The 138,992-nt window shown below is 50.1% G+C and overlaps 6 protein-coding genes across 20 annotated transcripts in view; 3 read left to right on the top strand and 3 right to left on the bottom strand.

Annotated features, from left to right (window-relative positions):
* MGAT5B (alpha-1,6-mannosylglycoprotein 6-beta-N-acetylglucosaminyltransferase B) overlaps positions 1–40,365 on the bottom strand; it is a 62,468-nt gene extending 22,103 nt beyond the window's left edge. For 2 of the 3 annotated variants that reach the window (XM_085077866.1, XM_085077867.1), the window contains exons 1-8: positions 40,079–40,365; positions 33,693–33,805; positions 17,360–17,504; positions 7,910–8,022; positions 6,727–6,800; positions 5,151–5,321; positions 4,238–4,402; positions 3,477–3,646 (exon numbers count right to left, since the gene is read on the bottom strand). In XM_085077866.1, the coding sequence (XP_084933992.1) occupies positions 3,477–3,646; positions 4,238–4,402; positions 5,151–5,321; positions 6,727–6,800; positions 7,910–8,022; positions 17,360–17,504; positions 33,693–33,805; positions 40,079–40,146 (1,019 nt within the window). In that variant the 5' untranslated portion in view covers positions 40,147–40,365. Of the gene's footprint in view, positions 1–3,476; positions 3,647–4,237; positions 4,403–5,150; positions 5,322–6,726; positions 6,801–7,909; positions 8,023–17,359; positions 17,505–23,305; positions 23,431–33,692; positions 33,806–40,078 lie in introns of those variants that run through there. The other variant, XM_085077868.1, reaches the window with a different exon arrangement.
* A 20,764-nt stretch (positions 40,366–61,129) lies between these two features.
* Positions 61,130–80,917, bottom strand: MFSD11 (major facilitator superfamily domain containing 11). The gene is made up of 15 exons (XM_085077865.1): positions 80,682–80,917; positions 79,630–79,833; positions 79,286–79,456; positions 77,757–77,812; positions 76,680–76,787; positions 76,172–76,251; positions 75,985–76,081; positions 74,252–74,310; positions 72,115–72,256; positions 71,245–71,285; positions 70,415–70,480; positions 68,502–68,627; positions 67,423–67,597; positions 66,292–66,427; positions 61,130–65,773 (listed from the first exon to the last, which is right to left on the bottom strand). Exons 3-15 carry the CDS (start codon positions 79,379–79,381, stop codon positions 65,606–65,608), a joined length of 1,350 nt encoding a protein of 449 aa, XP_084933991.1. The 5' UTR covers positions 79,382–79,456; positions 79,630–79,833; positions 80,682–80,917; the 3' UTR covers positions 61,130–65,605.
* Positions 80,918–82,070: 1,153 nt separating this feature from the next.
* Positions 82,071–86,444, top strand: SRSF2 (serine and arginine rich splicing factor 2). 6 transcript variants are annotated; one of them, XR_014855614.1, is made up of 5 exons: positions 82,071–82,360; positions 82,496–82,904; positions 83,461–83,771; positions 84,124–84,227; positions 84,883–86,444. XR_014855614.1 is itself a non-coding variant. In XM_085077863.1 (4 exons), the coding sequence occupies exons 2-3, from the start codon at positions 82,543–82,545 to the stop codon at positions 83,762–83,764; spliced, it is 666 nt and encodes a 221-aa protein (XP_084933989.1). In that variant the 5' UTR covers positions 82,071–82,360; positions 82,496–82,542; the 3' UTR covers positions 83,765–83,771; positions 84,124–86,444. The 6 variants fall into 6 exon arrangements, 2 of the variants coding, with proteins under 2 accessions (XP_084933989.1, XP_084933990.1); XR_014855615.1 differs by having other exon boundaries at positions 82,073–82,360; positions 83,461–84,227; positions 84,883–84,992; positions 85,503–86,444; XR_014855616.1 differs by lacking the exon at positions 84,124–84,227 and having other exon boundaries at positions 82,074–82,360; positions 84,883–84,992; positions 85,503–86,444.
* Positions 86,445–86,748: 304 nt separating this feature from the next.
* On the bottom strand, positions 86,749–88,527 carry METTL23 (methyltransferase 23, arginine). Its single transcript, XM_085077862.1, has 5 exons — positions 88,311–88,527; positions 88,127–88,231; positions 87,801–88,038; positions 87,382–87,466; positions 86,749–87,078 (listed from the first exon to the last, which is right to left on the bottom strand). Exons 1-5 carry the CDS (start codon positions 88,389–88,391, stop codon positions 86,877–86,879), a joined length of 711 nt encoding a protein of 236 aa, XP_084933988.1. The 5' UTR covers positions 88,392–88,527; the 3' UTR covers positions 86,749–86,876.
* A 349-nt stretch (positions 88,528–88,876) lies between these two features.
* Positions 88,877–103,242, top strand: JMJD6 (jumonji domain containing 6, arginine demethylase and lysine hydroxylase). The gene is made up of 7 exons (XM_085077854.1): positions 88,877–89,164; positions 89,921–90,309; positions 93,178–93,464; positions 94,716–94,851; positions 94,969–95,107; positions 95,746–95,873; positions 97,495–103,242. Exons 1-7 carry the CDS (start codon positions 89,036–89,038, stop codon positions 97,529–97,531), a joined length of 1,245 nt encoding a protein of 414 aa, XP_084933980.1. The 5' UTR covers positions 88,877–89,035; the 3' UTR covers positions 97,532–103,242.
* A 6,233-nt stretch (positions 103,243–109,475) lies between these two features.
* On the top strand, positions 109,476–138,095 carry MXRA7 (matrix remodeling associated 7). 8 transcript variants are annotated; one of them, XR_014855612.1, is made up of 7 exons: positions 109,476–110,085; positions 116,916–117,011; positions 119,014–119,074; positions 122,978–123,071; positions 124,996–125,033; positions 125,176–125,255; positions 131,358–133,071. XR_014855612.1 is itself a non-coding variant. In XM_085077857.1 (7 exons), the coding sequence occupies exons 1-6, from the start codon at positions 109,627–109,629 to the stop codon at positions 125,207–125,209; spliced, it is 801 nt and encodes a 266-aa protein (XP_084933983.1). In that variant the 5' UTR covers positions 109,484–109,626; the 3' UTR covers positions 125,210–125,255; positions 131,358–133,071. The 8 variants fall into 8 exon arrangements, 6 of the variants coding, with proteins under 6 accessions (XP_084933982.1, XP_084933985.1, XP_084933983.1 ...); XM_085077857.1 differs by having other exon boundaries at positions 109,484–110,085; positions 122,972–123,071; positions 124,983–125,033; XR_014855611.1 differs by having other exon boundaries at positions 109,486–110,085; positions 122,972–123,071.
* Positions 138,096–138,992: the final 897 nt, after the last annotated feature.

The raw sequence follows: 138,992 nt of genomic DNA, 5'->3' as shown, positions 1-138,992 counted from the left end.
TGGGGAGATGCACATAGAAACATGGGAATGGTTTGGGTTGGAAGGGAACAGATAGCCCCGTGTTTCACCCTTTGCCTCTCAAGAGGCATCAGAAGCAGCTCACAAATTCACTGGGAATTCAAAGGAGAACAAACACCTGCACTTAGTTCAACTGCAGGAGAGAAAATAGCCCCTGGTGGGACTCGACAGTGGAATTCACAGATCTTCAAAGTCTATAGTGGGTAAAAGATAAACCAGACAAGCTGACCCTGGAAAACCAGAGCTGAGCTGCATGGCTGTGATCTCAGACCCCTCAGGGACATTTGGACAGCGCTGAGCTGAGCCCAGGGTGAAGCCTGAAGATTCCTAGAGCTCTTTATCTTTGTTCCAGCTTAGCATTGGTCCCTAAGCCAGAAGAACCATTTGACACCTGGGCAGGGGAGGTGCCCAACACACAGTCACACTCCCAACCTGGTTTTACCCCAAAGCCTCCATCACCACTTTCTTTGACCAGAGCCCTACTTCTCCTCCTCCTTCATTCTCCTGATCCTCAGCATTCCAGACCCAATCCAGACCAACTCCAGGCACTGCTGCATTGCAATCAATACAGATGCTAATCATGAACACCTCTCAGATAACCACTGGCAGAAGTGTATTCAGGCGAATCTTCCAGTGATCCCTTGCCAATGATCAATACGCGCAGAAAAATCAGCTCAGAAATTTGAAGAGACAAAAAAAAAACCAAACAAGGAGAGAGGTTAATCAGTGCTGAATAATTTATGGGCTCCAGAGAAGGTTTTGCTGAGCAGGAGCAGCTACAGCTCCCAGACATGAAAGGAACAGGGGTTGCCAGAAAAACACACAAGAATGGATTTAACACTTCGCATTGCTGGAGCAAAATATCCCCAAACCCACCCTGCTGCAAGGTCAGCAAGGAACACCCAGGGTGGGAGAGGACAAATTCAGACCTGGTCTACAGAGGGGCAAAGCTTTGCTGCTTCAGGAGGGTGCAGGGGATAGGAAGGGTGAGGAATCAGAGTGTCAGGACTGACTCTTCCCCAGTGACATGGATTTGGCTTTGCTGCATCCCTGCAGCCCCCTGTGCATCCCTGGCTCTCTGCAACCTTTGCCCCAAGCTGTGGCTCCAGGTAAAATCCTTCCTCCTCTAAGGAAGAGCCCAAGAGTAACTATCAGCACAGCTCAGGACTAACCACACACGTTCTGCTAAGCCTCCCACTCGCTCCTGGTCAGGCAAAAGCTTTTCCCAGCACTCCAAGTCCACCAGCAGAGATGTCACTGAGAGACCTGCAGGCATGGGTCAGGATTGCTGACACTACTCGATCCTCCCCTGGGGCAGAACCTCTGCCCCTCTCGTGACACCCACATTAACCCATCTCCTGATGGGCTGCAGGGGGTCCCACTGGTGACCCTGCCAGCGCTGGGCTTGGTCTCCAAAGGGACAGAGGGGACATGGCTCCAGCCCCAGCTCCTGCCTCCACTCACCCCAGCCCATCAATATGGAAGTGAGCAGTTGGTGTGGGTGTCCAGCATTTGAAATGTCACCAAAGCCAGGCACAGGACGCTCACTCGGGGAGGTGGGGACAGTTTGTGTCGCTGGCACATAGACAAGGGCAAGATGTGCAGCCCCAGCCCTGCTCACTCAATTCCCATCGCAGCTACCAAGGGGAAGAGACAGAGCTGCTGTTCCCAGGCATCCCAAGGGACACATCCAAACCCACAGCGGGAGAGAAACCCTCATCCCTGCCGAGTGACTGGGAGCTCCCGGCCTTCTGAGAGAGGGGAAAGACTCCAGGCAGCAGAGCAGCTCTCACCAGTCACTCGCAGAGGGAAATGGGTGCTGCAAAACCCCCGTGAGACTCTGCCAGCTCCTTCCCCTCCCTAAACAACCACCACGAGGTTCGTCGTGGAAAAACACAAACAAGAACCACACAACAACAACAACAACACAACCCTCCCAGCCATTAACTCCTTTCATCCTTGAGTACACGGGTATTATTTAGCACACCATTCCCGCCTCTTTCAGGAGCTGCTGCCTCTTGCATTATGACCAGGATTATTTTTTTGAGTTAATTAGTTAGGAACTAATTCTGTTCATTAATTCTGAATGCTGCAGGGGCTGGGTTGGGGGAGTTTTTTGTTGTTTTTCTCCAGGATTGTTGGTTTTTTTCACTCCCTTTTCCGCATAGCTCATTATGTGGCCGATGCTGGTTTAGCATCTCCCAAAGCCTGCCCGGTCCCCGAGGCAGCTCCAGGCTCTTCTTGATTTATAACCCATCTAATTTGCAATTTCCCTGGTACTTGCCCTCCGCTCGGGATGTCTCACAGGAGGCAAGGAAGCCTTATGAGGTGACAGAAGGCAGCAGTGTCAGCCCAGTAATAACAGAACTGCATCAGCAGAGAGGAGCAGGGCACACCAGTAGCTTCTCCCTCTTTCCATCGCCCCATATCCCGCGGCAGAAAGAGCCCATCCCTCTGGGGGAAATGCCTCCAGCAGCAGCAAATCCCCCCACAGGTCCCCAGGTCACCTCGAGCATTTCCTGGGGAGGGACAATTCAGGGGCCACCACCCTGCAAGGGATGCAGGTTCCACTTGGTATCCTTGTGGTGGCGAAGGAAGAGAGGACGGGAGGGAGGGAGGGAGGGAAGGAAGGGAGGAAGGGAGGAAGGGAGGAAGGGAGGAAGGGAGGAAGGGAGGAAGGGAGGAAGGTAGGAAGGGAGGAAGGGAGGAAGGGAGGAAGGAAGGAAGGAAGGAAGGAAGGAAGGAAGGAAGGAAGGAAGGAAGGAAGGAAGGAAGGAAGGAAGGAAGGAAGGAAGGAAGGAAGGAAGGAAGGAAGGAAGGAAGGAAGGAAGGAAGGAAGGAAGGAAGGAAGGAAGGAAGGAAGGAAGGAAGGAAGGAAGGAAGGAAGGAAGGAAGGAAGGAAGGAAGGAAGGAAGGAAGGAAGGAAGGAAGGAAGGAAGGAAGGAAGGAAGGAAGGAAGGAAGGAAGGAAGGAAGGAAGGAAGGAAGGAAGGAAGGGACTCTGCTCAAACAACACCAGCAAAGCCCCGGGGGTTGAATGCAGCCATGCAGGGTGTGAAGAGCCAGCAACCTGCAGGCCACCTGCATCGTGCAGCCACATGGCCACCAGCCCAGCAGAGAGCATCCCTAGGGAATGGGGTGGGGAAGGGAGTTTTCCCAGGGCTGGATCCAGGCAGGTGACAGGGGACAGGTGATGCTGTGTGCTGGCAGCAGGGGCCACTCTGCTCAGATCCAGTGCCAGGGTCACAGGGCAGAGCCCTGCCCCAGACATGTCCCCATCAGCCCCACGCAGAGCATTGCTTTACACCATTCCTCCCCACTGTCCTGGGATGTAGAAGGAATGGCATCTCTCCTGGCCATGGTGCTGGTGGTACAGCACAGCCCCAGCACTGTCTGAGGTGCAGGTGGGCAAAGAGCCACCCCCAGCCTTTTCAGTCCTCAGTGTAACCCAGCACTGACCTCTGCAGCTCCTTCAGAGAGACCGTGACCCTCAGGCTGTGTCCCAGGATGAAGAGGGCAGCCAGGATGTCAGCCCACTGCACCATCTCGCCCAGAGGGCCTCCCTTCAGCACCCGTGGGCTGAACACATCCCCTGACTCCTCCGTCAGGAAGCCAATATGGATCAAGATCTGCAGAGACAAGGAGAAATTACAGCACTGGGGAAAGACAGTTTGGCTTTTCCAGCCCAGAATGACTTATGCTCCCTGAGTCCCTCCAGCTCCTCTGCAGGCTGTAATTACTCAGGGAGCTCAGTCAGGTGTGCAGACAAATGATCTCTGTCCAGTTAGCACAGACCCGATGGTCAGTTTGGCAGCTCCAGGGCACTCTGTGTCCTGGGACCAGGCTGGTGCTCTCCACGTACATCACAGGCTGCAGCATGGGCTGGAGCTGCATTTCCCAGCACACAGGGGCCAAAGGAAGGGCACCATAAAAGCACCAACAAGAGGACCAGGAACCTCAGAGTGGACCTGCCAGGCTCCTGCCTGCTGCTGTCTCCTCCTGCTGTCAGCAGGATCCATCTCCAAAATCCACCCCACTGCTCAGCACCACCACTCCTGCCTGAATGCCTCTGGAGTCACATCCACGAACCACAGACTGACCCTGCACACCCAGGCTGCTTCCAGAAATGAATTTTCCTCCCAGCTGGCTCCCATCCCCGCTGTCCCCACTCCCCGTGTCCCCAAGGGCTCAGCTCAGTCTGCTCCCCATCACCCCCATACGTGTTTCTGGTCCCTCTGCCGTCCTGCCAGCTTCTCCTCGAGGCGCCGCGCCGCCCGCAGCCACTGCTGGGCCAGGTGTCTGATCCTCTTCTTCATGAAGCTCAGGGACTCCTTGCCTGTGCCAATGAGCTCCAGCAGGCGAGCCAGGTCCCTCCGGAAAGCTGCCTAGGGAAGGAGCACGCTCTGCATGGGGAGGGTAGGGAAAGGGCTGCCCAGCAGCCTGGGAGAGGTTTGTCCATCTCAGCAGAGCTGGTCTGAGTCCTTCCTGCTGCCCTGGAGCTGTCACAGCTCCTCCACTTCCTGCCCCAAATCCCACTGCACCCAGAAAATCTCATGAGAACTGAGATTTCTCAGGGGAGGAAACAAAGGGATGTGTTGGAGTAATCCAGAGGATGCCACAAAAATGAGCAGAGGGATGAAGCATCTCTGCCATGGACACAGGCTGAGAGAGCTGGGGGTGTTCAGCTTGGCCAAGAGAAGGATCCAGAGGGATTTTCTTGCAGCTTTTAAAGGGGGCTTGTAAGAAAGACAGGGATACAGTTTTTATCATTCTGTTGCTTTAGGACAAGGGGTGATGGCTTTAAAAGAGAGTTGATTCAGTCTAGATATGAGGAAGAAAATTTTCATGGCAAGGGTGATAAAACACTGGTGTGGGTTGCAAAGAGAGCTCTCCATCCCTGGAAACATTCAAAACCAGGTTGAGCAGGGCTTGGAACAACCTGTCCACTGCAAGGTGTCCCTGCCCATACCCTTTAAAGTTCCCTTCCAACCCCACCCATCCTGTGATTCTGGGAAAACCCACACAAGGCATCATGGCCCTGCTGACACCAAATATTTATTTCCAGCAGCCTCAGAGCCGATGCCTCCCCCCAAAATCCCTGGAGCAGCAGAAGCCAGGCTGGGCCCACCTTACCTGCCCCCGGGGCTGTGGTGGCAGTGAAGGCTCAGCCACTGTCCGGTTCCTCCAGGGCAGGGGAGGGCAGAACCACTCGACCTCGCTGAGGTAGATGAGGAAGGAGCACTCGGTGCCATCCACGCCGAAAAACGCGTAGCAGGGGTCAGAGGTCCAGCGGGCCCTCATCCACTGCAGGGGGAAAAAAACACCTGGGGCTCATGGAGGGGATGGGACAGCCCTGCCAGCTGCCCCTGAGGGGGAAAACATCTGTTCTGCATCCCCTTTCTGTGTCTGGGAGATAAAAATGGGAGGCAGAGGGTGGAGAAAGGGCTGCAAACCCAGTGCCAGTGCCACGGGCTGAGGTTCACCTCTCTGTTCCTCCAGGGGATGTGGGGCAGAGGAGGAGCCAGGAGGGTTTGCTGGGGGCTCCCTGGGTTTCTAGCACTGGTTCCAGCCCTCCCTGGGGGCACAGCCATTAATCCCCAGGAAATGATGCACCACAGGGGTTTTTCCTCTGGCTGGCTTTGCTGGGGAGCTGCTGATCTCATTGCCCTGGAGCAGCGGGGCAGGGAGAGAGATCTGCCAGCAGTCCCCAGGGATGATTTCACATGGAGGGGAATAACCAGGGACCAGAGCAGTGATCTGTCATCCCCCGCAAGGGCTCTTGCCAGCCTCTTCCTAATTCAGCTACAAAAACAAATCTACTCAGGGACAGGTTGCTGTGCCCAGTCTGTAAAGTGCAGCAATCACCAGGAGGGGAGATGGGATTACAGCCTTCCAGAGCTGCATTACATCCTGAATTTACTCAAATTGCGGAAGGAAAGGATGGCTAACACCCATGGAAGAGAAAAATCCAGCCCCCCATATAATTTTCTTACAGCTTTCAATATCTTTTCAGGGAGACTCAGCCCTGCAGAAGCCTGAGCTTGAAGCAGGCTGGAAAGAGGAGGGAAAAGGGCAATGCTTTTAATTAGCTGATGTAAATCTGCTCTCTGACAAAGCCATCATGCTCTGGGCCAAGTGCCAGGCAGCATTCTGGTGTAAAGAGCAGGTTGGGTCAGGCAGGACATCTGATTTGAGGTGGAGGTCCTGGTCACCTGGAGGAGCTGCTGCTCTGGGCAGGGCTGAGCTTGTTCCCCAGGCACCAGGGAATCCTCCAGATATTTAGGGATGGTGTGACAGAGCTTCCTCCTCGCTGTGCTTCTGGCATTAAACACACAAACTGCAGCAGGCAGGGCTGCAGGCAGAGGTGGTCTCACTGACTCTGCTGCTGCCTGAAGGCAATAACAAGCCTTTTTATTGGGGAAAACTGTCCCATTTGTGGAGCAAAGGCTGCCAGGCAAGGTTGGACACCTCCCTTGTGTTTTCTCCTCAAAGCCCAGCCCTGCTTTGCTTTCCACACCTTTGGCTCTCTCCTCCTCCTTCAACGAGCTGTACATTTCCAGTATTATTCTGGAGTTTTATTCTGGAAAACATCCCCTTCCTCACTGCCCTGCCCAGTTTAACCCCCAGGGTCACTGCTTTGGGTTTTTCCCTTCCCAGCAGCTTCCACCTGAGGCTGAGCACCTCTCCCAGACAGGGAACCCCAACTCACCTCCACCTTCCCGGCGCAGTCAGGGTACTTGGGGTCCCTGGGCACCTCACACTGATCCCTCCTGCCTTCCATCACTGCAGAGAGAAAATTTGGGCATGGGGAGAGCTGGGGCATGACAGAGGAGCTGCTGGAAATGCTGGGGTGGGATGGGATGGGGTGGGATGGGATGGGATGGGATGGGATGGGATGGGATGGGATGGGATGGGGTGGGATGGGGTGGGATGGGGTGGGATGGGGTGGGATGGGGTGGGATGGGGTTGGATGGGGTGGGATGGGGCTGGTAGCCCCCAAGCAGGTTCATGGGCTCCACAGCTGGGCTGGCAGACAGCCCCATCCCTCTGGATGGAGCAGGACATCAAGAACTGAGGCATCTCCAGCATCCTTCTGAAATCAAGGAGGAAACAGAGGAAACCCACCCTGCTTCAATGCTGGGAATTTTCCCCTTTCCTAAATCTCAGCAGGTTCATTTCCAGCACTTTTCTGCTGCCCTCTGCCTGCTCCAGGCCCCAAGTCCCACCAATCCACACTCCTGTCAGCAGGCTGCAGGATCTAGGGAAGTACTTGACAGCCTTTATGCTGTAAGCTTGCAATAAAAACTGTCTTGCTGAGCTGCTGGAAGAAGACTCAGCCCCCAGGGTCAGCTCCAGAATAAGCCATTAAGGGGCTAAAAAGGTAACAGGATCTTTTTTCCCCTCTGTGGCTGGGTTTATAAAAACCACCACCCCTCCTCTAAGCCCTCCTTGGCCCATAAATGAAAAATCATGAGGTGCAAGAGACAATGGAAGGATATTCTGCCTAAACCCCAAGAACCAGACAGCCACGTGGAGAAACATCTGGAGAGCCCAGCTGCCCTCCCAGCAGTGCCAGAGTGGGATGGGAATGTCTCTCGTGGTGCTGAATCCCAGCTCCTGTGAATTTGGATCCAAACCACTGAATTTTTCTGTCCAGGTGCTTGTGCTGGCACTGCTCCTCACCTTTAATTCTGCATTTAATTCCCTGGCGTTTATTCCTGACAGCCATTCAGATTTGTCACCACTCATCCCCCTGAGTTTCCCGAGGAAGCCAACCTCAGATCAGCATCCATTCCCAACATTTTTACGAAATTTTTCATGGTTGGATCTTCCCATGGCAACAGCAAAGCACACAGGGGGTTTGGAGCTTGGGGACCCCCAGGGACACTCACCTTTCCCATTCAGGAGGCTGTTCCTCAGGATCTGATCCACCTTTATTGCAATGTCTGAGACGTTCTGAGCTATGGCCTGGATCCTCTCCATCAACCCAGCTGCTGGCTGGAACCTGGGAAGGAAACCAAATTAACCCTGACCACTTGATGTCTCCCAGTGGTGACACTCAGAGGTGCTCAGAGCAAAACCCATGCCCTTGGAAAGTGCCATCAGGTTGAGCTTGGCCCCAGGATGAAACACAAGAATGGCTGGTGCAGCATTTAACAGGCAAAGAAGTCACTGCCTTCTAGGAGGTTTGACTGAAAAGCTTTTTAAATCAGTATTTATACATGTTCTGCCATTTTTTGCAGTGTGCTGATAAACATGGATCCACCTGTGCATTTTATGTGGGGAAATATTAAATAGGCTGGAAAAAAAGTGTTTTCTTATTTCAGATGTGCTGTGTTTGAAAATCCTCTGCTGTGATTATTGGCTTTGCGATGCACGTAGGAAGCCGTGCTGGGAAGGAAAAAAAATGGGAAAAAGAATAAAAATACAGAGAAAACAAGGTAAAACTGAGGAAGGATGGGGAAGTTTGTGGGCTTGGAGCAGAGTGACAAAAGAATACACAGGAAATGTGGATGTCCTGAGCCAGCCCAAGGTGGGGATCAATTTCTTCTCACAGGTAACAAACAGTAGGACAAGACAAAACAGCCTCACGTTGCAGCAGAGGAGGTTTAGATTGGATATCAGGAAATTATCACTGAAAGTGAGGCCAGGCATTGGAACAGGCTGCCCAGGGGAATGGTGGAATCACCATCCCTGGAAAAACACACAGCCATGGTGCTTAGGGACTTGGTTTAGTGGTGGCAGTGCTGGGTTAATGGTTGGTCTCAATGATATTAGAGAAGTTTTCCAACCTCAGTGGCTCTGAAATTCAAGCGAGTGGAATTCCAGGACCCCAGCAAGGAGCAGAGTGAGGGACAGGGAGCTGGGGCAGCATGGTGACAGCTGAGGATGGCAACCCCAGCAAAGCCCACAGGCACCTTCCCAGCGAGGCTGGAGGTCAAATCCCACCAGTTTATACACCTGCATGTGCTTCCATGGAATCAAACCTAGAATCAACACCGTCCTGGGTAAACAGCCCTGTTAAACTCATCTAAGGGACACAGTGTGTAAACAGAAAAACAGCCCAGTGAGGAGGCTGGGTGTCAATTAAAACCTGCTGTAATCTAGAAAAGGGCACAGAGAACTCCATCCATCAGCTGTGCTGCCTGCCAGACCTGACAAGGAGTGATCTCTCCCCCTCCAACACCTCTCCTGCCACTTCCACCACAAACAGCCACCTCGTCTCGACGAGTTATGCCAGTAAATAATTTCCCCTTCTGCAGTGTTTGGGTTGTAAGTTTTCCCTCCCGCTGCCGCCGAGGTCGTTCTAACACAAGGGAATGTCACATGCAGTGAGCAAAACCAAAAGGGCTACCTTGAATACTCGTGGCACAAAAAATATGTGCTGATGTCAGGTCCTTCGTGGTGAAGTTTTATGTTTGTTCTCCAGCAGATCAGTGAACCCGAAGGCTGGGATTTAAAGTACCTCTGTCCTCAAGGCTAAAAAAATCCTGGTTTTATGAACCGACACTGCTTCGGTTGTTGATTTAAAGTCCATTTGCCAGCAGCGAGCAGCCCACATTTTTCCTTCTGGCATGGTTTACGACCATCAATATTCAGGCTGCATATCTCCACAGGGAGCCACTGATCTTGGGCTTTTAAGAAATAATAATTAAATGCAGAGGACACCATTGCCCCCGAGTCACTTCCAACCTTTGCAGAGCATAAAGCCCAGGTATCCCGCTGGAGCTGCTGCAGCAGGGAGGCTGCTCGTGAGGCCCTGGAAAAATATGGGCACAAAAATAACCTGAGATAAGCTCTGCTTGTCAGCATGGTTCCAAGGAGATCAAATTGTCCTGCTCTGAAAGCTCACCAAGCCCCATTTCTGCAACCCTTTTTCCACCAGCAAGCTGCTGTCAGACCCTACAGGTGATGCAGAGGCACTCAGTAAATGTCTGGGTGGGCAGTTTAGGAGAAAACATCATTATGGGTCATTAGGGTCAGTGAGCCCAAATTCCTGTTTCCAACAGGAAAAGGATGTGAGCTTGGTGAAGATGCTCCCCAGGTTTCTCCATCACTCATGGCAAGGAGAGAGGATGACCACAGCCACAGCAGCACTGCTCCCACCCTTCAGAGCACTTGGATTGTCCCACAGTTCAGCTTCTGCCTTTTCCCAGAAGCTATCCCAGTCCTCACTTGGATCCAAACCTCCTCCCAAACACCCAAGGAACCAGGTGAGCCTCAAAAATCAACAGCAACCTCAGTCCTCACCTCCTCACTGATGACCTCCAGACCTCAGCTCAGCCAGGGCTGAGCCCCCATGGAAATACCCAAACTAAAATCAGGATCATTATCCCAAATAAATGCCTTTCTTCCAGCTCAGCCTCGCAGCCAGTCTGAGTCCTGCCAGGGTGATGGAGCTGGCCCAGGGTCTGTGCCAGCTTGCCCAGCTCTTGAGAAGCTCCAGCTGCTCTCCAAACACAGATTTCACCTCAGAGCCCTTAGATGCAAAATGTGTTTCTGAGCAGGAGCTGCATGAGCATCACAATGCTTTCCCCAAAACACAGAGGATTATGGAAAAGTGGCACTAAAAACATCCACCATGGCTTTTGGCATGTATTAAAGATTATAGAAAAAGGTAGAAAAGTCCCTTCAAAACACAGAGCCAGGCTCAAATCTCCCATGCTCCTCACCCTTGCATGCCAAAGGAGCTGCTTCCAAACCCCTGAGCGAGGGATTTCACTTGGGGGAAGAGCCACACTCCAGTTGGGATCTCTGATGGCTCCCAGTGTTTGTATCTGCTGGGTAACAAGGCCATCACTGGAGCAGCAAGTTTCATGGAAGGCATTAAGGAGGTGACAAGCAGGTTAGGCGTAAGTTACATCAACTATCAGCACAGCGATTTGTCACCCGGGCAGGGGACAAGAAAATAAGGCGTTTAAAGGAAAATCTCCGATGTGAGAAGGTTCTCTGCGCCTCGTAGGAGTTTGATGCCTTGTTCTGAGTAACTGGAGTCACCGGGAAGGACAAGGTAAGTGGTTTGTTCTGCTCAGTGACAGCTCAGCAGAGCAGGAATGTCCCACCAGGTGCTTGTATCCAGGCCAGGATGCCAGCACAGCCCCTGCCAGCGGAAAAAAATCTCCTTTCTTCCAGCACCACCACTGCCCAGGGAGAAGCTTTTTGCCTTTTCCCTTCTTGCTTTTTAAATTTTTCCATAGCGACACTCTAAATGCCACCAAAATGTGCTGGCCCTGTGCCAGCTATTGAAACTACACTCAATCACCACAGCTTTTCTAGAACAATTTTTTCCCTGGGACCTTAAAACCGTTTACTACAGCAAATACAGTACTTTTACTCCTAACCATCAATATTGATTTCGTCTTTATTATTTTCAGATTTATATTTCCCCGCGTTGATTAAGATTCAGATCACACTGCGCCTTCTAATGCTCTGTATACAGTATTCATCTCATTTCAAAAACTGCTATTAAGATGTATCTTTCCCCACTGACAGATCATTTGCCATAGAATATAGCCGGAGGTTGGGTTTGCCGTCACTTTTTTATGCATTAATTTGGTTCCCTTCACTTTGCTCTTGTCCCCAACTCGGCAGCACCAGCTCGGATCCAGCCTGTTTATCCCTTTTTACAAGCCACTGTGTTTTTATTGCCTTTTATAAAAGTGGCATTATGAAAAGATGAATCTCTTTCTCTTTGTGTGTTGTCTTCATAATACAAGCCCTAAACATATTTGCTTGCTCATCCGATATTTCTTGCTATTAACTGGTGAAAGCCATGGCTTTGGGAAGACCAATACAGATGGAGAAAAGCAGATGTTCTGAAGATAATACGTCAACAAATTCAGCATTTGCACAGAACAGTTTACCAAAGGATTTCCACTTGTTCACTCAAGTGCCTGTGCTGCCATTTGCCTCTTTAAATATTGTAAAAGTTTTTGCCCAAGGAGCCAAAGCAGAGCCCTGGATGAAAAATTAAAATGAAATAAAACTATTTTGTAAAACATCAGAGGACAGCGTTTGCTCCCAGCGTGATTTCTGGGGTCTCTGTACATCGTGATGTTTTCCACCTCAGGGTGAGACAAACACCTCAACAGAGACCTGAGTTCACTCTGGCTGTGTTTGAGCTCACTGGAAATTCACCCTGAGAAAATATCCCAGAGAACATGATTTGGGATGGGAGAATTCCTTGGAAACTCGTTTGAAGCAAATAGCAGATGATGCATGGGCAGAGCCCTGACTGAACTGCTCCAACACCAAGTTACATAATAAATCACATAATAAACACTGGAGCATTTAACTCGCTAAAGCTCTTCCATTTATTTTCATTTCAGTTGATTGTGGGTGATATTTCTCACACAAACACTTTTCTAGGAGACCCTGAGCTAACCCAAAGCCTGTGGCTGCATACCCCAGGGGAGAACACTGACATTTCAGAGAGCTGGCAATAAACTCCATGAAAAAGATGATGAAAACCAGCTTTTCAACCAAACCCTGTAGCTCACCAGCAAAGTACAACCAACACCATTAATTAAAATATTTTATCAATGTTATAAAGTGCTTTGAGATCCTCCCTGAAAAGCACAAGCCACAAGCCCAAAACTTCATTTTCCTCCCAACCCTCAGAGCAGAACTGGGCTGAGCCACACTGTGGGCAGCAGTGGGTTTATTTGTGGAGAAATCACAGAAAGCAGGGTTATGGAATTGCCACTTTGTCAAGATACAGATATCCAGGAGGCCACAGCCCCTCTGGAAATGTGGGACACATGGATGAACCCTGCTCACCTGCCAGCAGCACACAGCTGCCTCCCTGCTCTGCCTTGGAGAGAAAAGCAGTTTATCTCAGCTGCCCAGGCAGGAATTCCCCCATTTATGTCCTCTCCTGACCTTGATGGGGACTCCAGACCCTCACTGAGTCCCTGAACTGTGCCCATCCCCTCCGAGTAACACTGAAATCCTGCAGGACCAGGCTGGAGACATCCTCAGGAGAAACAACTCATCACCTCTGCCAGGCTGGAAAGGGCTATGGGACCTGTGGGTCACATCCCTTCTGACCACAGACCTCAGCCACACCCTGGGATGCAGGGAATGAAGAAAGTGCTTGGGAAACACTTCCCAGGTGTTTGCAAATGCTGCCAGTGCTCCAGTAGCAAAATCCCATCCACAAGGAATGCCCCCATGGTGGCTCCTTCACCTGGAGATGTTCTGCCCCAGGACCAAACCAGATTTTCAGGAAGGTAAGTGCCTGGGAGGAAAGCTCCTGCCCCCTGATGCCCCCATGATGCTGCTCCTGCAGCCAACAAACACCAGAAAAGCCAGGCTGGACCACAGGATGGTTCTTACCTTCCCTGGGCTGCTCTGAGGAGCTTTAAACCCCACAGCACATCCTCCCCTTGCTGCAGCCCCAACTGAGCCCCTCAGTTTGCCCAGGAGACGGGGAGGCAATGCACAGAGGGGTCTGAGACTGCTCCAGGCTCACCTGGGCAGCAGGAGCCCACAGCATCTGGCAGTGATTTCACTCCAGCCAGCTCACCACCAGCAACAATTCAGGAATTAATAGAGCCAGGCTGGCAGGATGCAGGAACATCATCCATTTAGTGTCATATTGCGAGACTTTTAATTACTGGGGGAATATGGAGTCATGTAATGATTAGAAGAACAAATACTTAAAGTGTGTGGAAATTAACTGAGCCTTGGCAGTAATTAAGCTTGAAGATTAATCAGTGGTTGGGAAATAACATGCTTTGCAGGCTAAACACTCAGTGGGGAAGGGGGATGACCAGGGATGCCAGGGTTGCAGACCCCAGCCTTCCCCTCTGCCCTGTCCCTGTGGGATGAGGTGGACAGGGCCAGCCCAGCTCCTGGAAAATTATTTTTCCAAGCCCCAAAACTGCTGGTTATGGTGCCAGCTTGGGTCAGCCACTTCAGACCCCCTCCTCTCCTCCCTCCCATGCACTTTCCAGCGAGCGATCAACACTTCCCCTGCAAACTAATATTTCCCTTGCCCAGTAAACAGCTCTCCAGGAGGCTTCCATAAGTACTCCTAATTTCCTTCCCCTGTGATGATTTACGAGGGTTGCATTCAATTAACGGCAGTATTGATTCTCCTGCAGCTGACTGGCAGGCTGCTCGCCCTCGTTAGGGAATCCATCCTTCCCTCCCCAGCATGGGAAGGATGCAGGCAGCAGGGAGCCCAGGCAGGGCTGGAGAAGGGATTCAGCAACACCTGGGGTCCTCAGGTGCTGCCTGTGTCCTTATCCCAGCATGACATCCCCCTTTGGACAGCTCTTCTGAGGGGAAGGAAATTAGAGTTGGGCATTTGGGTTTTCCAAGAGTTTGATCGGAAGTGTTGCAAGAGGCTGGTGGGCTGCATGTGGAGGCACCTGTGGAATATTCAATCAGACAGCCCTCCAGAACAAGATAGATTTTGGAGCAACATTCAGCATGGAGGCTTTCCAAGGCAGGTCATTAATTCCATCCTGGATATTCAGACTCCTCCTGGCACTTTCCAAGGGGTAAAGCCACCCCAACCCCCTGCTCGAGTGGCACAGAGCTCACAGGTTATCCCATAGAGCCCAGCAAAGCCTTCACCTCCTTCCTCTCAGCTGTGAGTTCTGCAAAGCCCAGCCCTGCTGATTCCATGCGAGATCCAGCCTTAAGCAGGAGAGCACTTTGTAAAAACAAGAATTAATCCACTTTTGGGCAACTGGAACCACAAAGCCCATGCTGGCGGCTGTGCTGAGCAGGAAGGAGAAGAAGGCACAGGCCGTGCCAAGCAGGGATGCTTTGAAGACTAAAATCCCTTTGAAATTAGCACCCTTTAATTGTATTATCTTTCCCTGACAGCCTCAAGTCGGTCACTGGTGATCAAAGAGACAGAGACAGGGAGGGAAGGAGACAAGCCCTTGGTGGAATCCCGGGATCCTAACGAGGAACAGCAGCCGGGTGTCTCCATGGGGCTGATCTGGGTCCAGGAGACATTCAATCCCACCTCAGGGATCCCTAGGAGCTGCAGCTGGTTACCCCCAAAGGGACCTCAGCACCCACACTGCACAGGGTGCCAGCCCAGGTTTCACAGCAGCTGCTCTTGGATTCCCCCTGAGCTCTGCTCAGCTCCAGGGAGCACCCAGTGCTGTGGGATCAGCACAGAGCAGGGGCAGACAGGGGACAGTGGCTCTGCGCCTTTCCAGCTGCTCCATGCACCCTCAAAGGGCAGCAAGGAGAGGGACAAGGCAGCAAAGGACACTGGATTAGGGAGCACACGTGGCGGCAGAGGTGGAGCCACTCAAACCTGCTGAGACCCAGAGCAGCTGTGACACTTCTAACATGTCCCCTCTGACCACAGACCTCAGCCAGAGCCAGGGATGGATGGAAGGAAGGGAAGGAAGGGAAGGAAGGGAAGGAAGGGAAGGAAGGGAAGGAAGGGAAGGAAGGGAAGGAAGGAAGTGCACGGGAAACATTTCCCAAGTGCTTGCAAATGCCACCAGTGCTTCTTTAGGGATTGTCACAGCAAAATCCCATCCACAATAAACCTCCCCATGGTTACTGCTTCACCTGGAGATGTTCTGCCCCAGGACCAAACCAGATCTTCAGAGGCCAGGTGAGAACAAGGAGAGGAGACAGATGGGTTTGGATGCAGCATCAAGGGAAGAGATTTGGTTTCCCTTTAGGGGTGATTTATAAAGAGCATAAGGTGATAAACTAGTTGCCCCTGATTTTCTGTTCCTGAAAATGAAGACATCTGTTATCTCAACCGCTCAGGCCCATCTGAGCACACACACAAAACCTGAGGCTGTTTTCATGTGGATCCATCAGCTGCCATCCTCTCTGGTCTCTCCAAGAAATGGCCCCAAAGTCATCAGTCACACAGCAGATCTGAAACCCCAAATCCCCATCTGCAGCAATTGCTGCCAGCCCACTGAAACACTTTTAAGTTTATCTCTTGGCTGCTGGTGTAGAGAAACCACCATCACTTGAAACTACTGGTTCTTTTAACACAAGATTGGCCATGAAAATCATTAAATGTGAGCAAGTACCTTCCAGAGGCTGGCTGTAATCGTCCTGTCCACTCCTCTCCAGGATTATTGGAGATTTCATTCGCTTGGGTACCAGCCAGCCTCAGAATGACAAAATCCCCAGAACCTGCCATTGCTGAGGCAAATTATATTTTCTCAGTACTGGAAATGCTGCTGCATAAAAGGCAGGACCACGCATTCCACGGCTGCCTGTGCAGCTCTAACTCAGGTGTGCAGGCACTGTGGCAGAGCTCAGCCTTTAATTACAGGCTCACTTTCTCTGTTTTCCATTACAGGCACAGAAGAGGCTCGTGAGGGAAGCAAGGGAGAGGAAGGGAAATGCTGATGGGAACAGAGAAGCATAGCGATGGCAGGAGGTGGAGGAGGGAATGTTGGATAGGAAACACCAGGATGCACCACAGCTCCTGTGCTGTCAGCACAGAGCAGGGCAGGGTGACCCCTGCATGTCACACCCCTGCCAGCCACCTCTTGTGTCACCCTTGGCTCCACCTGAGCAAAATCCACACCAGCATCTTTTCCACATTGCCAGGTTTGTCCCAAGTGCTGCCCCTTTGGTTTTTCATCCCTGCTCCCCCACCACCACTTGTGCAGGTCTTGGCATGACACTCAAATTAGTATCAATGAATGTTTAAAGGCTTCCAGAGCGCAGGGAAAGGTCTCTTTAGCAAATCAGCTGTCACCACAGGAAGGTCTGATGGCATCTCTCATGCAGCCAGCTGAGACGTGCATCACAGGGAGCCCCAGCACTGTTTTAAGCCTTGCTCAACTCCCAGGCTGAGCACATCAGCCCTGCATTCCAACCAGCCCCAGCTACCTGAGGGCACAAAGCAAGTGTCCTGAGCTCAGGGAGCACATCCCACACACCAGGTGCTGCTCCAGCCCTCGGCAAGTCCCACCTCCAGCTGCCCCACAACACAGCAGTGCAGACACTACCACACTGCCACACTCACAGCTGGGAGAGGTTCTTCAGGAAATCGTGGAATCAGAGAATATCCCGAGTTGGAAGGGATCCATAAGGATCACTTAGTCCAAATCCTGGCCCTGCACAGTACAGCCCCAAAAATCACACAGCATGCCTGAGAGCATAGAGCAAATGCTCCTTGAGCTCTGGCAAGCTTGGGGCTGTGACAGCTAATCCTAAAAATCACAGTCAGTTCAGAAATCCCAAAAGAAAAGGTTCTAGAAATGGCAAACAAGACTGCACAAGATGTGCCCAAGCCCCATATCCTGTTGGGCCCCACACAGCACTTTGGGGTGTCCTGCTCCTGCAAAACCCCTGTGCCCAACACTGCACCACAGGGTCTGACTGACCTGTCCAGAGGGAATCGTGCTTCATCCCCTTTGTGGAGGTCAGTGCTGTTCTCCAGCCTGGCCAGGATGTCCATCCTCTTCATCAGCATCTCCAGCATGTCACTCATCCTCCGCAGCACGCCTCGGGACTCCAGCGCTCCCATCACTGCAGCACACAGAGAGCAGGTGAGACACAGCCACGGCTGGGCATTGACACATCCCACCAGCAAATCCCCCTGCCCACAGCCCCAGCCCCACAGCTGCCCATGGGCCTGGGCTCCACAGCTCCTGCTGTGCCCAGAGTCCCCTCCCTGGCTCTGAGCCACAGCCCCATCCTGCTGCCCAAGCAGGATCAATCCCAAATCCAGCTGGGCTGCTCCAGCTCAGGAGAGCCAGTGTTTATCTCAGCCCCCTCACCTGCCTCTCCAGGCATGAACTCCTGACTTATCCACCTGATCCAGCCTGTCCTGAGGGCTTATGGAAAGCTGAATTTATTCCCAAGCACCAACCAAACAGCCTTCCATTTGGCACTTCCATTTGGCACTTCTATTTGTCACTCTCCAGGACCCACCTTGCCCAGCATCCTGCCTTTGACAGCAGCCTGCAGGGCATCCTTAAGGAAAAACACGGGAAACTGAGCAAAGAGATGGTCATCCCTCAACACATCCTCCCAGCAGCACCGGATTTTCCTGTTACTGAGAAGAATTTATTTTCTGCCCAAGTCTGCAGTGGGGTGGGTGACCCAGCACTGGAAATAGCTCTGTTTAAAGTGCTGCATCCCAGTAAAACCCTCCAGCAGGGAAGGCCCCCTGTTCCCAGCCCCATTTAACACTGTTTCCTGTGGGTTTGCACAGCACTGACCCTCTGCCACATGGAAAGCACAGGGGGATCCAGGAGCTCCTGGCTCCCAGCTTGATTTGCCATCTAGTGACAGGCAGCCTGAGCCTGGAGCCAGGGAACAGAAAATAAAGCTCCTGTTTCATCTCAGCTCGGCTCATTTCACGTTGGTAATAACTTAATCAGTGCATAATCCCCTGAACTTCTCCCGTTTAGCTTATCTCTGCCGTTCCACTCACATGTGCTTTCCAAGAGGCAGCACAGATTTAATTTAGGGAGCAGCAGGAGCCAGGGGGTGATGCTGGGAAGGTGAGCAGCTGCTGGACGCCCTGGGGGGCTATCAGGTGGCTATCTGGTGTCTATCAGGGCTTAGGGACACCTCATGCACCTCCAAACAGATGCACAACCAGGCTTGCAAAGCCAGAGGGAGGTTGGGATGCCCAACCCTGGCACAGCTCCCTGCACCCAGCTCAGCCAGGGCGGTGGGATGGAGCAGGGCACCCCGGTGGCATTGTGTGCCAGGGACAGCCCTGGCATGGGCTGCTCCTCACCACAGCAGCTGCTGAGCATGTGAAGCAGCACAGAGGCCTGGATGGGAGGTCTGGATGGTTTGGGTGTTCAGATGAGAGCAGGGCATGGCCGTGGTGGGATCAGGGGCACTGGGACAGCTCCTGCTGCTGCTCCATCCCAGCTCCATCCCCACTGCCCCAGCAATTCACCCACCATTCACCCACAGCTCCCAGGGGCTGGGAGGGCTGATTCCCAGGAAAGGCTGCACTGGCATGGCAGTCAGACTGGAGGCTCCAGCACTCCACACTCCTCTGCCAGCTTCTCACCCCGGCAGAGCTGGGCTAACATCAGATCCCTGCAGCTCTGTCGGATGCACAGCACAGCACAGCGTTCTGAGCCAACCCTTAACCCCTGCAAGGAGCTGACACCAGGCCAGCCAGAGCTCGCCAAAGGCTGCCCTTCCACGCTTGGCTGAGATTATCAGCAGCACATTATTTTCTCCTGACGCTATCTAACAAAATAGAAGGAACATTGAGAGCAAAAGCAATTCCTCAAAAAAAAAAAAAAAAGGACAAGCCACCATTCATGGAGATTGAAACTGGGCTCTTCCCCAAACATTGCCTCAGTTCCATGGCAAGAAGTCAGTGATTTCTGCTTGAATCAGTGGGTGCCCGAGGTCCTGCAGCCCCAGACCTCCCTGGGTGGGTTTGGGGATGCAGGAGCCACCTCTGCCCATCCCACCAGGAAGGTCACCCTGTCCCCTGGGTGATATAGAGGTCACAGTGTGTCCCACTGAAGAGCAGCAGCACCGAGGAACCCGCAAAGGCTGAAACCACAGCCACCAGATTCCCATGGATGGAGGATTTGGATCCCAGCTTGTTTGGGGGTCAGGTTGTGATGGTTTGCTGGGAAGATGCAAGGATGGTGCCTGGGAGGGCAATGGAGATGGAGATTTCCTGATCCAGGCAAGGATCTGTTCTGAGTCCTCACCCCAGAAGCACAGCTGGCAGGACAGATCTGCTCCCAAACCACTAACGAGGGATGAGGATATTCCCACCAGGACACAAATCCTTTTCCCTCTGGATCCCAGAGAAACCAGCAGCAAGTGGAGCCACAAGCTCCATCTCTGCGCCTCACCACCAGCCTGGCCCCCCAATATTCCCATCATCTTCCCTGAATTTCCCTGAGATTTCCCCTCCTGTCGCTGCCAACATCCAATTTCCCAGCTGGTTTCAAGCCATTCCAGGATGTTTTCCAGCAGCAAAGCTCTGAGCTTTGCTGTCAACAGTGAGCCGAGATTTTCCTTCTCAAATAAAGAAATAAATAAAACCCAAATACTAAGTAAAAATAGTAATAAAAAAAAAAAATCCCAGCTCTCCCTGTGCTCTCTTTTGGGGCACCCTGCCAAAAAGCAGAGCTGTGGCAGGACACATCTCCCCCAGCCCTCCCCTGGCACTCAGAGATGAAGTCGAAGCTCTTCCACATCAACACCTCTCTCTTTCTGTTCCTGGTCTCTGTTGTTGTTGTTGTTGTTGTTCCAGCAGCTTAAGGAAGCTAACAACGACCTGACATTTTTGGCAATGATTATTACATCTCTTGGAAAGTGTGTCTCATTAAAACCGAAAGAAAGGAGGAAAAGTGCTGAAGAGACTCTTTTAAAAAATGCAAGAGCTGGGATTAATTTGTTAACCTGAAATGGAGACTCAGACACACACCCAGGGCTGCTCAGCTGCATGGGGATCCAGGGGATGGGGAGATCCTGGCCAGGACCCCCAGCTGCTCCCTGAAGATCCCCAAGGAGACTTTACAAGCAGCCAGGATAAACCCAAACCCACCTCACCAGCACAAAAAAAACCCAGTAAAACAGTTCTGAAAAATAAAAAAACCCCAGTTCTGAAAACCCCTTTCTTTAAAAAATACAGAGCCACCAAGCCGCTAATTACAAAGGGAAAATATTCTAATTTCCCCTGATGATCAGCGATGATGGGACAGCAAATACAAGTAAACCAAATCTACAGATTAATTGGAGTTTGTTAAAGTATGACAGGGTTTTGACAGCTTTCCTGAGTGGCAGCCACGCTTTCAAGGCAATCACTGAACTGACAGAGGTTTTCATAGCAGCACTAGGAAATAATGATTGCAATCAATCATATCTTACCGGATTTCATGAGACGTGCTGGTAAACACAGCAGAGGGAGGAGAATTATTTATGGGGCTTCTGAGGAGCACACAGCTAAGTAATTGGATGAAATCAGGGGAAAAAAAGGAAAGCATCCCCTAAGGGTGATGTCTTGTGGAAGAAGGAATAGCTTCCCTGTGAAACCAGTGGAATAGTCAACAGCCAATATGCTCAAATTTGGATGGGTTGGAACCCAAGGGAATTCACTAATGATGCACTTGTCTTGAAAATACCTCCTTGGAGTGAAAGCAGCCGTGAGCAGGCATCACCCCCTGCCAGAATCTGCCACTGGAACCCCCAGGAATGGGAGCCAGGATGAGCACTCAGGGTATTGTGCTGCTTGTGCCAACCTGAATTCAAGGGTGAAGTTCAGTGGAACACAGTGATGCTCATGGATTCCTCCCTGTTCAGGATATTGTGTGATTTTGGGATTTTTCTGACCATGCAGGAGTGGAGAGCAGCTGGGAAAGCTCCTCCAGGAGCATCTAGCACCCTGCTGGGACCAGTGGGGACAGTGGGAAGTGGTGCTGGCAAGGCCAAGGTTGTGCCATGGGGAAAGGAGCAGACAGGAAGGAGTTTCCTTGTGTTTTCCATGATTTGGGATCCTCAGCATCCCCCACCATTGCTCTCACTGGAAATCATCCCCACCCAGCACTTCCCACACACAGATGGAGCGTGGAGGATGTCACCCTGTCACACAGGGTGTGACATGTGGAGGATGTCACCCTGTCACACAGGCTCCACCATGCTTGGGCTGAGGTTTCCAAAAGGAGCTCAAACCCCTTGGGAAAATAAAAGCAGCACTTTGGGACATGTCCCCTTGAGCTGGGGCAGAGTTAATTTCCTTCCCAGGCTGGTGTGGGGCTGTGGTTTGGATTAGTGCTGAGCACAGGGCTGATTTTACAGAGATGTTTTTGTTTTTGCTGAGCAGGACTTGCACAGAGCCAAGGCCTTTGCTGCTTTTCACTCTGGCAGGCTGGCAGGGAAGCTGGGGGTGCCTGGGAGGTGACACAGCCAGGACAGGGGACCAAACTGACCAAAGACATATTCCAGACCCTGTGACACCATGCTCAGGATATAAAGTGGGGGTAAGAAGGAGGAAAGTGAGGTTTGGCATCAAAATTATGCACTTTGCATAATTTCTTGGTTTCCTTTTTATAATTATTATTTATCACTATTATTCTATTTTACTTTTTTTTTTCAATTAATAAACTTTTCTTATCTCAACATAGAGGTTTTACTTTGATCCTCCTCCCCATTCCAAAAGGGTAAGGAGAGGTTTGATCAAGCTGCTTCTTGGTGCTTAATTTCCATCTGGGCTTAAACCATGACATCCCTTTAGCCACGTGGAGTGACTCAAACCTCCCTGGTGGCACCTCCCTGTCCCTGGGTCACTCAGTCCTGTTCTGCTCAGGGAGTCTCACGCTGCTCAGAAACAGCTTTGTGCTGAGAAGTTGAGGGAAAAAAAATCCACGTTTCCACCCAAACCCAAGTTACTTCAAGGGCAGCAAAAGCCTCCCTTACCCATCACTGATGGTACTGTGGGACACAGACCAAGGCACAGCCTCAAGCCACATCTCCCCAGAGCTGTGTGAACAGCACCAAAGCATCTCCCTGATATTTAAATTCCAATCCCAGGCTGTATTCCCAATGTCCATAACCTGGCTGGTTGCTGTTGGTTCCCCCCCTTGTCAGACATGTCACATCCCTGCCTGGTCACCTCACAACAGCTCCAGCACCAGCAGGGGATTTGCTCAGAGATAGTGAGATATTCCTTCTGTCCATTGAAAATACCAACTGAATTCATTTCAATCTAAAGCATCACTTGCTTTGGTTTTCTCTGTTAAAGGACAACTCCAAGCTACTTAAACCCCTCAAAAGGGCAATGCAATCTTGGAAGATTTATTGGAGAGGAAACTGGAGGATCTCCAGTGGGGTTCTGGCAGACCCAGAGCTCACTGCCCTGCTCCTTGGGGTGGTACCCAGGGCTGTCCTGGGGATCCCATCCCCCTGGGGGACACCACCCTGGCCTTTTTGCAGGCAGCAAAGCCCCAGCCCTTCGATTGTCTGCCCCCCTGATGTTCCTCTATTTACTTTTACCATCGATTTTGATTCAAGCAGATTAAAAGACCAAAGAGCCAACTAGCCAAGGACTAACTCTGACACATAATCCATTGCAATCACAGCGTGGAGAGCCACTGCTAACTGGAAACAAGAATCAAGGCCAGGCTCAGGATGGCAGCAATGCCCACATCCCATCTCCACCCCTTTGGGGAGCTGCTCTGGGGATGGAAAAGGTCCCACTGGGGTCTGCAGCCCTTAAGGGCACCCATTCCTCATCGTGGGCTCCCAGCCAGTTGTTGCTGCCAGCAAATCCACCCACCTCTGCCATTAAACTGCCACAGATTTATTAATTTAAGTTACACAGGGAAAATACAGACCTGCTTAGCCAGTGCCCCAGTGGAAGAGAGCTCCAGGAGCCCCACGGGGAGCTGCCACCCAGCTGGAGGTGCCCATGAAGTGCACATCTCAGCAGAGCTCCAGCTGCACCATGGACCTGCTGCTGAGCCTCAGAGCAGCTCCCTGGTAATCAGCCAAATTAAGCAGCCTTAAGGCAGTGGCTGGCAAAGTCGATTATGTCCCACCTGCCTGCCAGCACCTCCTCCCGGGTTTATCATCCCCTCGCCCCCAGCTGGGTGAATGTACAGCCTCAGGGGTGTTTCACTCACCATCCCTGCATCGTGGGCAGCAGAGCCTGTCAGGACCCTCTGTGCCCTGCAGGGTTGGTGTTAACACTGTGCCACAGCCCAGCCAGGCAGCACCTGACCCGGGGGACAGCACCTGACCGCGGTGACAGCACCTGACCCGGGGGACAGCACCTGACCCAGGGGACAGCACCTGACCGCGGTGACAGCACCTGACGCGGGGGACAGCAGCAATTACAACTTTCCCTGGGCTTGGGGAACCTCCCTGCAGCTCCCACAGACCAGCAGTGCCTGGGGTCGATGGCAGTGGGGTTACTGGTGTGTAGCAGGAGTTCCCTGCTGAGACCCTCTGCCCAAAGCAGCACCAGCAGGTGGGAAATAACCCCATTCAGCCCCAAAAATCTCTCCTGGAGGCCTCATGCCACCCCTCCAGCCAGGCACTGCTCTGCCCATCCCGTTCCCACACTGCCACAGCAAAGCCACATCCTGGGGTCTGTCACCAACAGCGTCAGGAGGGACGAGCTGCAGTGCTGCTGCCCTCCTGCAGCTTCTCCTGCTGGCACGATGCCCATGGAGGTCTCATGGAGGAGGCTGGTGACAGGAAACCCCCCAGGGCTGTCCCTGTTCTGGCTCTGGGGTCTCATTCCTCTCTCTCTCAGCTGCAGGACTCCAAGCTGAGCCTGCAGAAGAGGCTCCTGATGCTTTTCTACCCAACCAGCTCCCCCTGTCCATCCCATCCCAAAGGAAACCCTATAGGAACAGCCCGCAGCTCCACCCAGACACGTCTGCTCCCTATTTCCATACAAATAGGAACAGGCAGGAAAATGAAAATGAACAATACAGACGCTCACACTCCCAGTCGGGAGTTTTCATTGCTGCAAGGGAGAGCACAGGGCTCTTCCCCCCAATTTTTATTACTTCTTACCCCCCCGGGCACACACCAGAGACCTGATGTCCCCTCTGGGATATGGGGACAGTCCTGCCAGGAGCCATCAGTGCAGGTAAAAGGAGCTGGATCATCTCCTCTCCCCCGCAGCCCCTGGAGATGGGCTGGGGGAGTTGGGAAGCTGGGGAAGAAGAGATGAAAACAGCCAGCCCCAGCACAAGCTGCAGTTCACCTTTTATTTATTTTAATATATCTTTTAACCCATCTTCCTTCCTCCTTCTCATCCCCCTTTCACTTTTTCTTTTAAAGAAGCAGCAGCGGGGAATTTTTAGTTGCTTCTCTATTGCCAGCCAGCACTATTTTAAATTGCATTTTAAGCTGTTCTGCAGCGCTTCAAACACCTCGCACTGCAGGAGAGGCTTCCAAATTACAAGATTAACATCGATTTTAAATTGCTTCCTAAAACACAAGGGCTCCAGCCCAGGGATGGATCAAGGGCAGCTGCTGTAGCAAAGCCCAGAGGACAGCAGAGCTCTCGGGGAGCCCACTGGGGTGGATGCTGTTGGTACTGGGGGCAAAGTGGACCCTGGATTTGCAGCTGGGACCCCAAATTCCAGGTGAGGAGCAGCACTCCCAGGGCAGGGAGAGCCCAGAGTGACTCCACAGACCCACGAGACAGTGACCAACCTTCCTTTGGGTCCTTGGTCTTGATGAGAAGCATCTCTTCAAGGGTATCAGCATTTAACTCAACTGGTTCTTCTCCTAACGGTCCCTGTTGCTCATTGAGGGAAAATGATGCTGTCAGGAGCCAGTGGCCCATGGATTGGAGGAAAGGCAGGGTTTGCAGAGCCCAAAACCAGCCAGGGGAAGGCTCCAGGAGGCTCAGCACCACCATCACTCCTCCAGCTCTGCACACCCAGTGCTGAAGCCCACAGCCACACTCACAGCTGCCCCAGAAGGTTCAGCTTCAGGAGCAGCAGAACTCACCCATTTAACACTTCTGAAATGATTACCCTTTCTCCTTCAGCCAAAAAGATTGGCCAAACAGTGCTGGGCATCCTGCCACTCTGCTTCCAGGGGTGAATAAATCATCCCTTTCCTCCAAACCCATCAATCTCCAGCGAGCCCAGGGGCTGCATCCTCCCAGCAGCAGTGGAGCCCAGAGCAGAGCCCCAGAGCTGGGGGGCACTGGCAGAGCTGCAGGATGAGCCTCAGCTAATCTCTGCTTGAGCTGAACCGAGCCCTGCTCTCTCGTTTAAACCAGAGAAACAAATAAATCAATGAGAAAACCCAGTTTTTACAGAGGCAGCTATGGTTCCCACTGTGCTAGTTTTATTTTCTGAAGTACCTGCTGCCTCCCGGGCTCAGGCTGAATTTTGATTTAGGAGTGAAAAGGGGTAATAAAAGCATAAAGAGCCATTAACATTCCTCCTGGCCATGGTGGGGAGTTGGCTCATCACGAGTTGATGGAAATGCCGTTTGACTTCCTTATGAGCTATAGAAAATCAATTAATTGATTTAATCATTCCCTGGGTGTCCCTGCTTGTGGAGATAACAGAGTGCCAGGGCAGCAGGGAAGGGGCCAGCACACATCCCTGCTCTGAGCTCTCCAGCACTGCTGCCCCAGCTCAAGACGTGTGAATTCACACTTCCATTTCTCAATAAGTTCGGTGGCATAATTTTTGTGCTTCTCTTGGAGCCTGCAGGCATTCCATTCTGAGCAACAATTGCATCAAACAGGCACTTCTTCAGTAAGAGACATTTTCCCAGGGTGGATTAAGCCTTAACCACTACAACAGCAGCCCTGACACTTCCTTCTGCCCCTCTGTGCCCAGCAAAGAACCAATCTGCATTTTGCTCCCACAGAAGTGGGCAGGAGCCCCCAGTGTCATGTGGAACCCCAGGGATGCCTTTGTTTTCCTTATTTTAACAGCTCTCCTTTCCCTGCCGGCAACAGCAATTTAATAAGTGTGGTAAAGGTTTACATTTCCACTTTAAATTCCCTTTCCACGAGTGGGCTGAGGAAGGGAGCACAGAGCATGTAACAAGGGGGGATGCAGAGCTTGGGGCTGAAGTGGGGACATCAGCAGGAGAGGCCACATGCTTTAAATCAACCCTCACTTTCTCCATCCAGGCAAAAAAAGAGAAAAAAAAGCAGATTAAGGACACCCCTGTGCTGGCCATGTTGGGGTGTGGAGCCAGTGGCACTTGTGGGTGTTGTGTCACCCACTTCAAAGAGCCCTTGGGGCAGCCAGGCACCAGCAGGAGCTGGGAAGGGCAGTGCTGGGGGCAGGAAGCTCTCATCCTACATCTGACCTCACCTTGTCTGCTGTCTCCATTAACTCCTTTCTCCCCACCAGTGCTTGGGCAAGGAAGGAGGAAAACAGAGGGTGCTGCCCAAGCTCAGCATTTCCAGGAGAGCCCCAGGGCCAGCCCTGCTGCCCTAGGAAAAATCAAAACCCATCATCTCCCTCAAAGCTCCTCACCGAGGAGATGCTCCCAGAGCCAGCCAGCTCTGCTTGGCACCAACCAGACAACTTCCTACAGCATCAGCTGGCTGCCCAGCCTCTGAGGAGTCACAGAGTGGCTTTGGAAGGGATGGATGCAGAGGCTGGACGTGAGCCCCAAGCACTGAAGAGGCTTCTCCACATGGCTTCCCCCTGGCTGGCACCCACAGGATCCAGGGGAGTCTAATCCAGCTCTGGATGCAGCAGCAGGAAAATTAAGCACTGGGGATGTTCAGGTCCCAGCTAGTGCCGAGGAGGTGACACCACACTGTGACCCACAGCTGGGAAACAGCCTGGATAACAGCCTCAGAGGAGTGCAGGAAGAGGGGCTTGGAGAGGGGAACCTCCTGCCTTTTGAGGGAGTTTTACACAAGCAAACCCTGAGAAGAGTCTCATCCCTCCTCCTGGAGCAGCATCCCAGGCACTGCTGGTCAGACATGCTCCAGCATCCCCTGATCCTGACAAACTGCTCACCAGCACTGCAGTTATCCAGCAGACAACATCAAAACATGACACCAGCAGCCCGGGAGAGAGTTATAACTCACTCAGGAAGAAACTGGGAATAATTAGTGCTGAGTTTGCCCAGCAGAGCCTGCCCAGCTCCCTCCCTCCCTGCCCCTGTCCCCTGTCACTGTCACCTGCTTACAGGGATCTGCACCACTGGTTCTCCTGTCACCTTTGCTATGTGCTAAAGGCAGCAAGGTAAATTTATAGTTCACATGACTTCTTGAAGGCATAGGGAGCATGGACAGCCTTGGATGCACAGGTCTGTGTGCTGTGTCTCAAGGAGGAGCCCTTTCTCCCAGGTGCTCTCTCCAGGCAGAGCACCCAAGAAAAGGGATCCACAAAGCCACAAAGCAACTTTTGGGTGTTTTGCCCAACTCAGGCTCCTGTCAGAAGAGCTGTGTGTTCTGCCCAGAAGCACACTGGGATCTGTCACAAGTTTGCAAATGGGTCCTGAAATTCCCTTTCCCAAGACAGAGGGAAGTTGAGCACATCTGTGATTTACTTTAAAGCTCCCTTGGGCTGAGCAGCATCTCACTGCAGCCAGGACAGAGCTGAACTGAGCTGTCCCCTCCTCTGCTGTCATCCCCCACAAGGAGAGGGTACCCAGCAGGTCAGGATCATGGACACACACCTCCTCCTCCTCCTCCTCCTCCTCCTCCCCTCCCAGCAGTGCAGACAGCAAGGGGGGATGACAGAATTACTCAAGCTCGCTCTGATCGTTAGCAAATCCAAGCTTGACCTTTCTGCATCCTCTGAGAGAACAAATGGTGATGTTACCTGGCCAGGCTAACCCAGCTGGGACGCTGCTGGAGCAGAAGGAAAAGCAGCAGAGACAGGAGCAGCAGCAAAGGATCCCTCTGAGGAGATCATGCAGGTTCTCACATTGCTATTTGGCCTCTCTGCTCTGCTCCTCAGGGAGCAATTCAAGGCATTGAAATAACATGAGATCCTGTTGCTTCACGGTGCTGTGGCTCTGAAATGGTGAAGATGACCTACAAAACCCCCAGCAACCTTCAGCACCAGTGTCTGCAGCACAATTCCCACCCCTCTGCAACATCCCTGCTCTGGAGAGGAACAGAAGCCACAAATACCAAAGCTTACAGCTGTGCTGTGCAGCCCTGAACATCTCCCTCTCTCCTCTTCTGTGTTCACTGATGGAAGAAATCTCTTTGAGCAGGTGAGACTACAGGAACTGGAGCAAGCAAAGCTCCAGGAGAGGCAGAGCACTCCAGGTGCTGGAATACTGAGGGGTGTGAGGAGAACAGGGCAGGAATTCTGCCAGGTGATGTTTTAAACACCATTTCCAGCACAACACGCCTTGGCTGTTGGCTCTGGACTTCTCCTGAGAGTCCTGGAGCCCAAAGGGGCAAACCAGAGCCACTCTGACACCACAGGGAAACCCCAGTGCTCAGCTTCCCCATGGTCTGCATGTGGGACAAGACACTCTGAGCAAGCATGGGGGGCTTCCCCAGCAGCCTTTCTCCATATCTTTTCCACATTTATTTTTATTCACTCGAAAATGAACATAAATGACCAAATCTTCTTGCAGCAGAAACTGTTCTTTGGTTATCTGCAATTGTGCTGTGCCATAGGCCATGGGAAGTCCCTGCAGACACTGCCCACTTCCAGACAGAGACCAGGTTGAGTTAACATTGCCCAGCTGCAATGTCCCAGTGGTGTAGGACTGGGAAAACATCTGTTCTTGCCTCTAAGTTGCTTATTATCCCATCTGGGACTACATCCTGCAGCCCTGACATCATCAAACCCCAAAACACACCTCAGCAACCCAGGACAAGGTGCCATAGCCTTGCAGAGGCTGAGTTTCCCCCCTGCTTGTTTGTACTGTCCAGCTTGTGCTCTAAAATAATTTCTCCCCCACCCTTGTCCTTCCTTCATCCCATTTCCTGTTCCCAAAGCGGTGGAGGAAACACAACACAGGAGCCCAATTGTGGTCACCCACAGGAAACCAGCTGGAGGTGCTGCTGGGGGCTGGTTTTGGGGTGGGGAAAGGCAGGTGCTGAGCTCTCCAGCTGAGCAGCAGGAAACACTCGAAAACAGGTTGGAAAGAGAGTTACAGGAACAGCAAACACACAACTCCAGCTGCTCAGCAAACCCCCACTTCCCGAAGGCAGAGGGATTCAAGGACCTCAGCACCAGAACTGCTGCTGCAGTGACTCCAAGCACTGAGAAACCTGTGAACCACTCCAAACCCTTCTGTCAAAGTCCCCCCAAGGTGAGCTGAAATGGAATCAGACCCCTCCTGCCAGAAGCAGCAGTCCAGCATGAGCTCAGCTCCAGCTCTTTCAGGGTGTCTCGACCTGTCCTACCCATCCCCTGGGTTTGCAGCAAATTCCTCCAGAACCTCATGCCCAACCCTGCAGGAATCAACAGCAAGAGGAATCCAAAGGCTTTTGATTTTCTGAAGCAGCTACAGCAGTTGCAGGCAGCATTCCAGCCACATCTAATCGCGTTTTAACACTTAATAACCTATTTTCCCCCGCTAATCCCCTGCAGCAGCAAGCTCCACCAGCGGGATGTACATCCCACCAAATCCAGCCTGGGGCACAGCCACGGGCAGAGGGACCACTGCCAAATCCCTCCCAGCACCATCAGCAGAGAATTTGGTCATTTTTCAGCATCAGCCTCCTGCCCCATCAGCAGTAAAATGACCAAAGGAAAGATGCTTGGGGGGGAATAAAAGGATCACCAAACATATTAAATTCTGAATGAGAGAGCACAGAAACCTCAATCTCCTGAGTCTAGAGCCCTTCCCAAAGCATCTCCCACATTCAAAATTTATAGACTTCTCTGTTCCCTTTTTTATCTACATCTTTGTTTGCAGAACAAATTCTCTCAGTGGCCATTTCAAAACAAAGGAACCTTTGTCTGTGTTTACTTGACAGCAGCGGATTAGGATAAAATAACTTGCATTTCAGAAGGGGGTTTTTTATTTGTTGTTAAGATGCAAAGCCTCCACTGCATCGAATCACCAAGCAGAGAATCCATCTGAGGGATGATTTCTGGCACACACCGAGAAACTTGGCTTTTGGAGAGAACCTCTGAGAAAGGTATTCACATACAAAAATCAAATTTTAAATGGGATTAACTCCTGGACTGTGACATTATCCATTTCTCCTTTTCATGCTCCTGCCTCACATCTATGTTTATTTTGGTTATGATCGGCTGCTCACACAGTCCAGAAGCCTAGGAAGCTCTGGGCAGGGCTGGGGCATTTTCATGTCTCTCCTTGAATTGCAAAGAGAAATAGAGATAGAAACACCAGGGACCATGAACTTCAGCATTCATCCACAACCCAAAGGATTTTTTGGACGCAGATGATTTTTAAGCAAATGATTTTTTGATATTCCCCCAGCTCTCTGCAGCCACCCCAGAAGGGCATGGGCAGCTTTCCCTGCTCAGCTGAGCCTGGCAGGACATGTGGGGACAAGGAGCAGCACAAACAGCCCCAAAGGCTGGGATCAGCCCCAGAAGGACTGCAGGAGCTGGCAGTCACTCACCACAAGCCACCCCCAATAAATATTCCAGCCCCTCTGGTAGGGCAGCACACCTGGGAGAGGATGCTGGCAGCTCCCCTGCAACACCCACAAATTAATGAATAATCCTCCAAAGGGCTCTTCCAGGAGTGCAGGTGGAACAGGGACCAGAATCCTTCCCCACCAGGAGCCCATTCCCAGGAAATACTCAAACCTGGGCATGGCAAAGCTGAGGCCACACCCAGGAACTCCTCCCAGGCCACTGACCATGGTCCTGTCCAGCTCTGAGCAGATTCTCACCCTTCCCCACACCCAGAGCTCATCAGCCCAGCACAATTAACCTGCTCCTCCCAGCTCGCCTCCAGCCCAGCGCTGAGCTTAACAGCAACTGTAACCGGCAGGAATATTTCCTGGCTTTCCCAGGCATCCAGAACACGTGTTAATTAAATGCCAGTTTGTTATTCAAACAGACCTTTGGAGACTTCACAGTGCTAATAAGCAGAGCATCCATCGCTGCTCCCACCCTCCCCGCTCTGATGTTCATTCCCTGCTCCTCCACGTGAGCTCTGCATCCCCCACGGCCAGGAGGGACTGCTGGAGTTCCTTCCTCAGCCTCCTGCTCCGGACAGAGGGGGTCAGAGCTGCCCACAGACTCACATCTGCCAGATGTGCTCCCAGAGTCTCCAGGGAGGGAGTTCCCCCAGCTCCCCAGAGGCTGTGACTCCCCATTTCCCAGGGTGTGTCATCCTTCCTGCCTTTTTCCACAGGTGTGACAGTTGGCTTTTCCAGCCATCAGAGCTCCCCCTGACAGCCACAGCCTTCCACAGGTGACAGAGGGAGGTCTGCAGTGACACTGGCCAGCACATTCCCTGAGGCTTTGGTCCCACTTTGCTTTGGAGGTTCCTCACTCCTGGAACAGCTACATCACCCCTAGGCACAGCCAGACCCTACAAAGCAGTGTGACAGCAAAGACTGAACCCCATCAGCCTGAACCTGGTGTTAGAGAGAGAGAAAAAAACCTCTCAGGCTGTGCCTGATGAGCCTTGGGGACAAAGAACACAACCTTCCCCCAATTCAGCATCTTCCTCCAGAGACAGGAGAGAGGATGCTTAGTGTTTAAAACCAGAGTGTGAGGCCATGAATGAAGCTCATCTTCCCCAGTGAGAAGCACAGCAACAGCCAAATGTGCAGCAATTCGTCTGGAAACAATACTTGGTTTGGCAAAGCCACACAATATAGGGGAAAAAAATTGGATTTGCATTGAATTTTTGAGCTTTCTAACAAAGCAGGATTTGCCTTACCCAGCTGGAAAGCTAAGAGACCAAAACCTTGAAAAATTAGAGGACCTAGGTCATAATTTACTTCTTTTCTTCTTTAAATGAGACCAGTCAGGCATTACCAGAAGCAGCATTCAACCTGCACCACCTTGGAGCAAAGCAGAATCTCTCCCAGGCAACAAGTTTGGAGCTCACAGCCCTCAGCAAAGCTGAGGAGAGTCAGGCAAGAGGGTGAACCTATTTACACTCCTTGACTTAATCATTTGAACCCGTAAATGGGAAGGATTTGTGGTGTGAGGGCCTGGAAAAGGAATTTTCTTTCGCCCCAGCTCCAGGGCTGTGCTGACACTGCTCCCAGTGAGCAAGAGACAGGCAAGGATGGAGTCAGGGGACTCAAAGGTTAAATTCCTGACAAGGATAAGGATTGGAAAAGCCACTCCAGGGCATCCAGAAAGGGGTAAAGAGCTGAGGAATTGCCTTCTTGCCATCATTTCACCCCAACTTCCGAGCCCTCTGGGGTGACCCCAGGTGCTCCTGCAGGTTGCTAGAAACCTTTGCTGCTCTTTGCAGCACAACCTGGGCCATGTCTCATCTGGTCCCACAGTAAATCAGTCTCTTTGCCTTTCTTTACCAACTTCTCAGGGATGCTGGGGCTCCTCTGGGACAGAGAGCAGCTCTAACAGAGACACTTCTAATTTCCAACTCAGGAAAATCCAATCTGGAATCACAGGAAAAGGCAGGAGAAGCTCAATCCATGGCAGCATTGTCCTTCCAGAGCAAGGGCAGGACATGACTGTCCCACCAGCGAAGTGTCTCCTGAGATGACTTGATGTCTCACCAAAGAGATGCTTTAAAAAACGCAACAGAGCTCACACTTGCTAAAAATCAGATTATTTCTCTCCGACATTTCAGTACCTCCATAAAACCACAAAGGCTTTTTATTTTCACTTCCCTAAGGAACAATTTCCACTCTCTGCAGACCAAACCTCAAACCCACTGAGGCCTCCAAGCACCAAATCCCCCACACCTCAGACCAGGGGCAGACAACACAACCCACACCACCACCAGCTGAAGGTCTGATCCCACTGCTTCCCCATCACTCTGCTGCAAGCCAGGGCCAGCACCACACTCCAGCACTCATCCCACTGTGCCACACCCCCAGATGTGGACACAGCCAGCTGCAAAGTGCCCAACACGAGAGGCCAACAGGAGCCTGAGCCATCCTGGCATTCCCAAACTGGGCCAGGAGGGGCTGTGGGGATGGAGGAGCCAAGCACTATCCTCCTGCATGCCTGGCACTCACCAGCTCAACAGGACCTGATGAGTCTGAGGTGCCCCTGGGGGTCACAGAGCACCCCGTGGGGGTCACAGAGCACCCCGTGGGGGTCACAGAGCACCCCGTGGGGGTCACAGAGCACCGAGGGGACAGGAGGGACACAGAGCCATGCTCACCTTCGGTGCGGATGGTGAACGGCGAGTCCCCCAGGCGCTTGGCTGAGAATTGTCCTCCCAGCGACGTCATCAGGAAGCACAGCGTGAAAAATCCAATGCCCAGCACGAAAATCCTGCAGGGAGGAAAGCAGAGCTGGAGCAAGGTGTGGTGAGGAGGCAGCTCCTCGCTCCTGGGGCAGCCCCACCACACTCTGCCCCAGGGTAATCCCTTTGCACGGCAGCAGGAGATGCTTTGGGTGTGTGGGACAATCCCAGCTTCCCAGCTGCTCCAGCAGCTCACCCAGCCCTGGCAGGGAGCATCTGTGCAGCCCCAGCCCCACCAGCACCTCACCCCAGCCACAGCCACAGCCAGGAGTGCTTCACAAAGAGCCCCAGAGCACTTCTGCCCAACCCTGGGGTTTTGCCCGAGAACCCCTCTGAAATCCCTGCAGCCTGCTGCAACGGGCAGGGCTCAAGGAATTCTCCACTCCACTCAAGAGGCAGTGGGGTATTTTCATCTCCAGTGGGGAAGCTGAGGCAGATCATGACTGCCTGCACGATGCTCCGCCAGGTGCAGCCCAACAGCCCAGACTGCAGGAACCACTACAATAAACAATCCCCGTGTTCCTCTGGGAGAGAGGAGTAAAGAGAGACCTTTACCTTCCCTTCCTCCAAAAGGATCTAAAAAAAGCCCTTTTATTTTTTTAAACAATGTCTTTTGTTCCCCTGTAACTAGGCCACCGGCATTGTCTTGGTGGGACCGTGGCCAGTCCCTAAGAGGAGGGACCTGCAGTGGCAGCACTGACGTGGCCTGGGGCCATCCCATCCCTGCTGTGTTCCCCCAGGCTGGCAGGGCAGTGGCTCCCACAGGGACACACTGGGCAGGATGTCAACCTGCACGTCACTCCCATCCGAGCTCGGGTCACCTCCAGCCCCAGCACTGCTCCTGCTCAGGCCTAATCCACTCCTTCGGGGTGGAAAGGCTGAAGGCAAGAGCTGTGAGCCAGCCCTGTGCACCAGGGAGTGTAGAGCAGAGCACTCAGTGCCAAGGGATGGATGTCTGGCCTCCTTCCACCGCTCAGAGACGCTGCCATCAGCCCTGGGAGTGCTGGAGGGGCAGCATCCTCCAGCAGACAGGCAGGAAAAGCCCTGCCAGAGTCACTGCCAGGTGAGTGTGACAGCTCCCCGAGCAGCAGAGTGATCTCAGCCACAAAACCCAGGGGAAACCTCGAGCAGGAAAAAGAGAAAACCCCCAGACAGCTTTGTGAAACAACAGGTTTGTCTTCCAGCAGATAAATCCTGTGTGGGACAGGGAGCTGAGGAAGCCCTTGGGGTGCCTGCTGGCATTGCTGCCTCTCAGCATCCCTGAGCCAAAGGGAAGTAAACCACAGAGGACAGGAACCTCCAGCTCTCCTTTACAAGCTCACAGCATCCTCCACAGGGCTCAGGAGCTGCACACAGCCACAGCACAGCCACCCAGGCTTTTCCAGCTCCAAAGGAGCCCACAGCTCTCCAGCTAAGTGTTCCTACACAGCTAAAAGGCAGAGGAGTAGGAACCAGCCCTTAGCTCTGGGCTACAACACACCAGCAGCAATTATCTGCCGCTGGAAAGGGCTAACAAATAAGGTGACCTGCTTCAAAGCCCTTGTTAGAGACTGGAGATGTTGTGGAGAGCTCAAGTATGGGGTCAAGCAGCTCGAGAAGGACTGGGCTTCCCTGGGGAAACCTGGTGGAGGAGCTCCCAGGCAACTCCCTGCTGTCCCAGCACAGCATGGCCAGGCTTTCCTTGCCTGGAAAGGCTCCTGGGCAAGACATGGCACTTGCAGGGGATCCCAGGAGCTCCAGCCAGCCAGCTCTGACACTGCTGTCACACAGACAGCACACACCTGAGCCAGGGCAGCCTCACTCTCAGCAGAGCCAGCTCAAGAACAAAGGGTTTCCTCTGTCTGCTCTGAGGAGGATCAGCTTTGCTCCCAGCAGACAGACACCCCCATGGATCAGCCCTGCCCCACCTCCAGCAGATCAGGGACACATGGCTGTGGGCTCTGGACGAGCAGCACAGCACAGCTCCCCAGCAAATCACCTCTTCTCACCTCCCACTGAATCAAGGGGTAAAGCAGCACCCCAAACTGTCAGCACTGAGGAGCTCTGCCAGCAGCACACTCAGCACCAGCTCAAACAGCCCTGCCAGCCAGGCTGGAGAGCTGGCCCACCTGGGAGAACTGGCCCACCTGGGAGAACTGGCCCACCTGGGAGGACTGGCCCACCTGGGAAAGAGGATGTTCAAGTGCTTCACTAACACTGCCTGACATCCCCGTCAGGCACTCCAGGAGCAGAGCAGCTCAGATCCCTTTAATTTCCCAATGAGCCACTTCTGGAGGGGTGGAAAGCAGTTAATAGAAGATATATAAAGCACTGTGCACTCGTCTAATGCAGATTCCCATCCCCAAAGGCCTGGCTGCAGGCACAGCTCTACCAGCATTAAGCAGTGGAACAGAGCCATCCCTCCCCAGCAGAGGCTGAGGAACCACCAAGCTGTGACATCTACACACGGAGATCACACAGACCTCAGTCCCCATCCCAAAGCAGACCTGGGAGCAGGGTTTCCAGGAGCCATGGCCAGCTCCAGCAGGGATGTGCTTGTGGAGGCAGCAGAGCATCCCTGATGCTGCAAAGCAGCGTGGTGTCCCATAAATAGCTGGGAGAGGGGGTGATTTGGGGACATTAGTGCAGTGCCATTATCACAGGCTGTACCCAGCACGGTGCTGGGGCTGGGAAAGGCTCTCAGGAGCACCATGGAGGGAATTGCTGCACCCAGCTTGGCTTTGGAGCCTAAGCTTTGGCTTAGGGAACACTGCCTGCCATGGCACTTCCCTGGCAGGAGAGGACAGCAGCAGAGTGGAGAAGGAAGAAGCTGAAGGAGGTCGAAGCCCAGCCAAGTCCTGCAGCCCAGAGTCCTCCCTGGGAGCAAATCCTGGCACAAAACCCACCCACAGCCCTGTCCTGCTGCCCCCTTTCCCAACAAGGGGCGTTTTGACAAAGCATTACCTGAATAAATACTCAGATCTTATCCTGCTCTCACACCTCCTATTGACAATACCTTCATCATTATGCAAGACCTTGTTGATGCTTTTTAATCTTCATAATTATAGTCTGGCAAGGAGGGATGGTTAAACACTGAGCAGAAAGAAAAAGGGGAAGGGAAGAAAAAGATGCAAAGGTGATCTGTGCTCTACCATCTCCCTAGGAAACTAAACCTTTTTCATTTTGACTGGATTACAGAGAGAGTTGGGGAGATGCAAGATGCTTTTTTTAACCAAAAAAAAAAAGGAAAAAAAGGGAAGAAAAAAAAAAAAAGAAAGAAAAAAAGAGGAATCTGAGCCTAACTGAAATTGCTGTCCTGGGGAGATCAGTGGATCCAGCCAAGGGCAGTGCCCAGGGAGCAGGGAGGGTGCAGAGCTGGGCTCTCAGCCTGAGACTCTCTTTTACTTTTGCTGATGTTCTCCAGGTGAAGGAAAATGCTTGGCCCAACCTCAACTGAGGGGAAACTCCTCACACAGAAAACAAATATCACAAAGTAGGTAAAACATTCCAGATCCCAGAAACAAATGCACATACTCCCCCAAAATCAACTCCAACTCCCTGAAGACTACGGAGCTCCAATGACCCAATAACATCTATCCTGCATGCTGGCTTTGCCTGTCATCCAGTGTCACATTTAATTCATCACTCAGGCACAATTCTGGTGCCAAGTCCCTCTCCACATCCTCCCCAAACTGAAATGTTCACAGTTCTGGGTTCTGGCTCAGTGCCCAAAAGAGATTGAAGCAAAATTCCTCAAGTATCTAGTGAAAATTGGAAGTGATGCCCCAGTCATGGCAGATTTTAACCCATGGAACTGAAAGCTGGATGTGGCCAGGAGGGTCTGAGGGATGGGATGGGATGGGATGGGATGGGATGGGATGGGATGGGATGGGATGGGATGGAAAGGCCAGCAGCACCCAGCAGGACAGGGCTGTGACACTGGGACTGTGAACCCACAGGGAGAATATTACCCAAGTGCATGGGGAAACCAAGGGCTACAGAGTCAGGTAGCATCTTTTAGCAGACAACTTTTCAACCCCCAAATCTCTAGAGCCCAGAAGCTGAGCCACCATTCCTAGCAGCAGGAGAACTCAGTTAATATATCATTCCTCTCCCCCAAACCTTTTTTGCTCAGAGCCCAACACCATCCTGATACTCAGCCGTGGGCATCATCCTCCATGCAGGGCACCAGAGTGATCTCTCTTCCTGATCACTGAAATATCCCATGGAAAGCCCAGCTTTGGTTTCTAGCTGGCAAATGGAACTACAGAGCCAAGAGCTGGGCGAGTTGGACCAGAGCTCCTTGCTGAATTCTTGCCCAGATCCAGCACCATCACAAACGAGACAGACTTTGCTGCTGACATGAAGTCAGAGCCATCCTTGGGCATTCCTGTGGTTTTCTGCACTGATCCTCTCCCTCTCCCCTTCTCTTTGCTGCAGGCACTCTCCCAGCTCAGGGTTCTGCATTGCTTTGCTAAGTGTGTCTGGAGGGTGGTTAATGAAATGTTTTGGTGCACAGGATCAGCTTTCCTGTCTGCTGTTTGCCGATGGCTCCGCTGCTCCGACGGCAGCAATCTACATCAGGCAGGGAGGGGATTGCACCGCGGGATTCCCTGGAGCAGCGGCGAGGATTTGCCCTGCCAGCAGCACGGAACCCATTTACAGGAGCCATCCTGATCGCCAGGATCTTCTCCCACTCCTGGAGGTTATCCTGATCCACATCAGCTGAGGGTGTGGGGTGCTGATTTTGGGGGAGCAGAGCTGATTTTTGGGGAGCAGAGCTGGTTTATACGAGGTTAAGGCTGGAGCTGGGCAGTGCAAACACTCGCCCACGCTGGGCTGGGAGCAAGGTGACACTGTGGCATGGGGTGTCACATTCAGCCCGACAGCAGCATGGAGGAGATGCAGAGGTCCTGGGCACTGTTGCAGAGCTAGGAGAGGGTCTTGGGAATTTCTGGAAAGCCTGACTGTTAACAACAAGGTAACCCCGCTGGTTCCAGTGGCACCAGTACTAGTCTGTACTGGTTTGAGAGCAGCCAGCCCAGGGCACATGGACAGGCAGTGCAGGTGCTCCACCTGGACACCAGAGACCACCCAGCCATCACAAACCCCTCATCCACACACATCCTCATCCCCGACGGGACTGTGTGACCACCCTGAAATGCACTCCCTGTGCTCCCCGAGCCGATCCCAGGTCACTGCTGGGGATGGGGCTCTCCTGTCCCGGGGGTGATGCTCAGGGCACAGGGATGCTCAAGTCACTCACTTCCTCCCTGAGGACTTCAAACCCAGTCAAGAAAGCAAACAGCCAAGCAAAGAGCATTCCCCGCGGTGAGTGTGTCCTTCTCGTGTCTCTCACAGCCATCCCCTGCCCCACTTGGAGCTGTGGGAACCTCACACCTCTGCCACCACTTTGTGACACCCCCTCGGCCGAGTTCCCCGGTCCCAGGGCACTGCCGCGGGATCCAGGGGCAGGAATCCCTCCAGGCAAGCAGTGCAGAGCCAGGCAGCTCCCGGGGAGAGGCAGACAACCTCTCCACACCTGAGTGCGAGCGAGCGGTGCAAACACAGGCTGCGCTCTCTCCCAGCGCCGGGCTTAGCCTGGGCTGAGCAAAAAGGCAGCGAGCAGATCCCTCCGGTGATCCCAGACCTCCAAACGCAGCGGAGAGCACTGGGAACAGCTGGGCTGGGCTCACCCCGCCTTGAGCTCCGTCCCCCGGCACCTTCCCCTCTGTCTCTAAGGGGTGTTGGTCCTTCTCCCCATGGAAAAACCAGAGAACTGCCAACATCTCCCGTGTGTCTCAAACCCGGGAGCAATCCAAGCACATCTCCAGTGAAGCAAAAAAGCCGGGAGCAAGGGCTGGAGAGGGGGAGCAAATGTGTGAAGCAAAAATGGGGAGTTACACCGAGGGGGGAAAGCGATGGGTGGGTACGGGCGTGCTGGAGACAGAAGGTTTCAGGTTTGGACATCTACCCCAGCCCCACCACCAGTTCAGGGTGGGTTTCAAAATCCCCATCTGCAGCAGCAGGTTTAAACCAGAGGAACCGAATCCGCCCGAGTATCAGCATCTCCGAGCACGGTACCGAAAAAGCCAGGGGCGAGCAGCCCCGCGGTAACCCCAAAGGCACGGCGGTGGGGTGAAGCGGGAGCAGCACGCTGACCCGCGGGCAGACCCGCCCGGATCGCTGCCATCCTCAGCGGGGCTCAATCCGCACCCCACACCCCGCACAGACCCCAGGCAGCCGCAGCCCCCCGCACCGAGCGCTGCCCACCCGCAGCAGCCGAGCGAGGCGGCAGCGGCCCGAGGAAACACCAACTTTACCTAAAGGGTCTCAAGGTGACGAGGCATCTTCTGACCATTATCTTGCCATCCGCGTTGACTGTGATCATCGTTCGGAGTTGCGGGCAGGGGGTGTCCCCGCACCCCCCAGAGGCAGCGAGCGGGGCTCAGCGGGCGGGGCGCGGGGCTGCGCGGGGGCGCATGGCGGGGGCGGCTGGGGGGACACTAGCCCCCCGCCCTACCCCTGCCCCTGCCCGCTGCCGGCCGAGCCCACGGCCGGGCCCCTCGGCTGCTCTCGGCTCCGCTCCGCTCCGCGCACCCCGCGCTGCGGCTCCGCTCCGCCCCGCACCGCCCCGCGGAGCCTCCGCCGGGCTCCGCTTGCCATCTAGCGGCAGAGCGGCCCTGCGGAGGGGGTGTCCGGCCGGGGGGCACGGGAGGTGGGGGTGCAGCAGCCCCCCGAGCAGGAGAGATGGTGTTTGGGGAGGAGGATGGGTGAGGCTGGGCGGAGAGGGTGGCAGCATCCCCGCGCAGGTGACAACCCCCGGCGTGGGGACCTGGGGAGGCAGGGTGGCCCTTTGGAGGGGGCAGGCAGAGCACAAATGCCTCCGAGCACCGTGCCCGGGGGCTGTTTGATTTAGGGGGTTTAGGAGCAGGGCAAACCTCCCTTGTGGGGAAAGGCGGGTCTGGAGTCAGTGACAGCACCAGGCTGCAGCTTTGCGGCCACATTGTCCTGCTGTCTCTCTGGGGGACACAGTCACGGCCCACGGTGTGGCTTCCCAAAGTGCCCTTTGGGTGCTGCCGAAAGGAGCAGGGCGGTGTCCTGGGAAAGACAAAGAAGGGCCCCGAGAGCTGAGGCAGGAGGAGCAGTGCTGAGCCCAGCAGAGGTGTTTCCGGCTCTCCGCTGAAAGGTGACAAGCACCAAAAACCTCCCAAAACTTGGGACTTAACGGAGCCGAGTGTGCCCAGAGCCCGGAGACAGCTCGTTTCCAGCCCCAGCTAGGATGGGTGCATCCCGCTGGGGGTGAGGGAGGGGTGCAGCACCCCCGGGGGGAGCACAGAATGGCTGGAAGGACAATGTTGCCCACTGTGTGCACTCCTGGCCAGGCTACAGGACAGCACCAGGCTGTGGTCTGTGCCAACAGGGTCCCCTCGTGCTCCTGTGGCCCCATGGCTGGCTGTCCCTCTTTGCACTCAATACCACCATGGGTGCCTAAAGCACAGGGTGACACTGGGGGACATCTGTCCCTTCACCTTCCCCAAGGGGGGATGCTCTCCTCCCATGGTCTTCCCCAATCCTTCATCCCATTTTGGTTTTCCCCAATCCTTCATCCCATTTTCTCCGGGAAAGAGAAACCTCCCTCCAGCCCCACCCGCCTGGCCTGGCTCAGTGATCTACTCCACAAGTGCTGAGCAACCCCAACACCCTCCCAGCACCAGCCACCCACTCCTCTGCAAACTAACCCTGACTGTGCACAATCCCAGTGTTTTCCCGTGGGGCTGATGAAGGGGAAATGCTGCTGTGATGCTGCATTTCCACAGGGATCCCAGATGCTCACACTGTTTCCTTCTCCCCTGTGGAAACCAGGGGTGGCTTTGGTCAGCAAAGCCCTGGGGAGTATATTCTGTAACAGCACCAGCCACAAGTGAGCTCAGAGACAGACAGCTGGAAATTCACCCCAAAAAAGAATTATTCCCCATGAAACAACACTTTTTTCCCAAGCAGAAGTAAGAAGCAAAACCATATTCTTCAGGGCTTCTTAAATGCAGAAGGATTTTCATGTTCATCCACGTTTTTCATGGGCAGGGGACAGTGAAGGAGTCATTGCCTCAGCAGGTCTGAGCAGGAGAACAGCAGGATGTGGCAGACAGATGCACAGACTGAGGATTTGCAGAAGTGTGGCTCAGGAGCAGCAGTCAGCACTGTCAAACCAAACCCAAACCCTTAGGGCAGCTCTCCCTGAGCTTCAATACACCTTGGCAAGGACATCCTGCTCTGAAGCCCATCCTGTGGGGACCTTCTGGACAGGACCAGGCAGCCCCAGTGGGTGGACAGACCCCAAACTCCAGCTGGGGAGCTCAGTCCCTCCCATTTTGGGGGCAGTTGGGAGCATCTGGAAAAACCACCTGGTATTCTTCACCAGCCATTGGGCAAGGAGGGGAGCAGCAGCCTAGTGAAGGTGCTGTGGGGATCCTGCTGGCCCTGATTTCCTAAATCCTGCCTGCTCCCTCCATTCCCAGCTCCTGCTGCTCTGACAGGAATTGTTAGTCCCCATCTGAGCTGTAAAACCACCTCAAAAGCTGGTGTTTCCCCTCTTGCTGCCCTCCAGAGCTCCAGCCAGCAGCAGGAGGCAGAGCCTTTCATTCCAAGAACTTCTTTCCAAGATCAGCTGAGATCCATGGGGCTGGAAATCTTCCAGGAAAAGTCAATAAAAATAAAATTTAAAAAAAATTAAAAAATAATTAAATAATAAAATAAAATAAAATACAGAAATCTACTCATGTCAATCCTGGTAGCATGCTGGTGTCAGCAGGAAGCAACTGGGATTGGGGAGCCAGAGCTACTTCTGCCATTCCCAATTCCCACCAGGATCATCCCTGCAGGATCCATCACCCCACGGATGGGAATGTGGAGTTCACAGCCCCTCCAGGGCCCTCATCCCTGAGGAGAAGCACTGCAGCAGGCAGTCCTTACCCTTTGCTGCTGCTTGAAACAAAAGCTTAATTAACTACCAGCTCGCTCTCTGTTTAGAGGGATAAATCTAAAATCCAAGGATGGTAATAAAGCAGTGAATTATCTCCTTCGGCAGCTGAGAAGCAATGGCCCCAAAAATCAATATGCTGAAGTTATCCTGCACACACACACACTCACATACACACTTATGTTTGTTATTCTAAATCCAGCAGCAGCAGGGAATGGAGAGAACCAACTCAACAGCCCAGCTGCTCCAGAAGAAACCAGTTTTGCACCAGTTAGAACCCCTGCCCAGCCGGAGGGAAACATGGAACATCTCTGCTTCAGGCTCCAGGCAGCCCCTCCACAGCTCTGTCTGCAGCTGGGGCAGGGCCAAAATTCCAGCTCCAACACCAGAGCATCCTCTGGGAAATGGGACTCACCCTGCCCCACTGGCCAGCAAAAAATCTGGGGAGTTTTCAATTTATCCTTACTAACTTTGCAACTCCGAGTCCCAGAGCTCCCTGAGCAGCCATGGCTGTGCAGAACGTGATGGTTTGTGTCACCACAGCTGGAGGAAAAGGGCTATAAAAGCAGGGGGGCTGTAAGCCACCAGGAATAAAGCTTAAAATATATTCCTGCAAAGGTCACAGATGGACGCTCATCACTGCTCAGCTCAGGGCACCTCCAGACAAGCCACAGTGAGAGGTTGATGTTGGCTTCTGGTGAGCAGTGCCCACGTGCTGGGGATCCAAAGGCACCCCAGGACCCTCCAGAGACCCCCACTCCAGCCCTGGACCCTCCTTCAGTGCTCCCCAAAGCCTGGGGCTTGGATCTGCCCGTGTTTCTCCCTGGAGCCTCCTCTGGAGCCTCCAGCCACTGGATCTTCATGGAAAAATAATGACCCCGGAGGGGGACAATCCCAGCAAACCGTGGAGCTGTAATGTGCTGTGACAAGCCACTTCCTTAAGTCCTCCCCGCACACAGCCTTGCCCTTGAGATGAGAGAGATGATTTGATTGCAGGAGCTGCGATGCCCAAATGCTTTGGGCATTAGGATCACTTAGTCACCGTAACTCCTCTGTCCCCCGCAGGCGACATTGCTGGGGACAGGGAGCTCTTTTATTGGTGTAAAACAGCTTGGCTCCACCGCTGGCTCAGCCTCAATTGCTGCATTCACGCCTCTGCCCATCTCTGTAGCAACAAGAAAGGCTCCGAGCCGAGCCTGGGGCTGACCTCCTGTGCCACCGAGCATCCCCAGGCACCCCAGGGCGCTCTGCCTGCTCCCGGGGGCAGAAAAAAACCCGAAATTTGCTCATCTGATGGTGTTTGGAGAGAACACTGGGCGAAGAGCAGGGAGGGGATGGCAGAGTCCTAAATTCTCCTTGGCATCCCCACGCAAGGGATGCTCAGGAGCTCCCCGAGACTGCTGGAAGGGACCAAGAGAAACCAACAAAGAGCCTGGGATTTCTCCAGCAGCTCAGGTGGCCTTGCTGCTGCCAGAGCGCTGAACATGTGGGAAGTGAAGATTCATCCACCAGTTTAGAGTCCCTGGGACTCCAAGAAGATGCAACTTTTCCCTTCAGCACTTGAAATCCAGGAACACGGCTGGGCTGAAAGGCAGCAGTGAGAGGGCACCTGACACTGCCCTGGGGGGATGTACCCACCCTGAGGGTCCCAGAATCTCTTCTTTGGTCCATGGGGCTGCTCTCTGTTCTCTGGTGCTGTTCTCTGATTCCTAGAGCTGTTCTCTGGTCTCTGGAGCTGTTCTTTTGTCCCCAGGGTTGTTCTCTGGTAGTTGGGGCTGTTCTCTGGAGCTGTTCTCTGGTCTCAGTGCTATTCTCTGGTTCCTGGACTTATTCTCTGATTTCTGGAGCTGTTCTTTTGTCCCCGGGGTTGTCCTCTGGGCCCGGGGCTGTCTTCTGGAGCTGTTCTCTGGTCTCGGTGCTATTCTCTGGTTCCTGGAGCTATTCTCTGGTCCCTGGGGCTGTTCTGTGAAGCTGTTCTCTGCTCTCTGGAGCTATTTTCTGGTCTCTGAGGCTGTTCCCTGATCCTGGAGCTGCCTGCATGGCTGAGGTCTCAGTGGGTGCAAGGCACCCCCGAGGCAGACTCTGTCCTTGTCCCCTCTTGCCCTGGCACAACAGCTGGGAGCCCCAGGGTGACCTCCAGCACTTCTGCACTGCCTAAAGCTCAGATCCAGCCGGGTTACAGACTGCCTGCAGCCCTCAGCAGTCGGGATGGGCTCTCCCAGCTCCCGGGATCATCCTCTGGGGAGCAGGAGGAGCATCCCAGCCCTTGGATCCCCAGGGCTGCTGCAGCCCGGGACACACAGCTCCGGTGCTCAGGTACCTGCTGGAGGTGCACGGCCAGGTCAGGTGTACAACACGGGATTCTCCAGCTCCCGGCAGCGCCGGGCTGTGTCAGTGCTGCCTTGCACGGGGAATTTGGGAAGCTCCTGCTCTTCCAGCCTGTCAGCACTGTGAATCCTTCACTCCCATTAACTGCTAATTCACTAATTCAGCAGAGGGAAATAATCGAGGTAGGGATCACTCCTCAGCTCCCAATAGGATTATGTGTTCTGAGAGCAGCGGGAAGCTGAATTTCCCTTTCTCTTCTCGCTTAAAGAAACTCGTGCATTTTTCTCACTATGTTAATTAAACCCAGCAACGACCCTGGCTTCAGCGAGAAGCAAACACGGAAGGTGAAAGGAAAACCTGAACCAGCTTTATCGGTCAGGAAGGGCTCCTGGCTGCCCGGCTGCAAAGGGAGATGCTCGGAGGAAACAAGAGCAGCAATTAAAAATTAAAGAGAGAGGAAGATGCGTGCGGCGGAGAAGGGAGGTGAATTTGGATCGCTGCAGTGCATTAAGGGGGAGCTGCTGACCCTCGGGGAGCACAACTCACTCATGGGCCGCTCTGCCCAGCTCCAGCCAGCCAGGGAAGAGGGGAAAAGGAAGGGAATGAGCCCCGGGATGAAGGAGAACAGCAGGGCAGGGTGGGAAATACTGCACCACTGCTCCTGAAGGGGAGAGAGTGTCCTCCCTCCCTTTGGGTGAGGTTATTTGAGGCTGAACACCCCAGAAAGCCCCACCGGGAAAGGGACCAGGAAAAACGTCAGGAAAAGAGTCAGCCCTGAGGGTTGGATCTGTCCATTTGCCGCGTAGACTTCTCCGAGCTGCCAGCTCAGGTTTGCCTCCCCAGCGCCTGTGTGTCACACTCAGCTGAGCACATTTCCCAGCCCGGTGCTGTCCCAGGAGGACACTCCTGTGCTCAGCCATTGCATCAGCACCGAAAGGACAAGAAAAATCCTCCCGAGGAGCCTCCCAGGCTTGTTAGCACGTTATCCTGAGCTCCTGCAGCAAGTGCTGCCTCCCCAAACCGAGAGCCTGGCAGCTTCCCAGCCATCCCAGAGGATGGATTTCATCCCATGTGGAACAAACTCGCTGTCCTGGTGGCTCCACCACGCACGAGGTGGAGATGTGTTTGAGCTCAGGGTGAAAAGTGCTGCTCCACGGAGGAAAGGAGAGCTCAAACCACCCCCAACAGGCTCCTGAGCTCACAAGGATTCACCCAGGGCTCCCATCAACACCCCAAAACGAGCCCAGCAGGACACTCACCCCTCCTGAATGGGGCTGGGGAGTGACAGAGCTGGGAGTCACCTCGGAGAGCAGCAGGGTGCTGGAGCAGGAGGAAGGGTTAGCTGAATGAAGAGGGACAAGATATATCAAGCTTCAGCTGTAATTAAAGGAAATCAAGCCAGGGGTTAGAAGAGCAAAAACTCTCCAGCCTTTTAATTACTGTGGGAGAGTTGATGCTGCTGCTCAGAGCTCACAGCCCTTCCTGACGGGGTTTGCAAGGAGTCTGTGCCTCTGCCATCCCTGCCAAAAATCTTCAAAAATCATCCAGGAAATCCTGCATTGTCCTGACTTATTCACATTCCTGATGCAACAAATGGAAACCCTCCAGATATGGGTTGGGATTGTGCAATTAGACTGTTAGAAAACAAACCTCTGAAACCCTCAGACAATCAAACCTGAGAGACTACATGAAGAAAAATGTTCGCTTTTCACATACAATGAGTGGAAATAATTTTAGATTTTTATTATTATTATTATTATTTTAGAAAGGAAATAAGCATATTTCAATCCAGTCAAGAGTGAAATTGAGTTTAACAACAAAGCAATTTCTATTAGTGGAGGCACAGGGGGAAAAAATATGGATGAATGGGAAACTCACAAAGAAATGTGTCAGACAATGGTGGAATTAGGAATTAAAAGAGATTTTGCTTTACTGCTGATAATATAAGCACATAATGATCTACCTCATCCCTAATGTGCTCCCTTCCTGTAAAAACACTGTAACATCCCAGCAGTGGAAAAGATTGGGATTGAATTCTGCCTTCCATCCAGCAGGGAAGGGAAAGGGGTGCTGTGCTTTGCTGACCCCCATTAGGGCTGCTCCCCTTCTGGAGGGCACCTCCTCTGACCATCCCACTCCTCTTCACCTTCTCCACTCTCTGCTGATGATTTTGGGGACAGGCAGCATCCAGCTCTGCCCTGTCCCTCCCAAGGATCCCCACCAGCACCACAGGTTCTCCCCCAGGGTGTCACTTCTCATCTCTAATCATCCCCATTGCCAAGGATCCAGGTCCTTTGGTTCAAAATTTAAAGTTTGAATAGTCTCAAGTATCAAATCTTAAAGCAATTACACTGCCCTAAATCTTTATTGGCTTTAATGATTAACTTCTCATCTCCAACAAGGCAGCTCCACTTGTTCCTCCTCAGCAGGATCACAATTTGAATATGGAGACAAAGGAATATTGATCACGCCCTGTACTGCTAAGTGGAATTTTTTGTACCTCTTCCCTTCATTTTTCTTTCTTTTTCTATAGTTGTGGAGCCAGTGAAGGTGAACTGCTGCAGGAGCTGGGGCTGGAGCTGCCAGGTGCTCTGTCACAGAGGCAGGCAGGAATGCAAAACTCAATTTCCAGCAAGTCCTGTTCCCTTTGAAATCAATTAGGCAACTCCCGAGGCCCTGGGCTGGAAAGAGATGGACAGAGGCAATCAAGGGGAGCAGCACTTGAATAAAAGCACTGAACAAGTCCCTAAAATGCTGCTGATCCATCAGCTGAGAGGGTCTGGGAAGGAAGGCAGGATTTTAACAGCTGGTTTGGTACCAAGCCTCCTTGCCAGGACTGGGATGTGCTGCCAAAGCCACCCCAGTGCTGTGGGACAGATGTGACACAGCACAGGGTGGGCTTTGCCTGGCCTTGGACCCCACAGTGGCACTTGTGTGACCCAGAGGGGCTCTGGCAGGGCTGGAAAGCCAACAGAGGACAGGCTCAGAGAAGGATGGGTTTGAGTTTTTTCTCTCCATTTCCTTGCTCAGGAGTGAAGAGCACACTGCTGGCAGAGCAGCTCCCACATTTACCCACATCACAGCTGTCTCAGAGCTTCTGTCTCCTGAATTTCCAAAAGGAAGGGGAGAAAATCACAATCAGCAAATTGAGGAGCAGTTGGAGCTGCACTTGGCCTTAAAGAGGATTGATAAGTCTCCTCCACACCAGTAAATAACCAGACTTTTCTCCTTGCCTAGAGCTGGGAGCATCTCCCCTCCAAACACCTGCAGTAAGACACTTGCAATTACTGCTTTGTCTCCTGGAAACTAGTAAATAATTCAAACAACCCTGCTTTTTTTATTTTTTTCTCTCTCTCCTTTCCCTTTTGTTTTTCATTTTAATTAATCCACATAGAATTTTGTCCTCCAAACACAATCACAGCAGCCCAGGAACAGCCGGCTGAGGATCTCATTACGCAGCTTCCCAGCCAGATCCTGCAGCCGTTATTAATAGAGACTTCACCGAGCGAGGAATTAATAAACCCCGATGGCAGGGGGGGAGGGAAACTCTCCTTCTGGAGCACATCACCCTCCCCACCTCGGCCCTGGGATGGCTGGTGAGGTGCCATGCTTTAGGGACAGCCAAATCCTGCCTCCTGCAGCACTCAGAGCCTGCAGCCAAGTGCCACCATCCTCTGGCAGTGCCCGTGGGCCAGGAGGTGATGCCAGGTTCAAAACGAGAGAGGAAGTGAGGAAAGCTGGCTCAGCACACCCAGGTCACTGCACACCTCGTGTCCAGCTGCTGGCAGAGTCCAGGGGTGTGTTTGCACAGAGCTGTGCTAATCCTTCCTCTCTCTGCTCACACCAGGAGCAGTGTCATCCCTGAAACGTTGGGATTGCTCTCTCTTTGGGGTGGCTTTGTGGAGTGTGACACACAGAGAGCCTGCACTGGGAGGAGAGAGCAGGATTGTGCTTCCCAGCACCCCCATGTGGGGGTAAAACCCTGTGTGCAGCTGATTTTGGGGGGTTGGATCCCACCCCAGTGCTCAAATCCATGTGGTCCCTGTGCTCATGGGTGTCTTGTGGTGAGCATCCATCCATCTGTCCATCCATCCATCCATCCATCCATCCATCCATTCAGGATCTGCTCTGCTTGACCCCTCAGGAAGAAGAAAACACCTCCTTGGAGCACCCACCGTTCCAGCAGGGCTTTCCTGACACAAGGCAGTGTGGATGGGACAACACTGACTCCAGGCATGGACACATCACTCTTTTCCTGAGGGATTTTGTGCACACAGGATGCTCCTGTAAGGACCAGAGAGGAAAATCCAGCATCCCCTGGAGTCACTTGCACAGGGACCAGGCACAGCTACAGCAGGCTGGCACCACACCCTTGCTCTGCCCCATTTTTTGCTGTCTGGATTCTTCTCTCCTCGCTCCCCCAGCCCCGGGAAGCACCGTGCTGGGTGTGCAGGCTGCAGGAGGCTGTGATTCACTTCGGCTTCCCTGCCTTGATCAGCTGCACTTAGATAAACAGCAGTGCATCAATAAGCAGCTCTAATTAGAGGTGTTAATAGCGCTGGGAGCTGGGGGAAAGCACATCGAGGCAGGAGGGAGAGCAGTTGGCAATCTGAGGAGAGCGAGGGGAGGAGCTGGGAGACCTGGGATGCTCAGGACTTTCCCTGTCTGCCTCGGGGGGGCTCGGCAGGCACCCCGCGGGTGGGACAATCAAGCTCCAGGAGCCCCCATGAAATTGCCAGGGAAATATCCCCCATCCTGATTATCTTGAATAATTGATGCAGATGCTGTCATGCATTCATATTTTATGGGAGCTTTGCAAGGCCATGGATATTCACAACCATTCACTCCCTTCTAGAAATCTCCATTAGTGAGGGGTGCTGAGAGCTGGAGTGGAAATTACACCTCGGGGACCTCAGCTCCCCATGGCACTGGGGACAGAGCTGCAGCAGGCCAGCCACATTCCCAAGGTGGGGTTGTGCCCTTCCATGCCAACATCCATCCCCCAGTGCCTCCTGGGGACAGTCACCCCAGGGCAGAGGGGACGGGGACACTGGCACAGCAGCACCACTCACACCATGACCCCACTCCTGCTCCCAGCACCTCACAGCTCTCCCCAGCCCTGATTCTGCAAAGCAAAGAGGCTCTGTGGTCCCACTGAGGGACTTGGGAAAAGGTCAGTTCCCCCAGCACCATTCCCTGTGTCCAGGAAGCTGTCACACAGTGATGCTGAGCAGGACAAATGGACAGGGGCTGCTCCCAGGGGTCCCTCTGTCCCCTGATGGGTGGGATACAGGCTGGGGCAGAGGGGAATCCTGGGCTGCCACCACCAGCACTTCCAGTGCTTTCCCAGCAGTGTCTCCCTGGAAACTGGAGAGGGGTGGGAAGCAGGAAAGGGCATTGCTTCCCTTTCCCTTTCCCTTTAGGAAAGGTGGGTGGACAAGCTGTGCAGCAATTCCTTCCAGGAAAAGGCATGGATGAAAGGCCATGGCTCCTCTGCTGCCCAGAGATCTTCCTTCCTTCCTGGGGACCCTCCAAGCTGGGGAGGGGCACAAGATATTCCCACACTTCCCCAGTGCTCCACATCTCCAGCTGCTTTGGGGTCAGGAAAAATCAGTGCCTGGACTCAAGGCACTGCAGGAGAAGCAGAGGGCTTTGTGGAGAGCAAGAGAGCAGGAGGAAGAAGGAGCAGGTGGTGGATAGGGAGGAGGAGAACAGATGGGAGTAAGACGAAAATTTGAGGAAACCAAGAAGAGGTGCTCAGAGCATGCTGGAGGAGGATTGGCCTCAGGGGAGCCTGCCAGGACCAGCAGAGCAGAAAGTCAATGATATTAAAGCAAAGACAGTGGATATTTTCATTCCCTGCAGCTCCTGCTCCTCAGAGGAGAGCGAGGATGTCTGAAATTCAAGCAGAAATTAAACATGAGGCACTTCACTCTGCTTGTTCAGCCTGTAAAGCACTGGGGAGCAGAGCAGGGCCATGGCTCAGAGGGCACAGGAAGGACTGGCACATGTTCCCAGCCAGCCCCTGTGTCACACACACCCCCACACCACGTTCTGCTCCTTGCTTTCCCTTCAGGGACACCCCAGGAAACCTTTGCTCAAGCCCAGCTGCCTCTGCCTGCAGCAATTCCCATCTATTGTAATTAGTGAACTTTCCCCAAAAATGGACCAGAGGCATCAGCTCCTGCAAGCACAGAGGGGAACACAGCCAAACAGCTCTGCCATGCTGGGGGCAGCTGCTCTGAGCCTCATCCATCACACTGACCAGGGCATGTCCAGCCTCCCCACGCCGGGCAGGGCACCAGCAGCACCCCAGCAGCAGCAGCTCCATCAGCTCTGCCCTCTGGAAGGAGCAGGCTGTGGATCCAGAGGCAAGCAGGAGCCTGGAGGATGACCTGGAGCTGAATTTCCTCCTGGAGATCACATCAAGCTCGGTTAGAGCAGTGGTGATTTATTAGGAGAGCTACTCCTGGGAGGCTGCAGAACAGGCATTTGCTGCACCAGGGAGCAGCCCAGGGAGATTTTGGGGGCAAAAGTGCTGGTTTAGCTCTGGGTGTTCAGCACGAGATGCAAAGGAGGCTACAAACCCTGCTGGCAGCAAGCAGAGAAACAGGAGGTGGGGAGAGCACAGCTCAGCTCCAAACCTACAAATGAGCTTCTCTTTGTAATCTTTTCCAGGGAAATGGCTTTTTCAGTTTTTGTCTGGAACAGCCAATCGAACCCAAGGAGTTGCATCCAACTGTGAGGGGGGAAAAAAGAAATCCAGGTCTATTAAAAATTATGAAAGACACCTTGACAGTGTCCCTTTAATGTAATTAAAATCCTATTTAAAGGCATGCCAAATGTTTACTAATTAAACAAGCACTTCATTCTATAGCCATAATGAAAAAAGTAATTGGGATACTTTCAGCAAATCCCAGGTTTTTAAAGAAATAATTACTTTATAGAAAATTAGTTACTAAATTAAACCATTCTTTACCTGCTGTTACTTTGGCTCTTTTTCTCATTTTTGTGCCGTGAATCCTGACATTACCTGGGACAGATTTTTATCCTGGATAATGAGTATTTCAAAGGACATAGACAAAAGAGGAAAAGCAGAAAATGCTAGCAGGTCCCCAAATGTTAATGTGGGGCTGGTGGACAAAGCATGACATAGTTGGAACAGACTGCAATGTGTCACTGTGGCTGCACACCTGGTGATCTCCATTCCACCCCACTGCTGCTCCAGCACTGCCACCAAGGAAAAACAGGGTCCCAAACATGGGCCAGCCCTCTGAGCCTGGTGGGTGTGCTGCTCATGGAGTGAATTCCTCCCCCTGAGGAGAGATGGGTGGTGTTTGCCATCCTTGGAGATGTCTGGAATCCAGCTGGAATAGTCCTGGGACACCTGCTGCTGGTGGCTTTGCTTGAGTATGGGGTTGGACCAGACAACACCCAGGGGTGCTTTCCAGCCCCAATCCCTCTGGGATTCTGGGATGATCACCCTGAGGAGCAGCAGGGATGGTGCTGTAGGACCAAACCACAGCCCTGCTGCAGATCTTCACTCCACACTCAGGTGCCATCAACAAGTCAGGTCCTGTCTCTGTGCCCTCCTGGCAAAGAAGGGTCCTCAGCTCAGATCAAGAATTCCCCTGAGGCAGGACTGTCCCCTTGGTGATCACCTACAGACCTGAGACACATCCTAAGGCTTCCCAGCTGCTGCCAGGGCTCCACTGTGAGCAGGTCTGACGTCAGTGCCCAAGGTCAGGCACAGCCTGGTCTGGTGGAAGTGACTCTGCCCATGGCAGGGGCTGGAATGACATGAGGTTTAAGGTCCCTTCCAGCCCAACCATTCTGTGATTCAGAGGGAGAAGGAAGGAAACAAAGCACTCCCACCTGTGTCATCAATAAATATCCATCACAAGAGGCTCCTTCTGTCTCCTCCTCCTGCAGACTCTCCAATGCAATCCTGGCCAAGACAAAGCTCTCATTTCCATACTGGAGCACGCAGCATTAAATTTAACGTGGCTCTCTGAACCACCCAGCTCTTCTTTTCCACTCAGGTGTGCTTGCCTCAGCCTGTCAGCTTTACCTGGCTCTTCCTGAGGGCAGGCACAGGCTCTGAACACTAATCTGAGATGACACCAGGCTGAATCCAGGGAGAGGCAGCGAAGGCACACGGTGACCAAACATCTGTGCAGGAGGCAGCAGGGCATGGATCCCAGTTGTGGGGCTGCAGGGGCCTGGGATAGCAGATGGAGAGTCAGATTGCATTTGCTGATAATGGATTAGGAGGCTTTTCTTGGATCTCCACTTTCTCCTGGTTAGCCAGTTCCTTGAGGGGCTCTGCAGGGAGGTGTTACAAGAGATTTATTAACAAGATGAAGTGCAATGCCAGGAATTGCACTCCTGCAAAATGCACTTTCCCTCTCACACATGCACAGGCAGAAACCCACCCCATGTGAAAGCACTGAGCATCCTTCCTCCTCCAGCAGATCTGCTCCTTCCCTCCCAGCTGGCATTTCACCAGTGCAATAGGAAACTGCTGCAGTCCTTGCCCAGTCACCTAACAGCCTCCAAAATATCCTTCTTTGCCAACAACAGCAAACATAAGCACCTTAAAAGCAAGGCAAAAGAAGCTGTAGGCAGATGCAGCTTGTCCCCAGCCCTGTCAAAACCCTTCCCCAGGGCCAGACTCCTCCTGGCTGCTCTGGCAACAGGGCACAGGCTCCCAGCTCCTCCTGGGGCTGGGGAACAGACAGCACCTCCAAAGGTGTCCATGGAAGGGGAAAGATTGGGTTTAATACCCACAGGGAGGTGTTGGGGAGCTGGGGCTGACTGGCAGGCCAGCTTTTGGCAGCTTCTGGAGAGGAATTGGATGCTCCCCACTTACCTGACAGCCTCCAAATATAACTGAGAGCTGCCAGCAGCATCGCCTGCTCCCAGCTGTCCTTCAGGACACAGACACACAGTCCCCTCCTGGGCACAAGGCAGATTATTTGGGCTGCCTGGAGCCAGGAGTCACATCTGGAAGGCCTACCTGGCCCCCAGTGTGGCCAAAGCAGGGCTGTTCCTGCAGGGACCAGCTCAGGAAAGAGCAAACTGAAGGTGCATAGTGCTGGCCAGCGAGTCTGGGTAATTCATTTTCACCTGCTTTCCCCTGAACCTGATCCACCAGGCACTGCTCCACCTCATGCTGCCCCAATATGTTTTAGCAACAATCCCATCCTGCAGCTGAGGAAGCCAAAACCTGCCCTAAGGAACCTGCCCAAGGCCAGCAGAGGAGCCAGGATTAGAAATGCAAAGCTCAGCTCAGCAGACTTACTCACCTGCACCACACACAGACACAGCCCGAGGTGACACTGCTGAACCTTTGAGACAGAGGTGACCACAGCTCCCTGCCAAGCAGGTGCTGCAGGGGAAGGGAGGGTGAGGGAAAAACGAGATAAAGTGAAGGGGGAGGCAGACAAGAAGCAGGGGAAGTAAAGGAGAGAGAGAGCAAAGCAAGTGAGCTCAGGGGTACAGGAGCAGGAGTCTCCTGTGCATGGGTAATGTTATGTTTCTCTGCAAGTGAAATAAACTGGCTTTTCCTGAAAGGAAGGATCCAGAGCACACCATCACCATGTGTGGGAGCCTGACAGCACCTCAGAACCAATGCTCAGGGAGAGCTGAGACATTCACCAAGTGCCAGCTCAGATCACAGCAGTTGTGCTGCCTTTTAGCAGCTCCCTGAGAATTAACCCCTTATCTTGTAGCCTTATCTCCCTGAGCAGTGCTGTTGGACTCTCTGGTCCCTGAATGCCACCAGAAAAGCCCAGCAAGGGTAATCCCCAGAGACAGAGCCCAGCAAGGCCTGGATCTCCATCAGCTCATGGGATATTTGCAGCAAAAGAGGCCACAGGTGAAGGAGTTCCAATTCCACAGGAGCTATTCCTGTGCCTGCCATCAGACCCAGGGATAAAAAATGAATCCAGCAACGAAGCCACAATTCATCTCAGCTGGCTGAGGGCTGCCTCTGCAGCCGGGATCCAAGCACAGGCACCACTCAGCCTGGCCAATTTCCTGTGCTGATGCTTCACCCAAGACCCTGGCAGGACAGAGCCATTAATTACAGAGGCTGGAATTGTCTCTCCTGTAGATAAGGGGGAACCAAATGCCGGTCAGGAGCTGTAAGTGCCCAAGAGGGGAATGAACTCTGCCAGCTAAAATCAGCTTTTGCAGGGGTGACACGAGTGCTGTGTGCTCAGCCAACCCAGCCACGGGCTGCCCCAGCCTCAGGCCCAGCTTGCTGGGTGGAAGACAATTCCTTGGGGAGCAGAGATGCTACAATGCTCAGGATTTAATTCCCAGGTGTAGCCAGCAAGAATAGGCTTCCCTGCTCTCCCCAGGCTCTTTGGAGCTGCTGATCCCCATCCTCTCAGCTGCAGGTGCTTTGCAAAGGAGGCCAGGAGCTCCCAGGGGCTCCATGCCAGCAGCCACAGGGACAGGAGCGATTTCCCCCAGCAGCTGAGACATCCCCAGGCAGGGCAGGTGGCTGAAAAGCCTTAGGATTTTAGCTTCTATATTTTCGGCCTATCTGTAATCCTGTGATTCCCCAGTGTATAACTATAGGCTCCATATAGGGTGCTAAGCTCCTATTCTCAGCATTTTTGGACAAAATAATTCCCCTCGAACCTCAAGGACACCTTACTGTCTTAGGCCCCAAGATATGTAAACAGCAGTGAATTGGGGAGAGCAAACTTGGAGTAATTGACTTCATTACCTGAAGCTGTAATTGGAGGATTATGCAAATGGACAGAACTTATAAAGTATGAAAAACTCATGACCCATCATCCATTTTAGATGTAGCCCCTTGGGTGGGCTTTGTCTGCCCTAAATGCACCTGAAGGCCCTTCAATAAACAGAACTGCTTTTTATTCTCTTAACTTTGTCTTGCCTCTGTTTTAGGTGAGCCTGTCAAGGCATCACTGGGAGTTCACCTCCTGCAGCCAGGGCAGCACAGCCTCTGGAACTGCCCAGCTCCTGGGCTGGCTGTGCCATCACGTTGTGAGGGTCAAGGGAATACAGAGGTCACACACAATAACCCCAGCCAGCTCCTGATGAGTCACTTAAACACAAAAATAGCGCTAAGTGCCTCCTGTTCCACCCAATATACTCAGAGGGTAATACTTTAGAGACTCACCTTCCTGAACCGGCAGGATGAAGCTGCCACACCACAAAGAGAGGAATTTTCCAGGATGAGCCTCATCCTCAAATGCCCAATCAGACCTGTATCCTGCCCACCAATCCCTTTCCAGCTGGTCATGAACTTCCACCTATGCCACGACATCCCCCCATCCTTTCCTGTGTTCTTCTTACACTTTTCCCCTCCAAACCTCTCTCCTCCACAGCGAGGAGGATTTGCTCCCAAAATCCAGGGGAGAGGAGGTCAGCCCCACACCTCTCCCAGCTCCTCCCTTGGTTTCTCACCTGAGCTGACACCCCAAATCCAGGACTTGGAGCCTCCCCAAAGGGACAGCAGCTCCTGCTGGCTCTTAGCTGGGGCAAGGAGGTATCTTTACACTCCTGGGTACTGATGGAGCTGCCCTTGCTGATTTGCTCATCTCCAGCTCCTCTCCCAGCCCAGCAGCAATTCCTGGTTTGTGTCCTGAGGCAGCAGAACAGGGCTGTGCCTCAAAGCAAACAACATCACTTCGTTCATTTCCTTTTGCTCTGTACAAAACATCCTACAGAGGACTCGATTATGAACATTCAATTATAAACTAAGCTCATCTTCCATCTGTGCTGTGCCACAGCAAACAACTTATTAATGAAGAACAATTATAATTATTGGCACAGGGGTAACTCCAGAAATGCCATCAGAGCAGCTCATTTGGGAGCAGCTGTATCCCACAAAACTGCACAGTCTGGACACTGCAAGAGGATGCAAAACCCCCTTTGCAAACCCACAGGACAACCTGCCCTCAGTCAAGCTCCTTCCTGGTTTCTAGTAACAAGGAATTGGCTCAAAACCCTCAGCACAAGGTCTAAGAGCCCTTCTGCTATTTCTGTGGTCGTTGATTATGACAAATGGGTCTCTATCAGGGTTTTACAAGCTGGAAGGTACAACAGCTAATTAAAGTTATACTCTTGGTCCCCAAAACCTCCCAGCCGAGCCACAGCTCTGCCAAAAGACTCGCTGGAGAGAAGGAAGGGGTAGAAAGGAAAAAAAATATAAAGCAAGACAGAAAATCATTTTGGCTCCCAGCCCAAACCTTTCTCTTTTTAAGATGCATTTCAAGAACCTGCTGGCTGCTAACCTCCCCGAGTTACAAGGGAGGCTGCTTGTCAAGAGCTGACCTGAGGTGGGTTTAATTGGGAGCCAGTTGGAGTGAGGTCCAAAGGGCACCTTGGGGAGGCTCCGTGGAGGGCAGCAGAGGATGGGAATTGCCTCCACACGAGCAGAGAGCACCCTCTGCAGCCACAACCAGAGCCTGGCCCTGCAGTGGGCTCTGGGGTTGGGTTGGAGAGCCAGGGGTGCTCACAGCTCCCAGCAGCTCCCAGAACAGCGGTGCTGACTGGGGATTTACAAACTGGATTAGCTGGGAGCAACCACCTCCTAACCCAGCTCCTCCTCTGAGGCTGCCTGTTGCCTTAGGCACAACCACTGCCTTTCTGCTTCAAAATCCTCCTGTTCTGCAATATTTATCTCCTGCACGAAGTTGGGTTTTTTGGGGAAAGGAATATTTTAATAGAGGAAAAACAAATCAGATATTCTCCAGCAGTACTTCCCGGTAGAAAATATTGACCAGTTTCCACACCTAAGTATTATCAATATCCTAAGCCTTTAATTCCACCAGAAACAAAACAAGTCCATTTGAGAATTTCAGTCAATGACTGGGGAACATTATCATTCTTACTAACTATAGCCCCCCAGGAAAATATTGACCAGCAAACTGCACTTTCAGCTGGTTAAAACCACCCAGGGCATTCCCACTCCTTCACTCCACAGCCTGAGCACCTTGCCACATTATGGCTTCGTCACCAGCTGAAAAGAAGTTTAATTTTTAATGGAGCAACATGACCTTTCTTTCCCCTCCAAATGAAGTGACACATGTTCACACAGAGGAAAGCCAAGCCACACCACGACATGCTGTGAGTTCAAAAGGCACTGAAGACACAGAGAGCTCTCTCTGTGCTCTGCACCAGTCTGCCTCACAGGTTCATCTTCACAGACAAGCAGAACCCGAGCTTTGCTGATCCCTTGGTGTTGCTACCTATCAACACATCATCATTTCAGAACTCCTGGTTGCCTGAATATGAAAAACAATCCTTTTGTTTTCCTCCTACATATTTTAGCACTTCCCTCTGCTTCCCACCTGGCTCGTGACCAACCTGTCCTGACCACATGTTGCTGCAGCTTTTGGCTCCCTCACAAACTGAAATCTTTGGTTTGGATCCTGCAGTGAATCCACACCCACAGTGGGGGTGAGCAGGTGTTGGAAAGCCAAAAAAGATCTGTGCATATATATTTCCTTTCCCCACAGTTCAGACTGGAATGGGTGAAACTGCCAGTTTACACCCTGGGAACACTTTTGCCAGCCCAGTCACCAATGCCAAGCAAAACTTCCCCTGTCTGGTGAAAGAAAAATGCTCATGGGGTAAGAAGAGGGTCTAGTTGTCCATGGCCTTGTGACAACCCCAGGAATGCATCCATCAGCCTGGAGTTCCATCCACAGCACACCCACTGGGTTCCCCAAGCACACCTGGTTGGGAGCAGCACGAGTGACAGCTCTGCCAGGAGAGGCAGTGCCACCCAAGGGCCCATGGTACCCGAACAACAGCATCTCTAACAGCATCACAAACACACCAGGATCTCCCTCAGCACAAAGGAAAGAAGACTGGAACATGAACTTTTCAATCTTGAAGCATTTCAAGCCATCCTCCCCTCACAATCCCCACCACCGCTGGTTTATTTGCTTGCTGTATATCATCAATATTTTTACCAGCTAGCAAGCTTTAAATCCAATTGCTTTCTGCACGAAGTGAAGCCCAGTGTGCATAATGCCCTCTCCTTCCCCTGGAGCCATTTCTCCTCCTGTTTCTATGGAATCAGGAGCATGGCAAGCTCCATCCCACGCTGATCCCACTGAACACCCGTGGGTGCTGAGCTCTGTCCCTGCCTCTCCCTGCCAAAGGGCAGCAATTCGTGTCTCACCAACACGTCTGAGAATCAGCAGAATTAAGCTCTTGCAAAGTGTAATTATTATAATTATTCATAAATGTCATCGAGCCGTGCCTGTGATTGCTGCTCTCTTTCACTCTGCAGTGGTTTAGATGAATGCAAGCGCTGGAACACTCATTTTTCAGCCTCACTCATGCCCCATTTTCTCCAGAATTTTCAATTACTGCACAAGTGCCTGTCAAATCCCAGCCTTGTGGGGAGGAAGAGTAGCCACTTCCGAGAGAAAACACCAAAATGGAAGAACTAGCTTAATGTGTTGGGTTTGCTCTGTGTCAAACACAGGAATACACCACAGTGGTCCTTTATAGATATTTTTTAGGAATAGGTATAACGGGCAAAAAGGCAGTTTAAGAAGTCTGGCCTGCAAATTTTAGATGAGGATTTGGAGGAATTCCAGCAAGGGAAAAGGCTGAGCACTCACTGCTGTCCTCCACCTGCTCTTTTTTCCATCAGTCAGGCGATGGAAATGGGGCAGGGACACTAGAGCAGCTTCTGATTCTCTCCACAGCCTCTGCTTTCAGCCCCCAACACTCCATCCCATGGCTCAGAGGAGCTCAGAGCTCTCAGCACCCAAGAGAGGAAATACTTCCTTAGCAGCATCACAGCACAGCACTGGAGCTGTGAAACAAATGCTCTGCAGAGTCACAATTTTGTGAGCACAAAACAAATAATGATGTATGGTTCTGAAGCTCCTTTCAACAGCTGATTACACGGATAATAACCTGTTTGGGTTTAGGTGTTTTAGGGTTTTTTACACAGATTAATAATCATAAACTCAGCAGGTCAGGCATTAAAACAAGATGAGTGGCTCTGACAAGAAGCACTGCATTTAGAAAGGATGCTTAATTGAAGCTAATTTACTAAGTGGCCTTAAATACCAATTTGCTTTTCATATGACAGAATGACAATTTTTTTTTCATATAAGGCACAAACCTTCTATTTTTTCCACCCTTCATGATTAACTTTGAAGTGCAAACTCCTGAATATCCTTTTATCCAAGACTCAAAGGGCTGTGCACAGCAAAAGTTAACCTGCAAGGTTCTTTTCTATTTGTTCACATAAAGGATTTTACAGTCAGGTATTGAATACAAATTCTTTCCCTCAGTAATCAGAATGCCAAGGCCATCCAAAGATCACACTGGTGAAACCAGGGTGGATTTTGATGAATCAGAAAATTACCGAATCTCGATGAAAAACTGCAGCGGGCAGAATTCATCTGTGCTGTCCTCTTTGTTACCTTCTCAGAGCATCTTCACCTCTGCAATTGTATTATTTCATGTATTATCCAGCTAAATGAGAGGCAGCAGAGCTGTTCCCTGCTGTTCCACCCATGCTCTTCAGTTGCAGGATGGAGCCTCGATTGGATCCTGACTTTTAGCCTGGACAAAGCCCATCCACATTTAATTTTAGATAAACAGAGCCCTAGCACTGCACGATCCTGATTGATTTAGTGAAGTCTTTCAGAGACGAACACTTGAGTTAGAAGGAAAATAACTGAAGTCATGGGGGAAGGTACTGGAAAAGGACCCCCAAAAAAACCCCAAACCAACATTAGGCACATTCTCCTCTCAACTACAGCATCGGTTTTTTTAAGCTGGGCTCTCCAACAGATCAAGGGCTAATGCAGCCACTGATTTCCCAGAGGCACTTCACTGGTGTGTGTCTAGACCAGAACGAAGCATTTCCAAAGGACTACTTAGCACTAAACCAGACACTCTCATTTCCCTAAGCTCTTACAAAGCTCTTCCCTAGGCTCTTACAAAGCACTTCCAGGAGCCATCAGTTCACACTGTGTCTCCCAAAGCCTCTGGCACGACTGTTGAAAACAGTGACAAGAGCAATTCCGACAGCTTAACGAGCCTATTAACAAAAAGTCTGTAATTCGCTTTTATTTGCGTGGTTGTGACCATGAAAGGAAGAGTCAGTACACTCACTTGAAATCTGCGTTTCCATCAGGGATAATCACTTGGTGAGCCTGCTCTCAATTACTACCAATTCAAACCCAAGGACACCTTTCAGGAAGGTAAAAAAGTTTCAATCATTTAGACTCCAGCACGGTGTCAAAAGGTAAACAAGAGAGAAGGGAGAGCTTGGAGGAAGACACTCGACAGCCGAGAAGTAAATAGAAATCTCAATTTTCAAATGCACAAACTCAGTTGAACAAAGCACCCCCTTCATGTGCCCACTGAGAGTAATTCTCACTTCCAGATTTGCTCTTTATTGGAGTAAAGGGATGTTTTAGGGATGTTTTCCCCACTCTTACTGGTGCTTCTCTGTGGTACTAACGCAACCTCTGAGGTTAAACTTATCAAGGCACCATTCTGAATTTATCCATGTAAATCACAATCCATGAAAATCCAGTCTCAATCTTCCTTCTGAACCAGCATGGTCATATCAGAAGGGCAAGGTCCTTGTAAAGCAGCAAACTTCCCAATTCAGCTCCATCTCTAAATTATCCCATCTTTTATTACTTTTGCCTGCATGTTAGACAGGGATCAAGGAAAACATGGTATTAACTGCTGCTCAATTAACATTAGTGGGGCTACAAGGCCAAGAGAGGTGTGGATAAAGCCTTCAAAACCACACTTCACTAGGAAAATTAATGGTTGTGATTGTAAGGCTGTGTCTTTACTAACCCACTGGCACAATTTGAGTCCAAGGTGGGTATTGTGTCTCCTGGCATGGTGCTGAACATTGTTTCCTATTTACACTGACAGCAAAAAATGAATGTTTGCCCTAAAATACCATATTTATTGGTCTGTTCACACACCCCTCCTCAACAGGGGCACCTCTGTAGCATTAATTACTGGCACTTAGGTTGGAGTCCACAAAACCACAGTTTAGCAAGACCTGCAGAAAATTATAGATTAGAATTAGTAAAAAAAAAAAAAGAATAAATGGTTCTCTTTCTTATCTCAAATTGATAACATAGATTGTACCTAATGAAATTAACACAACAGAGTTAAAAATGCATCATTAATTATGAACCAAGTATACAGTTGTAGAAATTCTCAGTCCATGCATTCATGTATCAAAGTGAAAACCAACGGGCAAGACAAAACTATAGATATGTTTATATGATATTCATTAAAGACTAATTTGTAGCAGCTTTTTTGGCACTCAATTGTAGAGAAAATCAGTTTTCATTTCCTCTTCAGCATTTGTCTGAAAAACCTGGGGATGTGATATGTCAAGATATTAAACCTTAGTAACACCCTAAAGGAATGAAGAAGAAAAAAATGAGAGAGGACTTTTTAATAAACCAAAGCAACTTAATGCATAATTTTGCTTATAAAGATAAAATCTCTAATATAAAACAAACCCACGGATAAAGCAAAAGCCTTTTTTTGAAATCCCACTTAAATTAACAGTGAGCTCCCAATTCAGATTAACATGAAATTGTTCAAAGGCCACTGAGGTGAAATGAAGGGAGTGCAGCCTCATGGTTGGTAAATGCTGATAATTAAAATGCTGAGATTAAGAGATGGAATCATAAAGGGACATCAGTGTTGCTATTCTTTATGTTGCTATGCCAAAAATTTCAACCAAACTCACAATTGTGTATATTTGGGAGGATTTTTCACCTCTTGGCAAATCAAAGAAATATGAATAAGTGAAAAGCAATCATATGTCAGCAGCAGCCTGAATAACTGAGGCCTCTCTCTTCAGATCAAATGTCAAAAGCAATACTTATATAGTTAAAAAGAATAGCTATCCATGATGCAGCTTTGAAAATGTCATGATTTCTTCTAAAACTTGTCACAGAGCAATCATACTTCCCTTTAATGACCCTATAAATAGTTCTGAGCAGCCTTCTAAGATTATCTGATGCTGAGTCAGATCAGAATATAGAAAAAGAAAAAAAAATAAAGCATCAGATTCACAGAGGTACTGAAAACCCACAAGTCCTTGTTCATTAGTATCCCTCCAAGTTGGCTTCAAAATGCTTTTGGAAACTACATGAACTTGGCAATTTTCTTTAATTTCTAATAAAATCGTTCATATAATTCTTATATGGCAAATGAATATCACAGAAGTTCATCATTAAAAGGGATCCATTTAAAAGGCAACCTCATGAGAGCTATAACCCACTTACAATTAAATGGCATTGTTTAAAAAGCACTTATAAGTTACCCATCAACACAAGACCCAAGGACCATTTTTTCCCCAAATATGCTGCAAGACAAAAGTGCTCCTGGTGAACTTTCATGTCTTCTGTGGAGGGGAGAACAGGTTCCATAAAGAGTTTGGAAGAAAAAAAATAAATCAGTAATTCCCCATCTGAAAAGCAGCTCTTTATCCCTTTTGGTACTCTGGAGAAAACATAAGTGTGTAGCAACAAGAGAATTTTAATCACTGGCAGCATCCTTTAATCTACACCTTTGTAGTGCTCAGTATATAAAAATAGTGTGCTTCAAACTGCAGGCTAACAGGAGTGAGTGGCTTTGCAGTGCTGCTGGTCCCATTAATCACATATTGATTGAACACTGAATGCTTTTTCAGGCTGCCTGACAAATTGGAATGGCTTCGGTAACCCCTCACTCAAATCCGTGCTCTGCCTCATTCTCTTTTACATCATTCATTGAATCTCCTGGGAATTCACACAGCCTCTCTCTCCTGCTTGTCCTCCCAGATTTCTCTGCTCGCTGGATGTTCTGCTGCCCTCTCATCCCCCCATTAACACCTTGCTGGTCTCCCAGAGAAAAACCTGCAGTGAATTTAAAGATCCCTTTCTGTATCCTTGTAAAACGATCCCCCTCGGCTGTTTTGCTGCCACAACGAGGGCTGTGCTGCACGGGAGTTGTGACGCTGCTCCTGGAGAGCAAAAGTGACAGCAAATGTCACAGGAGATGCCATTCTCCCTGCCCAGGGTTAACCTTGGGAGCACAACACAGCTACAACACGTGGGAGCTACTGACACGTAACCAGTCGAGGTTTATTTAACTTGTCTTTAAGGGGAAGACATTAACATTCTGACTGTGCATAAAAAAAGGTTGGTGAACAGTGCTTTTCTAAAAATATCTCCGTGGAGTGTCTAAAAACACCTTCTCAGTGTTCCCTGCCTGCTCTCTGCCCACCAGACAAACATAACTGCAAGTGCTTCAGAGTCATGGAGGCAGATAGAGTCAAGGTGAGCTGCACTCACTACTTGTTTTATCATCTGTAACAGTTCTGGATTAAAATTTAGGTACTATGCTAGTAACCTTGCTTTCATATTTGGTACAATTTCCCCAAAACAGACTGAATAAAACGTTTTAGGGCAAGTGTTTCAGCTTATGCAGTAGAATGAACTCTGCAATATTATCCTGACAGTTCACATTCTGAGGCTATTACCACTTTTAAAAGTTATCTTAGTGCTCCTATCACAGATTTTCAACATTTTATGATGAAAATGCATTGAACTCAAAAGAACTATTTGGGATTCTGGGAGGGGAGCCATGAATTATGGTCCTCCATGGATTTTGGTTTCTTAATCTAGCACTACCCTGAAGAAGTTCCAGCACCTTTCCCAACACAGTTCAATTCTGAGATGCTGAGCCAGAGGCTGCTTTCCATCATCAATATTTCATAGGCCTTTGGATCTAATCCTTAAGATGGCCAAAGGTGATTTCTTCAAATTCTTGTCAAATCTTTCATGTCATACTATAACCTGATTGACTTACAAAAAAATTAAAAACACCAAAACCAAGAAAGCCAAAAACAGAAGAAAAAACAAACAGAAAACCTCCACGGATCTGACAATGTAGGCACATGAAATAGATTAATAAACAAATAGTTGGGAAACAAGGAGCTGAGTGATACAGAATAAGGCAACATTTCCCACAGAAATACTTCCTCACATCTAATTGTTGAAAAATTCAATGCCAAATCGATTTCTCAGCTGTGCAGACACGATCTGCAATATAATCTACTTTATAAAAATATCACTCATTCAATACAGGAATTCAAATGTCTGCAGAACTAGAATATAGGAAAAATAATTTAAGGGACAAAACCCCAACCTAATTCTGTAGTGCATGGCAGAGTGAAATTAGGCAATTACATTCTGAAAGGGACATCTCAGAAGAGAGTTGTTCAATACATGGATCCCTACATCTCCTTCCATTTCCAATACCAGATTTTTAACAACACATCCACCACGCTCAGTCGATCAAAGCAAGGAAGAAAAGCCTTTCAAATGTGGCATTTTTTCCCTCCTGTTTCACATTCAGTTGGGCTGAAGTAGCAGCTTCCTCCATTTCAACCTCTGCAGCAAACTCGACCTCTTTCACCTTTTCACACTTCCCAAAAATCATGCCTGTGCTGATTTTTGCTGTCAGAGCAGGCCTGGCACGGGGATCAGATGCTGCTGTAGTCTGAGCCACGGGCAGCAAGAGCTGCTGCTGCTCCCCACTCCACTGTGAAGAAGGTGATTGTTCCAAAGAAACCCACGATCACCATGATCAGGAGCTGCCACTGCAGGAGGAAGTAGTTGCTGTAGAAATAGGCAACTGCAGCACAGATGGACTGAGGGGAAAAACAAAGGGAAAAGATTATTAGTGGAGATTTCCAGGCTGGTGCTACTACAGAAGGATTATCCAACTGACAGAGACACAGTTTAATATGAAGCTCTCAGAATGGTTTTGTAGTAGACAAACAATCTTAAGGCTTCATTATACCTCAACATATGTCTTGGCATGTCCCACAACAGATTTAATTTTTACTTGTTATTTAAACAGTGTTCAACTGTAGAAAATGAACACCAAACTCTAAAGTGTTTGTAGCATTGCAAGCTGGTATTCCAAACTGGTAAAAACTCTACCAAAATCTCTGCTATTTCAAACCACTCTGTCTAGAAACAACACAGACAAAGCTTTAAGATCACAGGCCAGGAAACTGTTGCCAGCATCACAAAACTATTTGACATCAAAATTCAGGATGAAATAATTTGCAGAACCATTTTTCTCTGCTCAGTAAAAAGCCCAAACCAGTATTTCAGTAACATCCCAACAGTTCTACTTCCAAAAGGCTGCATTAGGTAATACCTGAACAAACTTGAAGATGGCAAAGGCAGGAGCACTGTCCTCTGAATACAGGAATCCCAAAATACTGAGGAGCTGGGTGTTGAAGCAGCTGTCTCCCAGCCCCAGCAGGAAGCTGCAGAGCATGGCCACCTCTTTGCTGAAGGAGAAAGCAATTGCAATTTAAAGCCATTCATTCAAACAGCTCACAGATCTATAAACCATTTCTGGCAGACTTATTTGGAAGCTGAGAATGGAAGAAAGTTATCACACTTTTAATTTCACTAGAAAAGAATTGGGAATGCCTGGCTTGGCAAAAAGAGTCATTTCATCAGCTTTAATTTCTTCAATGCCAAGCCTTTTGTTACTGTTACCTGCAGTCAATTCTACACTGAATTAGAATCACTAAAAGAACTCATTTTGGTGCTTGGAGCCACAAAGCCCACACAGCAGTGATTAAAAGCTGAGGCACACAGTGACTTCACAAAATCTGCAGGAATATTTGTGAAACACCAATTCATTTTGCAGAAAAATACTCCAGCTAAGATCAGTCACCTGCACAGGCACAAATGCTTAGAATTGCAAGTTGGCAGCTGGGTCTGCAAAACTGACAATACAGGATTTTCACACAAACTGGCAAAAATACACCCCAAAAGAAAGTTGTCACGATGAGATAAGAAAGCTTTCTGTATTCCTCCCCCAAACATTGAGTGCTGGAAGGGACAGGCTGCAGTTAGACCAAGTGGAATTTGACAATAAGCACCAGAAGACTTTGGAAACCAGTGCAACAGGGCAAGGCTGGTGCTCCCTGATGCAAAACTGAGCCCAAGACTGTTTTAAAATAAACGGAATTCTTAACACCTACTACAATAGTTGCTGGTCTTGCTATTGTGCTACATGTCAGAAACATCAGTTGTCAAGTGACACAACTGCTATTATTCATCCCCAGGCTTTTTATTCTTATGCCATTCAAGTTACTAAATTGGGTGCACACTGGTGGAATAGCTACCTTTAATAAAAACAGAATTCCTGAAAGCTTTTTCTAGGGACTTAGTCACTACACAGAAAAAAGACTTCAAGGAGTTTTCTGCAGAGAAACAAGCTGTTTATGCACATCCTGAGTTACAGCAGCCGAAGGAAAAAAATCTCACATACCTTGGAATCATATAAGCAACTTGATCTGTTCCTTCCATAGGAGCAATGGGGGCATCATTTGGCATGTTGAAGAAAATTAAATAAAAGGCTATGAAGTGGACAAGGATGCCCAGCAGCACCACGGGGTTCCTGCCAGAGCGACTCCTCTTGCTCAGCAAGCCAAAGACTCCTCCACCTGCAGGAGCAGGAAAGAGGAGAGAATTGAACCAGAAGTGGAGATTTAAATACTGACAATTTAAATTATAAACGTCCCTATATTGTTTGTTAACAAAGACTGACTGACATGCAAACAGCCCCAAGGAGTTTGCAGGGAAATGGGGAAGGAGATTGATGAGATGGTTGCTGATGAAGACATTTCACCTTTTAGAAAGTATTTAATCAGCAGCCAGTTTCCTTCAGTATTGCAACAGCACTAAGTGAAAATGGACAGCCTTGTGCTCAGCTCTTAATTGCAAAAACATGCAGCTCAATGGATATGAGCTGCTAATGAACAGTGGTTTTTTGTCAAACACCACAGTACTTGAGAAAACAGAAGAAAAAGCAGTATTTGCTTAATGAACATTACCTGTACCCAAATTTATTTAAATATCACATCTCATTTAACACAGACAAACGTTTCAAAGAAAGAAATCCTTAGTGTAACCATTTACTCAAAAAATTTAAAAGTTATATCACTCAAGAAGTAATAAAAATGCAAACATAATACTATTTCAAAACAGCATTTAAAATAGCAAAATGGTGTCGATTCCCTAAGAACACTGCAGCCCAGTGTTTCTCACATTTTAAGTCTTCTGTACTTCTCCACATAAATGCAAAGAGAATGCAGAATATTAGAATTCATAGGCATCATATATTGGTCTACATCCACTTTACAGAGTGTAAGGTAAAATTCACAGTGCAGTAAGGAACCATAGTGCCAGTTATATTGCTACTATTTCATTTTTTATTCACATAATCATTCTTGGAAGCTCAAAACACACTACTGAGTTAAATACAAAAAACCCCCAGAAAACATTTTGAATAACTACATCAACCTAATCCTGGGTTTTTTTGTCAAAAGGTAGCAAATTTAGACTCACCCAAGATTTCTCCAACACCAGTAAAAATACCAGAGAGACCAATCAGGCTTTTCTCTTCACTGCCAAACCTATTCACAGCACCAATGCAGGTTCCATACACTCCAGAAAAGAATGTTAACACCAAACCTTGGAGGGAAACCAAACAGAATCAACAGATGAACTTTCATAAAAATAATTAAAAAATCATTATGTCTAAAGGCTGTTTTCCTCTCAGGTATCTTTCCAATCACATATTTAAATGAGGTATGGGTAATAGAAGCAAAGAGGGAATTTTAAACTATGTAATTTTTATATTCTTCTATACCAGTTTACAAAAGCCACATTAGAGAAAAGTGACACTAATTGTGTCACAGGCACTCAGGTTCAATGCTGCTACTGCTGACATAACCCCTTTATAGAGCTTATATTTCTATTTTTCAGGAACTTTGGGATTTCATCCAATGTGAAATAACATTTGAAATAACTGAAAAAATACAGCACAATTTCAGTGTAAGATTTTCCACACACCCCGCAAGTTATGGCATTCCTAAAAGTCCCTGCATCCCCAAATACCAATAAGCAGCTAAGAATCCTAAAATGAAATTTTCTATACATACATACATAAGGAATTCAAGCTGAGAAAGAACAATTGCTATGTTTAAAATCCTTGTTTCTTCCCATTGCCATTAGTGTGAGGCAAGATGACACCACTGAGTCCAGCTAACATGACCATCACCATAAAAATACCAACTCAATAAAAAAATGTGTTCAAAACAATGCAAAATGTTATGTTTAAACAGAGAAAAACAGCTCAAAATAAAACTTTCTAATTTATATCCTCGGCCTTTTGCTACAGCCAAACTCTGGTACAGCACATCCTGGACTGATTGGATAAACTGCATGGCTTCAAAAACAGGAGAGCACTTGAAGCACCACAACTTGACCAGCAATTTTGGAATAAAAGCCCTTGTTGGCCTTATGGAATTTTCTGCTTTCCTATATAAAGTGGCAACACCGACCCGAATCCAGAAGATGGCAGCAGATATTTTTTCCCCAGTCTGGACTGATTTATTTTTATGCCACCTGAAAAACCAAATTTCAGGATATTCAGGCAAAACCGGACTGACTCCATTCCCTTGTTATCTTGCTCCACATTCCCACTGCATTAAACCTGTCAGGGGAATTCAGGTGAGTTAATCTGGGTTACCACAACACTGGAGATGCTGTGAAGTACCTCAGATTAGTGGCTGAAATAACCCAACTCCAGAGCTGCTGTTGCTATTTCTCTACCAGGAGCTGACTGTAAACTGCTGCGTTCATATTTTGTTCACATCTAAGTTTTTCTTTTCACATAACAATAATTTTTTGTAACAGTGACTCAGATCTTAAGTACTGAAAGGGCATTTATTTAAAATAAAAAACTAATTTGATCCTGAACAAAACTTCATCTGAATCTAAAAAAAGAGCAAGAAATGCCCCTCCAAAGAAACAATTCAAGGATTTTATAGTATTTTTTGTGGAAGAATCACCAATATGGTGATTAACTTTTGAAAATGGCTAAACTTGTTCCCAGTAGAACCAAGACAAAAATGAAGAGCATTGGGAATCTCCCTTAATGAAGGTGTGATGTACAAACATTCCTTTTATGCAAATGCAATACAACTGCATTAAACAATCTACAAACTACTGATAAGTGCAATATCAAATCCCATAAAAGCCAGCTCTGTATATTTTGCCTAACCCACCCTTTGGGACCCAGAAGATTTAGGTGCACCCCTCCTCCTATACAGAAACATTTCCCAGGACAGAGAAATGTCATGAGTAACGCAAAATTAATTAAAATATCCAAGTAATATTTGCTGAGATATGGGTTAAAATTCCAGTTTGGGGTTAAAATCCCAAGCAATGCCCTGGCACAGCTCCATGGTGAATACCTGTGTAGGCTGTTGTAACACTGAGAAGCATCATCTCTTTGGTGAAGCTCAGTGTAATAGATTTCTCTGCAAAGAAATAATAAAGAAAATTAATAAAACTTCTGATAACACCACTGAAATAATCTACACTTGCTTTTGCTCTTTGCTTCAAGCAAACATTGGTTAAAATTATATGAGCTGTATATTAAAGTTTTATTTACTGTTTATTACAGTAGAATGCTAAATAAGCCAACCCCAATCTGCAACCTAGAAGGAATGTGCCATCCAAATATAATTTTTTGTAAGAAAAGCAATGGTGGAAATATTAAAGAGGAGATACACAGTTTTCAATTATCAGACAATTTTCTGCTCACTGTATTTTTGTATTCTCAGTTCATGGCAATTGTTTCCTGAAAGGACAAATGAATTTTCAGTGAAGATCTCCACATTCTCTAAACAAACTCAACAGTCTCAGGCAGAACACATCAAGCTTCAAAGGAAACTGCAGATGCTTCAGCTCTAAATTGTTAACTGGTATCAACTGGTGACAACATCAAACAACATGTGAGTTCTTTTTATCCTGTTATGTTAGCTGATTTTTATTTTTCAATCTCACTCTGCCTTTCCCAAGCTGTAACCTGCTCCTTTTGCACTCCTCTGTACAAGGAAGCTGTTGTAAAGCAGTTTGGATCTGTAAGCACATCAAAGGAGGAACACTCTGAGTCTCTCCTGGACTACACAGGTCTGTGATTGAGTGATTTGTACATGATCACATCACCAGCACAAACACAGAGGGCTGGAGAGGAGATACCAGGCTTTGCAGAAGCAACTCTTATGTGAATTGTACTTACTGAAGGCAGCCACTGCTCTCATCATTTTGTTTCCTGCAGACCTGGGTAAACAAATTACTTTTGTAATTTTGGTCAAAACGGACAAAGAACAGCCACACTCTATTGCTGTGCTGGAAGGCACCTTCATTTTTCAAACCTTCTGTACATTTTCTAGCCCAGAGCTGTATGCTGGAATATGCCAATGTATTTTTAGAAGTTTCTGATATCTAAAGTAACCACAAAATTTATTTCCTGTCTTCTCTAGTGAATGCCTGCTTAACAGAATCTTTCTTTTGAATGTTTTTAGCTTTCAACATTTTTTTCCACAGGCATACTTACTGATGTTTTTCTAACATTTTCATTCTTCTTTAAATAAAGCAAAAATATTTAAGCTGATGCCTCAGGCAAAACTCCATTGACTCTGTGTAACTGTGCATTTCTAATGTATTTATCAGCATGGCATATATATTTAGAGAAGACAGGAAAAACATGCTCCAGTTTGTAAAACAATCTACAAAAAAGGAGTCCTTTCTGCCTATTCCAGCCTTTCAACTGGGCTGATGAGGGCAAGATAAACTATAAAAGTGTTTAATAATAATTAGTGGAGAAGAGGTAAGGGGTATCTCTTGCAAGGCACTTGCTTATCAAAGGAAAAACTTCATGAGCAGTGCTGCACTTCACCCTTGAGAATATTCCATATCAAGAACACTATTTCTCATTTATTCTCATTGTTAAAATACAGACACTTTTCTATTAAATCTGTGCATCCTACAGGTTGTTGATAATATTCACGTTTCCAGCACAGAGGGGAAGTGAATGCACAATGCTCCTCTGTGGAGCAGGAGCGCAAACGAGGAGATGTGACAACATGTTATTGCCATCAACACTTACGAGCTCTCCCCCAGGATTTCATTAGTGGAATCATCATCCCCTGGAGCTTTTGTGTCCTCTTGTTTCCTAATCAGAAAGAACAGAACTGTGCCCACAAGACTGATAACAGTCAGAGCAATGAAGACAGTTCTGCGATCGCTCTCTGTGGAAAAACAAACAAGAGCCATAACCAGATGTGCAGAAACGATTCAAACCCATCCAGCTACCTTCAAACAACTAACACAGACATACTACAGTGTTCAACACACACTAATTTGCTAGCTTACCTTCCACACGGAGCTGCTGGCAAACTCCTGTCTCAGTTTTATGGTGCTAATTAAATATCGGCAAATTAAAGAGGGTCCCTCGCATTTTCTGCCATGCAAAGGCTATGACCAAGGAGCAGCCAATTAAAGGAAGTGCATAAATTATTAGCAGAAGAAAGTACATCTTTGAAGACTTACATAATTCAGAGTGGATATAAACTGCCCCATACCCCTTCAGATTTCTAAAAGAAGCTCTGGACCAGCATCAGAACCATGAGCACCGTGACATCATAAACTGTAGGCTCAGAAACTACAAAGGCATTAAAACCACCAAAACCTCAGAAACTGTCACAGCAGCTGGAGGGGAGAACTGTGCTGGACAAGTTTTGTTACTGCGGCAGAGCAGAGAGATATCTAATACAACAGTCACTCCCAATTACCAATACCAAGCAGGGAAAAAAGCCAGTAGCAGAATATACTTGTGACTGAGCTAATGCATGACCCTGAAGGTATTACCTATATTTACTTCCCCTTCAGCTTAACAGCAACGCAAACTTGTTCTAAAAATAACTTGTGTATGATCACAGATCCAAAAAGAGAAAGTGTGCTTCACACCTAGAATGCCTCTAATATTTTTATATGTATAGAAAAAAAGGATTTTTAAATTTTGTTAAACCTTTAAATCTTTTGATATCATTTTTTTAATAAAGAGGAATCTCAACACATGTAAAGCTGGAGGAAAATGTAACAGCAGAACTGCCTCATAGTGAATTGCTCTATTCTATGGTTAGCAGAGCAGTTAAACTTGGAATGCACAGAATTTCAGACCCTCCAGGTTCAAAGTGTCTCCAGGACTTCCAATAACACTTAAATCTTTGTGTTACAGATGAGGGGATGTAGAGGATGACCTTTAAAAATTAGCCAGTGTTTCACTACCAAACCTGTGTCTGTGGAGAACCTGAAAAGAAGGATCTAACAGAAACAAGAAGTGGACTGTTGTTTCTGTTCTGTTATTTGTGAAGCCTGATAATTATCATTTAGAAGTCAAGATCTTATTCCTGATTGACTAGAGCAGAATTACCCTCATCTGTTAAAGGTTAAAAGAATTGACCATTCTAGTAGATATTCCTCTTTAGGACTAAATAAGGAAAATTATCAGTCATTATAGAACAGGAAAATCAAACTTATTTGTTTACAGAACATTGATTTCCCAGCAATGCTCATTTTTGGTTATTAAAATCTATTTTCACCATTGCATTTTTCTTAGTGAATATCACCCCATACTTTGCCTGGCTTAAACAGCTAACAGAAATCTTTGCTTTAAAAGCAGAGTCTCAACCACTATCCAGCTTAAAAACATTTTAAAAGCCCACTCTTCTCAAATTCCTGCTCTTTGCCAATATCAAATGGAAAAAAAAACCTACAGCAATAATTACAATCCCATCAGGAAGTTTGTCTTCATAAATGAAGGAAGAGCAAGTTCTTTCTCCACTGCCCCATCTCAGCCTCTGCCTCCTACACACTGCTTTGTGCCAGCACAATGATTAGTGCAGCCATGAAGTGAACTGGGATGGGTTTCCTTTATTTTCTTTTATTTCATAGCTTAACCAATCTCCAATATGCTTTAGGACAACACTCTACACCAGGAGCTTACTTGGGAATAATATTACACATCCAGCCAAATAGGTGTGTTTTGGCACGAGTGTGTCTGCACAGGGAAAATCCCAGAGCAGCTATTGGGGAAAATCTCCAGAAAGAGACTATCTACAATAAATTGGGCAAAAAAGAATCTGCTATTGTATAAGCCTCCAGCCACTTCTGAGATCATTATTTCATCTGTTTATTCATGCTACTCCACTTAAAGGTTGGGCATATAAACAAGCAGTACCCACCTGATATGTGAGTTTTTCCTTGCCAAGCCAAGTATATATACAGATTTCCAAAAAACAAGCTGTAAATAAAAAGGACAAAGGTCAATGAGACATTCTATTAAAAAATTAGGATTGCTGCATCACAGTAGTACTGTTCTATTAAAAAAAAATAATCCCAAGGCTGTGCAATTGTGAAAGAAATAAAGACATGAGTCACTCTCCATGCTAGCTTCTTCTATATAAAACTTCAAACAAATTTGAGCATTCTGCCCCATAATGCTGGCTATTCATTTTCATCAATCAAAGTGGTGGCAAAAATGAGGAAATCTGCATGTAAGTTGCTTCTAGTTTTGGAAGGGTGTAGGTTAGAAAGTTAACATATTTATAGAGGTGATTTTGTAATACTTCCTTTGCAGGGGCATGTGCCTTGTCTGAAGTATTGCTTCAGCTCAAGGAAATTCTGTGTCTGTAACTACTGTTTCCCAAAAAACAGTCATTCTGAATGAATGATCTAAAACTGCTTTAGAGCAAATTTTCCTCATATTAAGCCATGCATTTAACTCACTGTAAAACACAGAATTAGTTGTGTTTGTGGAAATTGCTACTCTGATAACATAGTGAGGTGTAAATTCTGGAACTGAAAACTTTAGAACCACAAGCATGTCCCTGGTGCAGGCTGATGTTCTCCCAGTCCAGTTTCCCATCCCCACAGCAGCATTAGCAATGCAGGCTCAGCAGCCTAAGCACTCCTGCAATTCCCTCCTCTGGTTATCTCCCAATATTCAGAATTGCTGCATTAGAGGAGATAAGAGAACTCTCCCTTCAGGAACCATTTGTGGACTTGTCTCCCATGAATTTGTTTGATTCCTTTTCAACCTTGCTGACTCAATCCAACTCTACACTCACCTGTGGCTACAAGCTCCTGAAGTTTAAACACCCACAGTACAAAACACTTTATTTGCTTCAAACCAGTCCTCTTTAGTCTCACCAAGTGACCCAAGTTACAGCACAGGAGCATTTGGTGAGCAGCAGTTCTACACTCAGCTCACCTGCTGCTCTCATGTTCGGGTAACACACAGGTCTAATCCTCTCAGCTGCTGTTCCTCCACAGGAAAGAGTCCCAACCTTTTCATTCTCTCTTCAAGCCATCAGCTCTATCTTCTTGCATAATTGTATTATTTTCCTCTATATCCTAATTGCATTACACTCTCATGAGAGGCATAACTATCCCTGCACAAAACACTTAATGGCCACAACAACACAGCACCACTGCCTTGTTCTCACTGCCCTTCTTGATGCTGAGCCTTTTGTTGACTCTTTTAGTCAAGCAGCACTCAGAGTTTAGTATCAGAGAGTCATCAACAAGAAGATTTCATTTCTGGCTTCTGACTGCCAGGTCTAACTTCAGTATCTTCACCCTGGCAGCAAGAACCAGCTTCTCCCTCTTTAAAAGACATAAACTGGCACAGCCCACCACAATCAACAAGACTGCAGTTACATCCCTGAAATGTTCCCCTAACAGAAATGTATTTTTTTAGCATCTCAAGAGCAGAGATTGCAATATCCAACTTCCTTTAATTCCCTGTTCTGTAATGCACATCACCAATAAAAACATTGCTTCCAACTCTCCCTCCTACTTCACTGACTGCAAGGCACCAGAGGAGTATTTCTGGATGCGGTCTCCCCCTTATAAAAATATGTAAAAAGCAGAGTATGTAGACAACCAAAAAAAAATGTTAAGAAATACAGCTTACCTGAACTGTAGGAGTGCCCAAAATACTCCACTGTTCCTTCCAATGGTGTTTTCATCAGAATTTACAGTCAGGCAATTTCCCTGGGCTGTCCAGAGGACTGAAACAGACACAATATATTGCTCAGGAAATAAAAATATTTTAAAGGTATATTCAAATCTCATAAAAAACAGTCAGCAACAATCCTTACCAGCAGCTGCAATGCCAATAAACACAGAAGCAGTGTAGAAAGCCCATGTAGCAGGTTGGATAAAGACTGCAATGTATAGGCTAGAATAGAACAGATCAGTTTATTCAATACTGACTTAAAGTGGACAATGCTCTTCAACAATCAGATACCTCACTTAGGTGCTTCTAAATGAGCTACTCTCACCTAAGGGATGTTGGAAAACAGGTTAGGTTCTATGTGAAAAATCTATTTACCCTACTAAGCACATAGAATTTTTTTATACAGTCATTAATCTGAGGCCATAACCTGAATTCCACAGTCAGCAAAGTCTGGAAACGCTGTGGAAAAAAAATGTGCTGTTTCCAGTAGAGTGAAATACTCAGCACTTACACATCTGCAGTATCTGTGTGAGATGCTTTTCTAAGCCAGTACAATTTCATGTATGGCACAAGAGCCTTAGTTGTGGAAAAAAAAAAAATGAAATAAATATTTCAAAGAAAGCAAGCAAAAGCTCAGAATTAATACTTACCTATAAAACATGCCACTAACAACCATGGAGAATTGAGGTCCTACTATTGCAACCACTGAAGGCGATATAAGATTTGATGCAGACAACACACCATAAATAATGGACATGCTACAAAAATAAAATAAAGATCATTAAATACTTAAAATATACGCCATCACTGCAACTGATTCAACAGTGATCAGTGGATTTCAAAATATCCAGTCAAGTACATACATAATTTATCAGCAAAATTTTGATGGTCAAACATTTCCTTTTTTCTGTTCCCTTCACCCATTGCATTCCACATGGGAATAGAGGATTGTACAGTGTTCTCTGGATTGCTGAATAGAGACTCAAACTACTGCAGGCAAGCACACCTTGTAATTTACAGCATGCATTTGTCATACTGCCTGAACAGCAGTTATTGTATTTGGTACCCTATACGTCTAGAGGAGAATGTTCTGGAACCTCATTTATCTATCAGTGAGGTTTTCATCTGCCAAACACATCACAGACATTTTACAGACATATTTTGTGCCAGTGGGATTTTTATTTTAACTTAAGACAGTAAACCTTTCAAAGCAGCAATCAGGTTTTCCTACATGACAGATTAATTTGGCATTCAAAAGGTCCCTGGTCATGCCTGACGAGTTTGACTCTACCAGCACAACAAAGAGAATGCCTTTTTGTGGTTTTGCTTCTTTCTGACTGCTCCTTTCACATGTCCTGAGAGCTGATCCACACCACCTGTCCTACACAAACACAGAATGTACAAGAGCAAACAACCACGGCCTGAGTTAGCAGCTTTATTTATTTTTAAATTTCCACCTTCTTCGCCTCCTAAGGTAAAATGCTGAGAAAGCGATGATGGTGATTTTTCTCCCTACAAAAAAAAACCAGGCAAACCAGATATGTAGTTCAACTGGAAAAAATTCAGAGGAGGAGTGTGAGAAGCCTGTTTAAAGTGCTTTAAGTGTGCCAATAAGCTGTGAAGTCAGCAGAACACTGCAATCTCTTGAGAGTGTCTCTCTACTGGATGAAACTGTAACTAAGTTCACCCTGCAAGGAGCAAAGAAAGAAGAAAATCTGTGTAATTACCTTGTGTAGCCACTGCCATGAAAGTCTGTGTTGTTTAAATTCGTGATAACAGTTTGCTGTGGGGAGAAGATCATACATTGTAATATGTTAGAATCTATCTCATAGTTTGAGAACACCTGCATTGGTTTGAAGTCAGTATCAAACGTTAGAATTACTTATTAATAGACTCTACAAAGTACTTCAAAGAATTGCAAATAATTACAACTCACACCACCTCCACAACAAAGATGTAGGAGATACTTGGCAGGGAAACATGTATGTTTGAAGAAGAAATTAGTACTTTATGATTAAATCATGGTTTCATAAGAGACCTCAAAATACTTTACAACACTTTTGTTTCACTAAAGACTTCTCTTAAGTAGATAGCTATGACTATGTTAATTTTAAAAGCAGTGGAAAAAAGAAGTTTCAGAATACTCTTAACAACTTGACCTAACTACGAATCTCTGCTAAGAGTTTCCATTCTTTTCAGCTTCCTGTTATTTCTCTGTTCCTTTTTTTTCCCCTTGAATCAGCTTTAGTGATCATGAGACCATGTAGTTAGGTGGACTGGCAGGCAGATCTGACTGGAAGTCACTTGTAAAGACCTTCATGACAATTAATTACATGACTGCACGCTCACAAAGTCCAATTCAGTGAGGTGCTGAATGCATTGCAGGATCTCTGAGATTGCTGGGCTCTACTAAAGTGCTTACATGTAGTATCACACTGCACTAGGACTTACAAAAACTACCCCAAGCAGTTATTTCTATAATGCAGTGAAGGACATTTATCTGTCTGAACCCAGCAAGGATTCTTCTTGCATGCAAAAAAAGAGCTGCAAGACCTGTGGGCTCAAGAGGGATGTTGAAATCTAACTGCCCTGCAGGCACAGAACTAATAATACTGAAAGCAGCTCAGGAAGTTAAAGGGCTAAGCCTGGCAGTAGCAGGAGTCTAAAAATTTAAATTGTAACAGTAAATTTGGATTATGCTGTGCTCAATTTTTGCTCTGCAAAGAGATACTACAAAGCAGTAAATAACTTCTTCAGCTGGAAGGTGACTTGGCAGTTTAGCCATTGTGGAAATCTATTTGTCAGGTGCTATCCTCATCCTCCCCCTCAATATCTAGTTTGTTAAGATTATGAAAAACTAGTTAATAATAGCATGGTTAATAATAACTTAGGGAATATTTTGAAAGGAACTATAAAAAATATGGAATATAAAATATGCAAGGCTCAGTGTAATTCAATTGTCCAACACTGCAAGTGTCAAAACAGACAGTATTTTAAAGTCCTAACATTTTACAAGATTAATTTTCTACTTTCTAGGTAATCAGGCAGAGTTCTATATGTAGCTATGCTATCTTTAAGAAATAACCTGCATAATTATTTGGTTAAACACATTAATCACTAAACCAAAAGAAGACAAAACATTAAAGTATCTTACACATTTGAAAATCCTAAAAAAAGCCACATTAGAGCACACAAAAGACAAGCCAGGATAAATAACTGAGATAGAAATGTTGCACATTTTGAAAGTCAAGCCTACCGCGATATTTCCACAGGTTTGGAAAGCAGTGAATATAAACATAAATGAGACTCCCAAAATAATGATGTTGAAAAGCTTTTTTCCTTCAGAAGACATTTTGTGTTTCCTTCCCAAGTCCTCCGCTTCAGTCTGGAAAAACTCTTTTTTCTTTTAAAAGTTTCCTTTTAACCTCTGTTAAAAGAAAAAAAGCTTTGAAAATTATGATTACTTAGGGTTACTTATTAGCTGCTAGAAAATATAAATTAATCAAGAATTCTGGTAACTCTTAAATAATGTGCAACAAAATCGGTAACTTTAAAAAAAAAAGGTCTGGTACAAAACGGAAAGCCCAAGATTTCCTCTACCTGTTCCCATGAAGATAACAGGGCTGACTGCAGGGTGTTACTTCATGGCATCCCTTTCTCCCAGAGGAGCACTTTTCCCAGTATCCAGCAGGTTAATCGGCTCAGCTTCTTGCCATTGCCGAAATCAGAATTGTGATCCCCGGCCTCTCAATCACCTGACGAAGGAAAGATGAGCCACTCACACCCACTAGTCATTTCCATGCACTGCACAGGAAATAAGGAACATTTCAGTGTCTTAATCAGCTGACCCAGCCCTGAGAGCCCTTGTGCACTATGGGAAATGCAGTTTTCTGAAAGCAGCCCTTTTCTACTGAGAGCTGGGACAATCTCCCAGACCTTAAATTTAAATGATTTGTACTAGTTTTGAAGGATTGTAAAATCTTTATCCACTAAATAACACCTGGCAAGATGAAAGAAAGGGAAGAAGGCAAGAAGGGAAGAAGGGAAGAAAGAAGGGAAGGGAAGGGAAGGGAAGGGAAGGGAAGGGAAGGGAAGGGAAGGGAAGGGGAAGGGGAAGGGGAAGGGGAAGGGGAAGGGGAAGGGACCATAAAAACCCATGCACACAAAAAGAAACAAACACAAAACCCACAAACCAAACCGAAAAATAAAACCTCCATACAACTACAGAACCATGGAATCATCCTGGAAGGGGTCCTGGTGGACAGTGAGCTGTCCGTGACCAGCACTGTGCCTGGGAAGGGACAAGAAGGGCACTGGTGTCCCGGGGTGTGTTAGGAAGAGCATTTCCAGCAGGTCAGGGAGTGATCCTGCCCCTCTGCTCAGCCCTGTCCCTTCCAACATTAGTAGTTAGTAGTCCCTGTAGTTCTGTGAAATAAAATCCACACCCCAGCTATACTATACATCTATACATTTATTTAATAGCTATACAGCTATACTTTTAATACATGTATTGCAGGCTTTTTAAATTCCCAAACAGTATTTTTTGCATGTTTTTCAAAACTGTGTGTATTTTTCACTTGTGGAAGAAAGTGTGATTATTCAGAGGCTGCTTTACAAAGATCCAATCAACATATCAAGGTGAGGGGTCTTACCTGGAGAAAAGCTCTCTTCTTCCTTTTTAATATTATTAATTTATAGAGATTTAAGATCTTCTAGGGATAGTATGCCTTTCATGTCTTTTCCTCCTTGTGCCAGCACAAGCTTCCATCCTGCTGCCCAGCAAACTGGGCTAGCGTGTTGGAAAAAATCCTGTATCAACAGCAGCAACGTGTTTTGAAGTGACTGAAGCTGGGAGGAAGGGACACAGGAAACTCCCTCTGTCATTTTGGGGAAATCACAGGAAAGATAAACTTCCAAGTTTCTCCTTTAAAAAGGGGTTTCAGCAGATGAAACACAGAGTTTTTAAATCAAAATTCTCTGGGAAAAAAAAACAAAAAACAAGCATGAAGCAAATGTGAAACCAGTACCAGTTTATTAGATTTCTGAAGTCATTTGCAGCAGGCAATAAACTGTTGCTTCTGGGTTTCTATCAATGTCACTGCTTATTTTTATACCTCTTCAGTGCAAAAAAGAAAACAAACGAAAACAAACACCTCCAACTAAACACAATTATAGTAAGACTAAGAATTTGAATTCTTACACTGAAATAATTGTTCATACCAATATTGTCACCGGATTAAACAGTACAAAAGTCACATTTCTATTCTTAACATAGTATTATGAAACAGATGGGTAGGAACTTTTAACGTTGTTGTGAGAACCAGGTATTACAGTTCAGAAATTGAGTCTGGGCGTTTTATTAGTGCCTGAAGTGACAGAGCAACAACTTTAGGAGCAGCTTTCACGGAATTCCCTGCACTCTGGGAAGCTGTCACCCTTACACAAGGGCTGTGTAAATATTCTCCCTTGTTCCTGCCACAGGACGAACTCCCACAGCGGGCCGGTGTAAGCAGGGTTTTATGTTTCCCTGCTCAGCTCCCACAGGCACCGAGGAGCCGGCGGGGATCTCCCGGGCCGCAGCGCGGATCCATGAGGGTTCCCCGGGCACCGCTGCCCGCAGGGATGAAGGAGAGCCCGCTCCGGGCTGCCCGGCCCCTCACAGCCGCCACAGGCACAAAGCGAAGCGGGGACAGGATAAGCACCGAGCTGCTACAGCAGCTGCTCGGGAGAGCCACCCTCACAGAGCCCGGGCCAAGCGCCAGTTCCCTCACGGAGCGCCAGCCCCATTCCCCTCACGGCTCTCCCCTCACGTCCGCCATTTTAAACCGTCCCCGCCCGCCCGCGCCACAGCGACTCCCTTCACCATCGCTTTTTTCCCCCCCAACGGGGGTTCCTCACCCCTCTTCCCCACACGCACACTGCTCTGCGCTAATTAATTTTTTTTATTGTTATTATCACTGTTTGGGTTTTTTATACGGTTTTCAACACACATTGTTCAAAAGTTTCCCCGCCTCCACCGAGCCCTTCCGGGTCACGGCGGCGCCGTTTTCACAGCCGCTTGCCAGCCGCGGGGCGAATTGTTAATTTAGAGGCGGATTCCCCGCGCTTCCTCCGGGACCACCTCGGGGAGAAGAAGGAAAAAGGGATCGGGGGTCGCTCTGGCGGAGCCGCGGGCGGGGCGGTGCCGCGTTCCCTTCCGGGGCGCCGCCGGCCATTTTGTGGCGTTAAGCCGCGCGCGCGGGCGGTTCCCCCTCATTTCCTCGTCGCGGCGGGACGGGGCGGCCGCTCCTGGCACTTCGCTCCGGCCTCGGGCCGCCCCTCGGACCCTGAGGTGGGTGCTGCTCCTTACGGACCCCGCGGCTTTCCCCTGTGCGTTGTAGCTCTCCTCCTTTTGGGACTCGCCCCGCCGTGTGAGGCGCGTCGCCCTCAGGGCCGCGCCGGCTGCTGACCCCCCTCATCCCCTCAGGTTTATTCTCTTCGGCCGCCGCCGCCCCTCAGGGGCTCCTGCCCACCATGAGCTACGGCCGCCCGCCGCCCGACGTGGAGGGCATGACGTCCCTCAAGGTGGACAACCTAACCTACCGCACCTCCCCGGACACGCTCCGGAGGGTCTTTGAGAAATACGGCCGCGTGGGCGACGTCTACATCCCCCGGGACCGCTACACCAAGGAGAGCCGCGGCTTCGCCTTCGTGCGCTTTCACGACAAGCGGGATGCTGAGGACGCGATGGACGCGATGGACGGGGCGGTGCTGGACGGCCGGGAGCTCCGCGTGCAGATGGCCCGCTACGGCCGCCCGCCCGACTCGCACCACAGCCGCCGCGGGCCGCCGCCCCGCCGGTACAGCAGCAGCGGCTACGGCCGCCGCAGCCGCAGGTGAGTGCCGCGGAACGGGCAGCGGAGTTTGGGCAGTAAATGAGAAGATGAAGTTTAGCTATGCGCCTGTGCAGCGGGGCCCGTTTGTTTTCGTGTTGGTTGCCTAGAGAGGTAGTGAAGTCTCTTTCAGTGAACCGCCTGGACGTAAATCTCCGTGCCGTGTGCTCCAGGGCGGCCCTGCTTAAGCAGGAAGGTTGGATCGAATGACCCACTGCGGTCCCAACCGGACCTAATCTGTGATTCTGTGTCCTTTTCCCAGTGAGTTTAGCGGCGGGGTTGGGAAGGGGGAGTAGGAGTTTACTAGAGGTATACTAGAAAAGGCACTTGGGGTTCCCTCGGAGTGGGAGGGTTTCGCCCTGTCGTAGATTTAGCCCCCGGCCACTCGCTCTGAACAATGGCGCCCTCGTAACACTCATTTTCTTGCCCACGTGCGTCCTGTTCCGCCTTCCCTGTCCCGCAGCACTCGCTCGAAACCGTGCGTCACCCGTGAGCAACTTTTAACGCGCCTTTTTTTTTTTTTTTTTTTCTTTTTCTCTTTCCTCCTGGTATGTTTTAGCCCTAGAAGACGCCGTCGCAGCCGATCTAGAAGCAGGAGCCGCTCTAGGTCTCGCAGTCGGTCCCGCTACAGTCGATCCAAGTCCCGGTCTCGCACACGCTCTCGGTCTCGCTCCACCTCCAAGTCCAGGTCTGCCAGGAGATCCAAGTCAAAGTCCTCATCTGTCTCCAGATCCCGGTCCAGGTCAAGATCCCGGTCCAGATCTAGAAGCCCTCCCCCTGCCTCAAAGAGGGAATCCAATTCTAGATCCAGGTCTAAGAGCCCTCCCAAGTCTCCGGAAGAAGAAGGAGCTGTATCCTCCTAGGAACATGGTAATGTACCTCGGGATCAGCACAGGATGCATGTTACTTTATTAGAGCACTTAGGTGGGGTGTTGGGTAGTTCTTGGAACATTAATAGCCTGAACCAAGTGAATCCTAGTGGGGCACATGGTTAGTTGTTGGTTTTGGTTTTTTTTTTCTTGAGCAGTGCTTTTTGGTTATTGATTTAGGGAAATAATTACTGAAGGGTTTTCTACGGAGAAATTTTTTTTTTAACAGAGAAAATGTTTTATTGCAAGATTAATGCCTTGGTTTTAATAAAATACTGTATGAGACGCAACCTATGATGAAAATGACTATTTCTTACTGTATTTATCCAACATCTGCATTTTCCCCTTTAAAGCTGCGGTCTCCTGTTTGCTAAAAGAATATTGGCCAGTATTGCAGATTTTAACTGATTTGGCTGATCCTCCAGGGACCAGTTTCTGTGGGCGAGTGTTGGAGCAGGTTTGTCTTACACTGTTAAAGATACACTATCCTTTTAGAACGGAAGATCGGTTCAGTGGCCGTTGTACTGACTGGAGGTAATAACTGTCCTAGAAAAGTGGCAAATTCCTTGCAACGAGAAAAACACGGAAACTAGTTTTTCCTCAAGTCGACATCTTGAAGAGGCATCTAAGGATACATCGGGTGGGGAAAGGATAGTGTGTCTTTAACCCTTCAAACTGTTTGGTCCTGTTTTTTAAAAGGAAAGGGCCTGAGCTAGCTCTGGAGTTAGATAATTGTAGCAAAATTAGTCACGTTTTCGGTTTTGAATGCTACTTAGAGTTTAGTTAAGTCTTTATGAAGAAGTATTAGTTTTTTTAAGTTTTATAGAACTTTGAATAATTGATTGTCGAACAGGCTGAATTGAAGTTAATGGTGGCTTGATCTACAGCCTGGTGCTTATTGTCCTTTGTAACTAAATATTTTGACAGAACCTTACATTTGGCCTCTGAAGTAAAGCAACATAAGGGGGGAGGTGGAACACTGTGGAAATTCCTACAGCTTAATTAAATTAGTCAAAGCCAGTTGAAACACAACTAGAAGTATCCCTGAAGTCATCCACACCCAAAATAGACAAGGTAGAAACCTGGCTGAACTTTTCTCTCTTCAAACCTAGATGCTTCAGCTAAATGAGAACCCACATAAAGGACGCCTTTGGGGGGAAAAGATCGCTTGAGTCTTCAGCCCATTGGAGAGACCCTGGCCGAGCAACCAGCTGTTGAAAAGGTTATTTTGTAACATTTTGTCTAACTTTTTACTTGTTTAAGTTGCGCCTCAAGTGGCAGATTTTACATTTTATGTGCCATTTTGTTGCTGTTATTCAAATTTCTTGTAATTTAGTGAAGTGAACGACTACCGATTTCATTATTGGCTTGGATATTTGAGGTAAAACTTCATTTTTGTTTGTATAGTGCTGACTTCTATTGGAAATTAAAACTGATGGTAACTTGCTGCCTCCAGTTACATACTGAGGAATCATGCAGCCATTATATGCTGATAGCTAACTGTCAAAAAGTATTCTCAATTTTGTCTTGATTCCTTAAATAAATTTCCACAAAACTTCGACTTGAATCTTACTGTAAATGCTTTTTTTAAAAGAAAGAACAACTTTGACTTAAAATAGTACCTTCAAATTCAAAATTGGTAGAAATCTTTTCAGGTGACAGTTGATATTTGCGAGGATTGTTTTATCAGACTCAATTCTAATCTCTTCTCTTATGTATTTTTGTGCACTAGGCGCAGTTGTGTAGCAGTTGAGTAATGCTGGTTAGCTGTTAAGGTGGCGTGTTGCAGTGCAGAGTGCTTGGCTGTTTCCTGTTGTCTCCTGATTGCTCCTGTGTAACGATGCCTTGTCGTGCAGAAACAAATGGCTGTCCAGTTAATTAAAATGCCTGACAACTGCACTTCCAGTCACCCGGGCCTTGCGTAAAAAAAATGGAGCATACAGTGAGCACATCTAGCTGATGATATACACACCTTATTTTTTCCAGAATGGTAAAACTTACCAACGTACATATATGAACTTACATATGAGAATTGTAATGTTAAGCAAAGAAATGGTTCATTCCTTTGTAAGTACTGATTGGTGTATCTTTTGCTTAAGACATTCTGTACTATACCCACTGTCTCTGTAGTTAATATTAAACATTTTTTTTCTGTGTTAACTTTTCTCAACTTAATGTCTTGGGTCAGCTTATTTTTAGCTTGAAAAGATTTCTGCAATTATATTGTCAATGTTTAACTTCTATATAGTAACCAAATGCATTCTACTGCTTATAAATTTTATCCACTGGGGTTGCTTTTAAAGTACTGTGGGCAAACTTTAATTAGTATTGTGACTAACCCAATGTTGTGTGGCAAGTGGTAAGACACCAGGCCATGAACACAGAACCAGCCAGGTCCTGGGATGGTGTTGTGGGAAGTCCACACTGAGCAGTACTAATAATTGCATTGCTGTGTGCTTGCCCTGGCTCACCAGGCTGCTGCTTGATGGGGGCTGATCATTACAGTGATGATTTCTCTTGATTTGATACCAAACGACTTGTAACTTCAAACATCCTGTGTCAAGGGTTATTGTAATGCCTTGTTTTATCTTATGCATGTATGTTAAATGGGAATGGAAACATCTGAACACTGGCAGTATGGCTTTGTTGAGGATTAAAAGTACTTTTCTACAAACTGACGAGTTTGTATGTTCCAGGTTAGCGCAGTCTCCACACACTCATTTACAAACAGGGGGGTTGGCTTTTGTATGTGCATCTTTGCAAAGGATTCCTGGTCCTAGGGAAAGGGATCTAATGGGGATGGTTTTTTATTTTGAAAGAGTGCAGTTACCTCTTCGTAGCTGAAGTTGTGGATTTAGGTTGGATCTTGTGGATTTCCAGGTTAAGCTGTGTTGTGTAGTGGCTCACGTGATGGAATTGAGGCTCTGAACTATTTCACGGGCTTGGGGGAGGAATACAAATTTCTCAAAAGCCATAGCTGGAAAACCAAACAGCTTTATTTTTACAATGCATGTTTTAAGAATTGCTGCTTCCCCAAAATATCCATGAGGTTTGCTGTAAACAGGACTGTTCTCTGCAGCTCTGTGCTACAGCGAACAGCTGAGTATCACCTTGTACTGAAACCTGAAGTGGAATAAACTGAAGTGCCATCTGACTGTGCTAGTGAGATGATGATCATTTCAATGGTGTGTCTTCCTGGCAGAGACGAGCTGGCCAAGTGCTCTTTGTCTGCACCAAAGGAATGCAAGGGAACACGGATGCTCTTCAGTTTCCATTTGTAGAGCAGAGCCTCGATAGACCAGTCAGCACTGAGGGGAGGAAACAGTGTGAAAACCTAACCCAGGGTTATGACTGCTACAGTAACTCGAGCAGGCATCACCAAACTTCAGTACAACACAGCTGGGTTTGTAACAGTTTTCTACTCAATAGCAAATTGGTGGTTCTTGGATTATTTTCAGATAGTTACCTCCAGGATTTACTGTGCAAATAGCAGCCTGACTCACAATAAGGAGCTTTTCTGAGTCAGAGTGGTGGTGCCACAGAGAAAGTTAATGCTCGTCCACAGCTGAGACAGGAGGTAAGACTTGAGTTTTAAATATGTAAAAATGTACCTTCTGACTTGGTAAGTTGTCCAGAATTGAGCATGTGGGTTCTTCTCCAACAAGAAGTAGATTGTAGTCAGAATATCTTCAAAGTCTGTGTAGTTTAAGGAGATAAAGCAGTCTGGGTTAGTCTCTGGATTCCAGGTGTGAATAAATCTGCCTGGTTCCATGAAATGGTGATTACCAAATAAGTGCAAGCACTGTGTATCTCTGAGAGACCGAAGCATGGCGTGAAGGGACTTAGTTAATTATTCCACCTTCTACTCCCACACCTCAGTTGTATTTATGACAGCTCTAAACTAGAATTACCCCTGAGTAACAAGGTCAGTAGCACAGTGTCACCTGATCTACTGACACCATTCCCAGTGCTGCTTGGACACAAAGTCCTTGCAGTCATAAGCCAAAGATACTTGAGAGCATTAACATACCTTTGGGGTCAAAAAAGACATCTGAGCCTAAGATAATGTCTATGGGGGCAAGAGAGAGCAGTTCTGGCGACACGCGGCCCCAGGTGAGGCCGAGGACAGGCACGTGGGACAGATGGTTCATGAGGCAGCTGCTGCGGCAGCTCTGCAGGCACTGGGGCAGCTCCTCGCTGTCCGACAGGATCACCTGGGCACCGCACCTGGCGGCCACCACGCCGGGGAGACTCACACCGGCACCGATCTGAAACCACAGCAAGTCCGTGCAGCCCGCGGGCGGAGCTTGCGCCGCGGGTCACGACACGGGGTGCCGGGCGGGGAGCGGGCAGTACCTCCAGCACTCGCTTGCCGGGCAGGCTCCGCCTGTGCGCCCACAGGTACTGGGCCAGGACCACGGCGCAGGGCCACACGTACATGCCGTACTGCGAGTGCAGCACCTGCAACAGACGGGGCGAGGCGCTGTGCCGGGGTCCCGCGCGTTCCCGCGGTTCCCCGTGCCCCGGCTGCCCCCGGTACCTCGGGCACGCGCACGGCCAGCGCCGCCGGACCCTCCTCGAAGCGGTACCGCCGCGCGCGCCGCCGCCGCGGCTCCGCCATGGGCCAATCGCGGGCCGACACGTATTGCCGCCGGGCCGCGCCGACCAATCGGCACCTCCTCCCGGCGTGGCGTCACGCGGAGCGCCGCCGCGGGCGCTGATGGCGATGGGCCGCTCGCCCAGCCGCGGCCTCCCCCGGGCGCCGCGCTTAAATCGGGCCGCTCCTGCCCGCGCCGCTGCCCTGGCGGGGCGGGGCGGGCGCCTCCGTGGGCCGCTGCTGGAAGAAGGGAGGAAACCGGGTGACACGCGGCCGGCCCGCCGCTCTCAGAGGAGCGGCAAGCGCGGAGCTCGGGCCCGCCGTTGGACGGGCAGCGGCGGCGATGAGTTCCCGGGGCGGCCGCGGGACCGCGCGGCAAAGGGCGCCGAGCGTCCGCGCTGCTTCTGTGCCGCCCGCGCTGCCCTTCCTCAACATGGCGGCGCGGGGGTGCCGCTTCCCCAGCCTCGGCCAATCAGCGCCGAGGCGTGGCGGAAGCTGGGGCGCAGCCAGCCAATGGGAGCGCGGCTGGGGCGGGGCCGCGGCGACAGCGGCGGCACGGGGTGAAATTTCTGGAAGGTGCGGCCGGAGCGGGGCCGGGATCGGGATCGGGATCAGGGCCGGGATCGGGCCGCGGCTGGCGGGCGGTGACGGCCCGCAGCGCCGCCGCTATGAATCACAAGAGCAAGAAGCGGATCCGTGAGGCGAAGCGCAGCGCCCGGCCCGAACTGAAGGACTCGCTGGACTGGACCCGTCACAACTACTGCGAGACCTTTCCTCTCAGCCCCACCGCCTGCAAGGTGCGTCGGGCGGAAGGCGCGGGGGGCTGAGGGCAAAGAGCGGGATGGGAGTGGGAGGGTGGGAGTGGGGAATGGAGCGGGGGATCGGGCATGGAGGCGGACGCGACAGAGCGAGATGAACGGGGGACAGACCTGAGGGGAACCGGGGAAGCATGAGGGGTCTGGGGTGGGGACAGGGCTGGGGCTGGGGAGCCCTGAGGGGACAGGGATGGAGGGGGCGACTGAGGGGATTAGGAATGCCTGAGGTGAAAGCGGGGCTGCGGGACGTCTGATGGCAAGCGGGAAGAGGCCCTTTCCTGCGGTGAGCTCGCCTCAGAGCTGGCGGGAAGGGGAGGTTTGGTGAGGGAGAGGACTTTCTTCCCTCCACGTGGCGAGGGCTGTGGGAAGGTCAGGCCCGCCGGGGAGGGACGGGCACCCGCGTAATTCCCAGGAGCGCTTCCCGGTGTCCCGAGGCGGTGAAATGCAGCAGGAGATGTGTCAGCCGAAAGGGCAGGGTGGCCTCTCCGCCTGGGGAGCTGCCTCGGTGAGGAGCAGTGCCAAAGGCTTCAGGCTGCTGGTGTCACCGATGTGTGCAGGGAGCGGGCCAGCAGAAATGGGGCTGCAGCCTCGGGGAGCTTAAAATAACACACAGGCAGCTCCATACCCGCGTGGTGTGCGGAGCAAAGGATATGTGTGAAGCTCCCCCACAGGCAAGCGCAGTCCTAGGACGTCAGTCTGTCCTAATATCTGTCCTGCTTTCCTCCCTTGCTTTCACAGGATAACGTGGAGAGGGCAGATGCACTCCAGTTAACAGTGGAGGAATTTGTTGAGCGTTATGAAAAGCCTTACAAGCCCGTGGTGTTGCTGAATGCTCAGGTGGGCTGGTCTGCCCAGGAGAAGTGGACGCTGGAGCGGCTGAAACGCAAGTACAGGAACCAGAAGTTTAAATGTGGGGAGGACAATGACGGTTACTCTGTGAAGATGAAAATGAAATATTACATAGAGTACATGGAAACCACACGTGATGACAGCCCCCTCTACATCTTTGACAGCAGCTATGGAGAGCATCCCAAGCGAAGGAAACTCTTAGAGGACTACAAGGTCCCCAAATTCTTCACTGATGATCTCTTTCAGTATGCAGGGGAGAAGCGACGGCCGCCTTACAGGTAGAGTGACAGCAAGACAAAACTGGATATTTTCCAGCTGATTGGGTGTTCCTAACTACCTGGGATTGTCTCACATAAGAAAGGGATATCTGTATTTTTTCTCTAAAATGAATGTATATCTGTAATCCTGGGGGAGAGAAGAGCAGATTTGTGTATCACAATTTCTCCAGTGTTGCTACAAGTTTACAGTGTGGGGTTTGGTTTTTTTTTTTTCATTCTATTAAGTCAGTTTACATCACTTCCTAGATTTTTGAAAATTTACATTGTTACTGAGAGTTACAAAGATCAGTTTCTTGCTGCGTGTGCCTGCTGGTGTTCAAATTTTAAACACATCAGGAATAGCTCCTGGGTTTTGCACCAGTGGCTTATGTACAGTGTGGAATTTTGTTTAATTACGACTCAGGCCTTTTAAGGTAAAGATCTTAAGCTAGGTTAGGATCTAATATGGGTGCTAGTAGTTAGCTCCCCTTCAGATGGATTTGAGAGAGAACAGTATTTCACATGTACATAATCTTTTCAACTATTTCCTTATTTTTGATTCAGGTTGGAAAAGAAGTGAAATGACATTTCTTTCATAAATTCAAATGTAGCAGCTTTGTGTTTGGACTGCTAAATAGGAAAGCCATTTCTATGTATGTTGCTATGACACTTCATAGCAGTATGAGCATAAGCTGAGCCTTCCCAATTAATTAAAGTCTTTACAGGGACAGTATAATTGTCATACAACGCCTGTTGCCTTTGGAGTGACATGAGGCTGTGATGTGGTTTATTTAAATAAAATTGAGCAAGTAATGGCACTTCCCTCTGCACTCTCTCATGTGTCTGTAGTCCAGTTGTGCTCTTGCAGGAGTGAAGCAACAACCTAATTGCATTTGAGATCACCAGAGGAGGTCTTTTTGCAGTGCTGTAGCAGATGCTTTTTATAATTCTCTTCTAAGAACATACAGTGCTGTGATTGAACACAAAACCACACCAGGTGTAGTATCTAGTAGAAACAGAATATACTTAATGAAGTAGGGATCATTGACCCAAGTTAGAGGTAAATGAGATAATCTGACTGTGACTCATTTTGCTGTCTGTCTACCCCACACCCTTCCCACCTACAGGCTCATGCTGAGCTCTTTGCTCGTGATCTTGGTATCCCACTTCTTGCATTTTCTTCTGGAAAATGTGGGTTTCTTTCAGGCTGTTGAGGTTTCTTGAGAGCTGAGTGATGCATGAGAGCACAGTAATGCCTCCTGGAATTAGAGAGTTCATCTAGGTTCAGAAATGAGTACTTCTAGAGCATAAGTGAAAATCTCACAGGAAGTAGCGCTAATCACATGCTGAGGATATGACCTGTACAGGTTGGCCTGCGGATTGAGAGATGTGTGACAGTGTGTAGACCTTAAAAGAAGAATTGGTGCTGCTCAGGACACTTTTATTGGCGTTGTGCCTCTTTATTTTAAAGACCGTAATATTTAGAAGCCATTTACTGAAGCAGCTATTTTAGTCTGGGGAGTGGGGTTGGGGTTTGCTTTCAGATTGAAGTTAGGAGTTGTGAAGTTTTTAATGGCAAATTTGATATTTTGGGGAAAACTGTGTTTTGTTCATTTTAAGTTAAATATTTGGAAGAAGGTGCTGGTAAATGACAGTGTTGCTAAATAAGGGTTTTAAAACCTTTTCTGTGTGTGGATTCAGGTTATTGTCAGAAGAATGGTATTGAACAGTGCATCTCTCTGTGCCAGACAGACCTTCATGCATTCAATTTCTTCCAATTTCTTAATGAAAGCCTTGACTGTTCTACTTATTGTTTAATCAGTTTTCTAGGGCTAATATGAATCTAAAGAGTGAATTGGCAATAGAAATTACAAACACCTGCTTATTTACAGCTGCTTTGTGAAGCAGGAAGAAAGCAGCTTGATAATCAAACTTACAGTCCTACAGTAGATGCTGGCAAATGACCCTTCAAGACCAGCTTGATTTCCACTGGAAAGGGGAGATGGAGAACTTACTGTATTTTCTGAACCTTTGCATTCCTCTTGCTGGGCATCACCTGCCTGTCAGCTACACCATGGAAGGATCATGTTGGTGCTTTGGTTTCTGTACTCTCTGCTGCCAATTAAACAATTGTTATCTTTTTTTCCTCTTGATGCCTGATATGAAGCCACCTCACATGGCTTTTGCTGGTGTGATAGGTCTTACTGCTCTGTTCCAGGGCAAATGAGCAGTTGAAGGTGCTGCTGCAGTTAAACACGTTCAGTAAATAAAGTTCCCCACTGGGAGAAATAAACCTTGTAAATGGGCAGTGGGAATATAAACCTCCAGTCCTGAATGGTCACTGGAGAGTAAGCTCCGTGTAGTTAAATGTTGGAATGAAAAGCCTGTTGTGAATGAACAGAAGGCGCAGAGACAGGCCAGGGTTGCGTAACTTGCTCTGTTCCTTGTGTTGCCTTTTGTTCCTCATTGTTCTGCAGTTCTGGATCTGTTTGAGCTGCAGATTTTAGAAAACCATAGGAGAACTCCTCCTGCCTAGGAAGAATCCCAACACAGGTTGTTGGGACTTAATCACTCATAAACTTTGAAATGACTGTGTAGTTTATTGAAGACTGGTTTAAAACAAAATACAGCTATGAAATAGATTCTTTTTACTTGCTTGTCCCACAGCCATTCCTGCCCCAATTCATGTCGGTTTTTAGGTTAAACTCCTGTTGCATCTTTTTGCTGCAGCGTGAACGTAACAAAATCAACAATGTTAATGAAGGAACTGTAAGTACTTTAATTTCTAACTGAACATGCAATGAAGAGCTGTAATTCTCTGTCTCAGATGAAGAAAGGAAGCTACCTGCTTGCTCTATGGCTAAAGCACTTTTCTTTCCCCCCATGCAGATGGTTTGTGATGGGCCCACCTCGTTCTGGAACAGGAATTCACATCGATCCCTTGGGAACTAGTGCATGGAATGCCTTAGTCCAAGGACATAAGCGTTGGTGCCTGTTCCCAACCAGCACTCCCAGGGAGCTGATCAAAGTGACAAGGGAAGAGGGAGGGAACCAGCAGGACGAGGCCATCACCTGGTTCAATGTCATCTATCCTCGGACACAGCTTCCCACCTGGCCCCCTGAATTCAAACCTCTGGAAGTCTTACAGAAGCCAGGAGAGACAGTCTTTGTGCCAGGTATGTGCAAATCTCTCCAGGAAGGAAATCTGGGAGAGAAAAGTGTATTTGTGATACTCCTGTCTAATAGAGATGAAGAGAATATTACAGTTTTTTTATATGGTCCATCTCTTACAAAAGAAACTCTCCTAAGCTCATTTTGAGGCTATTCAGTTACTTTCTGAATGTCCCAAAGCATGTATGGCCTGTGGCATAGGATTGCATGTGGTAAGGATAGCAAAACAAGTGGGACTTGAGTTGCAACATCACAGGAATGTGATCCTGAACTAAATTGCAGTAATAAGAAGCTGTCAGGGCATAAAACAATGGCATAAAATAATAGAGGTGTTTGAGTGCCAGTAACTCATAGACAAAAATGTTTGAGTTTATACACGCTGACTGAATTTTGCATATGAATTTTTCTTAGCTGTGGGAAACGAACTACTTAAAGGCACTGACACCTTCCACCCACCTCTCTGTGGTTATGCTTCATCTTGCATTTGAAATCAAAAGCTAAATAAAGCTTTGCTAAAGATGCCCTTCTCTCTGAGTGGCTGCACACTGTGTGCCCATTGTAACTGAGGGGTGAGGTGAGTTCAGTGCCAGATTCTAACCTGTGAATCTTGCATCATTTATGTGCAGCACAGCCTGTAGTTTCTCTCCATATTGCTTGTTTCTAACATCCAGCTGACTTGGTGTGTGAAGGGTGCCTTGTGATTGTTTTGGCACTTATAAGTGACTCCTCAGTGTACCTTCTGTTAAGAGTTTGTAGCTGTCGGGTTCCATTAAACTGTTCCCATACTCTTTTATGAGGCTCTAAGTGGGTTGTAAGAACTCCACTATTTTTATCCTGTGTGGAGAAACAATTTTGCATCTATTTTTAAATGAAAGGTTAGTCTGTAGTCATAAGAACCTTACAAAATCAGCATGGAAAGTGCTCTCCAGCTGAACAGAAAGGGCCTCTGTGCTGTCTGGGTTACAATGGCTGTTGCTGTTAAATAAACCGTCAGCAGCCAGCGTGGTGCTGTCAAGTCACATCTTCAATGCTGTGCCTGAGCTGGGTAATTTGGTCAGAGCATGGAGCAGCAGAACCTGTAAGGCACTGGGGTGAAAGCTGAAATAAGACTGAGGAAAGATGATGTGTTGGCAAACTCACCTGGGTTTAAGAGATAATGTCCAGTTCCACCTGCACTGTGGAAAAAGTGTTCTTGGGTATTTTTGGACTTGCTCTCTGCCATGCAGCCACCAATGGTCACTGCTGTTGTGTTTCAGGTGGCTGGTGGCACGTAGTCCTCAATCTTGACACAACTATTGCCATCACTCAAAACTTTGCCAGCTGTACCAACTTCCCAGTGGTGTGGCACAAGACAGTAAGAGGGAGACCCAAACTGTCACGGAAGTGGTACAGGTAAGAGATTTCGTAGCTTTCTTTACATATTCTCCATTGAAAACAAGACCTAAAAAGATTTATTAACATGCAGTGTTACAGTTCAAAGGCTAACCCTGAAATTTCAACTGTATTTAGGATCCTAAAGCAGGAACATCCTGACTTGGCAGCCTTGGCTGATTCAGTTGACCTGCAGGAATCTACTGGTATTGCTTCTGACAGTTCTAGTGATTCTTCCAGTTCCTCGAGTTCCAGCTCCTCAGACTCTGATTCAGAGGTAATGCTTTTTACTGCAATAGGTGATCCATATTCTGCAATTATATTGTTTTTCCATACCTGATTGTGTGCCCTCATCCTAATATTCATGCCTTATGGAATATATAAATGGAAAGTAACTAAATAGATCTACATGGTGGAGGAGCCTGTGATCTTAGGAGGCTCTGATTGCTGAAGCCTCTCTTTGCACTGCTAAATGGATTCAGTTTGTTTGATCCATGTCTGTATTATATATGAATCTCTCACTCATTTAGATTGTGGAAAATGGCTGCAAAATGAATGTTCTGAAAACTGGGAGAGGGAACAAGATCCAAAATAGATCAATTATGACATTAGGCACTTAAATCCTTCAGAAGCCAGAGTCTTCTCTTGGAAGATGAGGTCCTTCTAGGGACCAAAAGGAGCACATGAATTGTCTTGCCCCAAGTCAGCTCTAGTCAGTGATGAAATCTAAAACACTTCTGTTCCTGATTTTTAAATGCTTAATTTAAAATTTCCTTCATGTGTCTAACCTAAAACAGCACATTTTCTGAACATTATTATTGCTCAGGGTTGCCGAGTAGCTCTTGCGGTGAATTGCACAGCACAGGGTGTTCATGAACTTCCTCTGAATTGTGATTTCATCTTTCCATCCTGCAGTGTGACTCTGGCTCTGAGACAGAGGGGATGATGCACCGGAGGAAAAAGCGGAGGACGTGTGGGATGATGGGGAATGGGGACACAACTTCCCAGGACGACTGCGTGAGCAAAGAGCGCAGCTCCTCCAGGTGACCCCAGGGCTGCTGTTGGTTTTAAACAAGCACAGGACAATAGGAGGGAAAGCTGGCACTCTTCAGATAGGGGATTCCTCAGGGAAGAGGGATGGAGAGCAAGGGATTCCTTACAGGATGTAAAGCAGTTGGCCAGTGATATTTTCCCTCCATTAATTACTTTAATTGTTCCACACAGAAAACTAAGATTATTGATGCTTTCTAAAAAATTAGGGGTTTTATTTAATAAACAGTTTTATTACTTTTCCTAGTTGTCTCTTTTAATAGACAAAAGGATTTGATTTTATCTTCGTTTAATGGGTGACGTGGGATGTTTTAACTGCTCTTCAGAGAGCACAAATGAGCAGTGAACAGTTAAAGATGAAGAATGATCAGGCAGGACTCATGTTTCAATGCTTTGTTCAAACAGAAAACCATCAAGCAGTGGTATGGTTTCTCTTATTGCTGCCTGGATTATTTCAATTTGTTCCACTGCTTTATCTGTTAAAGGCAAAATTCATCCCAAATTCCAAATGTCTGTGTTTACATTTAAAATAAATAAATAAATAATGAGCAAGTTTCAGTCAGTGTGGAAGGAGGCAGCATTAATGTTGCAAAATCAAGAGTAGATATGCTTGGGGTAGAGTTGCTGAGGAAAGCAGTTCTCTGGGCTGGCCAGGTTAAAAACAGTGGAACACTGGGAATCTGGGAGAATACTGCAGGGAAAAACTTAAACATTCTTTGCTAAATGAAGCATTTTTCTCATATAGCAGAGGCTTGCCAAAATTCTTACGCAAATTCTTTGCAGCTTGGTTAACCAATGCTGCTGGATTGGCTGCCTGCCTTGCTTTAGAGGCAGTTCCTGAGCTCTTGGATGCTCCAGGTTTGGCATGGATGCAAGTGCTGTGGTGGCTTAGTGTGTGGCTTGCTAAAGAAGGTGTGCAGCAGTAATTTACCTGAGGAAGTCCATATTCCCAGCATGATGCCTGATTTCCCAGTGCAGGGACTGCCTGAAGACCTGTGTGCTCCTGTAGATTGCTCTCTTGTTTTCAGGAGTTGCTCATAACTGAATGCAGTTGAATTACAAGTACAGAGCATCATTAAAGGTTGGGGAGAACTGTACTGACTGCTTGTTTTGCCCTGAAGGTTTTCACAATTTGCTTGTTATGACATTGTCAAATCCCATTTTGGCAGCCAGTGTGACTTCAGGCAGGGAATGAGCAGCAGGAGAGAACAAACCTTAATGCAGGCCCTGGTTTAAAAACTAAAGCTGTAAAAATGCAGATCACAATGCAACTCTCTTCTTCTGAAAATCCAGTGCATTTTTAAATTATTTGCCGTTCAAATTTTGAAATGAATACCCCTAAATATTAAAAATTAGCACCTTGCCTAGAATGTTTGCTTTCTGGGTCTCACTGTTCTTCCTCCGGTATGTTGCTTGTTGCACTCTGTGAGGGTGGGTGGGTGTTCTGTTCCAGCTGTGTGATGGCTTAGTTGATAGAAACACTTCCAAACATGAAATCTTACCCTGCTTGTACAATGCTGGAGGAAGAATAAGCCTGAGATTAATCTGCATGCTGGAATGTCGTGCCCTGCTACGAGGGGAATGCTCAAAGGCAGTTGTACCTTTTTTTGACAGGATTAGGGAATCTTGTGGAGGCCGCAGCTACCCTTGAGAGATAACACCACCTGCCCAGAGGCAGCTGCCGATCGAAGCTCCGTTAGCAGCCAGCCAGCTCTCTTCTACCCCCTTCTGCTTCTATTTCTCACACTCCTTACGTTTTTGTCACTCTTCCTCGATCCAGACATCCTCGTTACGTGCTGTCCAAGGTTGGCTCCTGAATAACCTGTAGGGGAATTCCCTGACTACGTCCTTTGTGCAATGCTTTGTCCCCTCTGCGCCCCGGGTGAGTGCACTATAACCCAGCTGTGGGTAAGGACATGCCAAGTATTTAATGGGTCACGGAACTGGCAAGGAAGACAACGGTCAGTTTTTAAAGAACTCTTTTTAAAACTAGCAGGTAAATGGAAAAAACCTGCCTTGCTTTGACACTGTCATATGTTTACATGTTGTCCTGTACACTTGAGGAAAGGAGCACCAGCCCTTTTGGCCTAGCGGAACGTCCGGCGGATCTCGCACCAGAATTTTAGGAAGAACAAGGAAGAAATGAGCTTCTGCAAAAACTCAGCTGTGGAAAATGGGTCCTTGGATCTTACCCTACTGCAGGAGAATATTGCTGTAGGAGCTGGCGCTTCCAAGTGCATCTCTCACAGAATCCTGGAATGTGGGCAGTTGGAAAGAACCCATCAGGATCATCGAGTCCAACTCCTGGCCCTGCACAGGAACCAAGAACCCCACCCCATGCCCAAGAGCATTGTCCAAACATTTCTTGAATTCAGACAGGCTCAGTGCTCTGACCATTGCCCTGGGGAGCCTGTTCCAGTGCCCAACCACCTTCGGGGTGAAAAACCTTTTCCTAATATCCAACCTAAACCTGCCCTGACTCAGCTCCAGCCATTTCCACAAGTCCTGTCACTGGTCACAAGAGTGAAGAGATTGGTACCTGCTCCTCTGCTGTCCCTCATGAGGATGCTGAAGACCACAATGAGGTCTGACCTCAGTCTCCTCCAGATCGAGCAGACCAAGTGACCTCAGCTGCTCCTCATATGGTTTCCCCTCCAGACCCTTCACCATCCTCGTGTCCTCCTTTGGATGCTCTCCAATGGCTTAATGTCTGTTTTATGTTGTGGTTCCCAAAACTTCCCCCAGTACTCGAGGTGAGGCTGTCCCAGTGCAGAGCAGAGCAGGACAATAGGACAATCCCCTCCCTTGCCTGGCTGGTGATGCTGGGCCTGATGCACCCCAGGACATGGTTGGCCCTCTGGGCTCCAGGGTACTGCTGACTCAGATCCAAATTGCCACCAACCAGGACCCCCAGGTCCCTTTCCACAGCTCTACTGTCCAGCCTCTCATTCCCCAGTCTATCCACACAACCAGGAGTGCCCCATCCCCAGTGCAGAATCCAGCATTTGCCCCTATTAAACTCCCCATGGTTGGTATTGCCCATCTCTTAATTTGTTGAAGCCTCTCTACCCTCAAGGGAGTTGACAGCTCCTCCCAATTTAGTGTTGTTGGCAAACTTAATATTCCTTTCAGTCCTACATCCAAGTCATTAATGGGGATGTTGATGTTGAAGAGCACAGAGACGAGGATGGAGCCCTGCAGAACCCCACCGGTGACCAGTGCCAGCCTGGTGTCACCACAGTCACAGTCACCCTTTGTGTCTGACCTGTGAGCCAGCTGCTCACCCATCACATAACACAGTTATCCAGCTGTGGGCTGGAAAGTTTGCCCAGAAGGTTACTGGGAGAGACAGTATCCTAAGCTTTGCTAAAGTCCAAAAGATGACTTCTACTGGCTTTCCTAGATCAACCTGGTGGGTTACCCTGTCTCAGAAGATCAGATTCAACAAGAAGGACTTTCCCCTATGAAGCTGTGCTGGCTGTGACTGATGCCTGCATTGTCCTCCAGGTGTTTTTCAGTACTTCCCAGAATCATCTCTTCCATGATTTGTCCAGGCACTGAAGTGAGAATGACTGGCCTGTGGTTTCCAGGGTCTTCCTCCTTGTTCTTGAAAATTGGGACAACATTCTCCAGCTCCCAGCCAGCTGGGACCTCTCTGGATTCCCAAGACTGCTCAAAAATCATCGAGAGGTTTTGGGATGACATCAGGAGTTCCTTGAGGATTCTTGGATTAATCCCTTGAGGCCCCATGGATTTGTAGGGATTCAGCTGGAGCAGCAGATCTCACACAAGTTCAGTGTCAACTGAGAGTTGAACATTCTCACAGTCATGGTCCTTCAGCTCAGGACAGTGGGACCCCCTTGGTTACAGCATCTGTGCTGCAGACAGAGGCAAAAAAAGTATTAAACACCTCTGCCTTGTCCCTGTCCCTGTTCGTGAGGTGACCATCCTCATCCTGCAGTGGGCCAGTGTTATTTCTAATTTGCCTTTTGCCATTAATATATTTGAAAAAAACTCTTTTTTATTGTCCCTCACAGTTCTGGCCAGTTTCAATCTCTGGCTGAGCTTTGGCCACACAGATTTTCTCCCTACAGTGGCAGCAGCATTTCTGTGTTCTTCCCATGTCACCTGACCTTGCTTCCACTGGGCAAACACCTTCCCTTTTCATCTTATTTCCAAGAGAAGATTCCTGTTCAGCCAAGGAAGGGAAGGTGGTGGGAATACCCCAAACACTGAAGCAACTTCAGCAGAGGTGACCACCAACCTGAAGCATCTTTTGTGGTCTTAATCTATGTGCTCCATGCACACACCTGAGGTGCAACACCTGAACCACCAACAGTCCATCTACTTCCACTCTGTGTCTGTCATGATGACAGGTAACAATGCTGCACTAGCACCTTGTGATGGGAAGCTCAGTGGAGCAGGAGAATCCTGGAGTTTCTTACCTAGCGAAAACTGTGGGGGGAAAATGTCAGCATTTGCCAGTAATTCCAGTCCTTCAGGTGCAGGTGTGATGTTTAGCACAGGGCAACTGCTGACCAAGTCTGACTCTGGCACGATATTTGCTGGTCTTGAAACACCAAACAGTTCTGGGGCTGTGGGCTCACTCAGGCCAGTGCAGTTCACATCCCTAAATGGCTTTGCTTAGAGGTTGTGGGTTCAAACATTTCTGAAAGTTGCAGTGCCAGTTTTAAAGGACTGAGGGAGTGGGGGCATATTGTTGTTTTTATGCTTTTTAAAAATGCAATGTGTTGCTTAAGTCTATGTAGATGCATTTGTATTACAGCAGGTAAAGCTCTCATCCCCGAGGGATCTGTTGGAGCTGCTGGTTTGTTTTATTAGCAGGGGCTTATGCTGGTGGTGTCAGTGATGTCTGTGTGTGGCTGAAGGTGCTGCCAGGAAATCTGAACTTCCCATGGGCTGCTTCATTGGGTGCTCTCCTGAGCTCCAGGAGGGAGGTATAGAAATTACTTCAGCCATTCTTGGCGAGAGGAAACTTGACAGCAGAAGTGCTGTGCATGTAGTAAACCCACAGCAATGCCCAGGCACTGATGCAAGAGCAAATTAAAGAGAGATTAAAGCCTCAACTGTGAGTTTCTTAAACGTGTTTGGTTTGGTGGAACCTGGAGCATTGCTTGTCTGGTTTCTCTGATCCATTTTTAACCTTGTCTGTTCCCTATTTAAACACCCCTGGGCCATATCCTTTTGTACAAAGGAATCCTAAATACATTTGTTGGGATCTATGTTTTTGACTCTTCTGTGCCAGTCAGTTTGTGTAGGAGCAGTGTGGTGGTGGGAAAATGGAGAGAGGGAAGATGTTTTGGTACATTCTTTAGCTGTCCAGACTCCCAAATTTCCTGTCATAGATAGCCAGACATAAGTGAGCACACTTCCTCTGTAGGCACTGCAGATTCTTCCACAAGATTACTTAAAAAAAAAAAAACCAACTTCTCCAACTCCTGGCAGTTTTGGCCAAGGCTGAACAGCCTGGGAGCCTGCACAGTCTGTGTGTGTCCTCTCAGAGCAGGCTGCAGCTGCTGCCTTTTGGTGGAAGAATGTGAGGCCTGGAGAGGCAAAGGCTCACAAGACTCAGCTCTGTCACAGTGAGGGGAGTCCTTGGAGAGCTGTCCCTGCCCTCTGTGGTGGCTGGGCAGTACCCCAGTGAGATGCAATTGCATTTGGCACAAGTGGTTCTGTTTGCACAGTCTTAAAATCTAACGTGAAAGCCTGATTGCTGTGCTGGGAAAGCCACACCTCTGCTTCCAGAAGCACAGTGGGAAGATCCAGTGTACAGACCGTTCTTCCACACCTGTGAACTCTTCCATGGTGTGAAATAAAAGCAATTCCAGGTGAAGCCTGTGTTGGTGTGACAGCTGTCACAGAAAAGCAGTGTGTTTACAGGGGACTGCAGACATCATGATACCAGCAACCCTTTCCTGACTGCTCCACAGGGCACTTCCTGCTGTGAACTGAACTGTCTGTTCAGGCTGCCTGGGAATCAGGACTCGGATCTCCAGTTCTTCCACTTAAAGCTTTTGCCTTGGCCACTTTGGTGAGTCTGTTTGAGCAGTGAGGAAAATCCCTACCTCACGGGGCTGTTGTGAGGCTGAACTGTAACTCCTGTGTAAGATGCTTTGAAGCCATCCAACCACAAAAAGTGTTCCATTCGCCCTGAGCAACCTGAGACTTCTGAGCCTGGTGGGAGCTTTTTGTAGCAGAAAACGTTGGGGATGTTGTCCAGCACTCTTGGCCACGTGGTGTTCTTTGGTGGCCCTTCCAGAATTGCTGTGTGGTACATAAATTGTAGCAGAACAAGATGTTTTGTTTTCACCAGGGTTGAATTGTTCCTGTTCCATGGCCTGCTCTAAACAGGAGGTCCTGCTAGAGCAGGAGTTGTTTTTAAATAGGACTGGATTCAGTTCTCTCATCAGGGAGTCAGCTTCATTGGCCTTATAGGAATGGGGGGAGCTGGTGCTTCCCAGGCCCTCATTCCAGGCTGGGTGAGTGAGGAACAGTTAAAAACTGCTCCCTTTGTGCCTCACTTCTCCAGGCTTGTGCTTTTTGGGGCTTCCATGTCTCTTGTTCCAACCCTGCTTTTGTGCCCTAGAGGCTCTGGATGCAGCTGGTCCAGCACCCCGTGGGCCCCTTGCTTCCTTGAGCCAGAGCAGCAGCACAGCTTGGCCTCAGCCCCCTGGGGCTTTGGGGCGTGCCCTGCTCCCCAGGGATGGGCAGAGAGCCTCCAGCTGGGTGTCATTGTCACAATCCTGCCTGCTCTGGGAGATGTGACAGGATTTGGGAGCTCTGGCTGTGCTTTCGAGGCTGGTGACCAACACAGGCTGTGAGAGTTCAGGAGGAAACAACCAAACACTCATCAGAACCGCAGATGTGAACAAGAGGCACAAGAGGCACCAGTCCCAGCAGCTGTTCCTGCACAAGTGCTGTGGAAGCAGGTGACACTAAGGAGCCTCTGGCTGACCTTCCTCCCCTTTTCCAGCTCGTTTGTCTTTTCAGTTACATCAAGCCTCTCCAAATGCTTCAAGGAAAGACAGCAACCTCTTTCATAATTATCCTCTACTCTCTTCCCTGAATTCCCAGCCATCGTGGGCTGGGGAACAAGACTGTTGGCTGAATCCAATTTGAACTGCCTGTGTGGGCACATTGTAACAGGAGGTTTTTTGGCATCCCCCTTGCAGAGGGGGGAAGGAAAGTGTTACCCATTAGTGTGACAGTCCCACTGTCAGCCCCAAGCCCTGCCACTGCCCTTAGCTGCTTTTATCACCCATCCAGCAGAGCTGGGATACTTGTCTTGTTCGGATGATTGTGGTTTTGCTTTTTATTTTAAATAAAATCAATTATTTTGCATTATCCTCTCCCTTCTTTTTCATACCATGGGCTGAAAAAAACCTTAAAGGTGTGCAGTCTGTTTCCCGAAGTGCTAAATGTGTTGGGTAACAACTCTTGGGATGCTGTGGGGACTCACTCAGCTCTTTGTGGTTTGCACATCTGTGCTGGGGTGTGGTTTGGGAGCTGCTGAGGTTGTACTGGCTTTGGGAGAAGGTTTTTGTTGGTGGGTTTGTTAGCAGACTGCCCCACCTGCTGTTTGCCCCTGCCCTGTCTTCCCCAGTCTGTCACAAGAGGTTTCTGTGTTGTGTTCCTGGTGCCACCTCACACTGGGGAGAGGGGATTTCATCTTCTAGGTGAGGTGTGCTGCTTTGGCAGGGTCACCACGGTGATCAGAGGCATGGAGCACTTCCCCTATAAGGAAAGGCTGAGAGAAATGGGGTTGTTCAGCCTGGAGAAGAGAAACCTCTGGGGTGATTTAATTGCAGCCTTCTGCTACCTGGAGGAGAACCTACAAGAAAGATGGAGAGAGATGTTTTACAAGGGCTTGGATAACAGGACAAGGAGCAATGGCTTCAAACTGACAGAGAGTAGGTTTAGATTAGATATGAGGATGAAATTCTTCCCTGTGATGGTGCTGAGGCTCTGGCACAGGTTGTCCCAAGAAGCTATGGCTGCCCCATCCCTGGAAGTGTCTGAGGCCAGCTTGGAACAACCTGGGCTAGTGGAAGATGTCCCTGCCAATGCAGGGGGTGGAACGAGATGAGCTTTGAAGCCCTTCCAACCCAACCCATTCTGTGATTCCATGATTCTGAACAAGTGCAGAGGGGCTCTGTAGAAGGGCTGCACTCCAAGCAGAGGGGTTTGGGGCAGAGCTGCCTCAAGGAGCCTGGCTGTGAGGTAGAACAAGGACTGGGAAAGTGGAAAATCTTGTCTATTTTGTCAGTAAGCTTTGTTGAAACCGGTAACTGTAGGTAAATAATCTGGAACAGAGTGTGGGACAGCAGCCCTGAGGCTTTTGAAATATTTATAGCAATATATTGTAAAATGAAACACCTCAAAGAGTAAATGGCTTTGTGGCAGCAGACAGGCAGCTCACTCATTTCCACATAAACCTCTGTCCTCCTTCCCTGACACTGCTGGAAACATTCTTCTTCTTTAATGTCACCTATAAAGCCAATTTTTTTCTCCTTTCCAGTTGCCCTTCAGCAGCTCTCCCCATGCCCAGCTCACCTCCCCTGCTCGATGCACAATTAGCAGATGAGCCCCTCCTCTCCTTGTGGATGAGCCAGGTGTGTCCGTGCTTGGCATTTTACAAGCCCCAGTTCCAGAAAATGCTGTGAGTTAATGGTGGCTGAAAACTGTGCAGCCACTGTAGAAATGCTTTTAAAGTAATCTCTCCTGTTTTGCAGTCTGGAGAGGCAATTTGGGCACTTCAAGATAACCTCACTGTTCTTCCTCATTTACAGGTTCTGCTGGTACCTCCTGCAGTGCCTCTGTGGCCTTGCAATTGGGACTTGATTTATTTTTATTCCTCTTGATTTATCTACACATCGTCCTTTTTGTGACAGTTGCAACCTCATTTCAACAAGGAGGATGACACACTGATATTTTAATTACTGCTGGGGAGCCCACAGGTTGGATGCCCTGTGCTGCAGTCTGGCCAATATTCTTGCTCCTTTCCTCCAGTCTGATGCAGGAGCAAGTAACTCCTGCTCTTGCTTTTGTGGCAGCTGGAAAGCAAGTCGTGGAGCAGGGCTGTGTCCCTCCTGCAGTGCCAGGCATCAGCAGCTGCATGTTTAACACTGGTTTGGGATTGAATGAACAGGCTTGCAGCATGTTCTGTCCTTCAAGGCACATAAAGGTTCCTCCAAGGGCTTGCACCTCCTCTGGTTTTGGAGAAGTGTGGATCGAGGCAGGTAGAGCTGATTGGGAATGTGTTCAGAGGGAAATAATCATTCCGTGTCCCTGCTGGTCTGAGAGCTGGTGGCTCCCACCCGTGTGTGATGTGTGACTGTGTGTGTCCTGTCCTTCAGCAGAGGGACTGGAGCTGGGAGCTGCCACTGGAACAAATCTGTGCAGCCTGCCCGGAGCAGGAGGAGGGGCAGGGCAGCTGGAGCAGCAGCCGTGTCCTGCTGTCTGTCCCAGCTGTGCTGACAGGGAAAGGCAGACCAGGGTTGGGGGAGAATTCCAGAATTGCTTTTCTGCTGCAGCACTGCCTTGTTTAGACCCAAGGCTGTGTCATTTCTCAGCTGTTCCACTGCAGCTGGAGCTGGAATGGCTGCCAGTGTCCAGGAGCCTTTGGAATACTGGCTTGTATCAGTGTGCTGTCTAGGACAAGGCCTGTTGTACTGGTTCAAGACTTGGAAGACCCTCAGCAACCACTCAGAGCTTGCCCTGGCATGGGGATTAGATTGTAAAATGAATCAAGTTTTTGGAAGAGCTGTGTGGGTGAGAGTAGAGACCTCACAAGCAGAGGGGGTAGTGACAGGAGCTTAGGGAGAAGGTCTAGAAACAAGCACTCCCAGGAGAGCTCTTGGATTGGATCATTCCTTCCAATCCCCACCGTGGGCTGAGCTCTGCCTTTTGTGGATTGACCCCAAATATCCTCGAGCCAGCACACAGGCAGGTGTCAGAAGGGAAATAAGGAACCAGCCAGCTAGAGGAGTGACTTCCAAGCCTGAAGGACAGCTAGCACACTGTCATTTCTTGAGTTAGCTTCTCATTTCTGGCACCTACACGGAGAGGGCTGTGCTCTTGGCAAGGAAAAGTGCTATCTGTGACTGGAAGCATAACTGGGCCTTGCAGAAATAATCCAAGTTTGGACCAGTTATAAGACTGGTCTGTGCTCAAGCTTTATGCGATGGGAGGATCTGGGAACATAAAATCCTTTCTTTTGCCCTTGGAAACCAGCATGTATCTGCTCACCTCACTGCACAGGGTCCTGTGGAGCCAGGCTTGGGTTATGGCAGAGGGAGTGTTGGAATTCAGTGACCTCCTTGCTTTGGATGGGAGGGATGCAGAGGACCTTGGAACAGTGCCTGCCTGTGCAGCTCACAGGCTCCCAGAGACTGTGTGGTGTGTTAGATCAGGTCTTTTTTTGTGTCTCCAGAAGGCTCTCCCTACTGCCCCACACCCCATTCCCGGATCCTGGGAGTGCTGTCACCCGCAGTGGCCCGGGCAGCAGGAGCCAGCCCGGCTCAGTCCCTCCCGCAGGCAGATTTGCAGCGCAGCATTTTCCGTGCCGAGGCTGTTTCTCGGAGCAGTTGTCACCGCGGCTCTCCTGAATCCCCCTTTGTTGGCAAAACCCTTCAGCTGCTGCCGCCCTTGGCTCCCTCGCTGCGGCCCGGAGCTGGCGGCCGTGTGAAAGCAGCTTCTGTGCGGGGCCGGGGCTCTGGGGACCGTCCCCAGCCATCCCCTGCCCGCCCGGGGCTCTCAGGGACCATCCCGGGCTCTGCCGGGGCTCTCAGGGACTGTTCCCAGCCATCCCCTACCCGCCCCGGGCTCTTGGGGACTATCCCTGCTCTGCCGGGGCTCTCGGGAAGCGGTTCCCAGCCATCCCGGCCCGCCGGGCGCTGTAGGGCGGCTCTTCTCCCAAGAGAGGGCAGCGCGCTCAAGCTGTGCTGCTGCCTCGCTCCAGGCTCAGCCCGAGCCGTGGTTAGGGCTGGGCTTGGGGAGCCGTGCCCAGGCGAACCCCTCGCCGAGCCCCCACTGCCAGCAGACCCCAAGCTCGTCTCTCCCCGAGCTGGCAGGAAGGCTCAGGGCAGAGATCTCTGGCTGGGAGCCTGCCTGGCTGACCTGGTATGTGAATCCGTCCCCTTCAGTCCCGGAGCATGCATGACACAACCAGCGTTAATCGTGCCTTGTAAGCTGATAGGGGAACCCCACAGATACCCTCTGTGCCTCCCAGTGGGAGCTTTGGCCAGGGACCAGGATGAGTTTACTCCATCCAGTTCCATCTGGAGAGCCATGGAGTGGACAAGGCAGCATCACACGGGACCTGCTGGACCCAATTTCTGCTCAGGGGATCATCCCCATCAGATCACATTCCACAGGAGAGTTAAGCTCTCACCCCAGGTCTGGACATGGGGAGCTGAGCTCTGTTGCTGATCCTGTCACCTTGTTACTGTGTGAGTTTGGCTCAGTTAGAGCAGCCCTTCTGGCAGATGTGTCCTTGCTGCTCCTGGCTGTTGTTGTCAAGACCAGGAGTGTTGTTTTTCAGAGACATCCAAACCCTGCAGCTCTCAAAACTCCTGTGAGTGCCACAGGTTCCAGCAACCTGAGAGGGAATCGCTGCAGGTCCAGAGCCAGAAGCTGCTAATGAGCATCTCAGGCTCCTGTTGGTTCCCCCTTCAGGGATCCCAAACACAGGAGAAGCTGTCAGGACCAGCTTCCCTTATTTTAAAGCAGCGCTAAGCCCTGTTCGGGAGGGTGCTCACTGAAGTGCTCTGTCTCCGTGCTGAGTTAATGCAAGCCACATGCTGCTGCATTCCTGAGCGGGCAAACACCCTCCAACACACTTCCAACCAAGAGCCGTGGAAAATTTATACTGCCAGGGAGAAAGAGCAGGAGGTGTCCTGGGTGGTGGCAGTAATCAAGAGCACTGTGACAGCTGGAAAGATGTGTAACATCAGAACACCCCGTGGCACCCTATTAGCAGCCCACAGTGGCCAGTTTCTGTCACTCTCACCCAGGATTCCTCTTTGTGGCAAAACTGACAGTCCATGTGAGCACAGGAGAAAAAACCCAGTCCCTGGAGCTTCCCCTCCCTGGTTCTGTCTGGCTGTGAGCAATTTCCAGGGCTCAGAGAAAGCCTCTGAAAGCAAGTCATGCACTGGACTCGAGATGATGCCTCCATGGCTACTGAGATTTGGACAACTAGGGGGAAGAGGGGACTGAATATACATGGAAAAAGCTAATGAACCAGAGTGCTGTGATGCTGCCAATCTGTGGGTGATTTGGCTGAGCTCTGACGATCAGGACCCAGGAAATGCAGAGCTCTGCGGGAGAAGGGGGAGATCAGTCCCGTGGTTGGTTGTTGCTAAGAATACAATTATCCATACGCTAACGATTGCCTGCCTGATAGGATTACCAATAAAGACAAACGCAGTGAGGATCATGGCTTCACTTCCTTCCTCCCACCCAGGGATTTAATCCCAGCTTTGTTTGAGTTTTGTCTTTATTCAATCGATAAAAAAAACTCAGCTCCGGGTGGTATCTCTGGCGCCTTTTCCCTGGAAGAAACTTTCCGGGGTGAATTCCCATGTCTGCTCCCCTTGCATGCATCCAGCTCCATGCTGGTTTTACCCTGGCAGGAATAGCTTAGGCCTTCTAATTTCAGCCTGATTTATAAAAGGTTGGCTAATCCTCCCAGCAGCCTCGAGAGGCAGGAAATCCTCAGTGGCAGAGTCTGGAGGGACCTGACAACTGCTTGGCCACTCTCCTTGCCAGCTTGTGATGCCTTCTGGGCACATCCCGGTTTGTGAGCGTTCCGTTTTTCAGACCCCCCAGCAGCAAGATGCTCGGGGGGAGGCGCTGGCAGCCCAGCTGCTCTCGACAGCAACTTTACCTGGTGCTTCCAACAGCAGTTTGTGGCACAGATGAGCCAGAGATATAGCCTGCAGCTCCTGGGGAAGGTGGAGTGATGCTCTGGAGCTTGGCATGGATGTGCTGCCAGATGCTGTTCACCCAGGGGAGTCAAGACAGCCTTCCTGGCCCTGCCAGCCCCTCCGCTACCCAGCCAAGGGCTAACAAGGTGCAAAGGCTCATCAGACACTGCCCGGAGGCCAGTGACACCCCAGGGTGGCAGAGCTCACCAAGCCCTGGGTGCCTGCCTGCCCACAGGGAGCATCCCGGGAGACAGAGACCTTCCCATTGTTACGAATGTGACAAGAGGAAATTGAGCCAGGGGAGGTTTAGATTGGATATTAGGAACAATTTCTTCACTGAAAGGGGTGATGATCTTAGGGGGTTTTCCAGTGTAAATTATCCGAGGATTTGGCGGTCCGAGCGACTGCCGAGCAGTCTGGGAATGACTTTGTGGCTACAGGGCAGTGTCTAATGAAAGATCCCCTTGTCCCAAGCTGGACTCTCGCATCAGGCAGAGCCTGGTCGGTGGCAGCTCAAGCCTTCCTGTCCCGATCTCCCTTTCCCAAATCCCACCCGTGGGTGCGGCTGGATGCGGACGCGCATCCCCGGCGGGCGGGCAGCGGGGCCTGGCTCTGGCTGCCAGCTGGGTGCGGGAGGTGGGTGCCGGGGCCGGGGGGGCCGGGGCGGTGGGCAGGGCCGGATGACGCCGGGTAAAGCCGGCCGGGAGCCGGCCCAGCCCCGCCGCCGGCCGAGCGCTGCCCGCGCACCCCCCGCGGCCGCGCAGTCGGGTCGGGCGGGCTCCGGCGGCAGGGCAGGATGGACCTGGCCGTGGACTTGTACCTGGCCGTCCCGTTGTTCTTCACCGTCCTGGCCCTCGTCCTCGCCTCCGTCTTCGTGAGGCTGCGGGGAGGCGGCGGCGAGCGGGCGGAGCGGCCCCGGGAGCCCGCGGCGGAGCCGGCTCGGGAGGGCGGCCCCGGGGGCGAAGCGGCGGCGGCGGCACCGGCCGAGGGGAAGGAGGACGAGGGGAGCCGGGTGCCGGTGGAGGAGGTCGGGGCGGGCGAGGAGGGGAAGGAGGCGTTCGCCGAGCGGCGGGAGGCGGCGGCGGAGCCGGGCCCCGCTGCCGAGCCCAGCCCCGCGGCGGCCGAGAGCATCCCCCGGCAGCCGCCCGCCGAGCCCCGGCAGCCATCCCCGGAGCCCCGGCAGCCATCCCCGGAGCCCCGGCAGCCATCCCCGGAGCGCCGGCAAGCCGGGCACCGCGAGGATGCGGAGAGCAAGGTAAGGCCGGCTCCCCGCGGAGCCTCACCCGGGACCGCCGGGGTCCCCGCAGCCGATGTCCCCCCAATCCCCCCGCGGTGTCCCTTCCCCATCCTCCAGCCCCGGGGAGGAAGCGGCGCTCGGGGTTCTCCTCTAGAACAAGAGAGGTCCCGGCAAAACCCGTGTTTTGTCTTCGGGTGGGGACATGCTCGTTGTCCCTGGGGAAGGCAGAGGTTTGAGGGCGGTGTTTCTGGCTCCTTCCCACCCCTGTCCCCCAAGGAATGCTCCTAAAAATAATCAAGAAGGTGAGGATTTAAGGGAAGAGAAGCGTACGTCAGTGTGAGTCTCTCCTGTGTGCACATCCAGCCCCTGGGAGTCTTTTCCTTCCCCCGAGAGCTCATCCAGGTGCTGGGGAATGTGCCTGTGTTTATTCTTCCCGGCTGCATCCCTTTTCTGTGGGTTACAGCGAACTGTCCCCGTGCCAGCGCGGGTTCCTTGCGCTGTCCCTGGCTGCCTGTCCTTGCCTGCCCCAGGGAAGGGACCGCCCCACTCCTTCCCAGCCCCAGCAGGATGCTGGCCCCAAGCTCTGACCCCTGACTGAACTAGGGGGGCTGCTGAGGGCACTGATGCCTATAAACGCCCGGTAAATCCTCCTCCAGCACCGGATCTTGTTTAAAAATAAAAGGGTGACCCAGTGTCCATGGGAAGATCTTGTTCTGCTCTTGTCCAGCCTGTATGGCACTCGGTGCCAACCTGAGGTGCCCAAACTCCCTGCCTTGGTGGCTTTCTCCATGCGGCCCCTTGTCCAAAGGCAGGGAGGTGAGTCCTGGGGTGGCTCAGGAATCCGGAGCGTCGCCGTGTGCCGGCAGCGTGTTCGGGCCGGGGAGCACAGGCCTGGGGCCTCGGCGCCTCCTGGCTATTATTAGCAGCATTTGTAATCCTCGGCAACTGTATCCAGGCTGCCGGGCAGTGCGTAGACAGCCCTCGCCTTGGAAAGCATCTCCACTGACTCACTGGACGGCCTTGGGCATGTCCCAGGGGCTCGGACACTCTGCTCTGTGCTGTGATGCTCTGCGACACGCAGGGGTGAGCCCTGACCCGCTGTCGGAGCTGGGATGTGGCTCTGCCTCCCTGTGCTCCTCAGCACCTCCCCTGGTGGTTTCTGCATCTCGGAGCTCTCCCTCGCCCCTTCCCGGTGCCCCCTGGCCATGGCTACAGCTCTCGAGCAGACCCATCCCTTATCCCAGCGTCCTGGAAGCCACATCTGTTCTGTCGTGTGATTTATCGGTGCCTGTGAGTACCAGGATCTCTGGAGAGCTCCTGGGCCACCGTTAGCCAGCTGGGTCCTGGCTGGGCCAGCTCAGCAGCAGAGCTGCTCTCTGGTCAGGCACAGCACCCATCGGGACAGACAGCCTGACCTAGCACTGCCAGAGCCCACAGGTTCCTCTGCTGCTAGCTCAAGTCTTGGGAATGTTTTCCTCCCCTCTGCCTCCTCTTCAGCCCTGATTCTTTGAACAGGCACTGCTGCAATGTTTGTTGCCTTCAGAGAAGGGCTCAGCTCCTTTATCCCAGCTCAGCACAGGTGCAGAACAGGGTTTTGCGTGCCTGGAATGAGTCCTTACTCAAGAAACAGGGAGTTCTGTGTCGTCCAGAAGCTCAGCTGGGCTCTGTGGGACTGGGGCTCCTCACTGCCCTCAGCACCTCTTACAGCAAAGGGGGCACTGGGGCTGAGTAGGGTCCTGGTCAGCTTTTCGTCTCAGGAAATGGTTAGCTCACCGTGGGAGCAAGGCAGGACAAGTCACCCTAGAGCTGAGCAGCGTCCCTTTGGGAAGGACAGGAACCAGGCATGTGTGATCTGGGTGCTGGTGGGGAGCAGTGGGAGCTTCTCACTGCTGAGTAAGTGTTTGGGAACTGTGGCCAGCACATGATCCCACAGCTGCCAGCTCTGCTGGGCTGGCTGTCCCCGGGGCTGGGTGGCACGGCTATGTGTGCTTCCAGCAGGCACCACACTCGTGTGACAGTGCCCAGCCTGCTGATCCGAGGGTTGGTCCTGTGGGCAGAGTGGGGCAGACCATCCACATCTCTACAGAATCCATGGATTCCCTGGTGTTGTTCCTCACAAACATCCTCAAAGTTGCTTCATCCTTCTCCTCCTGCACCGCTCAGACCCAAGGCCAGCGGATATTACAGGCAGGGATGGACTGGCCCTTGGCAGAGCAGTGAGTGCTTTGCAGGCAGCTGCTGATGGAGTCATTCCCTTTCCAGCCCGTCTTGGCTCGGCCGAGGGCTGCAGTCCCCGATGTGACTCAGCAGAGAGGCTCCCAGACCCTGTCCGGCTGCAGGCTCCTGGCTCCTGCAGCCTCGGGGCTTCTCAGTACATCAGCAAGCAGAGGACGTGCTCCGCACTTGGAGAGCTTTCTTTCCTTATTTATTTTCTTTCCTTATTTATGTTCTTTCCTTATTTATTTTCTTTCCTTATTTTCTTTCCCTCCTGTTTGCTCAGCACGCACTGTGCCAGGCTGGCTCGGGTTCGCCGCAGCCATTAACCACTCGAACAAAATGCTGATGGATGAACCGCCCAGGGAGAGCAGCCTCGGTGTGTTAATGACTGGCTGGAGCCGTGCATCCCGCTGCCTCCTCCTTCCCTGCTCCCTGCCTGTGCAAACTGGCATCTTCTGGTGTACCAGCCTCCCTCCTGCTCCCATCTCTTGCAAGGCTGGTAAAATCGGTAAAACTGAAGCTTCCTTGCCGTGACCAGTTCATTGCAGCGTCGTGCCCAGGGCTACAAAATGAACCAGTGGCAGAGCAGGGAAAGCAGCCCAGGAGTCCTTGTTTCCCTTAACTGCTGGTAGTGGTTCCCCTTGTCTCTGCTCGCTCCCGTCACTGAGAAAAACTTAATTAGTCTGTCGTTGTCTGTTCTCATCCCCATCCCCAGCTCGTTAACGGACGAGGCAGTGCTGTCACAGCAATGCCCTAATGAAAAGCTGCTGGGTGGGAACGGCAGCGGCGCTGGAGCTGCGGAGCGTGGTTCTTGTGAGAAACGGTCAGAAACTTCGACTCTCTAATGAGTCATTGTGTGCTGCAAGTGGCAGGTGGCAGGGAGCGGGCAGGGCTTTCAGTGTTGGGCCAGAGCCACCTCAGGGTTGCTATCCTGGCCAAAATGCCCTGGAGATGAGGAGGGTGGGTGGGCAGTGCCAGGGCGTGGCAGCCTGGCTGGTTTGCCAAGGGTTAACTGCAGCTGGGAGCTTCAAACAGAGCAGGGGTGAGTGGGTGACAGTGGGGAGAGGTGACATGCAAACGCTGCCTGAGCGGGGCAGCTTTGTGGGGCTGTCACCTGGACAGCAGAGGCACAAAGGCTCCCTCTGTCTCTTCTGCCAAGCTCCTGGTGCATTTCCCCTGTGCTCCCCACCCCAATCTGTGCCTTCCTGGGGGCTCCCGCTGCCTCTGGACACACCAGGCAGCACAAACCACCCAGCTCCCAGCAGGAACCCTCTCTCCATTTAAAAAGTCACTATCTCCCCCTCTCTAATACCTCCTGCCTGTCCTCCCAGTGCCGGAGGGGAGAGGGTGTCTAATTAAGTCTGGCTGTAATTGGCAGCTGTTCAGGCTGTGTCTGCACTGCCAGCGGGCTGGGACAGGAGCTCCGCCGTCCCCCAGTGTGCTGGGGAGGGATGTGGTGATGTGCTGCCCCTCGTCACAGCCTCGGCAGCAGCACTGCCAGGGAATGCAGGGCTCCCCACCCAGATCCCGCACTGCTCAGATGTGCCCAGCTCTCACCCAGAGCAGGCTGTGCCAAGGACAAATGCATCACCTCTTGCCGCGGCTGGAAACTGGGAAGTGAGACAGGACATGCGTCACCCCCCAGGGAGGCTGTGCACGTGTCGTGTCCCCTCTGCATCCCAGCCACGGGGCTGCTGTGGGACGTGGTGTGGGGCACGGTGGCATTGGGGTCTGTGTTCTGTCCCCTACACAAGTCCAGGAGGTTGGGCTGCTGCCCAGTTCCTCCTGGGAGCTGTGCCAGAGCCAGGGCACTGCTGGAGCAGAGGCTGTGAGGACTCTGCCTCCTCAAGTGCCCACCTGTGGGCATGGCTGCCAGGTGAGCTCTGCCTGCCACTGCTCCCAAGGATGCAGCAAGGGCTGTCCTGGTGTGTGGTGTTTGCTTTCCAGAGGCTGTAGCAAAAGGGGGAGAGCAGCAGGTGGGATCTGGGGGAGCCACGCTGGGTTTGATGGTGTCTGTAGGGATGGGAGGACTCCTCACCCTACTGTGGGACACACCAGGGTTTGCCTCACCAGCCCTGGCACTGCCTGGTCCTCACTGAGGGCTGGATGGTCCCAGAGCTTCAGCAATGCTCTGGTGACTCTGTGGCTTGTCCTTGCCTGTAGCAGTGACAGGGGAAGCAGCAGGAGCAGATGCTCCCCCAGTCTTTGGGGGTCAGAAAATGGTAAAATGCCATCTCCACACGAGACACATCCTCTCTGGGCACCCCAGAGCTGGCAGGACCATCTCCAGGGCTGGAAAACTGCTCTTGTTCTGTAGCAGCTGCTTCTCTGGCCAGCGGGAGGATGGAGAGCCCCAGTTGTGGGTGAAGGGGAGCTGCTGACAGCAGCTGCTTTGCTTTGCTAAATTCTGCCCAACATTATTATTGTTTAGTCTTTTTAAAGGTTTCTTCCTTCCCCTTTTCTCCTGGCTTTTCTCTCTGGCTGGCTCTCTCCTGTCTGCTTTCTTTCCCTCTTGCAAAGTCTTGCATCAGGCTTGGAGCAGAAAGTGCAGCCATAAATGGCAACACAGAGGGCCCAGGAGTTTAATCCAAGATAATTTTCTCCTTCTTTGCCAGCCTGGAATCTTCCCTTTTCCTGAAGCTGGAGCAGGACACTTATTTGACCCCAACCTGCCCATAAGTGCCAAGGCTGTCCCTTCAGCTAAGGAAAGGGAGAGGGACACACCAGCCCCAGTCTCCTCATGTCCTTTCTGAGAAAGAAGCTCATTGCTCAGAGGGGTTTGCACCGGGGATGGAGGAAGTGGGGAGGAAATGGCCAGAAATGAGCTGAAAACCAGATGATGCTGAGGTGGGAAGCCTGGCTTCCTTCACCCATAGGCTGGGAGAGGGTTCAGTGCTGGCAGAGCCATTTGGGGCATTTTTGGGGTCACAATGCCAAGCCTGTCTATCTGAGCGAGACACAGCCTTGTCCGTGGTCAGGGCTGCTGTGTCCAAAATGTCCCTGAAGCCTTGTCCTCTCTCTGCTTTGGTCCAAACCCCGCTGCCAGAGCCAGTGTCACGCGTGGGCATCGCACTCGTGGCCATGGAGCTAAAGGGCAAAGGCACGTTTGTGATGATCCAACAAAAGCTTCGGCTCTGCAGCCACGAGCTGCCAAACGCCGAGGCAGATGGATCGCTGCCTTGTTATTGAAGGTGGATGCCTCGCTGGATTTTAACCCTGGGCTTGCCGGAGCCCCGGGCAAGCCGTGCCCAGGTACGATTCAGATGCAGCAGGGCGCGGGATGTGGGCAGGGAGTGTTCCCAGCCCTGCACAGCCCCGGGGCCAGGCAGCTGCCGCCCAGCGTGTCCCTCGGCTCGGCAATGAGATCTTTGTTTGCCGCAGCAGCTGGTCGGGGCGGCCCGTGTCAAGTCTCCTCCAGATGCTCCCGGATAATGACGTGCACGGGCTCCCTGCAGTGCTGCTTCTCGCCTTTTTTTTTTAATATTATTTCCCTGCGGGGATGTTTTCGCGGCCGGTGTGCGCTGAAGGGATGCTGGTTTGTGGGCTGTTGGATGGAGCACTCAGGTCCTTTTTCTCCAGTTGTTCCTTCCCAGCTGCTCAAAACAGCCTCCCTGCATTCCCCATGAGCTGTGCTTCCTACAGAAGGGCAGTGTCTGGGGTGCCATGGTGTCCTGTTTGGTGTCCAAGTCTCCCGGTGTTGTCCCAACGCCTTCCCCCTCCCTGTTTTGGCTGCAGGATGCTGCCCTTCTCTCGGAGCATCCCCTGCCCGGGACACACAGCCCTGGCTCAGCTATTCCTGCCCGTGGCTGAGCAGGAGCCAGGAGAGCAGCACCCACTGGCCATGGCAGGGCTGAGAGCTCTGAAATTTGGGGATGCACCAGGCAGGGAGGGCTCTCCCTCCTCTCTGGCAGGGGCTGTGGGCACAGCCAGGCTCCAGGTGGGGCTTTGTCCCTGCTGGCTATTTTTCCAGCCAGCCCAGAGGCTGCTCCCAGCCCAGCACTGGTATTTCACTGCAAGGCCAAGGGACACGGTGTCCCTGCTCCTGCCCACGCATATCCTCCTCCACAGCCCTCCAGGCACAGCAGAGAAACCTTCAACTGATGTGGGGTTGGACAGGGAAAGCTGCCTGTGCTTGGGGCCGAGGCCACCCACAGCTGATGTGGGGCTGGGCAGCCCCAGGATTGCAGGAGGGGACGGGAGGGTTTCCAGGGGATATTTCCATGTGATGGAGAAGGCAGCTGGCAGAGCATTAACAAACTGAGCATGTCCTCTCCCTTCCTGCTAGTCCTGATGTGCTGCATCAGCACCCCGGGAAGCTGCCTCCAGCCCTGCTAGGACACATAGGGAGCCTGGCCTGGTGCTGGCAGAGCCAATCCCCCTCACCAATGGCTCCTTGCACTGGTCCCAGCCACACAGGCTGTGAGCTCCAAATCCAGCTCCAGGGCTGGGCACTGGAGGTCTCTGGTGTTCCTCACTCCAGCAGCCACACCAAGGCTTGGCTTGGCCATGGGGGCAAGGTGGGCTACTGGCCACATCCAGAGATTTGTCCGTGCTGATGCTGCCAGGGCTGGTTGGTTGAGCACTGGGAGGGCTCAGGAGTGTTTGTGATGAAAGCTTTTGTCCTTTTCCAGATACCACCGTTGGGTGCCTCACCTGGATCCAGCCTGGGGCACACAGGGCAAGCAGAGGACACGAGTGGCCACGCAGCACTTTCCAGCCATGCAGAGGTAGGTGGCTGGGAGAGCCAGCCTGGGGAGGGTGGCACAGCACAGCGTGTGCCTGTGTCCCCACATGGGTGGGACATTGTCCCAGGGTGGCAGTGGCCATGGGGAAAGGGGGGCAAAGCCTGCCTGCTGTGCTCCCCTGGTGGTGTTGGGTGGCCTTTTAATGACTTGGCCCATTAAAAGCAGACAGAAATGGTGTTCCAGGTGTGGATGTTCTTCTTGTAGGTAGAGGCAGTGATGCCCTGGGGAGGGGGTCAGTGAGTGGAGTCCCTCTGGGGCAGCTGGACCACAATGGCTGTGGGAGGGAGCAGCCCCAGGGAGGCAGAGGGATGAAGATATCCAGGCTGGAGCCACAGCATGGGGGGAAGGGAGGTGCTGGCATCTGCCTGCAAGCCATCCAAGCAGAAAAATGTGCTGTAGGGAGCTCCTGGCTGCCACGAGCAGGGGTTCCCAGACAGCCCCAGCACACTGCTGTCGCCTGCCAGCCTGGCATCCCTGGCTGTTCCCTCTCTGCTCCCATCAAATGTTTCTTCCTCTGTGCTGGAGCAGGTATATTGTCCTTCCTTGGAGGTTTGCCACCCAAATTTCCTGCTTGCTCCCTTTGTTAAATGCTCAGTTCCTAATGCCCAGGCAAGGATCAGGCTAAAATCTCCCTCCCTCTGTCTGCTCCTGGAGAGCTGGGTCTCCCTGGAGATGTCCCAGCTCACAGGGAGAGATGGATGAGATGGGGAACCACTGCCCTGGTGGTCACCAGAGCTCAGTATCCCCTCCCTGAGGCCACACCTTTGGGTGCTTCCCAAGCCATGCTCAGGGGAACTCCGGGTGTCCAGCAGGAAGTGCCCATGTTTGGAAGTGTGACCCAAAATAGCCATGGGTGCAGCAGGCAGGGGTCCTGGTGGCATCTCCTTGTGGGGAACAGAGTGGGGAGAGGAAGCCAAGAGGCTGTGAGTGATGCACATTCCTCCCCGATGACAAACCAACCCAGCTCTGGGCCGGGGCTGAGCTCCAGCAGCTCCTCCAAAGCTCTGCACTGCAAAGCCAGCACTCAGCTCTGTGCATGGTCCTTCTTGGATTAGCCTAATTTCCCTTGGGTCTCCTTCACCCCAGCTTTTCCCATGTGTCCCTCGATAATGAGGGGCTTCACAGCCTCCCTCCATGCTCCTCCCTAACCCTTTTGCCAGCCCATGGGATGCAGGAGACCAAGTTCCCCATGGTGCTGGCAACCCCTGGGCTTGGCTCACTAGGCTTTGCAGAAGGAAATCACTTGTGCAGGGGCTCTGCCACATGTCCTTGTCTTATCTCCAGAGCTGGAGTGCTCCTCCTCCCTTGCAATTTCTGCACAGGACAAGGAATCTGGGCTTGATAAAGTTTGTTGTACCTTGTAGAAGGGAACCCCAAAACTTCCAAAATTGCTTTGTGTTTAAAACCTCCCCAAAATGTGCTGTTGCTGCCAGACCAGCAGCAGGTGGGTCCTGGAGGGGTCCCAGCACTAACCCCCAGTGCTGCCTTGACCACTGGGCTGACTGGTGAGTGCTCCTGTGCTTTGGAGCAGCTGCTTGGCCCGTGGCTACAAGGTGGCTTTGGCTGGGGATCCACCTCTTCCTAATGCTGGGATATTCTGTCCAAGGCTGGCCTGGGGACTCACAGAAGTCCCTGTGGCTCGTGGCTCAGTCCCCTGCCCACCCCTGGGGGGAGCAGCCTGGGAGGTGCTGAGGCACAAAGTTCTTCATAAAAATCATAATATCCCTTTGATGATAGGGAGACATTGCATTTCACAGCCTTTGGGCAGCCCAGATCCCAGTGACTGACTAGTGAGAGGAAAGCACACTAATAACCCTTGCTCCTTAGCCAGCATCCTTCTGTCCTGTTCCATGCAGGAAGCAGGGAAGGAGTGCCCAGCCCTCCCACAGGAGCTCCAGGCTCTGCATCCCAGCCCTGCCCCAGCCAAACCCAGGTCATTCAGCACAGCTCCTGCTCATGGCTGCTCTGTTTTTAACTCCTCCAGGAGGAAGAGGTGGACTCAGAAAACGAGAAGTTGGTGGTGAGAGAGCCAGAGGATGAGGACGGTGAGTGCCAAGCAAGCCAGCACCCTGCAGGGAAATTATGGACAGATCTGAAGCCCTAAGTACTTGGGAATGGTCTCCTTCCTCCAGGAAATGTAGAGGAAATTCCTACTCCTTCCCCAGATGCCCTTGGGCTCTTTGCCATGGGGTAGCTTTGTGATGCAGCTGCTCCAAAAGCTCCTTGCTCACATCCAGGACAATCTCCAGGGGCTTTAGTCAGAGCCACGTTTAACTGATTAGCCAATTAGTTGATTGGAAAATGATTAATTGACTAATTGCGGTGACAACTGCTGCACTCCTAAGAAAATGAAACAGATGGTGTCGAGCAGGAATGTGTGTCTGAAGGGGACTCTGCTCTCCTGAGCAGCCCTGGAGATGCTGGGATGTCCCCAGGACTCCTGGCTTGGGGTGGCTGGGGACAGCTGGGGTGGCAGGAGGCCTTGGGGTGTTCTCCCTTCCCTGCCCCACTTTCTGCCTGGCTGTTAGAAGGTGCTGTGTGGCAATCCCTCAGCTCGGGAGGATTATGCCTAATGCCACAGAGAATCAAATTTTAATCCTGGTGCCGTTCCTGCAAGGTGGGGGAAGCGCCTTTGGAGATGGGGTTCCCAAAATACACTCACTGCACCCCGTTAGGCTTCATGGTCAGGAATGCCACCATGTGGGGCTGTGGGAGGTCTGCTTTGAGGACTGATGGATATATCCTGCGAGTAAATAGATGCCCAGTAACCCTGCTCTGCCAGTGTCTGCCTCTGTGGGCTCAGCTCTGTTTCAGGGCTGCTCTGGCACCACAGGGCATCATTCCATAGTGGATATGACTTGGGGTCAGGAGAACATGATGGCCCCTGGCTGTGAGTCCTGGCTAGCCCAGTGTCCTCCCCAAGCACCTCCTGCAGACAGCCCCTGACTCCTCTCCTCAATTATTCACCCCATTTCTGAAGTGTTTCATAGTGGGGCTGGGCAAAGCAAGAGCCCAGCCTGATGGGAATACCAGCAGTGCCCTGGCTTTGCTGGGATCAGCCCTGTTCCTTCCTTCATGTCTCCTGTGTGTCCTGGCCCCACTCAAACCACTGAGCTGCTCCCCAGGGAGCCCACGAGCAGATATTCCCCTGGGACATGTGGGGATCCTCCAGGAATCTGTCACCAGCCTGGGATGCTGCTCTGTGACCAAAACCACCAGAGCAGCTTTCCTTCACTTGGGGCTGGCAGGGATAACACATGGCTCATGCCAGAGCAAGCATGTTCAGGGGAGAGGTGCACTCTTGGGGCTGCTGTCACCCTGCCAGCTCAGGGTCACAGCTCTGGCAACGCCAGGGCAGAGAGATGAAAGACAAATGTTTTCTTTAATATGAACTCATGGAGGCTCTCAGTAAGTAGGTCACCTCCTATTCCTGTAGTGTTTTCCCTATCTACATGAAAACCCAGCCTCCCCTTTTCAGTGTGTTTCCTGAAGTTTGTTTTCGATCTGCTAAGAAAGTTCCTGAGCTCAAAAAACAGCCAGAGGTTTCCAAAGCCACACACTGGCTCCTTTTTTAAATCACACTGTGTGGGCAGGGAGATGGGGACCTTCCTTGTCTCCCTCCTACCTTGTTTTTTTCTGGTGAGGTGGCAACTAAACTGCCCTTTTTGGGCCAGGCTAGATCCCAAATCTCACTTGATTTGGCGGAAAACCACGTGAGGGAAACAATTGTCCTTGAAATCAGTCGAGCTTTACAAAGGTAATGAACAGCTCCTGCTCTGCACCAGCGTAAGGAGCAGGATGTTACACCCTCTTTTTTTTTTTTCTTCTTTCCCCTAATACCTCCCAAAGCAGCAGCCAGCTGATTTTTCTTTCCATGCACTTTTATGGTGACCCAAAGGGCTGATAAGCTGCAGCATTACTGCTTGTTTCCAGGTTGGTTTGTTTGTTTGGCCATGGGGAGGGTTTTCCCACCGAGCAAAGTGGAATATGGCCAAGCTGAATGTCTGGGGCTGCAGGAGCAGAGCTTTGGGCTGCTTGTGCTCAGACATTTGTGATGAAGCTGGATAAAGGCTTTGCATCCCCTGGGAGCCCCGATGGCATTCAGGGATTAGAGAAACACTCCAGATCAGTAATTGAGCACTAACCCACCAGGACCTCCCAGGGGATCTCCCCAGGATAAGGAGCCTGGAGATGTAAAGAAGTGAGGAAATGTGGATATTAGCAGGGAGGAGGTCTCTGTGAAATTCCCATCCCACCCCCATCACTCCAGGCATGGTCACTCCAGTGCCTCTCTGGTGCCCTGCACTGCTTGTTTCTGAGATCTCTGGTTTCCCCACTGACAGATTGAGGCCCTAAACTGCCTTTTACAAGGGGGTCCCCAAGGTCTGGCAGCAGCTGAATGTGGGCACAAGCTTGGGGTTGGAAAAATCCCTAAATCAAGTAGCTGATCTTGGACAGGAAAAAAAACCTTGAGGGCAGTATGGATTGGGAAATAAAGGGAAATTGCTGCTGCTGAATCCTGGATGTGAGGAAGGGAGGAGAGGGGCTGTGAGGGGTTTTCATTTGGGCAAAGGGGAGGAGGAGAAACAATCATGAATGTGGTGCCCACAATAGCAGTGGAGAGGATTGGAAGGGGCTCTCTGGTGGCCTGGGGACAGAGGTTGTGTCTGTGTGTTATGTAAAAGTTGGGGTTTTCTCTCCTGCCACGGGAGTTCCGCCAGTTTTGCTGCCAGGAGGGATCATCCTGGATGCTGGTTTGTGGATAACGTGCAATTTTTCAGGGCCATGCAGATAATGCAATAACATCTTCCTTTTGTGCACCCCTCAGAAGCATCCCCAGGGCTCTCAGGGTCAGGGGAAGCAGCAGATGTTTCTGGGAATGTGGGAACAGCAGTGCTGGATGGTTGGACATGAAGCAGCCGAGTCCTGCAGTCCTTGAGAGATAAAGGCTCTCAGATAAGCAGCCCATAGATAAACCACAAAGGCGACTACCCAAAGCAGCAGCTCCTCCTGGGCTGCCTTTTGGATTGACCTCCCCTCCTGTTGTTTTCTCCCATCTGTAGGAAGATAAAGCACGGGAGAGGTTTTTAAAAGCAAATAGTGCTCGAGCAAAATCCGATTGGAAAAGGATCGGCTTTGGCTCAGAGTCTGTGAGCTTTGGTGCTCTAATTAGCACAGAGCTGAGGCTGGTTAGCTGGGTGGGAGAGCACCAGGAGAAGGAGACCTCGGTTTCCTCTTCAGGACTGGTGACAGAGGGACTTGGACCACACTGTGTTGGTGCCTTTGGGGCTGCCTTGGCTCAGTGCTGTTTGCTGCCCTGGGATTTGCCATGTGGCATCTTCCTTTCACAAGCTTTGTGCAGGAGAGCTGTAGGGCTGCATGGCCCTACAGAGGGACAGCTCTGTTCATGGCACTGTGAGCCCCAAGCATGGCAAAGGGACCCTGGATGAGGAGAGGGAGGGAGGGAAAAGGAATGCAAGTCTGGAGAGGAGAAGCGAAAAATGCTGCGAGTTAATCAGGGCAGGATTAGCATGTCTTGATAAGCCAAGATGGGCCTGCAGGGCTTTGAATCCTGGGAGAACAATAGCATATGGTTCCTGTGCTGTAGGATTTACTCAGATCTGCTTCCAGCAGGCTGCTCGCTCCCAACAGCCCTCGCTGTTCCCAGTGCTGCCTGTGGCCAGGCTCCTGCCATCCTCTGGCCAGCAGCACCTTGGCTCTCCTCTGGGATCTACACTCCTTCCCTGACACTGCCCAGCCTTTCTGGAGACTGGAGCTGACTCATGAAATGTGCTGGGGTAGCCAGAGCATTTGGGGTGCAGGAGCCTGAGGTCAGAGAGCACCCTGAGGGAACAACCCCACTGCTGGTGGTTGTGGCTCTTGGGAGGTCTCTGGTTCACAGATCTCTTGCTCTTTTTTTGTCTCCTCTCTCCCCTCTCCAGCTGCAGATGAGACATTCTCTTTTAAATACAGTCCTGGGAAGCTGAGGGGAAACCAGTACAAGTCAATGATGTCCAAAGAAGAACTTGAGGAAGAACAAAGGTAAGTTGAACTTCCTTTTTCTTCTTGCCCAAGCCCACCTGGCTGCCATGCCCTTGGAGCAAGCTGGGTGTGCTCAGACCTCTCTCCTCACACTGCCCTGGTAGCTTCAGAGTCTCATTGCTCTGAAGTTCCAGACCTCTCCCACCCAGGAAGACATGAGAACAAATAAAGTCACACTGATTTAGGAGAGGGAGGCACTGTGGCCCTAAATACCTTTGGAGTTTCTCTGGATGCTTAGACCAAATTTTCCAGCTGATGCAGTGGGTGTATTTGCCCTGATCCCATCAGTTCTGTGTTGACACATATCTGCTGAGGACCTGATCTCTGGTTACTTCCCCTCCCTTGGCCCTGTGGATGGCCTCCCAACCAAGGACATAGCTCAGAAACACTAGGGCAAAGTGAGGGAGTGAGGCTCTAGAGCTCACTGAGATGGGCTGACACTGGAAATCAGGGCAGTCTCCTCAGCTCTCTGTGGTGGGGATATACCCAGTAGTGGGCCTGGTGGAGATAGAGAATTGTCTCTCTTGCACTTTTTGCTGAAGTGTCCTCCTGAGCCCTGCTGAAGAAAGGAAGAACCTGTCCTGTCACTGAAAATAACTTCTCTGGCTCAAGATTCCCCAGCCTATACAAGGAATAACCTCACAGCTGAGGGCTCTGTGGCAGGCTGCTCCCTTACAGGTGTTTGCAGCTCACAGCCCTTCCCTGAGGGTGAGCTCCAAGGAACTGATTTCCCAGTGTTGGCTCAAGAAGCCTGAGAGATGGTGTTCTCTCCACTGCTGTCCCAAGGGCTGTGGGACCCAAGTCTCCACCCAGAGGTTTGCAGAGAGTGATTTAGGGGCATTTGTCACCCCTTGCCTGTCAAATCATGGTTTAAGTACCATCACAGCTGGCCTGGTGAAAAGGACCAAGCAGTAACTTGAGAACAACAGGGAAGGCAAGGATGAGGGAATCACACCTCATCCCTGGCTCAGTCATCTCCTGCTGGCAAACCTTGCCTTGAGGCCCTTGGGCAGCATCTTTGTGATGCCACCAGCTGGGCTGGCCAAGATTTATCTCTGTGACATGAGCAGGACATGTGGTAGGGCAGAGTAAATCCAGAGATCTGCCCTGCTCTGGGGTCAGCAACAGAAAGGAGCTCTGGTTTCCTCTGGCATGGGGTTGATTCTGCATTGGTAGCATCAGGGAAATATGTTTGCTTTCTTCTTTTCCATGTATCTTTGTTGTGCCTGAAGCCCCCACCCTGTAAGTTGCTGAGCAGGGCTGTGAGTGTCACTGGTTTTTCACCTGGGGAGGGTGGTGATGGGATGAACTGAGTGATGCTCAATGGGATTTGCCTTTTAGGATCCTGCTAAACACCAATGCAAAAATCTACCTGCAGCGGGCAAATTCCAACCCTTTGCACCAGCAGCTCCATCCAGACCATCTGAGCAATCACTGCTCAGGTTGTCAGGGCTGGGAGTCCTGCAGGGCCTTGGGCTGGCTCCTGCGTGGCAACAAATGCCCTTTTAGTCACCTGGGGACACTGAGGGGACATTACCTAAGGAGAGCAGTGGGGTGGGGGTTTTGCACTCGGGACTGTAGGACAGACTCCAGGGGATGATGGACCTGTCCTGGGCACACAGCACTGCTCAGGCACTGCTGCTCTTGTCCCTCTGGAGCTGTCCCAGGCCAGGGCAGTGCACCTAGAACTGAGGGACAGTGCCTGGGCTTCATGTCCCTTGGAGGCTCCCCGCAGCCTTCCCCACTGAGGGCCATTGGCAGATGTGTTTTTTCCTACTGCTCCTTTATTTTCTTCTCTTCCGTATTTGTGTTGTTCATTTCTTTAAGGCAGCTTTGTGAATTTTTGTTTTTGTCTCGCTTTGTCGCTGGCTTACTTTTCCCCCCCTCAAATCTTCACTGCGGCATCAGCAGCTTTTCATTGCAGGCCTCGCAGGTGGTGCAAGGGGGCAGGGCTGCTGCCAGGTAAGCTGGGCGAGCTGAGCACAGCGCCTCAGCCTTGTCCTGCATCCTTCTCCTTGTCCTTCCACCCCTCTCCCCCCACTCCATGCGCCCCGACCGTGCTGCTGACCTGCTGTGACCCGGGTTTGCCACCTTTATGTTGCAGGATTGAGCTGACCTCTGATCTCACATCTCTGTAGCAAGTACCTTAGGTCCTCGGCCACAAACTTTCTTGCAAATCTTTTTTGGTAAGGACACGCTGCTGCTTAGAGGTAGTGGTACCACTGATAACATCTGCTCGTGTCTTGGGTTATTTTGCTTTTGGGTTATTTTCCAAGGGAGGGGTTGTTTGGAGCTGCCTGTCCTACCTTCCTCCCCACCTTCCTCCCCTTCCCTCCTCATAACAGATTAATGAGCCTGCTCCCCTCTGCCTCCATCTCACTTGCCATGAGCACTCCAGGGGGAATGGGGGCTCTCACGTTTGGATGCTCACCTCTTCCATCTTGGATGCCTGAAGCTGGGCATCCCACAACCACTTCTTTGTACTGGTTTGGGAAATTGGGGCTGCTGCTGAGTGGGTGGTTAGTTCTAAGGTGTGGTATCAAAACTGAGACAGGTTTAGTGTTGGCTTTTAGCCCTGTCACTGCTCTAGCTTTCCCAGGGACCAAGAGGTTCCCATGTGAAGCAGCTGGTAAGCAACATCCCAAAAATGCAAGTGGGTCCTCAGAAGCTACTTGTGTAGCTCACAAGTCTGAATTTTGGGACTCCTTGAACTTGGAGATGCCACTGAAAGCATTCCTTGCCTGTTCCAGGAGGAGCTGTAGGAATTCAGACAGGAGAGTATAGGCAGGCGATACATTTGGTTATTTAACCAAAAACCTCACTTCTGTTCTAACCTGCATCCCTGCAGAAGTTGTGGTTGTCCTGCCTACAATTCGCTTGAGTCTTGTGGCTTCCAACTGGTGCTAAATCTGGACTAAAAGGGGAAGGAATGTGACCTTTACTGAGTGATGCAACTTCCTGCTTCTGGTGACTTCATCTTAAAAAAATAGACTGCTCACTGAAGGAGGAGGCCAGTAAATCCAGTTGGCAAATACATCTGCTGTGGTGGTGGCTGTGCTTGATCACACCTGGTGGGTCACCAGTCCTTCTAGAACAGAAGCACGTAGCCTTTGCCCCCCTGGGGGAGAAAAACAGTCTGGGCAGGAAGGGGAAGAGTGCAGGGGAAGGATGCAGCTCGTGGTCCAGCCAGCACAGCTTATTCCCAAATCCTTCTCTTCTGCACCTGAGGCTTTTGGCCATCTGTTGCTAGCTGTAGCTGTCATGGTGCAAAGCTGTAGCTCAGGAAATGTGAGTTGTGGTGGTGCAGCTGCTCCTGCTCAGGCAGGGCTGAGGTGTGTGGGTGTGAGACACAGCCAGGCTGGCTGAGAGGTGTTGCTCTCCTGGCTGGGCACCTCCTGTGGAGGAGGGAGGAAGAGGAAAGGCTCCTCAGTGTACCTTCAGGGCCTGCCTCTCATAGATGGGTTGGAGTGGTCTCTGCCAGATGCTCTTCAAGCCTCCCTTAAGGCTGAAGGAGGTTAGTGGGGTTTTCTCAGCCGTTTTCTTGGTGGTAATTTAGCAGTGGAAGCCTGTCTCTCCTCCCCCGCTGAGTTCAGAGTGCCTCTTGGTTATGAGGCACAGAAAAAAACTGGGCTTGGACCCTGGAGTTTCAGCAAGGCAGGTTGTCCTGGGCAGACCCTGGTTCTGGGGAGTGGCAGTGAGACCTTTCCCTGCTCTGCCAGGCATCCTGAATCAAAGTGGGATGCAGCTGTGGCTTGAGGGATAACCGTGCTGAAGTTTGAATTTTGAATGAGACAGTGCTGGTGATGACAACTCTGGAGCACACAAGGGCAGGAAGCAGCTGCAGGGGTTTAATGACTGTGTTGACAGACCTTGACCTATTTCAAACATCTCCACTAGTGGCCCTCCAAAAATAGGTGGGTGGACAGCACTGGGGGAGGCTGCATTTCGGGAGAGCTGTCCATTGGCATCTGTCCCTGTCCACTCCCTGCATTGCCATCACATCACCCTGGCTTGCCTGCTTGCTCCCCTCTCCGTACAGCATGGGATCTGGGCCTCTTTCTCCTCCCTTCTCTTGCTAACCTTCCCCCACCCAGTGGCTTTGCTGTCCTGTTCTGTCCTGTCCTGTCCAGCATGATGCTTCTTTTGGATGAGGGAAGCTGGTAAGTTTGGGCTTTTTGGGGGGTTTTGTTATTTCTTTGCTTCTCATCTTCTGCAGCACGATAGTTGTCCTGGGCTGAGGGAGGAGCAGTAGCCCCAAGGGGTGCAGAGCCCAGGGCTGTGGGACTCTGCAGGACAGGGTGGCCACTGCTTCACTGCAGCCACCAGCCATGGGGATGGCACCAGCCATGGGCAAGGCTGCTTTCAGCCTCAAACATCCAGGGCATGGGGTGTGTTTGCCTCCCATAGGAAAGGGCACTGTGTGTTTGGGGGTCCCTGCTGAGGTCCCCCTCATGTTCACTCTGTAGGTGCTCAACTCCACTGGGATGAGGAGGGAGTCTGTCTGTGGCCTGGTGCTGTTCCCTGCCTCCATATCCCTGGGGAAAATGTCCTCTGACCTGTGAGATGTCAGTGGATTGGAGCCCTGGCCCTATTTATAGTCATGATTGAGTCATGAATCCCCAAAAGCTTTACAAACAGAGTAACTCAGGATGCCTCCCTCAGAAAGCCAGGGAAGGAGAGGCCAGGAAGCCCCTTCCCCATCTCCTCCTCTCCTGTCCCAGAGAGGAAACCTTTGCAAACTCCCCCAGAGCCTTTGCAGGGTGTGAGTCTCTGACCCTGCCTTGGCATGGGTTTCAGTTCAGACAGCAGCTCTGCTTGAGCTCCTGGGGTTTTTTTTTTGGCTCAGGTCCTGAATTGTCCTGGCTTGTGGCTGCTTCTCTGTGTCTCCCTCATCCAGCGCTCACAATGTGTCTTCATCTGCTTCTGCTTAACCTTGTGCAGCATGGGCAGCTGGCTGTTCTCTGCCTGCTAACTCCCTGGGAGCCCTGCTCTGCCTGCCCTGGGCTCCCCTGCAGCTGGGAGAGACCCAGGGATGCAGGGAACTGGGACATCTCACCAGGCTGGGAGCAAACTGGTGTTCAGCAAGCTGGAGAACAAACACTGAGTGATGGGGAAAGCACAGCCCAGCCTGTCTGTGGCTTTTCCCAGTGCTGCAGAGTCAGCTGGGGGGATCAGGAATGTTACCAGGGAATGGGCACACGACTGATGGATGAGCTGGTCAGGAGCCTGAGCCACCTTCCTGGCTGTGCTCTGGCCTTTTCAGCTGTTGCTGTTGTGACTGGGAAATGTGGGAAGCTTCTGCCTTGAAACAGCTGTGGGCAAGGTCTGCTTGGGGGTGGCACAGCCCCCAACCCCACTGACCCCTCACCAGCCCCTGTCCTAAAGGCAATGGGATTTGTGCTCCCTGGTCACACCAGCTCTGGCAGCCTCAAGGCACAGTAGGTATTTCCCAAAGCCAAGAGCACCTTTCAACTTCTTTGTCCCACTGCAGGAATTTCAGATTTGTGTCAATAGAAGATCCTTTTGGTACCTCTCACTCAATCACTCTTCTCTTTTCTAAGCACTGTCTGTTCTGCATTTAAATCCTCTCTGTGTGTTACTTATTGGCTGAAGCAACTAGCTTCAGCCAGGAAATCTTAGGGACCACCAGGAAATCTTAGATGTAGTGTACCATTCCTCATATTCTTCCTGGAATACCTCAGTCGTTGACAAGACTGGGTTACAGTCACCACCAGAAAGGAGATGGGAGCTGTTCCCATGGTAAAGGGACAGGGAATGAGTGGTGATGGGATATCCCCAACAGTGAGATGGGTGGCAACTGCCTGGAGAGAGCTTAACCACCCATTGCCAGGTCTGCCCAGCACTGAGGCCTTTATCCCCTGCTCTTCATCCTCAAGGGTCAATCCTAGCTTGGAGTGAAAAGAGTCCAGAGCCAGGTTGCTGTCTGCCTTCCTTGACAGGATTCAGAGCAGAGAACTCATGGTCCTGACAAGGTCCTGAGCCAGGGAAAGGAGTTGGAAATGTTCCGTGCTTCTGAAAATCGTCTTTTTGAGTGAAACCATTTCTGAAAAGGGCATAATTACCAGACATGGTAGGATGCTCTGGGCTCTCCTTGGAGTGAGTCAGGACTCCTTTGGAAAGCTGTAGTCTATGAATGGGCTACAGATTTACTCACCTGCTGTGGATTTTTGCACACAAGAAAGATAAATGCATATGGGAATGTCAGCAGTACCCCCAGTTTGTCCAAGCCAAGATGCTGTCTGCTCTCAAAAGCAGGAAGACTTGTGCCAATGCTCTGGCTGAGCTGGAGTGAAGGGAATGCTGCTGAGCCACCAAGAGGACATGCAGTTTCCACGCTTCAGGAAAACCATGGTCTTTGAGACTTTCAATCCCTGAGTCACCCTCATATTCCAAACCTTTTGTCTGGGCTCCTTGTTCTCTAGCAGTTCATTGCAGAGAGCCATGTCCAGCTGACAAATCATACAATTCAGTGACTTCATCAGCTTGGGCAAGAGCAGAAATACTTGGATAATCTTCATCCGAAGAAAGGATACAGCTTCTGGCAAAAGATGACCCTAACCTTGATTGATGTGCTGCTGAGGGCAAGCATGATCCAAGGAGAATGGAAAGGAGGGAAGAGCCAAGGACAAACAGTGGCTCAAACCTCTGAGCCTCCATCCCAAGATAATTAAGAATTTTAGGTGCCATGGCTGAAATGCTGGAGCTTCTCAGCCTGGAGGGTTATATGGTTCCAGGGTCCCAGAGAGGGACTGCCTCATGCTCTTTAGTCTACTTCCCCTCACAGCTTGCTCCAGGAGCAGAAAGGGAATTTGTGCAGATGGGAATTTATGGCTCTCATGGACACCCTCCATCAGGGTCATGCTGGTTTTGAGGCCTTCTCACCCCAGCTGTCATCCCATCCCTGTGCTGGAGGTGAGTATCCCTGTCAGGGGCTACCACTGAGACTCCTCCACCCTCTCTGATGTCCCCATCCCTCCCTGCTCCAACTGTGGCATGCTGGAGGGGACCTCCCCTCCTGGGCCCCCATGGCAACGAGCTTATGCCCTCACACGTGAAATCTGATTATGCTTGCGTGACTTGAGCGGGATGATCCTCTCCTCAGTGCCGCGCATCCTGCAGAGCGATTATCCACTCCGGAAAATTTCCTTTCTTTGTCCTAATGGGACAGCCACTGAGCCTTGGCAACGTCGCTCCAGTAACCCCAGTGCCATGTGATGCTTCCCCCAGCATCTCCCATCCGGGATCCGGGTCACCAGCTGCGCCAGGCAAGGCAAGATTTTGCAGAAGAACGAAGAAGAAATGAGGCTGTTCCTCACCCTCACGCTGTGGATGGCAGGAGTAGGGACCTTTCAATGTGCCTCTGGTGTTAAGGACCATGAGCCCTATTGAATCTAGGAGGAATCAGGCTGGGGTGCTCTGTATGTGTTTTTAGGGTAGGTGATGTGTGCTGTAGGTTCTCTCTATCCCAGTGCAGGTCTCTGTGTCCATGGGCAGCTGTCCAGCCTCCTGTTGGGTGTTTCCTGTTGTGGATGGATGAGAGATGTTGGGGCAGTAAGGGCAGAGTGTCTGAGAGGTTCCAGCTGAGAACAAGGGACCACATTTTTTAGCCCCTTGCTCTGCTAACAACGTGCTGCAAGACCTTGAGGGAGCACCTGGATGTCTCCACACATAAAACACATCTAATCATCTCACCCTCCTTCCCTGGGACACTGGGAGAGCTTCCCTTCCATAAGGAAGTGATCTGCAGAGAGTCTGGGGTTTTTACCTCTTTTCCCTTGAACAGACTAATCTGTAGAAAGATTGAGAAAAGTCAAGCTGTTCAGGCACACTGCCTTGTGAAATCAGTACTTGTTCCTGGCTCATCTGGCTACAGGTGGGAAGAGGAATCTGGGCTGGACAGGGGTGCCAGCAGCCCCAGGAGGCTCTGCACAGGGCAGTGAGGCAGTAACCCCTGGAGTTAATTCGTTTGGCTTCTCCAGTTCTAATTAGTAGCTCAGAAGGGGTGTCACTTAGCTTGGTGCCAGACAAGAGGATTTGCACTTCCGATTGTGTTTCGACTATCCTGCTGCAGTTGATGAAGCAAAGTCCTTCTTAGAGGCATGAGGTTTGCACACAGCAGCTTGTCCTGCCCTGAGGGGGAAGCTGCCTTGCCTTCCCCCCCAGCACACACACTGAGAGTTCCCCCTGCTCGTTTATGTGAATAATGATGAACCAACCTGAGGGGTGAAATGACTGAAATGATTTCTCTCCCTGTTTCTCTTTGCAGACCTGAAGACTATATGAAGTTGTCCCTAGATGCCTCCTCCTAAAGGCATCCCTTGGCATCTTTAAAGGCTTGAGAGAAATACCAAAACCAACCAAACACACCCATAAGAGAAATCCATAAACCCTCAAAACTTGGGATCCCCTCTTGCTCTGAAGTTGAGTTCTTCAAAAACTCCTGTGGTGTCAAGTTTGAGGAGATCCTGTTGTGTGGCTCCATGGACTGGGGCTGGGCCCAAGCAGTGACTTGAGTTGTGTTTGGGGGCTGGGATGAACCTTCCTCCCTCTCCCCCATACAGAACCCAAAGTGAACACTAAATATGCAGCGAGTCTATTAGTTGTGTTTGTTACATGTATTAGGCCATGAAATCCATGTTGTTCCTTTCCTGGGGTGAGCAAACCACAGCTCTTCTCTCAGACCAGCCAGGACCTTGTACCAGGCTCTCAAGTTGTTTTATCCTGAGGCTAAACTCCTCTCTATTGCTGGGGGGTGGGAACTGCCTGTGATTTCCAATGTTGTGCAAAGCTGCTTTACTCCGAGGGGTGAAGGGATGAAGTGGGGTCCACGTGAGGGATGGCAGACGATGGCTGGGCTGACTCAAATCTTGTTCTCTCATTATTTGAGCAGAGAGCTGATTCTGTAGGTAGACAGAAGACTCAAGAAATGATGAAGTTTGATAGTTAAGCTGTTCTGCTTGCAGTGGAGATTTAGGAGACCACACTTCGGCTGCTGTTAATATCTGCATCCTCACTTTTCCCTACTCCAGTTCCCAAGAGGAGAGACCCAAAGAGGTAGCTATGGCATTAGAGGTTCCCTCTGGCTCAGGATGAGGTAGTAGGAGTCCTGGGAGAGGCACACCCCCCATTCCTCTGCCTGCTTGCTGTTCCAGGGCCCTCTTCTCTTGCTGGTCCTTGGGACCCAGAGCTTGGCATTGCCCCTCAGCTCTGTCACCCAGAGCAGATGAATTTGGCTGGGCACATACTCGGTTTGAAATCAAACCCAGCTGGTTTTTGAGGGAGGGAAGAGGGTTTGAGTCCTCTCGTGATGTTGCAGAAACACCAGGCTGGGTGGGGATGTGTCCTTCAAAGCTTCTCTTTCACTGCCTCTTGGCCAACGCTGCAAACATATCAGGAACCCAACAGGCTGCTTTTTTCTCCCCCTTTTTAATTCCTATGCAGACAATACTTGAAACCTTGTACACAGTTGTCCTTTCCAGCGCCTGGGGTTGGCAAACTCTTCATAAAAGGGCTCCTTTAAAGAACAGCAGGAGGCTTCAGCTTTAGAAGAGGCTGGGCTGCCCCTTCCCAGCTGACAACTGCAAGCGTGTTCAGTGGTTTGCATATGAATTTAGGCACACCTGGACCCTCTGCTTCAACATCCTGCTGGTACAGCCGCTGTGTCCCCTCAGTGCTGGCTGGCTGACTGTGTCCCAAGCACCCAACTATGCAAAGAATGCCTTATATCCGTTGTGTTTAAGTTACATGGCAATATGTACATCCAGCAAAGTCGGTAGTTAAGTCCAGATTTTTGCTAGTGGCAGCAAGTCAAACTCTTTCTTCAACTCAAATGGCTGTCTGGGTATTTTTTACTTTTGTTTGTTTTTTTGTTTGTTTGTTTTGTATCTGATGGTGGCTCTTATACAAAGGACTGTAATTCTAGTGGCTTGAATCTGTAAAAATTGCCTTTGTTTGGTCCAATAAACCTTTGAATAGTTTATGTGGTTTGTGCTTGTTCTCCCTGCCTCCAGCAGCTTGCAACTTCGTCCTCAAGAGTTTTGTGTCAAAAATCTGGATTTTATGTTAGAGGTACATTCTGCCCTTGTTTGACTTTTATTCCAAAAATGATTCTGCTGGCTTCCTTAACAGCAGAGTCAGATCAGAGGGAAAATCAGGGATATTTCGTTTTTTCTGCTGAAGCAATGCTGTGTTACAGCAGGATCCTGGTCTTGTTTGGCTGCAGAGCAATTAACAACATTCCCAATGCAGAGCTCTGCCCAGGATTTCAGCTGCTGTGGACACGGGTGCTTAGCACTTCCTAAACCCCAGATCTCTAACATACCTATGGCTCACTGCCCCAAACCTCCAGCTAACTGTAAAAGTCTTGGACTGAAATGTCTAAAAGGAGCCTAAGGGAGCTAAGTATGCAAATGTAATTGCCCATGAAGAAGAATTAGGCTGCTTTGAAAATCCTTAATTAATCTATTTTGTCAGCAATAAGTAAAATCCTGTTTGACCTCCTGAATCCAAGTAATTTTCAGGACAACATTTATGAGAAGAGAGAATGATTTTATTTGTGAATGGGGTATGTTTGATCTGAACTCATCAAAAAAAGGCAAACCAAAACCAAACCAGCCTGGAGCACTACAAAGTTGTTTTGCAAGGTTGCCTTTGATAGGAGAAGCTTCTCTTCAAACACAGTTTCATGTTTTGGTGCCTTACTCTTCCTTCCCAGGCTCTTTTTTCTCTTTATCTTTGTTTTGCTGTCCCTTTGTTGTAGATTATGTAGTGCAGAGAAGTAACAGCAACAACAGCTCTTTTTTCTGTTTTCCAAATGCACAGTCATGATGTTTAAAGTTCAGTAGAGAGGCAAAATGCATTGATGTTGTGCTTTAAAAAAAGGAAGTGAATATTGTCTATGATCCTCATTTTGGAGCCAAGGAAATAGGCCTTTGGTGAGGTTTCAGCAGTGGTGATGTCTGTGAAATAAGGAGTGAGGGATGCAGACCTGTGTGATCACTCCCAGCTGGGATGCACTGCAGACACAGGAGGCCAAGATATGTATTGAATTTCTCCACACCAGACTGGCAATGTGCCCTTTGGTGCCCAGCAGTGATCTAAAATAAAATATTGATCACTAATGACCCTGCTTTCCTTCCTCTCGTCTGGAAAGGGCAGTTGGATGCTCTTCCTGTGAGCAGAAAACATGACAGAAGAGACAGACAAATCCAGGCTTTCAAAACTGAAAGATCTCACCTCATTATCAGGATATGTTTGGCTTTAGGACCATTGCATTTTAATTGCAATAGAAAAGAACTGCCAAATGAGCTTGCTTTAGCCAGGATCTGCTTTTTTCCTGCCTTGTTGGCTTCAGCAGTGCTGAAAGGACAGGCTGCCTCTGCTCCTGCTGGGGCTTAACCCAGGAGAGGGCAAAATGCAGAGCAGGAGCTCAGGAGCTTGGGAAGAAGGTTCCTCTGCTCATTTCTGTCTGTCTCCATCCACTGATCTTGTCTGTGGTGTGGTGGCTGCTGGTGGGTTGATGCTGTCATTTCTTTGAAGCAAAGATTGTGTCCTGGTTTTGCCTGTCAATAGTTATTACTGCCCCTCCTGTTACTGGAGCAGCTGATAGCTCTTCCACCCAGGCATTGCAGAAGACTACCCCAAGTTATCCAGTGGCATGCATTTAAATGGATTAATTAAATGGTTTAAAGTCCTGTGTGGGAAGCTGGTTGTGGCAGGAAAGAGGACTCTTGACAGGGTGACCATGTGGGAGTAAAAGCCAAATTCTGTCTTTGTAGCCCATGGGAGGTCTAAAGGTGCTGAACAAGGAGGAGGAGATGGGGTTGTGGCAGGTCTGTGCTCTGAGCTGTCACTGAGTTCTGGCCCCACACTCACACAGGAACAAAATGAGCCTTGAAATAATAGGAACAACAACTGCCTTGTCCCAGCCATAAAGCACCACATCCTCATTAGTTTATCTCCCACAGGAGAGTCAGGAATGAGATGTGCTAGGCAATAGAGCAGCCTGATCCCAATCAGGTAGGAGTCTGGCAGTGGGAACATATCATCCCTCAGCCAGCCCTGCCTGGAGCCATGTGCACATTCATTTGGCCCCAAAACTGGATTTTGTGGAGTTATATCAGTTCATGAGCTACTTGCAAATAAATGACATTCCTATGCTGCCCACCCTCCTGTATCCCTGCGTGATGGCCAGTAAAAGCCCTCCTATAAAGCCTCCCTAAATAAAACCCTGTCACAAATACCAATATTCATGCTGTGGGATGTACAACTGGTTCAGGGTAGGGAAAAATCAGGATATCCTCTGTTAGGGGGAGAAGGGTGTTAATCATCTACTATAGGACTGTCTGTGGATTAAAAATCTGAGCTAGGTGGTTCACGGGTCAACCTCTGCCCACACAGGGACCACTTCACTGCTGGACTGCCTACCTGGGTCCATTTCACCATTTGAAATTGGCAGAGAAACTCAAATCAAAGCAAATTCCTATCTGTGATCTTATCTTCCAGTGGCTGACTAAAGTCATGTCCACTCTGGGAGGCAGTGGGGTCTCTAGTTTGAAGTCAGGATATGCATTTAAAATGTAACAACTATTCCTGAAACTCTGTGAAAGGACACTGCTGTTGAATCTCAATCCAGGTTCATTATGGAGTCTGCTAAATCGGGACATGCTGGTCTTATAAAATTCCACACGTCGAGTTATCTTGAAACTTTGAGCAGAGATAAGCCCTAAGGAACTCCAAAGCTAGTGTCAAAGCAGGCTGGTTTATCTCCACACTGAAGGAGCTGCAGAGACGTGCAGGATGATGGGATAGATGGGAAGGGGGAGGAAGAAGAACCAGAGGCTATCTCTGCCTTATCTCACACGGACAGATTTCCTGCAGCTGGTGAGGTTTGTACCGTGACCTGAGTTAGGCTCTGTGCTCCATTTGACCGCGGTGTTCTTGCTCCTGGACTGGCTATTCCTACTTCTCCTTTTCTTCTCGACAGGGTGCAGAGAGAGCAGCTGGCTGCCATCTTCAGACTGATGAAGGAAAAAAGTGACACGTTTGGAGAGATGTCTGAAGGGGACATGAAGGAGCAGCTCAGACTGTATGATATATAACCTTGCAGTCGGGGAAGGCTGTGCCCAAAAGCCATCTTGGCCCTTGTTATGCAGGATACTGGAGGCTGTAGTGCTTTAAAAATGTCTCAGTAGTTGTTTTGCAGTTCCAGTTTGTTTTGCAAGCACATATAGGCCTGTGATATGTATTTCAAAAGACTTGTAATTCCTCGACCTTTTTATAATTTTTCTGTTAAGTGCTATCATGATGTTTTCATCTCGTACAGAGAATTTTACCTCTTTCTGGCTGGGTCAAATGTCTCAGTCCTACAAAGCAGTTAAACTCACAACTTTTTTCTGGCCATGCTTTATGCAAATGAACTTTCAAGCCTAGTCTTTATCAGTTTGACATCTGAAGAAAGCCAAAGATGATGGGTGTAAAATGGGTGAAAATAATAGAATAATTCAGATTGGAAAGGTCCTGTAGTGCTCAAAGCAGCATCACTTGTGATACCAAGGCAGGTTACTCAGGGCTTTATCCTGTTGGGTCTTGAAAACCTCCAAAGATGGAGACTGTACAATATCTCCTGGCAGGGAGGCTTCCAACCCTACAGTTAGAAAACAATCAGCCAAAGGCAAGGCATTAGTGCTCTGATCAGGGGCATGCTGCCTCTCATCTCCCTGGAAGGAACACTTCATCCTCCTTGGCACTGGCTTTTTGAAACCAATCCAAGTCGGTTCCGGCTGACCTCGTTGAGCTCATCCTCACGCCTGAGGAAGCAGCAGCAAACTCCAGCCTGGAAACACAAACATCTCCTCTCCTCCTGGCACTGGTGAAAGGAGCACAGAAAGGTGGCTGGGTTTATTACAAGGATGGTTGTGTTCACCTGAGATCCTACTCTTCTCATATAAAATTATGTGAGAAACTACATATGTAGGAAATTTATCAAGTGAATTTATCAAGTATTTTGAAGAGTCTTGACCAGCCCTTGGTGGTTTGAATAGAGTAAATCAATGAGCATTCCTAATTATAACTAAATGTCTTCTGGTGTGCTTATCTCTCCTATGAAATCCTGTTAAATACTTTCTTATCAGGAAGGATTTTCTCGGTTTTAATAACTGCTCACAAAGGGAGCCTACATTTTCTGACCCAGTTTTAGGGAATGATCACTTAAAAAATTGGGTTTGCTTTATTTTGTGTGATCCTCCTCAGTCTGAGAAACCTAATATCTTGTTATCTGCTCACTGTGTCCCACTACAGTGTGTTCTATAACAACAGACACTTAGACTTTTAAGAATAATTTTATCTTCCAATTGTTTTCACTTAGGTCAAGGCATATTTATAACAAGATCAAGCTGGTTTTACTACCAGTTATGACTTAATTTAAATGTAATGTCTGAAAATTATCTCTTCTTATTCAACATGAACAAATTAAGTGGGAAAATTAGTCCCATGATGTGAAACATCACACTAGTTTGCTGGGTGAGGACACAGTTTCCTTTGTCAAACTGAGCAAAGGGAGAAATGTAGAAAATTTGTATATGGGGCTTGTCCCTAGTTCAAAACTGAAATCAGGATCTTTCCCAAAACTCTTCATGAATGCAAGCAAAGGAGAGATAAGGTTTAGCTGATATTTAGTCTTTGTCTTGCAGACTTTACAGTTTATTTCCAAAACATTTTTGTGTTGCTTATGTTATGGTTGGGTCTTCTCTGAATAGGAACATTTCTGGGGAAGAAAACAAATTTCCTCAAACCCTTCAGATTCCAAATATGCCAGCAATAACACTGCACAAGCCAGATCAGCTGGAATAAAACCTGTCCTGTCCATACCAACTCCGAGCATCATCACCAAAATGTTCAGATGCTGCTGATGACAGGACAGTGGTGAAAAACCTGTTATTTACTAAGCTCAAATTTAAGAAAGAAATGAAGATAAATAAAAAAGGCTCTGCCCAAGACATGAAACGAAGGGGTGTCGAGATGTAAAACCCATGGGTTTTGAACAGCGCATTTCTCCACATGCATTGGCAAGGCTGTAATGAAGAGAATCCTGCTGGACACGTCCGTGTGAGTCCATGAGGGTGGCGGGGAGGGACCTGCAGCCATGGGACCGTCCTGGCTTGGCTGGGCAGCTTCTGAGGCCCTTTTCCCTCTGGACTCATCAATATTTATACAGGAAATTTCGCCAGCTGGCTGCTATGGCAGGATTGCCTCTTTATACAGGAAATTTCACTGGCTGCTGCAGCAGCATCTCCCCTGCTGGGGATTGTCCTGTGAATAATCGGAGAATCACACAATCAATCACAGACTCATTTGAGTCGAAGAGAAGTTAGAGATCATCTAATCCCACCAAACTCGAGTTCCCCCAGAAGGGGACGGTGGCACTGGGGGATCCCTGTGAGGGGACGGCGGTACTGGGGGATCCCCATGACAGGATAACAGCACGGGGGGTCCTCATGAGGGGACAGCGACACTGGGGGTCCCTGTGAAGCGCTGGCTGCACTCGGGGTGTCCATGAGGGGATGGCGGTAATGGGGGGTCCGCATGAGGGGGCGACTGCACTGGGGGGTCCCGGTGAGGGGACGGCGATACTGATATCCCCATGAGGGGCTGACTGCACTGGGGGGTCCCGGTGAGGGGACGGCGATACTGATATCCCCATGAGGGGCTGACTGCACTGGGGGGTCCCGGTGAGGGGATGGCGGCACTGTGAGCCCCCGCTGCCCGCAGGGACGACCGCTGTTGCTCTGACATGTCCCCATTCGGCTCCCGTACGGTGACGCCAACAAACTCGGATTGTCCCCGCGCGCCTCCGTAACCGGGACTGCCGTTACCTGGCAACGCGCCTGCGCTGAGCGTGAC

The sequence above is a fragment of the Lichenostomus cassidix genome, chromosome 18, assembly GCF_008360975.1.
Source record: "Lichenostomus cassidix isolate B80296 chromosome 18, HeHo_3.0, whole genome shotgun sequence".
NCBI classification, from domain to species: domain Eukaryota; kingdom Metazoa; phylum Chordata; class Aves; order Passeriformes; family Meliphagidae; genus Lichenostomus; species Lichenostomus cassidix.
The sequence above is the reverse complement of the archived record's forward strand: the minus strand, read 5'-3'. Positions and strand labels throughout refer to the sequence as shown.

What these genes read in the sequence shown, in the direction of transcription:
- MFSD11 (XM_085077865.1), bottom strand. Translation starts at nt 79,381, where the DNA reads ATGTCTTCTGAAGGAAAAAAGCTTTTCAACATCATTATTTTGGGAGTC. An exon ending in GAAATCCTGGGGGAGAGCTC is followed by an intron (nt 71,286 to 72,114) that starts GTAAGTGTTGAT and finishes TTGTTTACCCAG; the next exon opens with GTCTGCAGGAAACAAAATGA. An exon ending in TGTTACAACAGCCTACACAG is followed by an intron (nt 68,628 to 70,414) that starts GTATTCACCATG and finishes TTTCCCTCCAAG; the next exon opens with GTTTGGTGTTAACATTCTTT.
- SRSF2 (XM_085077863.1), top strand. Translation starts at nt 82,543, where the DNA reads ATGAGCTACGGCCGCCCGCCGCCCGACGTGGAGGGCATGACGTCCCTC. An exon ending in TACGGCCGCCGCAGCCGCAG is followed by an intron (nt 82,905 to 83,460) that starts GTGAGTGCCGCG and finishes GGTATGTTTTAG; the next exon opens with CCCTAGAAGACGCCGTCGCA.
- METTL23 (XM_085077862.1), bottom strand. Translation starts at nt 88,391, where the DNA reads ATGGCGGAGCCGCGGCGGCGGCGCGCGCGGCGGTACCGCTTCGAGGAG. An exon ending in TGGCCGTGCGCGTGCCCGAG is followed by an intron (nt 88,232 to 88,310) that starts GTACCGGGGGCA and finishes CGTCTGTTGCAG; the next exon opens with GTGCTGCACTCGCAGTACGG. An exon ending in CCGGCAAGCGAGTGCTGGAG is followed by an intron (nt 88,039 to 88,126) that starts GTACTGCCCGCT and finishes CTGTGGTTTCAG; the next exon opens with ATCGGTGCCGGTGTGAGTCT.
- JMJD6 (XM_085077854.1), top strand. Translation starts at nt 89,036, where the DNA reads ATGAATCACAAGAGCAAGAAGCGGATCCGTGAGGCGAAGCGCAGCGCC. An exon ending in TCAGCCCCACCGCCTGCAAG is followed by an intron (nt 89,165 to 89,920) that starts GTGCGTCGGGCG and finishes TTGCTTTCACAG; the next exon opens with GATAACGTGGAGAGGGCAGA. An exon ending in AGAGACAGTCTTTGTGCCAG is followed by an intron (nt 93,465 to 94,715) that starts GTATGTGCAAAT and finishes GTTGTGTTTCAG; the next exon opens with GTGGCTGGTGGCACGTAGTC.
- MXRA7 (XM_085077855.1), top strand. Translation starts at nt 109,627, where the DNA reads ATGGACCTGGCCGTGGACTTGTACCTGGCCGTCCCGTTGTTCTTCACC. An exon ending in GCGAGGATGCGGAGAGCAAG is followed by an intron (nt 110,086 to 116,915) that starts GTAAGGCCGGCT and finishes GTCCTTTTCCAG; the next exon opens with ATACCACCGTTGGGTGCCTC. An exon ending in AGAGCCAGAGGATGAGGACG is followed by an intron (nt 119,075 to 122,971) that starts GTGAGTGCCAAG and finishes TCCCCTCTCCAG; the next exon opens with CTGCAGATGAGACATTCTCT.